The 144,179-nt window shown below is 38.9% G+C and overlaps 1 protein-coding gene and 1 pseudogene across 2 annotated transcripts; both read right to left on the minus strand.

The window, feature by feature from the left end:
- Positions 1–26,217: 26,217 nt before the first annotated feature.
- On the minus strand, positions 26,218–29,326 carry LOC6542396 (annotated as a pseudogene).
- A 2,731-nt stretch (positions 29,327–32,057) lies between these two features.
- Positions 32,058–101,627, minus strand: LOC26526448. Of its 2 annotated transcripts, none has more exons than XM_026983578.1 (4): positions 101,557–101,627; positions 33,770–34,493; positions 33,546–33,718; positions 32,058–32,934 (listed from the first exon to the last, which is right to left on the minus strand). In XM_026983578.1, exons 2-4 carry the CDS (start codon positions 34,117–34,119, stop codon positions 32,546–32,548), a joined length of 912 nt encoding a protein of 303 aa, XP_026839379.1. In that variant the 5' UTR covers positions 34,120–34,493; positions 101,557–101,627; the 3' UTR covers positions 32,058–32,545. The 2 variants fall into 2 exon arrangements, with proteins under 2 accessions (XP_026839379.1, XP_026839378.1); XM_026983577.1 differs by lacking the exon at positions 101,557–101,627 and adding an exon at positions 61,714–62,371.
- Between the last annotated feature and the right edge of the window lie 42,552 nt (positions 101,628–144,179).

Here is a 144,179-nt window from a genome sequence, read left to right on the forward strand (position 1 = left end):
TACTTTAAGAGGGTTTGGTTTTATTCCATTCGGGGTTACAATATGACTAAGAAAACTGGCTTCTTTTTTATGAAATCGCATTTGTTTAATTGCAATTTTAAATTTGCTTCGGACAATTTATTAAAAACCAATTGTAATGAATTTAGATGTTCATCAAGCGATGAAGAAAAAACAATTATGTCATCCAAGTAAACTAAAAAATGCTTATAGAGCAGAGGTCGAAGAATGTTATTCATGCACCTTTGAAATGTTGCTGGTGCGTTTCTGAGACCAAATACCATCCGAACTTATTTGTAATGACCGCTCTTGGTGGAGAATGCAGTTTTCTGGATTGATTCTGTGTCCATTTCTATTTGGTGAAACCCTTTCGCTAGATCTGTTGTTGTAAAATATTGACACTGTCCTAGTTTACCAAGTATTTCATCTATTTTTGGCATGGGATATCTATCTGGAATTGTTATTTCGTTCAACTTCCTCAAGTCACTTACAACTCTGTAGTTCTCTTCACCCGAAGTGTCACGTTTTTTAGATACTACCCAAGTGGGGCTATTATATGGTGAATAGCTTTTTCTAATTAATCCTTGCTTAAGCATTTCTTGTATCTGCTTTTCTACTTCTTTTTCATGCATATGAGCAAGTGGATATTGCTTTGAATAAATAGGAGAATTGTGTGTTGTGTTTATTACGTGTTTTATCGTATTAGTGAATGTTAAAGGATCTCCTTCTTGATATTGAAGATTCTTGAATTTATTTAATAATATTTAATATTTAATAATTTAGAACTTTCCTCCTCATTTAGATGATTTAATCGAACCCATTTAAAATCTAATTTTGTTATGAAAGTCGGGATTAATTTCTCTCCTGGTATTGGTATTTTTTGTTTTTGAATGTAAAAGGAATGATTTTTATTTGTATCTGATATCATTTGTATACTTTATCATAAATTGAAACTGTAGAATTTTTATAATTTATAATAGATTATCCATCACTGAGTAATTTTCTGCCAATTAATAAATCATAATCTTCTGAGAAATCAGTAGATAAAATTGTTCAGGCCTGTTACAAATATTGTTACAGGTATGGTAACAGACTCGTTTAGTATTATGGCACCGTTAGATGTAAAAACTTCGCATTTAGTGTTTTGAATTGGGAGACTAAAGATATTTTCTTGAATGAGGCATTTGTATTTATGACCTTAGATTGATTGACCTTAGTTAGATTGAGAAATATTTTCATTTTGTTCGGACGGCGTCATAAGTTGATTACTGTCGATCTGGGTTTGGTATTGATTGTAGTCAAAGAACTCTTGTTCATTGATTACAGTTTGGATCAGTTGGTCCATATTCTTGTGCATGTTGTAGTCTAAGTTCGTCGGTAGACTTGATTGGTCGCTGTCAGCTGGTCTAGGGTGTTTAAAAGTTTGTTTCATGTTGGAGTTGGGGTTGTTAGTTATAGTTTGTTGTGTTTGTGGAAATGGATTCCTAATAAAATTAGGTTGTGGGTTTGCAAATCTAGTTGCACCGAATTGATTTTGTCCAGGTCTTATGGGTGGTCTGTTGAACATTTGTCGTTGTTGAGTTTGAATGGGTGGATATTGTGATTGAATGGGAGGATACTGGTATGGATTAGGAAAAGACTGTAATGGTTGTTGATATGGTGGATATTTGGATTGATAGTGAGTTTGAAAGTTTGGATTAATTTTGCTTGTACTTGCATGGGCAGTATTATTTTCAAATTTAGTTCTAATATTTTTTTTTCGAAATTTTTTTCGTATAAGCATTTATTTGTTCTTCATAAATCCCCTCATTTATGTGCTATGTTAATTAGGGTTCTTAAATCAGGAATTTCATGATGAGCCAAAATACAGAACAAATTAGTTGGTAATTTTCGAATAAGTATGTTAATAGAGTCCCTAATTGCTTGGAAATAAATGATGCAGTCGGTATTATTACCTTCTAGATGTAGCTTAGATATTAAGAGTTGACGCCGACCTTCAGCTTCCTCGCAGTATGTTTGTAAATTTCCTTTGTAAGTTTGTTTCCCAGAAGTTTGTAATTGGCGTTTGGGGTTTGTATTCGCCAATTAACCTCGACCTCAAGATGTGCCAGTCCACGATGTTTGGTAGTCCCAATGATCTCATTACTTGTCCATCTATGTTTCGTTCCACAGCTCCGAGTAGAATGCGTTGTTGTCGCAGGTCGTTAGTTGGGTAGAGTTCTAGGATGTAATCCACTCTACTTATGAACCTCTCCTTTATATGGGAAAATGTCTTTGAATTGTCTTCGCGCTTCACTTAGGTTGTTTTGGTTTAGGGTTACGAGTTGTGGTGCAGCAATATTAGGTAGTTCCATTTTGTATTTTGTTTTATGTTTTCACGTTTTTGTCCTCTGGAGTTTGTTATTGTTTTGATTTTTGCTGCTACGCCTATAAGTTGATTTAGATGTATTATTTTTTTTTGTTTGCCTATTTGGTAGCTTAGTTGAAAAAATTTCTACTTTTCTATAATTAATAATTTTTAATTAAGTAATTTTTTCTTGGGGATTTTCTTTGTTTTTCTTCCACTTTTTTCGGAAAACCGAAATGGATTTAAATTCCAAGTTGAAGTAACGAAAATCACAAGCGTTCACGAGTACCTGATTATAAAAGTTAATTTATTTTCCACTCGCGGTTCTTTTGTTTCGGATACTTTTTTTTGTATCCTACCGACTGCGCCAGTAAAATAGTTTTTGTTTTGAGTCGAATAAATGATCCATATTTGAACTAAGATCAACGCCGAAATAATTAAAACTCCGAATAAATCCACTTTGCGTTTTTATTGATTGAATGTCGGCTTAAGACCTTTTTGCTTGCTGTATCTACATTATTAATTATATTAACAAATCCAAACCGGGTCTACGGGATCTACACGCGAACTTCAAAATTCAGAATTCAACTGACATATTTCTTAAAGGATTGCTGGATAAATACGAATAAAGACCAGATTACCATGAAGGCCTGTGCATAGCCGATTTTGCAGCAAATTATGAGTTTTTTTAAAAGCCGTAAATTTACTCGCCAGAGGGCAAATAGTGACGATTAAGCTGAAAAAGAGAATGAAATGTTAGGAGATGTTTATTTTCCCCTCCGAGATGGAAGTGGTTTTATAAGTGAAAGAAAAAGGCTAACATTATAAGGTATAGTCCATAGAATATTAACACAGATAGAAGAAACTATTTTAGAACATTAGTAATGCTGTTTTCGCTGTGGGGAAACGAACAGGTAGAGTTAGCTCAGAGAAATGGTGAATATTTTTACCATTAGAATGAGGAGACTATTAATCCAACTTTGAAAAGTATAATGTCATAGACAGTTTAGAAGACGCACTTAGAAGGGCCATGGATGCAGATAACGGAGAAGAAAACGCAGAAGAGGAGGCCGAACTTAATGAGGAGTTTAGGGCATTTAGGGCAATTCCGGAAAAATCTTCTCAAATGAATTTTCTAAGCTTAAATAACAATGTGTTAGATGTTGATCCGGATAGCAATATCCGGGTAATGAAGCTCCCGCCAATTATATCCCCTTCAAACTTAGCTAATTTAGTTAGATTCTTAAATTAAGAGCAGTAGACCCACAAGTGCGTCTCTTCATTATTGAACCTTTTGTCCTTCCAGATCCGTTCAGGATCAGCTTCAGAAGCAGAGTCTCGGAGTTTCATGCGTTCCACTAAGTTACTGAATACCCATTTCGATTCCTTACTCAATAGTCCGAACCTTCATATTTTTTTCCATAATACGGAAAGTTTGCACTGCCACATTAGCGATGTTTGTTACGATCGGCTAATGCTTAAGTCTTCTCTTTTGTGCTTTGTTGAGGCGTCAACATACTTAAATGAATTATATGAAATTCCTGGCTTTACCACAGTAGTGAAATTGCCAGTCAGTAGCTAGCGGAGCACGACCAAAAAGGGGCATTCTCGTTTTTATACGAAACGAACTATTTCAGAATATTAGTCTTTGCTCAAGTGGTCGCTTTTTTTCAAATTCTTCAAATTTAGCTACTCCAGTTTTTGAGTTTTCCAATATTTTCCATAATCGGAAACACCACAGCGCGCACATTTGATACCACTTATAGTTACCACAGATGAATATTAGTTAGCGTTAGGGGGGCAGAGTATAGTGTACAAATATTTAATTAAATATGTATGCCTCGGTATGCTACGGACAAACTTTTAGTAATTTTTATTATAATTATTATTATAATATCATTTAAATTGTTATGAATTTAAAACGATTTGTAATACATCAATAAAATTAATGCCAGTAAAAATCTATGAAGGTATGTGGGTAAAATATGAGCAGACACTTATGACTGAACGCATATTTATTTATTTTATCTGATTATTGGGGCATTCGACTACAACGTCCCTTCTTGGTCTTAATTCAACAAATTATTAATAAATCATTTTTTATTTTCATCAAGGCAATCACCAAAAAAAATAAAAAACGAAAAAAAAATCTATAAAATGTTGTTTTATAGATATTAGAATTTATTTCATATAATATTTACATCCTTTATATTTTGATTACATCTACTTAGCTGAAGTTTCGGGGATATCCAGGTCTGATTTATTTGGTTTAGAAGGATTTCCATTAAGTTTCGAGGATAAAACCTGATATCCATGTCTGATTTGTTGGCATTAGAGTGGGCGTGGCAACATTTGGAGACAAACTTGCGTTGCGTCTATGTTTCTAAAAGCTGGATGTAGTTCCTGAGATCGAGGTGTTCATACGGACACACGGCCAGACGGACATGGCTAGTTCGATTCAATTATTGATCCTGATCAAGAATATATATAATAATAAGTTGGTAATTTCCATTATTAAAAAAAAAAATTATAATTTTTATGAACTGAATAATTACTCCCCCAACCATTGACTTTGGGCTGTCCTCAGGTCGTTAAAATTGGATACATCATTATATTCTTGTCGGGTTGAATGTGTTCTTTTACATTGAGTTCTGGTGTCGAATTTTCTTCGTTTTGTATAAAATATTTTACAATAAGTTTTTTAGGAATATTCTTCAACTAATATGACAGGTACAAGATTAAGCTTATTATCATAATACCGAAAGTTGTAACGCATATAATTTGGAATATATTGTAGTGTTTTACATAAGCGTTTTTTAATTCCTTTGTTAGTAAATGGGAAATTGGTTCTAATCTTGTAACATTATTAGTAATGTAAATTGTTTGCGTAAAATCTGATAGATTGTTTGAAATTATGAATTCATCAATTTGGATTGTACAATTTTTAATCTTTATAATGTTATTTCCTGATGTTACAATTTTGTTGTTAGTGTAATCTTGATTGATTGCTGTTTCTGATAGATTCCATGTACATAATTAGTATATTTACACTTAGTGTATTTATACTGAGTTTCTTCCTGTTTGATTAATCCAATTATACGTTTGTCAAATATTACTAACTCTGTGTCCTTATGGTATACTTGATTATTGAAAATATAAAACTTATCGAATATTTGCTCAGTTAGAATGTAACCTGGTTCATCTGGGTAAGGAACTACTTGAAAGAATGGAACTTTTGTGATTTCGCTTGGAGCATGGGAAATAATTAAAATCTCGTTTGTATCTGTTTTAAGCCAGGTTGATGTTTTTATTCTTAAAATTTGTTCTGAGTTTACTTGTTTTAAGTAATCATGTTTTAATAGTTTCGGGATAAAGATTCCTAGTCTAGTTAACTGCATTCATAATTCGATATCTTCTATATATTCTGTGAATTGTTGTAAATTGAATATTAATATCGCGATCTGTTGATTCTTTTCTTTCTCTACTCTGAGCTTGTTGATAATGTCTATTCCGCTGTTGATTTCGTCTATGTTTAAGTCGTGGGCTTTCACGGAATTTTCTGAAAGGTTATTAATTTGTTCTTCCAATTCAACTCATCCCTATCGTTCTGGTCTAAGGTGCCAAATAGATATTTATACGCTATTCCTACTACATTTAAAAGTCCTCTTTTACTTCGTTTAATAATTCTTAGTCCATTGATTTCCCGTTTTAGATTCTCAACTAGATATTGAATTTAGGGCACATTTTGCAAAATTTTTGCCTCTTCTACTAGGTTCTCCAATGTTATTATTGCCTTCGTTATGTTTATTCATAAGTAATGGTATTCGTAGCTTATCGGAATTTCTTTTGTTCCTGTTTGGAATATAAGGTATCCATTCTAGGCACTGAGTGGGTTTACTTCTATATTACTGGATTGGACCATGGTGATAAGGGGTATCATTCAGATAAGTAATACGGGAAGTATGTGGCATCGCTTAACTCTCTTCGGGTTGTATGGAATCATCGTATTTGCTTCTATTTATCTTCTTTTGTTTCTTGAATTTAGATTTATAATTCACGATTTTCCTGCCGCGGTTAGTTTCCTCAAAATGTTTATCATCCAATGTTCAATCTATCCTGTCTTCCTAAATGGATTGGTTATTTTACTTTTCAGGAGTGGAGTCTGCCTATAATTTGTGTCAAATTTGAAGTCATGTCTTTTCTTATTAAGTTGTTCGATTTTGTCAATTTTGTTTTGTTGTACATTGAAGTCTGGGCTGCCTGCGTATAGAAAGATGTCTGCCGAAGTTATTTTGGTAGTTATGTTTATTTTTGTGATTGTAGATAAATAGGATTGTTTCGAATTTCGTACATCTGCTTCTATATTTTGTTCGCTACCAATGATTCTCAACTTTTCATTTACATTCTTGTGAAATCTTTCTATGTCAGATACACCGTTTTTGCTAGTTGTGACGGCAATTTTTACGCCTTCAGATGTTAAACAATTGTGCATAGCTATGCACATAAAATCTGAATCTTTGTCTGCCTTTATCTCCTGAGGTTTTCCCATGTCGTTAAATATCTTCATTATGGCTCTTTTTGCTTCTAGCCAATCTCTACTCTTTACTTCAACTAGTGATGCAAATTTCGAATAGAAATTAATTTATAAGTAGTGGATCAGGGGACGGTCCCCCGCTGCAGTCACTGTACTTTGGCCGGTTGGCCGATAAGCGTAGTCCACAGGTAGCGGGTGGTCGTTCCTCGCTCTAGTTGGAGATCACTAAGAGACCGCTGCTGACCGTTCTTAGCGTGGAGCGCTGAACTCAGTTTGGGCGCATCAGCATTTCTAATATGAAGCTACTTAGTTGCTAGGGCATTATAAACATGAACTATGTAGCTGCTTTTATATTGGTCGCTCTATCAGTTGTTAACTACTCCCCCCCTCAAATTATGACCGTCCTCGGTTATATTAAGCTTATCGATGGCTTGTTGTATCTCGACGGAGGCTCGCCTTTTCCTTAATGCCAAAAAAAGGAGGCCAATCAGACCAACGTTCAGGATTACTTCAGCCACGAACCAAAGTTTACGGGAACCCGCGGCGTCAACCTCGTCCTTAAACCCTTGGATAAAGCGCAGGTTGTCGTTGTTCATGCGGTGTAGCAAGGGCATGCTCAGTACCGGGTCGTGGCCGACGATGTTAAGTAGTGGTGATCTTACTACGCCAGGCTGCTTGTCTATTGTTTTTCGGAAATTTACGAACTCCGTTCCGTTGATGGTAGCTGATCGTTCGAAGGTCACCAGATGTGTTCCTTTGAACCGCCATCTGTGCTGATGCGGGCTGTTGCCTCGTTAATGATAACGATGCCATCATCTATAGGCATTACTGCCCCCCAGGTGGCTGGGTTGAGTATGACACTGGGCTGTGTTTCCCGCATGGAGCGAGCTAGCGCAGGTTTCGCGTCGAGACCGCTCGCAGAAGGTGTTGTGCGTGGTCTCCATGCACTCGGTGACCGAAAGGGTGTCTTCTTCACATTCTGCCAAGGTGTCTTCGTTGAGTCGTAGGATTACTTGATAATGTTATACTGGGTACATGAGGACTTTTTTACATTTGACCTTGACTCTAGGATAGGCTATTAGTATATGGATAATGTTATCGGACTGAAGGACCCTAATTTTAGAGGCTTCTAATGAACTAACTATTGGGGTGTCTTGTTCAATTAGTGATTTCAGATCGGCATGATCAACGATAGTGGGATTCATTATGTAAGCTTTCGCCAATGTTACAGTGAGAATTAAATTTTGTACCTCTGTTGTCAGCATTCTATTTCTCGCTAGTAGTGCCTCGTACAGATGCGGAGTGTCAACCAAATCGTTACTTCGGGCTTTAATAATTTTGTTAATGGTGTCGGTCAGTTTGTTTATCTGTTTTTGAGTCCACTAGCTGGGCTTCTGTCATTCTGATTTTTAGGAAATCTGAGGCATCGAATACCTCAAGTAATCACGTCGTAATCACTATGACGGGAATGTAGTTGGCGTGAGAAAAGTCGGTAATCCGAGCATTTGTCACCGCTAGGGTGATGAGCGTTGTGAGGACGAACCTGCAATTCAAATGTAAAGTGAGACCACGGTGTATTAACTTAAATCTGGCTTACTATTAAAAAATATGCCTTACAGCTAATTGGAAGTGGGGGAATCTATTTTAGGTTGTCCTTATGGACGACCCTCCCCTTAATAAGAACAGACGTGCCCAGGTCTGCCTGATTGCGTCACAAACATAATTAAACGTAAAAATCCAATTTCCATTTTCATTCAAATCCCCACAAAAGAAATAATTAAATATGTTGAGCCAAATATAATTTTAATTGTTATATTATATTATTGTACCTATTATACTATACGGATTATCAAAATATGTAACTTATAACCAATTAATAATTTTATATACAAAAATAAGAAAACAACCGAAAACAAATTAGGAACAGCCTCAAGAATTAGAAATTGAACGAAATCCGTTACCCTTATTGTACCCAACATCATCAGCCTATGCATAGGCTTCTCTTTAAGGGAAGGGAAGTAACGTAATTATGCCTTCCTCATAATTCACTTATACAAAGGCCGCCCGCGGTGGTCCGCCGTAACGATTACCCGTTAAATAAACAAACATTTCTCGATATTGCGAGTCTCGTTAAAGAAACAAACATTTCTCGATATTGCGCATCCACTCAAGCGGCAACCAAAACCCAGCCTCTAGGCAGGCACATAGCCACGTAGTACATAAGAATTCTTTTTCCATACGTATGCATAAGCAAGAAGCGCTCTCGCGCAGATCAAGTGAACAATCCACTAACCCAGTACATCTAAGATTTTCCCACACCATTTGTTTCAGTCTTAAGCCGACATTCAATTCAATCAATAAAAACGCAAAGCGGATTTATTCGGAGTTTTATTTATTTCGGCGTTGATCTTAGTTCAAATACGGATCATTTATTCGACTCAAAACAAAAACTATTTTACTATATATATGTAGTTTTCGAAACTGAGGCTCACTTGGTTGTGAGAAAGAAAATTTTCAAATATGCTTAAATGGCTAATCTGCATGATTGCAATGCAGAAAATCTCGAACTTTTTTAAGATTTTGGTGATGAAGAGATAAATTTAGAGTTCATTCGGGAAGTGGATTTAATATTTCAGTCCGGTGCATTGGAGGGTATGGAATATCGAATTGACAAATGGATTGTCCGCGCACTTTTTTAAGACACGAATGCCCGTGCTTACACTATTGGTATTCAATATACGGAGCAAAATTTGGGTTTGTAACATCCACAGTTACAAACTGATCAATGAAGGCTAGACATCGACTCTTCATTGTTTAAATCCACTTTCGGGGCATTTTTCAGCCAAAACATGCCGTGAATATGAGGCGAACCTCTCTGATGAAACACGACTCGCCAATAAAAGGTATTAACGAAATTACCTCCAAAGAGACCCCCAGGTTTTTACATAAGTTTTAAAACTTCTCTATATCTGTAATCAAAATATCCCTGGGTCCCTGTCCCTGGGTTTGTTCTCAGCCGGGCCTTTTCCCTAAACTGTAAATTTTAAACTTCCTCTTCTTTTATATTAACAGTAAGCAATTTATAGTAAGCAGTACTAAGAGCTCTGGTCAGCTAGTTTCAGCGGCCGATAGAATTATGAAAAAAGTTGGCAGCCCAACTTGGCGAGTCATGGCCATGACTTTTTTCTTTTCATCTTCTCAGTGAGCAGGAGGCGTGCGCATATCCCTAAGGATCCTATATCCCTCATCATGATAAATTAAGTTCCCCATAAAATATTCATTTAGTACGTTAGCAGCTTTGATGACACTGGAGGCGCTCCGCTTACGTAGATATCCGCAAGCTGAAATATTATTTCGAATTTGTATTAATTCCAACCTCTTATAATTGAAGAATAACTTATCAGTTGTATCTCGTCTATTTACATTACTAAGCACAGATGTAAATATGGTTGTATAACTTTCTGAAGATGTTTCTTTGATTCCAGCATATTTGCAGAGGAATGCCAGTTCTTCAGAATAAGCATCGAGAACTACGTCGAGAGGCTTTTGGATCTCACCTGGAGCTATTGTAATTCTCATCATTACTACATTGTCTGCTTATTCTCAAGCAAAGTTTCTTGTCTTCCAGGATTTAGTTCTTCGTCTTCTGTATTCTGATCGGAAATACGCGCCTCCGAATTTTCATCCTCCTGCTGGATGCCTAGTTGTCCCTCTACAAAGGCTACATCAGCTTGAGATGCTACGAATTGAACAGTATTGGATGTGAGGTCACAGATCCACTGCTCGTTAACTGACACATTGTGCTTTCTATAAAGCTCAGTATTAACTAAATACCTAATAGCGTCAGCAATTTTGGCAGGCCGTATGGTTTCTGCTATAAAATCATTTACATATTCCATTCTTCGTTTGAGGTGAAGCTGAATTACCTCAGCCTTATTGAAAGCTCGTGGAAGAGACGACACGATATTGCTTACTGGAATAGGGATATAGACAACTGCTCTCTCTATTAAAGAGTTAGGCCCCTCAAGGAGTTATCAATTTCTTGGAAATCTAAACCGTATGAAATGGCCCCTTTGGGCTTTCGGCCGACTTTTATGTTGCTGTGACAAGTTTTAAAAAACTTGAAAATATTACCAGTGGGCAAGATGTTTTGCCATTTGGTAGGACTCTTCCCTGATCTTGCAATGTTTTTGCAAATAGGACATAAAAAGCTTACTTATCTGCTTGGGAAACCACAGTCCTTTGCAACAAACGCAAATTTGATATGGGCCAAGCTTAACATTCCTATTGAATGTTGCTATGTGAGCTTCTATTTCAATAGGTCTGATTCTCATAGTCCTATTTTTCTGAGCTATGTCAAGTCTAATCTCCAGACTCCGAAGTGCATTCCGAAGTTTTTCGGCTTCCCTATTACCACTAAGGCTTCTATACTGCCTTATATTTCTAATCGCATCGATCCTTGCTAGTCGAGCAGCTAATCGTGCGCTTCGTCGAGCAAGTGTATTTCTCGCCTGTTCGACTACCCTGCGATCCCTACCGCTCCTAGTTCTGTTAGCCCTATTCCGCACCCTTTCTAATAAGCGTTCCTGAGTATCTCTTTCATTTTCCCTATTTACCCTATTTCTCAACATTTGCCTTCTAGCAAGTTTGTCTACTCAAACGAGGCATTTTAAAAATGTTAAACTACAGTAAAATATGGTTATAACGACTCTGCTTTAGCGTCAGTCCGGTTATGCGACGGAAACTCGATGACTTAGTTGGTCCCCATACAAAGTTATATGAAAGGACCTCCGGTTAGTACGTCTCCGCTTCTAGTGAGATACCGCTTATACCGACGAGAATTTTCATAATTCAACCGGATATTGCGACGTGCAAAAAAGAAAAATACAGAAAAATATTTACAATAATTTACAGTAATTATTTAAAATAATTTAAAAAAAACACAAAAAAATATCAAAAATCATACAGCGTGAATGTGCAGACCTCATGCCTATATTCCATAAGATGTCCTGTTATATTTCTAGTTTTTTCTGCCTTTTTCCAATAAAACTTAATGCGTAAATTCGCCAAATGTGAGTTAATGCATTAAATGCACATGATAACCTCATTTAGTTTAAGCTCGACACCTGTGCATAAAGGCCCACAAAATGTCTTTAAAACGAAAGTGCTTCTCCGTCGAAGAAAAAATGCAAATTACTCGGCTGCTGAAAGTCGAAGATATGGTGAGCATATGAAAAACCCATGTTATTAAATTAAATTTATTAAATGTTTTGTTTGATTATGTTTTGTTATGTTTTATGTTGAAACATATTACTAACCTGGCAACCATAAAATAAACAAAAAAAATTTGTTTTTTCCACCTTTCTGTTAGTGCGTCTTCCGGGTATAACGACGTAAAATCGTCGGTCCCGTGTAAAGTCGCTATAACCGGATTCTACTGTACTTTAAAAATGTGTCAATAAAAAACTGTCCTTGAAAATACTCAATTCTTATATTTATAAAAATATATATGGGATATTCAGAAAAAATATAAATGGAAAAAATATGAAAAAATGTTTAGTCTACCAGTGGGGGATTTGTCTAAATAACATCCTGTATTCCCATTACTTATGTTTTTTCTTGTTTGATTAATCAAGCTATACATTTGTCATATATTACTAACTTTTTGTCCTTATGGTATACTTAATTATTGAAAATATAAAACTTATCGAATATTTGCTCGGTTAGAATATTATTATGTTCGTCTAGGTACGGAACTACTTGAAAGATAGGAAATAATTAAAATCTCGTTGATGTTTTTATTCTTAAAATTTGTTCTGAGGTTACTTGTTTTAAGTAATCATGTTTTAATAGTTTCGGGATAAAGATTCCTAGTCTAGTTAACTGCATTCCTAATTCGATATCTTCTATATATTCTGTGAATTGTTGTAAATTGAATATTAATATCGCGATCTGTTGATTCTTTTCTTTCTCTACTCTGACCTTGTTGATAATGTCATTCCGCTGTTGATAACATCTATAACCATGTTTAAGTCGTGGGTTTTCTATTCCCATTAAGTTTATTGATGTTGTCGATTTTATTTTGCTGGACATTAAAGTCTGGGCTTCCTACATACAAAAAGATGTCTGCCGGAGCTCTTTTGCTAGTGTTATGTTTAGTTTTGTGATTATAGACAAATAGGATTATTTCAAATTTTGTACATCTATCCTCTATATTTTGTTCGCTGCCGATGATTCTTAGTTTTTCGTTTACGGACTTATGGAACCTCTCTATATCGGATACTCCGTTTTTCTTGTAGTGACAGATATGTTTACGCCCTCAGATCTTAACCAATTCTGCAAAGCTATGCACATGAATGCTGAGTCTTTGTCTTTATCTCCTGTGGTTTTCCCATGTCATTAAATATTTTCGATATAGCCCTCTTTTCCTCTAACCAGTCTCTACTTTTCACCTCAATAAGTGGTGCAAATTTCGAATAGATGTCTATGCATGATAGAAATATTTGGTTTCCGGTGAGATGAAATCTATTACGTATTTTTCTCTTGCGTTCAATATTTCTGGAGTTGTTTCAAATGTCAATTTCGTATTTCTGTGTTCTGTTTTCGCTATATTACAGATTTCGCATTCGTTAATGATGTTCTGGATTAATTTTTGGCTATCTGGGAAATAGTATTCTTCTTTAAACCAGTTGGTGGTTTTTCTATTCCCGGATGTATAACTTTTTTATGCCTTTTCAATATTAAGTCTTTAAATTCGGCGTAGGTTAGGATATCTATTAGTTTTTTGGTACATCTTAGTAATTTGGTTACGGCTGTTACGGCTTATGATTTCAGTGTATGCCCTCTGGAAAATCAGAAAATCTTCGTTAATAGGGAAGTAAATAGCGCTGTTCTTAGTGCACAAATATTCCTTAATAATTTTTTAGGCGACTTCATAGATTATAGATTATCTTGATTTTTAAGTTTTGAAAATAATGGCCTACGTTGGTCGTGTCGCTGTTTCCTTTTTCTATATAGTTCTAGCTGTCTAGAGAAATAATTAAGTGGTCTTTCGATGATTGATATGTAATTTAAATTATCTTTATTCGCGGTGTGGACTGTTGCGTTTGCGCTATCTGCGACTTCCCCTAGCATGGCTTCTTCGATTTTTGTGCTGAAAAGAGCGTCGGCTACATGGTTTTCTTTGCCCGGAAGATATTTAATTTTGTAATCGAATTCGTTCAATTATTGCCCAGACAAAAGCTAACAATTCTTTCTCGATTGTATCAAAATTAGTCTCATGCTCATTCAGCGTTCTGCTGGCATAACAGATGGGTTTATGATTTTTAGACAACACAACACCAATAGCTAAATTATTTGCAGCAGTTGTTAAAGAAAATGGCTTTGAGAAATCTGGATAGATCAAGATCGATCAGATAGATCAAGTCTATACATTTTGTATCGATTACTGCATCTGTCTTTAGTTTAAGGGGCTTGGTTTTAACTACCTTGGCAAAGTTAACATAATCCACATAATCCCAAAAATGATTTGATTTGTTTTGGTGTCTTCGGTGTTGAAAAATTCGGAATTGTGTTAGTTTTATATGTATTGCGTTTGATGCCATTTGTGGTTACAATGTGTCCCAGGAATTCAGGTTCCTTCTTTATGAACTCACATTTGTCTAGCTTCAATTTTAAGTTAGCATCTCTGAGTTTCCCAAAGACTTTCTTTAGAGATAGAATGTGTTCCTCCAATGAAGTGGAGTAAATTATAATATCAACCAGGTATACTAAGCAGTCTTTGTAAATCAAATCTTCCAGAAGATTGTTCATACATCTCTAAAATGTTGCAGGGGCATTCTTCAAACCAAAGGGCATATGTGTATATCCGTAATGCCCGTGTTTGTTTTGTATTTGGTGAAAACCTTTGGCTAGATCAATCGTTGTAAATTATTGGCATCGTCCGAGTTTATCCAATATCTCATCCATTCTAGGGATGGGGAAATTGTCGTTGACAGTTATTTCGTTGAGATTCCTATAGTCCACTACTAACCTAAATTTATGTATCCCAGAGGGGTCTGCCTTCTTAGGGAACACCCAAATGGGAGAACAATAAGGTGACTTCGATTTGCGTATTATACTTTGTTCTATCATTTCATTAATTTGTTTGTAGACTTCTTGGTCAACGTTTGGGGGGTAAGGTTTTCGGTAAACTGGATCTTCGTGCTGAGTTTGGATACCATGTTTAATAGGACTTGTGAAAGTCAAATTTTCTCCTTCTTTGTACTGAATGTCTCTATATTCGTATAGGACCTTTACATTTAGATGTTCGAGTCTGTAGTCATTACATTCGCGTAATTCGTTATTTATCGCGAAGTTGACTATATCTTTGTCAACTGACTTGGGATCAAAGTGTCTTACATCATTGTCCATTGTGTCAATGTTTACTTTTGGAGCGAGGCATTTTGCTGATGCCGTCTCCTTCTTTTGCTTAAGCTTGGGTTTAAGCTTGGGTTTAAGCTTGGGCTTAAGGCATTTTGCGGGTGCGGTTTCGGCTTTTTCTTCTTTGTACCTAAATCTGTAGGTTCTTTAACCTAGAGATACGGTTTTTTTTTTCGTAGTCAATTTTTGCTTTGCTTTTCTTGAGTGTCCGAGGCAGTCTGATGAAAATTTACGTCCATCTTGTTTTGCCCACTCTGAATTGTTGTCTTTTTACCGGTCTATTATTGTTCACATTATTTGAAGTTCCAAAGGTTGAAAATTGAGAGGAAATATATAATATATATATAATAATATGTAATAATTTCCCCTCTGATCGGGAGTTATAGGACAAGTCATGTATTGATATTGATTAGTCATAAATTGATTTGGGGTTTGCATGTTTATATTTTGATTCGTTACTGTAGTAAGTAGTAGTAGTAATTGTAGTAAGTGCCATAATTATTATGTCTGCTGTTAAAGTATTATTGTTTTGATTCATATGTCCTCTGTTCTTTTGCTTATGCCTGTCTAATTTATTAAAGTATTGATTTTCGGGGTTACCGTCATATAGACCTAACTCCATCGTGGCATGTTTTAATTTTGCAATTGTATCAATATCCTTACGCGCAAGTGACATGTACATTCTATCTGGCAATTTTCGATCTATTTTAGTTTTAAGCATTTCATTTTTAGCATTTCAGTGTAGTTTAACTTATCAATAGGGTCGTTTTCCAATTCTACTTTGTTAAAAATATTCCAGTATTGTAATTCTAATTTTTCTATAAACTTACTTATGCTACCGGGGTATGTTATTTCTTCCAGTTGTCTCACTAGGTTTACGTAAGGTCCTTGAATGATGTTGCCATTGTTGCTTTAATTTCCATCCGTGTCGTTGCTCTTGCTTGTATTACAACTTCGAACGCTGAATCCGTGATCAGGCGTTTTACCGCTCCATATATTACATGTGCCTACCTGGCATCTTGGATGGGGTATAAGTTTAGTAATTGTTCGACCTGGTTGACGAATCCAGACAATTTGCCAGGTGTGCCATCGTAGTAATGTAATTCTTTAATCTGGCCCAGTAATTGATTCAGGTGATTCTCAGAAAGTTGTGGAGCTGCCATATTGTTTTCTTAGTTAATTTTTTTCGTGCACAGAGTTTTGTAAAACGTTATTTGGTTTATTTAAACCCACGGAATTAAAAAATGTTATAAAATTTTGTTTCCGACCGCACGGGATTTTCTTAGTTAGTTTACAGAGTTTATCTGACCACACGGGATTTTTTGTTATAGTTTGCAGAGTTATTTTTGTTATAGAAATCTACACGCACGTAGATTCTTTTGCGGATCCATTTAATTTAGAAATCAGTGTTTGAATTCGCTTGGTCAGGTTAGCTAATTGTATAGAATATCCTGTAAATGACAAGTACCGTACTAAAAGGACTTCCTATATCCTATCGACTGCGCCAATTATATGTTGGTAATTTCCATAAGTAAAAAAAATATAATTTTTATTAACTGAATAATTACAACACTTTATTTTTGAAGAGCAACGACCTTCTTAATTTAGGTCTCAAACTGAACTCTGCTTATTGATCTAGATTGATTCAAGCCTCGGGTTCGAGCTTTTCAAATATGGACGTTGGATTTTAGGATTAGAGGAGCTTTGGAGTTATCTGTATTTCTCTTGGATTTAAGTACATTCGCTCTTGGATACAAGTACTCTTAGATTCTTAAGGTTTTGTTTATTTGAAATTTAAAACTTTTGTTTTTGAGTTTGCGAATCCGAACTTTGAACGTGGGAACGTGATAATTATTTGGGGTTTAGACAAAGAATGTTTAGTCTACCAGTGGGTGATTTGTCTCAATAACATCCTGTATTCGTATTACACTCTGATTGGTATTACACTATAGTTCTTATCTGGTATTGCTTGGGTACATAATGGGTAATGTGGGGTGTATTGGTTATATTGTGTATATGCTCGATAGGCATATGCTTAAGTCTAAGGGAACATATAAAGGTATTATATACTTTATATGGTCGACAACGCTTCCTTCTGCATCTTACATACTTTTCAACGAATCTAGAATACCCCTTTACTCTACTAGTAACGGGTATAATGAACAAAACAGAATCAGCTTTATTCATAGTCAACAATAATTATCAAATGATAACGATTTCAAGACATGAGTAATGGCTTATACATAATAAAAGTAGCTCCCAAAGAAAGATGTGTTGAAAACTGTAAGCCAAAAATTAATTTTACGTTATGGATATAAGGTGAATATCTTTTTATCAGCAAAGACGTTTATCAATAAAAAAGGTGCTCAGAATAAATTCGTACTTTTACCTTTTGTAAAACAACTGTGTTTATCATGTTTTTTGTTGTGCTTATACGAAATTTAATGTTCCATTGATGTTGGAACTTTACGAGTACAATTACTGAATGAGGCCTGTAAAAAAAATTGAGATTTGAAAGTGGAAAGAAACGTCTAAATGTCAGTGTAAATGTACTTATGGATATATACACTGTATGACCCAAACCGTTTCTAATTTGCTGGTAAAAAGAATCCACCGCTTAACAACAATGAAGAAGTAGAAATACATTTGTTTCGTTTTGAAGTTTTAAACCAACTTGTTCCGATTTGTTTTATACAAGATTTGTTATGACTCCTTGGAGAAGAGTTTTTCATAGAAGTGCCTAACACCTTAGAGAATGAAAATTTACCAAGTATTTCTTTCACCGAAGTGCAGACACAGAGAAACTGTGTTCCGAAAGTATATAATGTTTTCAAAGTAAACAGTGAATAACTACAAACAATTTTCGCCACGAAAATGTATCAAGAAGACGCTCAATGCGAATGATGTAAAATCGTATACTAAAATAGTTGTGAAATTTGTTTTTCTTGACACAAACTGATACAAAAATCAAACTGATACTGAGTCAAAAGGACACTCGCGCTCAACGTCAGCGAAATCAAGACGAAGGTAACGCATATTTCTCATTTGCCACTCTTCGTAACCCACGGAATTGCACGAAATAAATGAAATCGTCGATCGTACATGGTCAAACACGCTCAACCTGACGATTCAACCAAAGACACTAGAATAATATTCTATAATTAATAATTATTCTATTGTCTTTGGTTCAACGTATGCTAACAACAAGCGAGAGAGCGCGTTCTTGCTCACCGTCAATTCCAACGGTAAGCCAAAGAGTACTGCCGATGCTTAACACAACCACCTCGTTAACCACTGCATTCGCAACAACAACAAATACTGCAACCGAATCGACCGTACGCACGGTGTCGACTGCAACGTTCGTTTCTGCTGAAACAGTAATAAAGCCAAAAACAATGCAAACTGGATTGGATTGCTACATCCAAATAAAAAGAAAACTGCGCCCTAAAAATTCTGGGACGGGAAACAAAACAAAGATCAAATGAACAATCTTAGTCCGACAACTGAGACCCGAGAGATTTGATATGTATATTGACAGAAAACGATAAGGATTTACCCGCAGCACTGATAAAGGGGTAATAAAAAAGCCAAAGACCCCAACCAATGGACATTCGAATGAAGCTCGAATACTCTTGTAAAACAAATAATTTAACTTGTTGGAAAACTTGCTTGAAACTTTGTTCCGCATAACAACAAAAAAAAGGTGATATCCACGAAACCAAAGTTCAAGTAAAAACTGAAAAGTGCTTTTGTATTTAAATGAAAATAATAATAACTACTACATTTACAAACAAAAATGTAGCAAGGGTCTTCAAGTCGTTCTCAAGAGTATAGAGCCTGAAGTAACACCTAGTTCAGTGTGTGTCGTCTGTGGATAGATTCATGACTCTGCTCATTGCACAACAAATAAAAGCGAGTTTTTTTCTAAACCGCAAAGAGTTCCTCATTTGGCCCTGCGATCACCTCCCAATATGTGACCTTTGCAAACGTCCTGAAACCGGTACGTACAGAACCTAGCTCTACGACCACAACTCTACGAGCTACCCAAATAAATTTGCAGAGATGGCAGCGATTACCCTATAATCGACACAACATCAACGCAGTATTGAAACCATGATGCATAAATTCATTTAGTTCATGCGGACTACCAGGGAAGACATTAAACGGAACCAAAATCTCCTCATGGAGATGCTAATATCACAACGTTCGAAATCATTATCAATATCCTTGTGGAAAACCTGCCGGCCACAACTATAAACAGACAACTAGGAAACGGCAATCTAGCCCTTGCACCGGTTTACCGAACAATAATTTCTGGACTTCTTTAACATCCTACGGGACCACTTCATAGCTGTAGGTGACTACGACGCCATACAGTTATATAACGCCACCATAATCGCAAATTGAAACCTTGAGACTTACCCTTCAGGCAGATACTGACCAACCGACCTGAACCAAATCCCTTATTTGATCAACCTTGCAATCACCAAATACCCTGGAGAGTATCTTAGGAGCAGTTGCCCGCATATCTACATCCTAAATATACAGTGTACCTCGCAGCCGAGCGGCTCGTCGTCGAAAACAAAAATATATAAGTACATTTGCTTAGATTGTCGAAAAATCAATCGTTTCATAGAAATATTCCTATCCGCTGTACCAATTTTAGGTAATGCCTTTTGGATTGTGTAATGCCACCAGCATTATGTCTCGTATGAGTACAAAGTTGTTCCAGCGTGTAACCATATGGAGCTAATTTAATTTATGACAAATATAACTTTAGTTTCTTGACTTGTGGGTGAGAAACACGATATATTTGAGTCCCTGTTGATTTGCTTAAATATATAAATTAACTCATGATTGGAACTCTAAATCAATACAAAAAAAAAATAAATTTCTTTAATTGCTGTTGTGACCATGTCTTTATTTATTGAATGCAAAAGCAGAACTAATTTTAGTTGCACAAATTTGTCCCTACCTAACTTCGCCGGCCCACCTATGCTGCTGACGCCGGTGCTGCTCTGCTCACGGAAGTTGGGCAGACGCTACGTCTGCACATTTATGTTGTGCAGGTGCAGCGTATGTTCCGCAACCGGACGCTCGTACGAACCCATGAGTGTTGCGCAAGCGAATACGCGTGCAGCTCCAAATGGTCTTATCCAAACATTTGTGGTGTTAGCTCTTCCACCTTCAAAAAGGAACGTCCCTGTTCAGGAGTTTCGGCAATGTTGATCTTTCCTCTCGTTCGGATTAGGGCCAAGCTGACAATGATGGTAATAAGCCTCCAAAAGATATGTCGACCAGGTGTGATGTCGTCTTCAGTAAACCTATCGTCTTGATGTTTTTGGCATTTACGTGGGACGTGTTGGTTATTTGTTCTGGTGCCGTTGGCAGGTTTCCCTCTTAGTAAGTTTGGTAGGCAGGACGAATTGCTAATTTATCTTATACTTCTATGTTTACAGATGGTTATTTCATTGTATTTTTTATAGTTTACAATTTTTGAGAAAAGTTTTTCCTTACACTTTCTATTTTATTGACATATTGTTCGATTCTAACTGGCTTAATCAATATCTCGCTGCAAAGTTCGGAATTTGTTATAGGAATTTTTATGACGTATATTAATATTGGACCATTGCTCGCTATACTTATCTCCGCTATATGCAGTGCTTCTTAGAAATTGACATATGACATTTGATCTGTTTCTAGTACCTTCTTTATCTGTCCAGTTTCCTCATCGCCTAATATCAGAGGACTGGTTATTTCGGCTTTTGCCCATTGTACTGCATGGTTGAGATTCAGCATTTCTTCCTTTAGCATTTGGGTCTGGAACATAATGGTGGTGCTTATGTCTCTTTGTGCATTTCCCTCATATTTTAGACTGTTGGTAATGATATTGGTAACCTGAGTAATGTTATTTATCTTTTCTATTATGGCTCTGTTTAAAATGACTTGGTTATTATTGTTTGTCAATACTCTGTTAATCTTCTCCTGTATTATATCGAAATCGCTGCTATCTGGAGATCCTGCTAACCATTTCTATGCGTTACCTAACATTTCGATGTCCCTTTTCTTCTTATTCTTAACTCTTAGATTGGTGTTTAATGTTTGGGATTTCTTAACTTCCTCCATGATCAACGGTAATATTGGGTCATATGATTTTTGTTTGATTTTTGCTGAGGCGTTTATTTTTTCAAGAGTGTTCTGGTATTGTTCGAGATAAATCACATGAATTAATCGAAAATTTCCAGTCTGTACTTTTACTAGTCCAGTCGTCAGCGTTACTATTTCGGAATTGGTGTAGTCAATTCTTTGTACTTCAGCTGTGCATGCAGCCAGTAAGAACCTGTAAATGAAGTTTCAGTTTCGTATTAGTCCTTTGTAAATAATTCTTCCTGTTTCTGTCAAAACAGTTGTATTCCTGTCCTCTTTTACTATTTCCTTTTTGTATCTAGATGACAGCTTTGTTCCCAATCTTTTGTTGTTCTCTACGTAAATTTCGTCACCGACCTTATAGGTTTTTACAGAGTCTTTTGTTTCGTTGTGGAATTCTATTCTCCTGTTTATTTATTATTTTTTCAATGGTTTCTTGCCTTTCTGCTTGTTGCAAAAAAAATAGATCGACTGGTTTCCTGTTAGTAGTAGAGTGAATAGAGTAGTTGTATTTAATTATAGATCTGCCTATAAGATCTCTTATGGAGCTATGGAGTTTTTCTGCCTTTTGACATCTCATGATTTCAGTTAGGGTTGATGGAAACGTTCGATTTCTCCGTTTGCCGCGCTATGGTAGGGTGGAGTTTTGAACACTTCTATATTATATTTCTCCTGCATCATTCTCATTATTGGGCCTGAACTAAGCGATTTTTCGTTATCTATTACTACGATTTTTGTTATAGCAAAATTATACTTTTTTATAATTTATCAATTTACCAATCGCGCTTAGGACAACTTGTTTACAGGTCAAGTACAGGTCGATGTGGACAATATGACCTGGATATTGGGGTATGGGTGGTCTGTGAAAATCTTTATCTTAGTGGAACCGTAAAGGTAATTGCGGAGTGTGTTTACCGCCCATATGATGGCAAACATCTCTTTTTTGTTTGGAGCGTAGTGCTCCTCGGCTTTACTCAGAGTTCTTGAAATAAACATTATAGGTCTATCTTCTTGGGACAATACTGCTCCTATTTCATAGTCTGAGGCGTCCGTTGTCAGTTGGAATTCCTATTTAAAGTCAGGGTGAATTATCATAACTTCCTCAGATGCAAGAGTTTTCTTAAGCTTCATAAAAGCGTCCATTGCATTCCTATCGAGACCTATTACAGTTTTGCTTGAGGCAGTCTTGGAGATTCGGCCTCGGCCCTCCTCCCCTCTTAAAAGGGCTGAAAGGGGCTTAGCCAGTTTTTTCGTAGTCTTTTATGAAACGCTGATAAAATCCTGAAAGTCCCAAAAAGGATCAAAGGTCTTTAAGTGTCTTGGGAATAGGGAAGTCTGCAATAGCTCTTACTTTTTCTGGATTTGTTTCAATTCCACCGTCTGCTATCAAAAATTCTACCTCTTTTTTGAAAAATTCGCACTTGTCCAACTGAACCTTCATATTTGCTTCTTCTAAAGTTCGGAAAATTTTACTAATGTCGCTTGCATGCTGTTCTTCTGTTTTGCTAAATAATATATGATGATGTCGTCTATATAGACGAAGCATCTTACACCGACGTTGTCTCCAAGTATATCGTCTAGTGCCCTCTGAAATATAGAGGGGACGTTTTTGAGCCAAAATGGTAATCTCGTAAACTCATATTTACCCTTATTCACTGAAAAAGCAGTTTTCTCTATGTCGGATTTCCTTAGGGAAATCTGATGGAAACCGCCTTTTAAATCTATAACGGAAAATAACCTGTTTTTTCCTAACTGTGCAGGGACAAAATTAATGTCTGGGATTGGGTACCTATCGGGAATGGTGGCCATATTCAACTTCCTATAATCAATCACCATTCTGAATTTTTTTTGGCCCGATGCATCTACCTTCTTAGTTACGATCCATATCGGAGAGTTGTAGGGAGATCTTGATGGTCTTGATGGAACTGCGGAACGCCATAAAGTTTTGTGTGCGACTTGGCAAAAATGCATCGGAAACTTATCAAATGCTTCGAGAGGCCTTTAAGGAGGAGTGCATTTCGAGATCTCAGTGTGGAAGGTGGCACAAGGCCAACAATTCTTCACAGCGCAAAACTCGAACGTTTTTCTGCTCCTCCGTCAACACCTTCGGCACAAGCTTCGCACAGACCTTTCGCATTTGCAAATCCTCCGTCACTATTCCATGTACCGCAAATGTTGACAAGTTTAGGATGTCAGCGATTGCCCGGATGCTTAACCGACGGTCTGAACTCAAAGTTTCTCGCACACGGCGAACGTTTTCATCAATTCGTGCTGTTGTTGGACGTCCGGAACGTGGATCGTCGGTGACCTCCTCTCGACCCTCCTTGAAGGCCTTGTGCCACCTTCCACACTGAGATCTCGAAATGCACTCCTCCTTAAAGGCCTCTCGAAGCATTTGATAAGTTTCCGATGCATTTTTGCCAAGTCGCACACAAAACTTTATGGCGTTCTGCTGTTCCAGCGAACGCTCCATCGCACCGTGACACAACAGAAAAAATGACTTCGCTCTACGACACGTCCTACCACTTCTATTGCTCAGAACTGAGACCGAGCGCGTTGGAAAGGAGAGACTCCGCCCCAAATTTTCAGACAGGTCCGAGCGTGCTACGACAGGTAGTTACGTGACAATGAAACCATGCGCATTACTTTCATAACGCACCCTGTATGTTCTATTTAAGGGCTGCAAAAAACATGTCACGGGACAGCATAAGTGGCAACTATAGATAAGTACGATTGCAGTGGTCTATTGCCGAAGTGTCAAGAGATATGATCACGCGGGAGGTGACTAGCGCGGTCATAGGGCACAAACATAGATTTAAGATAAACCTCAGCTGCATTGACCAACGCAGACTGCAGCGTCTTACAAGCACTGCATTAAATAATTAGATGATAAGAACCTATGTAAGAATGAATAAAAGGCGATGCCCTCGCAGTAGCGAGTCAGTTAGATTCAAACACCCGAATTGAACTCATTAAGTGTACGCATTAGTTTATAGTGTGAACAATTGGCGTAATTGATTCTGAACTTATGATTTTCTAACTTCTCACATAACTGGAGAGCCGATGGTAAGTCATCTGGTTCTCTGGATCCCAATAATCTTGGTAAGTCGCCGTTGAGACCTCTAACAAAGGTGTCCAAGGCCTTGACTTAGCAAAAAGGTCCATTGAATCTCTGCTCATTTCCATACAGGTAATTTTATTCAAAATTAGCGACAAGTGAGTAGACGCGTTGATAAAATTCTGATGACGTCTGGTTGCCCTGTATTAGAGACATCATTTGGTACTCGAGTGTAGTAACATCTCGTTTGTCAGCGTAATGAGTCGTCAAGCATTTCGTTAAGAATCCCATAGTACCTAGGTGAGCCGGCTGTTGTTGAATAAAGTTGCAAGATTCTTTCTACACTTTTTTTCCAAGAACTGAATTCTCCTGCATGTCCTGAAAATTCCCTAAGGCACTTTACTACATCTGGAATTCTGTCCAGTTCGTTTATGTTATTCCCCTCGATGTTTACTGGTTGGTTCACTAATTGAGGGACCCCAGGGTTTAACCTATCTTCTATCATTCTCTGTACCATTACCCATATTTCATCCTGCAGACCAGCCATATTGATGGGAAGGACTTGATTCTGATGCTGGTTTGCAGATGCATTTAAAATGGGGGGTCTTACAAGGTTATTTTGATTAGCCATATTTTCTTTTTAAATTTTAGTTCGGCAGTAGCAAAAATAAGTGAGCGGAATTGGCAAAAATGAATAAATAATGATACTGTAGGTTTCAATTGCTTTGCAATATGATAATGATTTTTATAAGTTTTTTCATTTATTATTTGTAATTTCTGTAATTGTTTTTAATTAAAAAACTTTGATTTATTAAGATGTTTTTACAATTATTTCTTTTTAAATTGATTTTTTTTTAATTAAAACAAAAAAAAAATTTTTTTTTATTTATTTATTATTTATTTTATTTATTTTTATTTTAGTTTTTTTAGATCTATTTACTTAAATTAATATTAAAGAACGATACTTGAATTTATTTACTTTTACTTTTTACTTTTTTACTTTTTTTTACAACTTTTTACTTCAATTTCAATATTTCTAAAAATGCTTGATTTTAATTATTTAGAATTGACTTTATTTATTATTTTTATTTTAAAGATTATTCCTTTTGTTTTAGGATTTCAATTGCTTAATTTGATTATCTATTTCTTTCGATTTGTTTTACTTTCACTTAATACTACTTACCTTATAAAATACATCCTGCCAGCCAGGCAGGTAGTCCTCCTTTTCGCTGATCTACTGGGGTACCTCGTCCAGCACCACCGAACCAGTTGTCTGCGACCAACGTCTGCAGACCGTTGTAAGTGAGTTCGCTTGCTTCTTGGACTTATTTGTTTCGCTGGAGCAGCCAATTGGGTGCGTTTATCAGCGGCAGTTCGCTTTAATCCTCGACAGCCAAATGGGTGCACTTATGGGATTTTTTTTCGGTTTCTCAGCTCACTACGGATATGATGAAAAACTTTTTTCGAATGTGATCACAATAACCAGGGCAGTCAATCTGGTGCACTTACAGGTTGCGCGTACTTCTCGTTGTTTAACTTTAACTTTGACTTTAGTACCACGCACAAGCCCTTTTTAACGTTGGGCGCCAAGTTAACTCATATCAAGTTAACTCAATATCTATCAATAAAAATAATATATTTCTTTAATTGGTATTGTGACCATAAGGTCTTTATTTATTGAATAAAAAACAGAACTAATTTTAGTTTCACAAACTTGTCCCTACCTAACTTCGCCTGCCCACCTATATTGCTGACGTCGGTGCTGCACTGCTCACGGAAGTTGGTCAGGCGCTACGTTGTGTTGTGCAGGTGCAGCGTATGTTCCGCAACCGGACGCTTGTGCTTCCACGAGTGTTGCGCAAGCGGATACGCGAGCACGAACGAAATTCTTCTTGTGGGCCACATCCAACAGCTCCATTACCATCGCTACACATATCCCAATAATTACCTGCAACATAACGCCATTGTAGAACACAGTGCTCACATGTAAAATCTGTAATTTGTATTATTTAAATAGTTAATCTATTGGATTATATAAAAAAAATGAAAGGAATTAAGTTTGAATATCCTTGCAAAGGGTTTCATATGACTTCTAAACAATTTAGAACTCATATTGATTTTCTGTTACTGAGCAAGGAACGAAATTTTAAATTTATTTCGGTAAAAATTATATTGCAAAAAACAAATGTTCTACGTTACTTTCTTTTACTTTTAAAATGTAGTTTTTAATATTATTTAAATTTGTACTAATTTTAAGAAATTTGTAACACATCAATAAAATCTGGCATTTAGATATAAATATCTAAAAAGGTATATGGATAAAACTGCTGGCATTGTTTCCAACTGAAGGCATATTTATTTAAAAATAGATAGGCTGGTATCTAATTATTGGGGCAGTCGACTTTAACTTTTCTTCTTGGTTTTAATCCAACAAATTATAAAAAAATTTTTTTTTTTATATCCATTAAGGCAAGCTATATAAATGATATTTCATATCATGTTTATATCCTATATATTTTGAAGTACTTAACCATTATTTTTGCCAAAGTTACCGTGTTAAAATATATTCACCTGGTAACTGTGCCAAAATTTCATATATGCAACTTCCATTTCGATGATAAAATCTGATATCCAGGTCTGATTTTCTTGGTTTAGAAGGATATCCATTAAGAATTAGCAATACAATTTTATCTAGGCAAGCCTGCTTTGCATTTGGATTTGAACATATCCGAAACTCAAAATATCTGGAAAAATATTTATGTACTGATTTAGAGCAACACATACAAATTGGTTACCCCATGTGACTAGCTGTTAATTCTACAAGAACTGTAATTTTAGATCCAGGTAAATAGATCCGGACAACCGGTGACCCCAGTGGCCACCATGTTCGTGGGGTCGTGGTTCCGGAACATCCCACGCGTCTCCGCATCCTGCACATTTACCGCCGTTTCTTTTCCACTGACGGTTAAGCCCTCCACAGTATAGTTCATGGTCATTATAGTCTGGTGGTGTTTCAAATCCAAACCGCCAAGCTGACGCTCTACTTAATCCGAAAAAACCCCCAGGATGTGATCTAATAACTCCTAAGATGATTATTGAGCTTCCATATTGTTCTACAGCACAGTACCACTATTTCCCTGCTCCCGAACTCTATTCCGAGAAAAGGTAGAATGAAAGAAAAAGATAGATAGAAAGAAAGTTACTCAACATTTTCTGGAATATCGGTAGAAATTGGAAAAAAAAAAATATAAAATAAAAAAAAATTTATAAATTGTTAAAAGTGTGGGTGTGAGAGTTTTGGCAAATCTATAGAAAATTTACAAGATATATAAAAAATGAAAAAATATCACACTTTCCGAAAGTGTGGGCATGACAGTTTTGTGCGGTTTGTGGGCGTTGGAGTGGACGTGGAAACTTTTGGTAACAAACGGTGCGTGCTTAATCTCAGAATTCTAACTTTTGTAGTTCCTGAGATCGAGGCGTTCATACGGACGGACGGACATGGCCAGATCGACTCGGCTATTAATCAAGAATATAGGTCAAGAATATATTATACTTTATATGGTCGGAAAAGTTTCCCGCTGCCTGTTACATACTTTTCAAGGAATCTAGTATACACTTTTACTCTGCGAGTAACGGGTATAAAAATGACAAAATAATGGGTTGTCAAATATCGCCCTTCCGCTTTTTTGTTCTTTATTCAATGCTTTATAAAAAGTGTTACAGTGATCGGATTTAGTTCAAATATGCGCCGTTTTGTTCGAACGGCTCCTTATTTGCGAAGAACTCGGACAGCCACTTTTCACAAGCCTCTTTTGAGTTCAACTTTACACCACCAACTCCATGTTTACACGTCTATAACTGTTGAACGCATCCAAACTAATCATGCATAGCGCCGTTTTGTAGGTTATGTCAAGACCTTTCAAATTATGTATAGTATTGCCAGATACGAGCTCTGTAGCGCTTTGTACATAGCCGCGAAATTCAAAAGACAAAAAGGAGGAAGGGAGATATATAATCCTTATATAACTTATAAGTTAACCCTTATATAACTTATATAACCCTTATAAGGACAACCTTATATTACACTTCTTAGAAGTGTGGGCGTGACAGCTTGGTGGGCATTGGAGTGCGCGGGGCAAAAAGATGTTTGGCAAACTTAATGAAATTTACAAGATATATAAAATAATGAAAAAATATCACAACATTTTTCAAACGGTAAAAGGGGTTTTGTTCTACGAATAGCGGGTATAACCAGAGCGAATGTTATAGTCGAGTTCCCGGACTAGCAGATACTCGTTACTCAGCTAGCCGAAGTGCGAACGAGAACTTTTTACATTTTCTGGAATATCGGTAGAAGTTGTGAAAAAAATAATTAATTAAAAATATATATGCTTTATACTTTATATGTGATCAGAAACGCTCCTTCTGCCTGTTACATACTATACATAGTTACATAGTATACTATTTTACTCTACGAATAACGGGTATAATGAACAAAACTGAATCAGAATACACATAAATTATTTATTCATAGTCAACAATAATTATCAAATGATAACGAGTTCAAGACATGAGTTATGTCTTATACATAATAAAAGTAGCTCCTGAAGAAAGATTTCATGTTGAAAACTGTAAACAATGGACGTTGAATTCTACGAAGTCTTTAACGGAAATTGATAATGATAAGTGATCATTTTAGCTCTGCTGATATACGCAGCTATGACGAAGTAGACTTAACACTGCTCATCGGTACCGTGGATTTGAGTGCTGACACGCAGGGTGTATCCACATACTGAAAGGAACAGATGAAGGGTGCCATTTCAATAGCAATCTCATTCACGTAGATCTCGTTGCTTCAGGTTCACCGGTTGTTACGACTACTGTCTGGATTTTATAGCCAACTTCATAGGAAACAGCGGGGAAGTAATGTGAAAAAATTTCAACATTTACGTGGTTGTCTGCGCTTAGCACAGCCAAATCCTTGGAATCGTAGCTATGACAAGCCGTTTGACTATCAGTTGTCAATGAAGGTTCGTCAAATGATCACATGATAACAAATCTTGTATACCCTTCTCGTCTACGAGGTATGGGTATACAAATCAGGCTGCGCTAAAAAATTATCATGCACTAAATATAATAAATTGTAATTTACATACTGCTTACAGCTGACCAATATGTAACACTCAATAAATACAATTAAATGGTAACACTTCGATATTTACCACGCATTTTTGAATGTTTACTATAATCGTAAATTTATTTATTAATTTTGTTAACTTGTTAAATCAATAATTTATTGTTTCCATCTTAAAAAATTAATGTTTGGTTATATTGTAGATGATTACTGTCATAGAAATTGGCAACCAAAAGAGGACTATAAGTTTGCACTCTTTCTTCTTCCACCGCTTATTTGTTTTAACCCAATTCCAGATGTATATTTTAAATTAATCGTCAGTTTGGGGACCCTCACTCCACAGTTGTCACTTTAATTCAATTTAAGATGCGTTTCCGTTAAACAACAGAATACAATGTTTTAAACTTTAATCGCTAATTGTTTACCTTGAATTCTTAAAAAAGTAAAAGTTTTTAAATTTTTAAATTTTTCCATATTGTTTATCCTTTTTTGTATCTTGTTATCCGCTTTTAAAGTGTTGAAGTAAAATTCTTGATACTCTTTTTAGAAAAATTTTTTTTTACAGAAAATGGGGTTAACTGGCATTGACGGTGCTCAATTGAGTACTAGTATGTATATGTACATCCAACAGCTTTCACATTCTTATGATCTCTTTAGTATTATTTAATGAGGGTTGTTTTAAAAGTCACTCAGATGATAAAACATACCTATGTCGACACAAATTAATATAATAGTTCAAAGCAAGACACGCTTTTCCCACATTTTCCAAAAATAACATGTACGTATGCGTTGTCTGGTTTAAATTTTTTACTTCTGATAGACATTTTTTTAGTAGTCCAATATTTATTATTCGTATTTAATTATTAAGAAATTGTTTAACCGATCTGGATTTAACTTTTCAAAGACAATACATATATTTCACCGGCATTTTTAGTTTCCTTTAAAACTGGTTTTGAGATATTTAATTGGCAACTGATTGGACCTAATTTTTTACTAAAGTTCATATTGGCGACGATAACGACAGAATTTTTATACGAGTAACTCTTGATCAGGGTCACAAGCAGAGTCGATCTGGTCATGTCCGTCGGTATGAACGTCGAGATCAACATGCAGATTTTCGTGGCGCCGACGCTGCGCAAGTTTGTTGTAGACATTGGCACAACCATTTTTTCTTTATATAATTTTTTTTTTCGTATTTCAGTCGATATGATAGAAAAATTTTGAAGTTTACTTTTTCAATTACCCAAGCTGAGTAAAAAAACTTTTCGGCACTCCCAATCTAAAACCCACAAACCACTCAAAACTGATACGCCCACAATTTTTAACAATGCTTGGTTGTCTTCAGTTTCATTATTTGTCTGGCCAATTCCTATCGGTATACCAAGAACACTTTGGCCCCGCCCTTTCATACCCCCTAATCTGTCACGCCACACTTTTTAATTTTTTGGTTTAAAAAAATATTGTAATATTGCTAATTTCAATAGGTATGCCAAAATATTTTGCCCACACTCACAAGTCGCACAGAGCTATCACCTCCCTACTTCTGACATTCTTTACATTACATTACATACTTCTTTACATTTGTTTACCCGTTACTTGTAGAGTTGAAGGGTTCTGTGAAAGTAACAGTTAAGTTACACTATTAATATGGTTACACAAGTTAATAGGCTCTAGTGTAAAATGATTATTATTTGTCGTATCAAACCAACTTTATGGCGTACCGCTGTTCCAGCGAACGCTCCATCGCACCGTGACACAACAGAAAAAATGACTTCGCTCTACGACACGTCCTACCACTTCTATTGCTCAGAGCGAACTGAGACCGAGCGCGTTGGAAAGGAGAGACTCTGCCCCAAATTTTCAGACAGGTCCGAGCGTGCTACGACAGGTAGTTACGTGACAATGAAACCATGCGCATTACTTTCATAACGCACCCTGTATAATCAATAATGTCAGGGGTGTGGTTGATTTCATATGATTGAATATGGTTCGACCGATTGGAGTCCCCAATTTGGAGTTTTCCCCAATTTCCCAATTTCATTCGGATCGCATTGATACTGTAAAAAACAACTAAATTGTTAGGATTCTTGGAGCGCGTAAAATATAATTATTATAGGGATAAGCTGAACTTACCTTAAGATGGAGGAAAAAACGTTACCGTAACCTTTTTTTAATATTTTAATATAATAGTAAATAAAGGCGATAAATAAAAATGATGGGGTAATAAAAAAAACACTTTTTTCCAAAGGTGGAAATTTAAATTTAACAAATTTTTGAAGGATATTGTAAGTCATATCGCCGCTGACACGTTAATTGTGTGTTTTTTATCGTCGATGAAAATTAAAACATTAAAATTAAAGTAAAACAGGCTCTGAAAAAGAATTCGGATTTTTACACAACATATCCTTGTTTTTGCAGGTAAAAAAGTCTACAAATTTTTTATTTTTAAATTTTTAGTGTATATAAAACAATTGTTTATGCTGTTTAAAATGAAAGCTATATAATTTATCGATAGTTTTTATTATTATTTAAGTTTTACTCACTTTGTTATTACACAATTTTGAAAAACATGGTTTCGAGAAAATGACTCTTAGAGTTTAAGGTCAAGAAAAAATTCTGGCTCGGCGGACTAGTTCCTCCTTAATTTTCTACAGTGCTTAGTGCTACGGCTTAGCTTAAAATTATCATTTTTAATAAATGTATACTGAAACACATGATAAATAAATTTTCTAATATAAACAAATTGTAAAATATTAAATGATTTAAACATTATTAACTATACAAGAAATTACAACTTTCAGTATTTATACTTGTTTAATTTACTAGATCTTTAACTACATTACTTAATCTCTTAGTTTGTGAAATATGTCGGTTATCTAATTTATTATTGCATTACATATGAAATTATTTTGTTGTATTGATATCCAACATATATATTTTTAAATTATTAAAAAGTTTTGGAATACAAAATTTGTTGTTATTGTGAAACTTGATCCAAATAACAACAACGCAAACTAATATTAGTACTAACAGTAGTGAAATTATAAAAATATACATTAATTTGTCACTTTGTATATAAACAGAATGATGTTTCTTGGTCGTAGACATTCCATTTGATTGTGTAGGTGGTGATAAGGGACCAAGATAGGATTCTGTAGTTAGGGCAATATCCGAGCAGGAACGAAATTCTTCTTGTGGGCCACATCCAACAGCTCCATTACCATCGCTACACATACCCCAATTATTGCCTGCAACATAACGCCATTGTAGAACACAGTGCTCACATGTAAAATCTGCAATTTGTATTATTTAAATAGTTAAGCTATTGGATTATATAAAAAAAAAATGAAAGGAATTAAGTTTGAATATCCTTGCAAATGGTTTCATATGACCTCTAAACAATTTAGAACTCATATTGATTTTCTGTTACTGAGCATGGAACGAAATTTTAAATTTATTTCGGTAAAAATTATATTGCAAAAAACAAATGTTCTACGTTACTTTCTTTTACTTTTAAAATGTAGTTTTTAATATTATTTAAATTTGTACGAATTTTAAGAGATTTGTAACACATCAATAACAACACATCAGTAACAAATCAATGCCAGTAGATATAAATATCTATATGGTTAAAACTGCTGGCACCGTTTCCAACTGAAGGCATATTTATTTAAAAATATATAGGCTGGTATCTAATTATTGGGGAAGTCGACTTTAACTTTTCGTCTTGGTTTTAATCCAACAAATTAAAAAAAAAATTTTTTTTTTTAACCATTAAGGCAAGCTATATAAATGATATTTCATATCATGTTTATATCCTATATATTTTGATTACATCTACTTAGCTGAAGTACTTAACCATTATTTTTGCCAAAATTATCGTGTTTAAATATAATATATTCACCTGGTAACTGTGCCAAAATTTCATATGTGCAACTTCCATTTCGAGGATAAAATCTGATATCCAGGTCTGATTTTCTTGGTTGAGAAGGATATCCATTAAGAATTAGCAATACATTTTTATCTAAGCAAGCCTGCTTAGCATTTGGATTTGAACATATCCGAAACTCAAAATATCTGGAAAAATATTTATGTACTGATTTAGAGCAACTCATACAAATTGTTTACCCCATATGACTAGCTGTTAATTCTACACGAATTGTAATTTTAGATCCAGGTAAATAGCTCCGGACAATCAAGCCTTGACCCCAGTGGCCACCATGTTCGTGGGGTCGTGGTTCCGGAACATCCCACGCGTCTCCGCATTCTCCACACTTACCGCCGTTTGTTTTCCACTGACGGTTAAGCCCTCCACAGTATAGTTCATGGTCATTATAGTCTGGTGGTGTTTCAAATCCAAACCGCCAAGCTGAGGCTCTACTTGGTGGTTCGATCAGTCTACCGTGGCCATTACATAACATTGTAAAATTCGAAGCAGCAAAAAAAAAGGCAATACACCACTTTGTTACAAATACCATGTTTCGTTATTCGTGCGCTTTAAATCGGGAATTTAAATTTACGTTTAAATATAAAAAAGGACAAAACCTAATCGGCATATAAATGATTTATTTAGTCAACAGTAAAATATCAAATGATAACGAGTTCAAGACATGAGTTATGTCTTATACATAATAAAAGTAGCTCCCAAAGAAGCCAAAAATTAATTTTACGTTATGCCAATGAATATCTTTTTATCAGAAAAGACGTTTATCAACAATAAAGGTGTTCAGTATTAATTCGTATTTGTACCTTTCGTAAAACAACTGTGTTTATCATGTTTTTTGTAGTGGTAATGCGGTATTCAATATTCCGTGGATGCGGGAAGTTAACGAGTACAATTACTGAACGAGGCCTGTAAAATTTAAAATAAGCCATGAAAGTGGAAAAAAACGTTCAAATTTCAGTGTAAGTATATGGATATATCTTATGTATAAGTTAACTAAGTTAGCCGGACTTATTGTCCGTACTCCAGAACCGGTCAAATTGCTGATCAAGCATTTGGCCGGAAGTTCTTACATAGCCGGCAGAAGCTCTGCACATTGGCAGAGGCCGCTATGAACCTTTTCCTTTGTTAGCTCTTAACCAGTTCGTTTTGAATATCAATAAAGAGCACAAACATCAGTGACTGCGGCAAGGGATCCCCCCGGCAGCCACCACTTATAATAATTGGCGCTCAACTACAGGAAACTGAATCCACAAAACTACACACAAATTATGTAAGCGAGCTACTTAACCCAAACTCCAAACTGCATTATTTAAACATTAAAATATTTTTTGCGGTTCAGTAAAATAAAACAAATTTACACTGCATTTCCATAAGAATAATTTGTTTTGTGAATTACATTTATGTACTAGTATTGCAACATTTAAACATTACAGCCGCTGCGCTGAAGAAGTATTTAATATTAATTTACCTTGCGGATATATTTAATTTCAAATATTGATTGACTGTGCGGGTAATATTATTGCACCCTAGTGTGTTACTTGGACACTGTCGCAAAGATTGATGGACTTACAATTTATATTCCATTGTGTGCATTTCGTTCAACTTTTGCATATGTCTGGACACTGTCGTTTCACTTGAACTTGAATTCTCTGCACTAGCCCCACAGCCGTCTCGGGCCTTCTTATCGCTGCCCCGACACCCGATACAGCAGCGCATGCATTGCTGTAGCAATTTTTTGCATTTTATATATCTCTTTGTCTTTGCTGTTACGATTTGTTTGTCATATATATATTTGTTTGGCTTAGCGGATGCAAGCTCCCCGAAAGCCCCTCACCTTATCGTTGCTGGACGAACCTACGGCTTCGCTGAACGGGCCCTCAACCAATGTTATTAGACGCCGACTCAGCCCCCGCGAACCCTCGCCGTACTAGTGCTCCCAATGGGCAAGACGGCTTAAGTGTTTATATACTCAGCTCCTCATGAGCAATTCATTCCGACAGTGTAGGAATTCGAAACCGAACGCTAGAGACTCAGAGTCGCCGAGAGGCGACGATTCTACAGAAAACTCTGTATGTTAAAGTATCCCAGCTAACGCATTTATTTCATATAAAATGTCTCTCGAAGCAGAACGGATTAAAACTCTCATAAGGGCGTTACAAGAACAAGCCTTAGAAAGTCAACGCAGGGAGGCTGACTTGCATAAAACAGTTGAGGAACTTGCCGGCCAGGTCGCGGCTATACAGATGCCCCTGCGCAGTTTATTCCCCCGATTAAAGTTTACAAACCTGTCGTCCTTTGGGACCATACTGAATGTCGATGCGATCATAAGTCGTCTCGATTTTACATACAGCGACAAACGCCCGATACACGTTATCGAGCAAGAGCTAGGCACCCTCAGACAGGGAAGCCTGACACTCCTTCAGTATTATGCCTAGGTTGAGAAAAAACTCACCTTGCTCACCAACAAGGCAACCATGTCCTACGAAGCGTCGGCATCAACGGTTCTATGTGAGAAGTTCCGGGATGACGCTTTGAGAGTTTTCGTCTCGGGACTCAGGCGCAACCTCACGGATGTGCTATTTGCGGCAAAACTGAAAGACATGCCGTCAGCACTCGCCTTGGCGCAAGAAGTGGAGTCCAACCACGAGCGGTACACCTTCCCAACTTCGTTTGCACAAAGCCAAGAGAATAGGGACCGTAGGCAGTATCCCAAATTGCAGGAGCGCCAGCAGGCCACTCCACAAACCGGCTCGCAGGGAAGTGCCGGGAAGAACCCGCACTTCACTAAGCAGCATAGAGCACAGGTGCACTCCGCTCTACGTAGCGACCGAATGGCTCGAGGGAACACGCCGGAACCCATGGACGTTGACCCCTCATTGTCCAGGATGCAACCATCTCACGCCCCAGCTTACCCGAAATCGAAGCTGGCCACGTCTGGCCGCTCGCTCCCGCCTAAAAGCCAAAGGGTCAATCATGTGGCCCAGGCCTCGGATGATTCGGACAAGACTTATGCCACCGCAGCCTCCAGTGCAGCGGTTAAAGTCGACGATGATGCCATCCTAGAATATGACTCGGATGTCATTAATTTTTTAGGGGAAAGTCCCTGCTACCCGTCATCAGACGAAGAGTAGCGGGGATCGACATGAAACTGCTGGTTGACACGGGCGCGTCAAAAAATTTCATCCGACCATTTAAGGGGTTGAAAAGCGTCCGCCCGGTGGAGTCCCCATTTGCAATCCATTCGATTCATGGCGTGACTACAATCACCAAAAAATGTTTTGTGTCAATCTTTAACCTTAAAGCCACGTTCTTCATACTACCAGATTTACTTCCTTCGATGCGGTCGTTGGCCTCGACCTGTTAAAACAGGCCGGCGCGCCGGTTTGCCTAGCTTCCGGTCAGCTCAAATGGGGCTCCGAAGTAGAGCACATTTTCACACTTGCCCCGATGTCAATTTTACCAACGTAGATTGCTCGGACGCACCGCCCTTAATCAAGGGTGCATTTTTGAAAATGCTCGGGAATAGGAAAAAAGCTTTTGCTGATCCTAATGAGGCTCTTCCTTACCAAAGACACTAGAATAATAAGATGCGTAACGCCAGACGATTTTTTTTTCACACGATTTTTTGGGCTGGCTCTAGAGCTGGCTCCAGGCTCTCTCGAATTTTTGTTCGAATTTTTCGTCAACGGCGAAATTCAGGAGCTGCTTAAAAGTGGCGTTATCCAAAAGTCGAAGTCCCGTTACAACTACCCAATATGGATCGTAGACAAAAAGGCCTCCGACGAAACGGGCAAGAAAAAAATGCGTTTGGTACTGGACTTTCGCAAATTGAATGAAAGGACGGTACCAGACAGATCTTGGGAGATCCAAATACTTCACGACACTCGATCTGAAGTCTGGCTATCACCAAATCACGCTCGCCGAACCGTGAGAAAACGTCATTCTCAGTGAACGGAGGGAAGTATGAGTTCCGAAGATTGCCATTCGGACTCAGGAATTCTGCAAGCATCTTCCAGAGGACAATTGACGATATTCTGCGAGAGCAGATCGGCAAGTTCTGCTACGTTTACGTCGATGACGTTATCATCTTTTCAGAAGATGAAAATGCCCATGTCAAGCACGTAGATTGGGTACTGAAGAGCCTTTACGATGCTAACATGAGAATATCGGCAGAAAAGTCACGTTTCTTTAAGAAAAGCGTGAGCTTTCTGGGGTTCATCGTCACCAACAATGGCGCGGCGACTGACCCAGAAAAGGTTAGGGCCATAAACGAAATTCCAGAACCCAAAAACGTATTTGAGGTAAGGTCATTCTTGGGCTTAGCCAGATATTATCGATGCTTCATCAAAGACTTAGCATCAATAGCGAGGCCCATTTCAGACATTCTGAAGGGCGAGAACAGGAATGTTAGCCGACACAGGTCCAGGAGTATCAAGGTAGAATTTTCCGAAGCGCAGCAACGTGCCCTCGAAAAACTACGCAATATTCTGGCGTCTGAGGACGTCATCCTTAGATACCCCGATTACAAAAAGGCGTTTGATCTAACGACAGACGCTTCGGCCTACGGCATTGGCGCAGTGCTGTCCCAAGAGGGGCTGTAGTGTACGTAGTTCGACAGATTTTTAACTAGTTGGTCTTTCAATAGTGGATGGTAATTACTAATAAAGAGGACCTTGTACTTCCTTTGCTAGGGATGCGCACTCTTGCTATGCTCGGGTCTAGCTCGCCGTAGGTCGGGGTTCTTTTAGCGCTTAGATAGTACGAAACGCTACTACATTTTAATAAGTGCGTCTTACTCATAAACAATCTTCAAAACTGGACTATCGATTAATAAAAGAAATGGCTTTATATTGATACTAATTATACACGCCGACACGTGCGAAGATAAGCTACAGATTCTGATAAGTATTGGGAATTTTGGATGTTAATAATTCCCTAAGTCTTTACCCTCCCTACCATGACAATGCTACTTAAAATATTTACATTGTCCCTTGACCAAGTTCAAAATAACTCTACCACATATTTAAGAAAGTGTTCAACATAAGTACTCGACAAACCATTAAATCTATTTATTCACAATTCATTCTTTTTCAATATATCTTCAATCATAATTTCATTTATATAAATTCAGTTTAATAAGCGGTTCCATTAAATCTCTTTTACAAACTAACAAATTTTAATCTACGCATAATTAACTCTTCATTTTCGTTTATATTTAGTGAGTAAAATAAAGTATATAAAAGTAAAGTATAATGCAAATAGTCAAAAGTAATTGAATATAAAATTAGCAAATATAGTTATATAATCTTCAGTCAAATGCAGATCTTATTTTATTTAGACGTTCGAGTGGCATTTTGTTAGAATTTTAATATAGGTAATTCATAATAATGTTTTTTATCATTGTTGTTTGGTACTACTCACGACCTTAAATCGGCTAAGTCGGCTGTAGAGCAACCAAATGCTCTTATATAGGCCTGCCCTTCCTTACGCCTTGGGGTCGAATCTCGTTGCCACTTTCACACAAATCGCACACGGAAATTTATTGAAATATTCCACTCTTGTTTTTATGAGATTGGATATATATAACTAATTTATATTTTCAAGTGTATGTGCAGTTTAAATGGGCAGCGTCAAAAATTGTGAGCGTTCGCCATAATGATCCGATAATGAATTAAGCTCTGGGAAGCTGCATGCCGGTGGTCGCTGTTATAGCTTTTCTTTTCCTAACTGTACAATCGTACGATCATATTCTGTCCTGATTGGTCTAAGACAATTCTCTCGCTTTTTGTTTTACACAAAAGCTGCTATAATTTAGGGCGAGGGTGTCTTGAAGAGTTATTGCAGTGTAAAGTTAAGTTGGTCACTACACCCACAGATAAGGGTAACGAGACTATTTCAAGGAAGCCTTATCTGAAGAAACTCTTTGTTCTCTAGCTTGTATATCCTTCAAATGGAATACTCCTAATTTCTTTCCTCTCTCATCCTCTAATTCATAGTAGTACGAGCTACGTTTCTTATAAACTTTAGCTGGGATAAATACGGGTGCCAATTTACTACTGAATTTCTTTACTGCATTACTTTGTGTAAAGTTTCTACCGTAAACGAAATCGCCGTTTTTAAATTCTATATGCCGAGTGCGTAGGTTTTATCTATTCGCGTTTTCTTCATGGGATCGGTTTAGGTTCAGTTTAGCTTGCCGTCTCTGCACTTCTAAAGCCTCCGGTTTAGATAAACGAGTGTCGTCCGCTAACATATTTAGAGTACGCAGGAGACTATAGTCTTTGCCGTTAAGAATCATATTTTGTCCAAATGTCAGAAAGTAAGGTGACGAACCTGTGCTTCTATGTAACGACGCTCTTAAAGATCCGCTAATGGCGTCTAAATTGTCATCCCAATTTGTATGATCTTTCCCTATATAAGCTCTTACAGCGGCTAACACCGATCTGTTAAGTCTTTCACTCGCGTTCGCCTGTGGAGAATATATGGCTGTAAGTTTTTGCTGTACGCCAAAACTAGTCAGGAAAGCTTGGAAATAACTTGACTTAAACTGACTGCCATTATCAGAAAGTATTACTTCTGGGACGCCAAACGTATAGAATATAGCCCCCTTTAAGTAGTCACAGATTTTAGGAGCGGTGAACTTCTTAAGAGGTAACAAAAAGTGGAAACGGGTGTTTTGGTCAACGACAATCAACAAACCTATGTGACCTTTTTTGTGCGAGGGTATGGGCCTAAGAGGTCAATATATAATTTTTGGAATGGCCTGTCTGAGGTTAACGGTTTACCCATTGGCGGTTTTAGAACAGTGTTTGGACTTTTCGTGGTACGACAAATTACACAATTAGATATATAGTTGCGTATTTGCGTAACCATGCAAGGCCAAAACAAATATCTTTTTAGTTTTTCTACAGTTTTACTCATGCCACAATGAGATGAACTTGGTGCATCATGACCCTGAAACAATATATCGGGTACTAAAGCCGAAGGTATCCATAGTTTCCATGGATTTTCTTGCTTTATATCGTCTGATACAAAAGTAGTTCTTTTGTAAATATATCCATCCCTGATTTGTAGATCGGGAAATCTTGATTGATTGTTAGATATTGTCTTTATTAAGTCCAAGTATTCAGTGGATTTGAAATGTGGGGAATCTACGTCAACTATGGGTCCATTTTGACAAAATTCATCGATGTCTGGGTCGTTCTGTCTGGATAAGGTGTCTGCAATGACATTCTGAGAACCGCTACGATGTTTTATAGTGAACGTAAACGCTCTCAACTTCATTGACCATCGAGCTAACCTTCCTGATAAATCCTTCTGCCGCATTAGCCATTGAAGGGCTGCATGCTCTGTTATGACTAGGAAATCCTGACCTTCAATATATGCGCGGAATTTTTTTATTCCTTTTATAACGGCAAGACATTCTAATTCTGAAACTGAATAGTTACGTTGCGCTTTGGACAATTTTTCGGACATATACGAAATCGGAAGTTCTACTCCATCTAGTTCCTGAGCCAGTACGCAACCAACACCAAAAGAGCTAGCGTCACACAACAAAATGAATTGCTTGGAAAAATCTGGTGTTATGAGAATTGGCGAGGCAGTAAGACATGATTTCAAGTTTTCAAAAGCGGTTTGAGCCTCTTCGTTCCATTCAAGCGTATTCTTCTTTTTAAGAAGTTCCGTCAAAGGGAAACTAATAGTGGCAAAGTTTTCTACAAACCGTCGGTACCATCCCGCTAATCCTAGAAACCTCCGCAGCTGCTTAATCGAAGTTGGTTGTGGAAATTCTACTATCGCTTTAACCTTATCTGGATTGGTTCTTATTTGTCCATTCCCAATTATAAAACCGAGATATATGATCTCCTTCATACAAAATTTAGATTTGCTGACATTGATAGTGAGATTTGCTTTACGTAAGCATAAAGCTATCTCCTGTAGTAAAAGCATATGGGATTTAAAATCCTCAGACAAAACTAATAAGTCGTCAAGATAAACAAATACTCTATTCCTAAGATGAGCTGGAATGACTCGATCCATAAGACGACAAAGAGTTTGGGCCGCGTTACAGAGACCAAAGGGCATCATTTTATACTGATATAGCGGTCTATTCGGTATTGTAAACGCAGTGTTTTGCTTAGAATTTTCGTCGAGCGGTATCTGCCAATATGCATGCTTCATGTCAATACCACTTATGAATTTAGCTGGTGGTAACCGGCTTAAGATGCCGTCTATATGAGGTAGAGGATATGCGTCTCGCTGAGTAACCTTGTTTACCTCTCTAGAATCAAGACATAGACGGTTCTTGTCTCCTTTCTTCACTAACACGCAATTACTGCTCCAAGCGCTAGTTGACTCTTCGATAACATCTAAGGCTAGCATGTTATCCACTTCAGCGAACATCAGCTTTTCAATGGCAGGTGAAACTGTCCAATGCCGTTGTTTAACAGGACTCGTATTTCCTACATCAATGCTATGTGTGGACAAGGTAGTACGACCTAAACCTTCGGAAGCAAAGGATGGAAAAGTTTTTATTACTGTCTCCAGCCGAAGTCTTTCTCCTTCGTTCAGCTCATGATATTTTGGAGAATCTTCATCATCATCCAAAGTACCGATGTCTAATTCAGCAATGGTCGGATTGCTCGTAATTTTATTTAGTAATCCAAACTTTTGCCAAAAATCAATGCCTAAATATACATCCTGTTGAAGTTCTGGTATTATAAATAATTCAAGATTGTCTATCGTATCTCCATACTTAATGGAAGTTATAAGTTTTGAAACTACTTTGCTTTTTGTTCCGTTCGCAGTGCGAATTTCGCCAGAACATTTTTTTATGTTGTTGTGTTTAAGGAAGTTCTGAGCAGCTAATCCGCCTACACAGCTTATTGTTGCTCCAGAATCTAATAAAGCCTTGTAAGTTTGACCCTCTATATTGATATCCGTATAGAGTCTTTGGTCAGAGCTAAGTACTATAGCGGAAATAAGTTTCTGTCGGTCACGACGAACCTTCTTCCAAAATTCTCTCAATCGGCTAGTAGATCGTCTGGGTCTTAAATGAGTCCCTATACTATCTACTTTACCAAAAATTTCTCTACGCTTATTATTGTAATTTTGAATTCTTATGTGTAAGGGTATAAAAGAAAAATGAATATCAGGCTGTCCTAAAGGTTCTATCTTCTGAAATTCACGGGCTTCAGTGGTTGACTTTGACTTAGCAACTTCTGAATCTATGGATGTATCTTGTTGCTCAGAGAAACATCCTTTTGTCGGTTTCCCGGATTACAGTTTGGACAAGTCGGCTTGTATTTTTCTTTAAGTCCGCAACCGTAACAAAATATAATTCTTTTAGCCATACAATCATCGAATCTGTGGCCTTGTTTGTCACAATTCCAACAAGTTGTGGTATTCCGACGTTGAATTTGGTTTACTTCTTCACCTACTCTTACTAAACCTGTTTCCTCTTCTTCGGTGGTTAATTCTGCCACGCAGGAGCGATAGGGTTTCGGCTTAAACGTCCTGAGATTGTTATAAAACTGTTCATGCCTGCGCACTTCGTATCGGAGTTGTGTTCTATTTGGGATTTTAAGATGCAGCAACTCATGATGTAAGCTAGGCTTCGAATTTCTAACCAATAACTCAACTAATTGTGTTTCGGAAACTCCATTTTGCAGTCTGTCAATCAACCGTTCCATGGTTTCCTGGAAATCTTCAAATGCTTCATTTTATCCTTGCTTGCGTTTTCGGATTCCCTCCCAAATATCATAATCTGTCTCTATATCTTCGAATCTCTTCCTAAATTCGCCACAAAATGTGTTCCAATCGAAATTTGGATTGTTTCGATGAAACTTCCAATACCAATCGCTTGCTTTTCCTGCAAACAGAAGGTACAAATGGTCACATAAAAGTCTATAATCATTACCTAGATTTTGTTTGGTAAGTGAGCATATCCTGTAAATGAATTCATCTATCCTGATGCTTGTTTTGCTACCATCGAACTTTAATCCCCATTTTTAAATAATTCCTGATACTTTTTCCGGGCTAACAGATGAGCTTGCATTGCTCCTGGTTCCGCCTCTTTCTTCTACATTATTGTCTAAATTCTGAGAATACCGATTTTGATTGGAATTGTTCCTGCTCAAATCTGTATTTGGTTGGATATTGTCAGGTGTGGAATTTGTATGTGTGGGCTGAGATAAGTGTAAGTTGTCTAAATGACTTTTAATAGATGTCTCTATAGTCTTCCCTAAATAAGTGGTAAGGTTATCCATAAGTTGAGCCTGTTGTTGGCTAACAGTAAACTGTATAAAGTTCATCAACTCTGGTTGAGTACTAAGAGTCATACTGGAATTCGTTGGAGGTTCTGTTAAGATCCTATCCAAATTTCCTCTGTAAGTGGTTCTTGTAGACACTCCTCGTCTAGGAGGTATACCTCGGATCCTGCCTGATCTGGTATTTCTCCTTAATGGGAAAATATCATTATTATCTTGACATTCGCTTACGGCGGATGTGCCAGCTGTTGCAGCATCTAATTCAGCGAACAGAGTGTTATTAGAGTGAGATAAATTCGATTCGTTGCAATCTGCATTGCAAATTGGACATGTTTGTGTACTTTTTAAGTGATTTATAATGCACTTTTTATGAAATGTATGCCTGCACGATGCTGTTGCTGACAAAACGGTTGGTGCTAAGATTTCTTTACATATAGCACAGCTATTTTCAACGCCTTGTTGAACTTCAACTGCATTACCTGCACTATTCTTGGCTGCCATATTATTGTTGTTAAGATATGTTGTAATTGTTTGGTTTGTCTTTCTTTATGTCGATCACTTCTATCAGAATCTTAGTTGTATCTCTATTTGTTAGTGGATTGTAGCTGGTCAATTGCCTCATGCTTTTATTTACTTGAAAATCGGACAAAATACGGACTTATTGAAGTGTAAGTATAATGTATTCCAAAAAAATCAAATTGTAAATAAAGTTGAGTAAAAAAAAACGTATGGTGATTAGTTTCTGTGGATTCGAAACAGTTCCACTTCGTCGATCAATTCTCTTTCAAATTAACTCGCATGTTCCTAAGTTTTACTATCCGTTCCAAATAGATGCTCTCAATCCAATATGTTAATTTATTGGAATTAGTTATATTGTGTTTTAACCGTGGATGGATTACTTTAGAGCTTAGTGTGCTATAACAAGGTAAGGACTTGTTGAGCTTCACGTCTGGGCCAAAAATGTGTAGTACTTGTCGGGTCTCACGTCTGGGCCACAAAAATGTGTAGTTCTTGTCGGGCCCCACGTTGGGCGCCAAAAATGTGTAGTGTACGTAGTTCGACAGTTTTTTTACTAGTTGGTCTTTTAATAGTGGATGGTAATTACTAATAAAGAGGACCTTGTACTTCCTTTGCTAGGGATGCGCACTCTTGCTATGCTCGGGTCTAGCTCGCCGTAGGTCGGGGTTCTTTTAGCGCTTAGATAGTACGAAACGCTACTACATTTTAATAAGTGCGTCTTACTCATAAACAATCTTCAAAACTGGACTATCGATTAATAAAAGAAATGGCTTTATATTGATACTAATTATACACGCCGACACGTGCGAAGATAAGCTACAGATTCTGATAAGTATTGGGAATTTTGGATGTTAATAATTCCCTAAGTCTTTACCCTCCCTACCATGACAATGCTACTTAAAATATTTACATTGTCCCTTGACCAAGTTCAAAATAACTCTACCACATATTTAAGAAAGTGTTCAACATAAGTACTCGACAAACCATTAAATCTATTTATTCACAATTCATTCTTTTTCAATATATCTTCAATCATAATTTCATTTATATAAATTCAGTTTAATAAGCGGTTCCATTAAATCTCTTTTACAAACTAACAAATTTTAATCTGCGCATAATTATCCTAGTCATTCTCTAACTCTTCATTTTCGTTTATACTTAGTGAGTAAAATAAAGTATATAAAAGTAAAGTATAATGCAAATAGTCATAAGTAATTGAATATAAAATTAGCAAATATAGTTATATAATCTTCAGTCAAATGCCTATTTTATTTAGACGTTCGAGTGGCATTTTGTTAGAATTTTAATATAGGTAATTCATAATGTTTTTTATCATTGTTGTTTGGTAGTACTCATGACCTTAAATCGGCTAAGTCGGCTGTAGAGCAACCAAATGCCTGCCCTTCCTTACGCCTTGGGGTCGAATCTCGTTGCCACTTTCACACAAATCGCACACGGAAATTTATTGAAATATCCCACTCTTGTTTTTATGAGATTGGATATATATAACTAATTTATATTTTCACGTGTATGTGCAGTTTAAATGGGCAGCGTCAAAAATTGTGAGCGTTCGCCATAATGATCCGATAATGAATTAAGCTCTGGGAAGCTGCATGCCGGTGGTCGCTGTTATAGCTTTTCTTTTCCTAACTGTACAATCGTACGATCATATTCTGTCCTGATTGGTCTAAGACAATTCTCTCGCTCTTTGTTTTACACAAAAGCTGTTATAATTTAGGGCGAGGGTGTCTTGAAGAGTTATTGCAGTGTAAAGTTAAGTTGGTCACTACAGGACGTCCTATTACAATGATTTCTAGGACACTGTACGCCAGAGAGGTTAACTACGCTACCAATGACAGGGAGCTATTAGCCATAGTCTGGGCGCTAGTCAAATTGCGACACTATCTTTATGCGGTCATAAGTGATACGGTGGAATTGATCTTGCTGGCCACAGCCAGATATAACAAGTCCATCCACTCTGTCATCAACAAGAAACCGGCTGAGGTCATGCGGGCAGTTCCGGACGATCCACAAAGTGATGTCCACGAAAAAATCAAAAACGCCCAAAATTTGACAAGAAACCGAGAAAACGCTTCTCGGCGGAAAAGAGTGTTTCAGGTCGGTGACAAAGTCCTAGTAAAGTCAAACAGACGACTAGGTAACAAACTCACTCCTCTATGTGAGGAGAAGACGATCGAGGCAGACTTGGGGACCACAGTCCTAATTAAAGGGAGGGTGGTCCACAAGGACAACCTCAGGTAACCCGAGCAGAGCCTAGTTGCAGTTCCCTCGGAGGCTTGTTTTCATTCTTTCCATTTGTAGCCACTTGGCATAAGTTTTTAGTTACATTTTTATTATTTATAGCCAATTGGCATAAGTTTTTTACATTTTTCATTACCCTTAGCCACTTGGCATAGTTTTCCCTACTTATAGCCGCTCGGCATTAATTTTTTATATCCATTGGTTGTGGGCAACTCTAAGTCGAACATGTATTAATCAACCACAAATTTTACAGGTCGCTTCCAATGCTTTTAGTCTGTCTTCTGGCAGTGACATCGGCCTATATTAGTGATTATTCCCAAGCAAATTATATTCCCGTCATCGACGGTCAAGTCTTGGTCTGGGAGGAATATGCCTACGTTAGACACTCAGCTAATCTCTCTGAGTATAGGCGAGTAGTTGATGAAACTGAAAGCATGCTCGATATGTTCCCCCAGTCCCACATGAGAAAGCTTCTGAGCATTGATATCGCTCGTCTCCGTGCCAGGATCTTAGACTTCTTGGGAACTACGTTAAAGGCTGTCGCTGGGACACCTGACGCCGAAGATTTGGAAAAGATAAAGTTCACAGAAGCACGACTAGTTGATGCGCACAATAGTCAGATCGAAATTAATACTAGAACATAAGTTCGCATTAACGAACTCACAACCACCGTCAATCAAATTTTGAAATTTTCTTAAAATGCGCAAGTTGATTCAGGCCACCTATTCGAGATGTTATTAACTCGTAATAGGATTATTGTTATGGATCTACAGAATTTGATGCTAGCTATCGCACTCGCCAAAATTAACGTAGTCTGTCCAAGCATCTCGGATCATGCAGATCTGGAGCAAGTTTGGGTTGAGGAGCCCACCGACACCCCCATAAGGGAAATTTTGTCCGTTGCGTCTGTTAAAGTTTTACAATCTCCTAACATATTGCATTTCATAATTAAGTTCCCCAAGATTAAAATCAAAATCACTATCCTCCCGGTGGCACACCACGATACGGTGTTAAGGTTAGAGGATAATGTGGTGGCGGAGTGTAACGGGAAAATCCGCACCATTTAGAACTGCTCCATGTCACCCGGGGCAACGTTCTGTCAGTTATCTTCGGTGAGCTCGTGTGCCCAAGAACTCCACACTGGAGTAGTGGCCCATTGCGATACACAGCAGAGCAATCTTCATCCGATCACCTATGTCGACAAAGGAATTATCGTAATCAACGATAGACCAGCACTTGTGCGCGTGGATAATGGAACGACCATCCACATTAGAGGCACGGACCTGATAACATTTACTGAGAGTGATATGGTCAATGAGACCGTATTTATAAATCATGATATGGTCCAGAAAAGGGCACCCCTGTCCTTAACATCTTTATGAAACACGAAATCCTGAGTCCCCCATATCTTCACCGCTTGAGTGAACGAAATTTGGAGCAAATCAGGAAATTCGAGGAAGACGACGACGGATACCGACTGAGCCAGATAGCGCTAATTGCATGAGCAATTTTCTGCGCTCTTATCTGTGTCGGCCTAACCTACCAGCGAGCCACAAGGGCCAAAAGATCCGCGGCCCAACTGAAGGAAGTCCTCACCCAAATAGAGTCGGCCGAGGGCGGCCTTAATCTTGAGGGGGGAGTAGTTAACTAAGTTAACCGGACTTATTGTCCGTACTTCAGCACCGGGTAAATTGCTGATCAAGCATTTGGCCGGAAGCTCTCACATAGCCGGCAGAAGCTCTGCACATTGGCAGAGGCCGCTATGAAGCTTTTCCTTTGTTAGCTCTTAAGCAGTTCGTTCTGAATATCAATAAAGTGCACAAGCTCGAAAACCTACTCCGGCCTCCTTCGTTATTTTTTATAACTCACCCCAACTATCTGAGTCTCTAGGCCAGTAGTTAAAGGAAAACAGTCATCTTCCCAACCTAATCGACATAACTCTTCAAGAGAAGACACCATCCCCCGTTACCATACGAGGGGCTGCGGATTATCTACGGCCAACCGGCTAAACATCAGTGACTGCGGCAAGGGATCCCCCCGGCAGCCACCACTTATAATAATTTATATATACGCTGTACGATCACATCCAGGTGATTTCTTTGAAAATTCTTGATTCTTTCAGCTGAACCCTGCTACAAGTACGTTTATATTAACGGCGATAACAGACGACGACCAAGCACAACAATTGAAATAGCAAAAAGAATCAACTTAATCCGAAAAAATTCCCAGGATGTGATCTAATAACTCCTAAGATGATTATTGAGCTTCCATACTGTTATACAGCACAGTACCACTATTTCCCTGCTCCTGAACTCTATTACGAGAAAAGATAGAATGCTATAGTCGAGTTCCCCGACTATTAGAAATAAGAAAGTTACTCAACATTTTCTGGAATATCGGTAGAAATTGGAAAAAAAAAAATAATAAAATAAAAAAAAATTTATAAATTGTTAAAAGTGTGGGTGTGAGAGTTTTGGCAAATCTATAGAAAATTTACAAGATATATAAAAAAGTGAAAAAATATCACACTTTCCGAAAGTGTGGGCATGACAGTTTTGTGCGGTTTGTGGGCGTTGGAGTGGACGTGAAAACTTTTGGTAACAAACGGTGCGTGCTTAATCTCAGAATTCTAGCTTTTGTAGTTCCTGAGATCGAGGCGTTCATACGGACGGACGGGCATAACTAGATCGACTCGGCTATTGATGCTGATCAAGTTACATAATTCTTACTATAATGTAATTTTTAACAAAATCAATTATTCTTCTTCATTCAACATTACAAATTCAATGCCCCACACGCCATGATCAAAACAAACATCTGTTTGTCTTGCACTAGTGCTTGCATTATTTATCTGGTCTTGTTACTCTGCCATTTTCTTTGGCCAGCAGTAAATCTTTCATCACCTTTATTGGTGTGCTTCACTTTCTTCAGTGGCTTCAACATTTTCATTTTCGCTCTCTTCACACACATTCAACTCCTCGGGCACTTGCCCCTCTGGCATTTTTCTCAAATCTTCATGTGCATATTTATAATTTCTCTTATTGGTTAAGGACTTCAAAGTGTACCTGTCACCCTCCAGAACCTGTATTATTTCAAAAGGCCCTTTGAATTTTGGACTCAACTTGGTTTGATGCCTCTCTTCGCTTTTAAGTAGCACAAAATCTCCTACTTTGTGTCTAAGAACTTTTGCCTTATTTTTATCAAATCGTTCATTGTCATAAACTGCCGTGGCTAAAACATTCTTTTCAGCTTGTGCTCTTACATTTGACAGATCAACATCATTTTCTATGTCATCAGGTGGAAGTAATCCTAATGGGCGTGCTACCTTTCCCAATAACATTTCAAGAGGACTTGCCTTCGTCACACGGTTAGTTGTACAATTGATTGCCAACTGCACCTCCCCTAACACGTCCTGCCAAGACTGCGTTCCAGTTTCAACCGCCGTTAACATATTTTTCAAGGTGCTCATGGTTCGTTCAAATTGACCATTAGCTCGGCTACCCCCGGTGGCAATCAAATGCAAGTTTATTTTCTGATCTGAACAGAATTGACTAAACCTTGTACCCGTAAAACACCTTCCCTGGTCAGCTATTATTCGGTTTGGTACTCCAAACAACGAAACGGCCGATTGAACAGCTTTTATGCAACTCTCACTGTCTAATTAAAGGCTATGACTAAGATAGACATACTTGGTAAAAGCGTCTACTTGAACAATAACATACTCCTTCTGGTCACTCTTGCCACTTCATTTCCCTATTATATCGATGTGGATAGTGTGCCAAGGAATATTGACTTTTGGGATTGGATGCAATTCGGCCTAAATTTTTCCTGAGTTTGATTTGGATATTTTGCATGTGATACAATTGTCAACAAATTTTCTAACATATTTTGACACATTGTCAAACCAATAAATATCGTAAACTTTATCTAGTGTGTTTCCCAACCTAAATTCATTATTGACTCATGCACCTGGTTTATAACCGACCAATTGAAGGAACGCGGTATCACTGGTAATGTTCAATCACTGGTAATGTTCTGCCATTTCTCTGTATTTTTCGGTAAAGAACTTCTGCCCTTAGGTCATAGGTTTTCGCAATATCTTCAGCAAGAAAACAATCTTTTAATTTGCTCACGATTTCGGCTATGTCCGAGTCTCGACGCTGTTCAGCAATGAGCCAGTTGCTAGAAATTTCGGCTAAGTTAACTCTCTTCTCTTCAATCACCTTTACAGCATTAGTAGACTTCGGTGAGATAGGATTTCTTGACAAAAAGTCAACATGTGCCATTCTTTTCCCTTCTCTATACTGAATTTCAAATGTAAATGATTGCAAATAAGCCCACCAACGTTGGGCTCTAGGGGTCAAATCTTGTTTATTTCTTGACACCTTTCCTACCCAACAAATAATGCCGAAAATATTTGATGGAGTTTACAACAGCTAAAGTTTCCAGCTCGTACGAGTGGTATCTTGACTCTACAGGTGTAGTAGCTTTGCTATAGTATTCTATTACCTGGGGCTTGTCGTTAATTTTGTGTAATAAAATTGCACCATAGTCACTGCAACTTGCATCCGTATGCAACTCAATTGGATATTTTGGGTCAAAAATAACAAGGACTGGTTTATCAGTAAGAGTAGAAATAACCTTTTTCCGTATCTGTACATGTTCCGCTTTCCAAATAAATTTATTTTTGTCTGACGTTAAAAAATATAACGATTTCATCAACTGTGAAAATCCCTTAATAAACTGTTTGAAATAAGTTGCTAATCCAATAAATTGCCTAAGCGATGTGACTGACTTTGGAGGCGGGAGCGCAGTCAAGGCAACAATTTCGGTTTGGGCGAATTTCGCCAGCACTAACATTGTAGTCTAAATATTGAACCGATGTTTTCAAGAAGGAACATTTCGTAATGTTGAATGAAAACCCGGCCTCTGTCAGAACATCTAAAACAATTTGTAATCTTTCTAACGCCTCACATTGTGTTGATGCAGTTATCATGATGTCGCCCATATAGACGATAACATAAGAATTTGCAAGATCCCCGAGCGCTTGCATTACTAAACGTTGAAATACCGACGGCGCATTTTTAAGCCCGAAAGGCATAGATAAAAACTCATACTGGCCATCGGGTGTCACAAACGCTGTATACTCAATTGAATTCGCATTTAAGGGAATTTGGTAGTAACCAATAGCCATATCTAAACATGTAAAATAATAAGCTCCTCGAAGTCTACTTATTTGATCCTGTATAAGTGGCAGAGGGTATTTATCAGCGACTGTGTTTGAATTTAACTCCCTATAGTCAACACAAAGCCTATCCGAACCATTTTTTTTCTTTACCAGCAATATAGGGCTTGCATAAGGTGAACGAACAGCTTGGTCTAAATATATTGCATTTCAGCAATTCATCAATTTTTTCTCGAACTAAATCTCGCTCGCATGGGCTTAATCAATATGGCCTTCTTCGAACTGTCTTTCTTGGATCAATTAATCTTATTTTCATTTCGCCAACTTTAACCTTAGTACATGGGATACCCTTTATAAGAGAATTTGAGTACTTTGCCAACAATGAATGTAGTTTTATTTTATCTTGTTCATCAAGTTCAGTATCAATATCGGCTGAATCACTGCTGGTACACAAATTAATTATTTTGGTTGTCGAAATTTTAAATTGGTTTGACGAAATGACAATATCAAAACCCTGATTTAATATTTCGCGACCAATAACAATATCGTTCTGCATATGATCATCGCCTATTACATAAAACAAAATTTCAATGCAATAATCGTCAATTTTTACGTTACTTAAAACCTGTACAGTACTACATATATACATATATGCCTATGCCTTTTAACATAACAATATTATTAAATCTTTTACCAGAAAATTTAGTACTTAGCTTTTCTTTCAAAATAATTTCAACGGTGTTACACCACGATGAAGCGATTGCGCCTGCCTTGTCTGGGTTGAATTTGGGTAGTTGCACCGCTTTACTTTGCCCCGCATCAGATGCCGTTGTTTGTATGGCCCGCACAAGTTCAATTAAATTTGTATTTTGTAGTTCCATAATAGTACGCCATGGTCCATCTACTATTGAAGGTATAGGGCCCGATCCCACTTCTGATGTCGAATTCTCTTCGTCTCCCATTAGAGCGCAGCGCGTTTCGAACTATTCACAGGCGATCACTCAAGCATACTGCCCTGCTCGTTTTCTAACAGCCTATACGAAAACTCGAACCACACTCGGCGGCAACGTCGCGACGCATCGTCGTGCAACTAGACAGGCGACGCGTGTCTCCCCGCTTCAACGGAACTTGCAGAAAAACGTCGGACAACCACAATACAAAGACGCAAAACATAATATGATGAAATAATTCAAGTTCATGCATAATCTTTATACTCCGACATATATATATTTACGAATTCAGACCGAGGGTTTGATAAAAAAAACACACGATTGAGTTTTATATTTTATTAAACCTTTTTATTAATTCCATTTATGGAAAGAACTAGAGCCATTTGATTATCACGAGATTGGAAAGTTAAATTGGCTTAAGCGGTGTTATCGCGGTTGATAACGTACTCAGTACTGAACTGCTGCATGGAGGCATGCTTGCTGTTTTATAGGCAATTTGGGGAAGCCAAAGAGCGAAGTTTAAGAGAGTTGGGTTGTAAACCTCTATTTTCTTGTTGGAAGAGAGTCTTCTGAAGAATAGGGGTAATTGGAGAATCCTGGGACAAGTGCGTAGGCGTAGGCGCCGATCGCGAAAGTTTATTATTTCAGTTGGCTCGCCAAGTGGTCGAATGCAAATGATTAGGGGACGAGAGTCTGTGTTTATAAAGGCGGCAAGTGTCTATGTTTATGATAAGGCGACAAGTGTCTATGTTTATGATTTGCGATCTGTGAGAAAGGGTGGCTTTGGAACATGACGCTGTGTCCAAGGTTAATCGAAGGGCTCTCGTTCTTTGATTACATTTTGTGCTTAGACTTAGATATTTTGTGTTTATACATTAATGTGTGTATATGAGCTTATACTAGTGTATGTTGCTTATAGTTATCTTATGGGGAGTTGTGGGTGTAATAATGGATATGTTACTATATATTAGATAAGCCGGCTATTCGGGATCAACAATCAACAATTAGGTGTCTGTATCATGGCATTGTCAACAAACAAATCATCTAAGGGTATTCACAATCTTAATTTTTACGACAAAGTAACGAAGGTGTTAAGGACCAACGCAGAGCCCAGCCCAGACCGATACCAACTTAGCCCAACGCAGACATAAACTCAAAAGCTGTAGACTTTTTATGAGATGCTTTCAAATTTCAAAAGCCATAAACACATTCTCTCAACGAACCCAATAACAAAGAATATTTTTCAACTAAATATACAAAGCTAAATAACAAACACCTCTTAAATATACATATAATAATAGGGTAGACAAAGCTTTTCTTCCTGAAATCTGGACCAAAGACAACACTGCCTGCAGCATTCCAGACTATAATTTCTTTGAAAACCGATTACGGAGGTGCTTTACATAAGATGCAACGTTAAATTCAGAATCCAAAAGATCGTTCATATTATAGAAAATATCGGAGGTCAGACAATCGACCTTAAGAAAAATATTACATTTTTTGCTTATTAATACAAGCAAACAGAAAAAAAAATGTTGAAACACTGCATTAGAGATCTATTTAAGAACGCCGCAACCTAACCCAACAGGTGCAGGTGACTTCAATTTGAAGTAAATGGAGTTGTTCAACTAGTGACAATACGCAAATTTTCCTACTTTAGACTCCATCAACCAACAACTTAAATAGTAATGTTGTCCAGAATCGGAAAATCTCAGTCCTATCGTACTAAAAGGTATGAAGACTCAGCGGTAGAGACTTCACTTGAGTGAACTTTTGATCCTTACTGATCTATCATCTAGAAAGTCAGATTCAGCTAATTGCATAGACAATATCTCGCATCGAATGATACAGATTCTCTCTCCAACAAAAAAAAAGACATTTCTTTAATCTACTGAATATAATAAGGCACGCAGGACATATTCCAGAAATTTGGATAAAAAAAAGGTGCGGATAGAAAAAAAACAAGACATAATGCTATAGTCGAGTTCCCCGACTATCAGATACCCGTTACTCAGCTAGCGGAAGTGCGAACGATAACGGTAGAAGTTGTGAAACAAATAATTAATTAAAAATATATATACTTTATATGGTCGGAAAATAAAAAAATTGTTAAAAGTGTGGGAGTGAGAATTTGGTGCGGCTTGTGGACGTGGTAAAAAGATTTTAGGAAATCTATAAAAAATAAGAAAATATATAAAAAAAATTACAAAATATCACAACATAATTTCTAAAGTGTGGGCGTCACAGCTTTTTCCGGTTTGTGGGCGTGGCAAAAAGTTGTTTGGCAAACTTAAAAAAATTTAAAAGATATAAAAAATAATGAAAAAATATCACGTGTAATTAAAAATATATACATAGTAGCATATGTACCATAGTATAACACTTTGTTACCCATACCCACACACACACACACACCACACACACACAGTACATATGTGCCACTGATAATACATGAAATGATACATTTGCCCAGCAACACTCTTTAACGTACAACCCTAACACATAAGTCAGATCCCCATTCTCTTGGTGACAATAACAATTTCGGCCGCGTCAAAAACATCCGCCGATGCCGAATTCGTTATTCCCGCTAAGCAACCATATAGGTAACGCAGCACAAATCCTGGTCATTTTCCATGCGCAACTCTCATAAAGAGCGCAACCCATTTGAACAAAGAGGAGAACCACTCAAGCTCATATATACAATGTCGACCAAGGATTTGCTAAGCGTTCAACTCACACTCCAGATTTAGATTTAATTCATTCGTTCGATACTTAAGATGTGAATTGTCTCCACTTCCACGATTGCACATTTATTTGAATAAAGAATTTATAATTTATAATATTTATCCTGATCAAGAATATACGTGTATACACTTTATATGGTCGGAAACGCTTCCTTCTGCCTGTTACATGCTTTCTAACAAATCTTGTATACCCTTTTCGTCTACCATTCTCGAATATACGTGTATACACTTTAATGGTCGGAAACACTTCCTTCTGCCTGTTACATGCTTTTTAACAAATCTTGTATACCCTTCTCGTCTACGAGGTATGGGTATACAAATCAGGCTGCGCTAAAAAATTATAGTGCACTAAATATAATAAATTGCAATTTAAATACTGCTTACAGCTGACCAATATGTAACAATCAAAACAGACAATTAAATGGTAACTCTTCGATATTTACCACGCATTTTTGAATGTTTACTATAATCGTAAATTTATTTATTAATTTTGTTAACTTGTTAAATCAATAATTTATTGTTTCCATCTTAAAAAATTAATGTTTGGGTATATTGTAGATGATTACTGTCGTAGAAATTGGCAACCAAAAGAGGACTATAAGTTTGCACTCTTTCTTCTTCCACCGCTTATTTGTTTTAACCCAATTCTAAATGTATATTTTAAATTAATCGTCAGTTTGGGGACCCTCACTCCACAGTTGTCACTTTAATTCAATTTAAGATGCGTTTCCGTTAAACAAGAGAATACAATGTTTTAAACTTTAATCGCTAATTGTTTACCTTAAATTCTTAAAAAAGTAAAAGTTTTTAAATTTTTCCATATTGTTTAGCCTTTTTTGTATGTTGTTATCCGCTTTTAAAGTGTTGAAGTAAAATTCTTGATACTTTTTTTAGAAAAATTGTTTTTTCCAGAAAATGGGGTTAACTGGCACTGACGATGCTCAATTGAGTACTAGTATGTATATGTACATCCAACAGCTTTGACATTCTTGTGATCTCTTTAGTATTATTTAATGAGGGTTGTTTTAAAAGTCACTCAGATGATAAAACATACATATGTCGACACAAATTTATATAATAATTCAAAGCAAGACACGCTTGCCGTACATTTTCCAAAAATAACATGTACGTATGCGTTTTCGTGTTTAAATTTTTTACTTCTGATAGACATTTTTTTAGTAGTCCAATATTTATTATTCGTATTTAATTATTAAGAAATTGTTTAACCGATCTGGATTTAACTTTTCAAAGACAATACATATATTTCACCGGCATTTTTAGTTTCCTTTAAAACTGGTTTTGAGATATTTAATTGGCAACTGATTGGACCTAATTTTTTACTAAAGTTCATATTGGCGACGATAACGACAGAATTTTTATACGAGTAACTCTTGATCAGGGTCACAAGCAGAGTCGATCTGGTCATGTCCGTCGGTATGAACGTCGAGATCAACATGCAGATTTTCGTGACGCCGACGCTGCGCAACTTAGTTTTAGACATTGGCACAACCATTTCAAAGTCCACAAACCGCTAAAAACTGTCACGCCCAAATTGGCGATACATTTTTTAATTTTTCTTTATATTATATTTTTTTTTTCGTATTTCAATCGATATGATAGAAAAATTTTGAAGTTTCCTTTTTCAATTACACAAGCTGAGTAAAAAAACTTTTTGGCACCCCCAATCTAAAACCCACAAACCACTCAAAACTGATACGCCCACAATTTTGAACAATGGATTTCTTCAGTTTCATTATTTGTCTTGCCAATTCCTATCGGTATACCAAGAACACTTTGGCCCCGCCCTTTCATACCCCCTAATCTGTCACGCCACACTTTTTAATTTTTTTTGTATTAAAAAATATTGTAATATTGCTAATTTCAATAGGTATGCCAAAATATTTTGCCCACACTCACAAGTCGCACAGAGCTACCACGTCCCTACTTCTGACTTAGGCTTTACATTTTTTTACCCGTTATTTGTAGAGTGTAAGGGTATACTAGATTCTGTGAAAGTAAGTCACAGGAAAAGGAAAGCGTTTCCGACAATTTTTTTATTAGTGTTTTAAATTTCTATCGATTTGTCAAAAAACTTTTAGACACGCACGCTCTAACGCCCACAAATGACCAGCCCACACTTTTGAAAAATGTTTTGATTTGATAATTTGTCTTGTCCATTTCTATCGGAATAAAGTTCACAAGCCGCCCAAAACTATCACGCCCATACTTTTGAAACATTTCTTTTTTTTTCTCATTTTATTTTTTTTTTTCAATTTCTTTCGATATGCCAGAATAATGTTACAATTTCTCATTCGCTCTTTCACTTGCTGGGTAACGGGTATATTATAACTGGGAACTCGACTATTGCGTTCTCTCTGCCCAAACCATTTTCTATCGTATGCCATTTCACTAGCGGAGTAACCCGTTACTGATAGTCGAGGAAATGGACTATATCTTTTTCTCTTGTTTCATAATATTTGATTTCTTATTCTTAGCCGATCTTTATTCATGTGCAGAGAGTTTTCCAACCGTATGTCCTTCTCAGTTTTAAATCTATCAACATGAAACTTTCCCAAAAGTCTTTATTATATTGCAGCCAGTCGGAAGGGCCCGACCATACAACAGATATATAACACAGCCGACAAAAATTGAAAAGAAATCCACATAAAGATTTTTTCTGATTAAGGAGAAAAAAAGATTGTGTGGTCGAAGACATTGGATACGTCAGACTCAAAATAAAAATTTATTTATAAAAAGATTTTTTCTGATTAGATTTTAGATTTCTGATTTTAGCATAGAAGCAGGTTGTGTGGTGGAAGACACTGGATACGTCGGACTCGTTCAGTTTGGAAGAAGCATTATCTTTGATAGCATTGGAATCTCATACATACATATTTCAAAATTGAAATATCAATAAAAAGTGGGAAAAAAATAATAAAATGAAAAATATTTTAAACTGTTTTTTTAAAGTGTGGGCGTGAGAGTTGTGGGAGTAGTATTGGGCGTAGCAAAAAGTTTTTTGTCAAATCTGTAGAAATTTACAAGATATATGAAAAACTGAAAAAATATCACTACATCTTTCAATAGTGTGGGCGTAACAGTTTAAGGCGGTTTGTGGGCGTTGGAGTGGGCGTGGCAACAAGATTTTTTGCAAATCTATATATATTTACAAAATATATTCAAAAATATCAAAACATTTTTCAAAATTGTGAGCGTGACAGTTTTTTGTGCTTTGTGGGCATTAGAGTGGGCGTGGCAACATTTGGAAACAAACTTGCGCTGCGTCTATGTCTCTGGAAGCTGCATGCTTAATCTCAGCATTCTAGCTTTTGTAGTTTCTGAGATCGAGGCGTTCTATCGGACAGACGGACGGACACGGACATGGCTAGATCGACTCGGCTATTGATGCTGATCAAGAATTTCAAAAGCCATAAACACATTCTCTCAACGAACCTAATAACAAAGAATATTTTTCAACTAAATATACAAAGCTAAATAACAAACACCTCTTAAATCTCTCCAACAAAAAAAAAGACATTTCTTTCATCTACTGAATATAATATGGCACGCAGGACATATTCCAGAAATTTGGATAAAAAGAAGGTGCTGATAGAAAAAAAAACAAGACAATGCTATAGTCGAGAGCCCTGGCTATCAGATACCCGTTACTCAGCTAGTTGGCGTGGCAAAAAGTTGATTGGCAAACTTAAAGAAATTTACAAGATAAAAAAAAATGTAAAAATATCAGAACATTTTTTAAACGTGAATACTCTACGAATTAGCTTTTACTCTACAAATAGCGGGTATGACCAGAGAGATTGTTATAGTCTAGTTCCCCGACTATCAAAAACCCGTTACTCAGCTAGCGGAGAATTTGGTGCGGCTTGTGGGCGTGGTAAAAAGTTTTTAGGAAATCTATAAAAAATAAGAAAATATATAAAAAAAATTACAAAATATCACAACATTATTTCTAAAGTGTGGGCGTCACAGCTTTTTCCGGTTTGTGGGCGTGGCAAAAAGTTGTTTGGCAAACTTAAAAAAATTTAAAAGATATAAAAAATAATGAAAAAATATCACGTGTAATTAAAAATATATACATAGTAGCATATGTACCATAGTATAACACTTTGTTACCCATACCCACACACACACACACACCACACACACACCGTACATATGTGCCACTGATAATACATGAAATGATACAATTGCCCAGCAACACTCTTTAACGTACAACCCTAACACATAAGTCAGATCCCCATTCTCTTGGTGACAATAACAATTTCGGCCGCGTCAAAAACATCCGCCGATGCCGAATTCGTTATTCCCGCTAAGCAACCATATAGGTAACGCAGCACAAATCCTGGTAATTTTCCATGCGCAACTCTCATAAAGAGCGCAACCCATTTGAACAAAGAGGAGAACCACTCAAGTTCATATACACAATGTCGACCAAGGATTTGCTAAGCGTTCAACTCACACTCCAGATTTAGATTTAATTCATTCGCTCGATACTTAAGATGTGAATTGTCTCCCCTTCCACGATTGCACATTTATTTGAATAAAGAATTTATAATTTTTTCTAAATAAATTACCGTGGATTCGTTTTATATAATATATATTCTCCTGCCTGTTACATACTTTTCAACGAATCTAGTATACTATTTTACTCCACGAGTGACGGGTATAATGAACAAAACTGAATCAGAATACACATAAATTATTTATTCATAGTCAACAATAATTATCAAATGATAACGAGTTCAAGACATGAGTTATGTCTAATACATAATAAAAGTAGCTCCTAAAGAAAGATTTCGTATTGAAAACTGTAAGCAATGGACGTTGAATTCTACGAAGTCTTTAACGGAAATTGATAATGATAAGTGATCATTTTAGCTCTGCTGATATACGCAGCTATGACGAAGTAGACTTAACACTGCTCATCGGTACCGTGGATTTGAGTGCTGACACGCAGGTTGTATCCACATACTGAAAGGAACAGATGAAGGGTGCCATTTCAATAGCAATCTCATTCACGTAGATCTCGTTGCTCCAGCTTCACCGGTTGTTACGACTACTGTCTGGATTTTATAGCCAACTTCATAGGAAACAGGGGGGAAGTAATGTGAAAAAATTTCAACATTTACGTGGTTGTCTGCGCTTAGCACAGCCAAATCCTTGAAACCTACCGAAGCTAGCTATGACAAGCCGTTTGACTATCAGTTGTCAATAAAGGTTCGTCAACTGGTCCTCGATGATTGAGTGACAAAATAATATTGCATCTCCGAATACTTAGCACAATATGGCAACCGTCACGGAATCGGGTTATCCACAAATTTTTTGCATACACATACACAGCACGCAGGAAAGATGAGAAGAAGACCTAACGACGGACAACATTGCCAAGAACGACAATATCGAAAAATATCCCTTCTTTGTAAAGCTATATCCAAGTCTGCGGCCCTGCGTTTATGTCTCTGGAATCTGCATGCTTAATCTCAACTTTCTTGCTTTTATAGTTCGTGAGATCGAGGCGATCACAGACGGACAGACAGACGGACGTGGCCAGTTCGACTTGGCTATTTATCCTGATCAAGAATATACGTGTATACACTTTATATGGTCGGAAACGCTTCCTTCTGTCTGTTACATGCTTTTTAACAAATCTTGTATACCCTTCTCGTCTACCATTCTCGAATATACGTGTATACACTTTAATGGTCGGAAACGCTTCCTTCTGCCTGTTACATGCTTTTTAACAAATCTTGTATACCCTTCTCGTCTACGAGGTATGGGTATACAAATCAGGCTGCGCTAAAAAATTATCGTGCACTAAATATAATAAATTGCAATTTAAATACTGCTTACAGCTGACCAATATGTAACAATCAAAACAGACAATTAAATGGTAACTCTTCGATATTTACCACGCATTTTTGAATGTTTACTATAATCGTAAATTTATTTATTAATTTTGTTAACTTGTTAAATCAATAATTTATTGTTTCCATCTTAAAAAATTAATGTTTGGGTATATTGTAGATGACTACTGTCATAGAAATTGGCAACCAAAAGAGGACTATAAGTTTGCACTCTTTCTTCTTCCACCGCATATTTGTTTTACCCCAATTTATTTTAAATTAGTCGTCAGTTTGGGGACCCTCACTCCACAGTTGTCACTTTAATGTATCTCACTTTTTTTGTATGTTGTTATCCGCTTTTAAAGTGTTGAAGTAAAATTCTTGATACTTTTTATAGAACAATTTTTTTTCCAGAAAATGGGGTTAACTGGCATTGACGATGCTCAATTGAGTACTAGTATGTATATGTACATCCAACAGCTTTCACATTCTTGTGATCTCTTTAGTATTATTTAATGAGGGTTGTTTTAAAAGTCACTCAGATGATAAAACATACATATGTCGACACAAATTTATATAATAATTCAAAGCAAGACACGCTTGCCGTACATTTTCCAAAAATAACATGTACGTATGCGTTTTCGTGTTTAAATTTTTTACTTCTGATAGACATTTTTTTAGTAGTCCAATATTTATTATTCGTATTTAATTATTAAGAAATTGTTTAACCGATCTGGATTTAACTTTTCAAAGACAATACATATATTTCACCGGCATTTTTAGTTTCCTTTAAAACTGGTTTTGAGATATTTAATTGGCAACTGATTGGACCTAATTTTTTACTAAAGTTCATATTGGCGACGATAACGACAGAATTTTTATACGAGTAACTCTTGATCAGGGTCACTAGCAGAGTCGATCTGGTCATGTCCGTCGGTATGAACGTCGAGATCAACATGCAGATTTTCGTGACGCCGACGCTGCGCAAGTTAGTTTTAGACATTGGCACAACCATTTCAAAGTCCACAAACCGCTAAAAACTGTCACGCCCAAATTGGCGATACATTTTTTAATTTTTCTTTATATTATATTTTTTTTTTCGTATTTCAATCGATATGATAGAAAAATTTTGAAGTTTCCTTTTTCAATTACACAAGCTGAGTAAAAAAACTTTTTGGCACCCCCAATCTAAAACCCACAAACCACTCAAAACTGATACGCCCACAATTTTGAACAATGCTTGGATTTCTTCAGTTTCATTATTTGTCTTGCCAATTCCTATCGGTATACCAAGAACACTTTGGCCCCGCCCTTTCATACCCCCTAATCTGTCACGCCACACTTTTTAATTTTTTTTTGTATTAAAAAATATTGTAATATTGCTAATTTCAATAGGTATGCCAAAATATTTTGCCCACACTCACAAGTCGCACAGAGCTACCACGTCCCTACTTCTGACTTAGGCTTTACATTTTTTTACCCGTTATTTGTAGAGTGTAAGGGTATACTAGATTCTGTGAAAGTAAGTCACAGGAAAAAGAAAGCGTTTCCGACAATTTTTTTATTAGTGTTTTAAATTTCTATCGATTTGTCAAAAAACTTTTAGACACGCACACTCTAACGCCCACAAATGACCAGCCCACACTTTTGAAAAATGTTTTGATTTGATAATTTGTCTTGTCCATTTCTATCGGAATAAAGTTCACAAGCCGCCCAAAACTATCACGCCCATACTTTTGAAACATTTCTTTTTTTTTCTCATTTTATTTTTTTTTTTCAATTTCTTTCGATATGCCAGAAAAATGTTACAATTTCTCATTCGCTCTTTCACTTGCTGGGTAACGGGTATATTATAACTGGGAACTCGACTATTGCGTTCTCTCTGCCCAAACCATTTTCTATCGTATGCCATTTCACTAGCTGAGTAACCCGTTACTGATAGTCGAGGAAATGGACTATATCTTTTTCTCTTGTTTCATAATATTTGATTTCTTATTTTTAGCCGATCTTTATTCATGTGCAGAGAGTTATCCAACCGTATATCCTTCTCAGTTTTAAATCTATCAACATGAAACTTTCCCAAAAGTCTTTATTATATTGCAGCCAGTCGGAAGGGCCCGACCATACAACAGATATATAACACAGCCGACAAAAATTGAAAAGAAATCCACATAAAGATTTTTTCTGATTAAGGAGAAAAAAAGATTGTGTGGTCGAAGACACTGGATACGTCAGACTCAAAATAAAAATTTATTTATAAAAAGATTTTTTCTGATTAGATTTCAGATTTCTGATTTTAGCATAGAAGCAGGTTGTGTGGTGGAAGACACTGGATACGTCGGACTCGTTCAGTTTGGAAGAAGCATTATCTTTGATAGCATTGGAATCTCATACATACATATTTCAAAATTGAAATATCAATAAAAAGTGGGAAAAAAATAATAAAATGAAAAATTTTTTAAACTGTTTTTTTAAAGTGTTGGCGTGAGAGTTGTGGGAGTAGTATTGGGCGTAGCAAAAAGTTTTTTGTCAAATCTGTAGAAATTTACAAGATATATGAAAAACTGAAAAAATATCACTACATCTTTCAATAGTGTGGGCGTAACAGTTTAAGGCGGTTTGTGGGCGTTGGAGTGGGCGTGGCAACAAGATTTTTTGCAAATCTATATATATTTACAAAATATATTCAAAAATATCAAAACATTTTTCAAAATTGTGAGCGTGACAGTTTTTTGTGCTTTGTGGGCATTAGAGTGGGCGTGGCAACATTTGGAAACAAACTTGCGCTGCGTCTATGTCTCTGGAAGCTGCATGCTTAATCTCAGCATTCTAGCTTTTGTAGTTTCTGAGATCGAGGCGTTCTATCGGACAGACGGACGGACACGGACATGGCTAGATCGACTCGGCTATTGATGCTGATCAAGAATTTCAAAAGCCATAAACACATTCTCTCAACGAACCTAATAACAAAGAATATTTTTCAACTAAATATACAAAGCTAAATAACAAACACCTCTTAAATCTCTCAGCTAGTTGGCGTGGCAAAAAGTTGATTGACAAACTTAAAGAAATTTACAAGATAAAAAAAAATGTAAAAATATCAGAACATTTTTTAAACGTGAATACTCTACGAATTAGCTTTTACTCTACAAATAGCGGGTATGACCAGAGAGATTGTTATAGTCTAGTTCCCCGACTATCAAAAACCCGTTACTCAGCTAGCGGAGAATTTGGTGCGGCTTGTGGGCGTGGTAAAAAGTTTTTAGGAAATCTATAAAAAATAAGAAAATATATAAAAAAAATTACAAAATATCACAACATTATTTCTAAAGTGTGGGCGTCACAGCTTTTTCCGGTTTGTGGGCGTGGCAAAAAGTTGTTTGGCAAACTTAAAGAAATTTAAAAGATATAAAAAATAATGAAAAAATATCACGTGTAATTAAAAATATATACATAGTAGCATATGTACTATAGTATAACACTTTGTTACCCATACCCACACACACACACACACACACCACACACACACAGTACATATGTGCCACTGATTATACATGAAATGATACATTTGCCCAGCAACACTCTTTAACGTACAACCCTAACACATAAGTCAGATCCCCATTCTCTTGGTGACAATAACAATTTCGGCCGCGTCAAAAACATCCGCCGATGCCGAATTCGTTATTCCCGCTAAGCAACCATATAGGTAACGCAGCACAAATCCTGGTCATTTTCCATGCGCAACTCTCATAAAGAGCGCAACCCATTTGAACAAAGGGGAGAACCACTCAAGTTCATATACACAATGTCGACCAAGGATTTGCTAAGCGTTCAACTCACACTCCAGATTTAGATTTAATTCATTCGCTCGATACTTAAGATGTGAATTGTCTCCACTTCCACGATTGCACATTTATTTGAATAAAGAATTTATAATTTTTTCTAAATAAATTACCGTGGATTCGTTTTATATAATATATATTCTCCTGCCTGTTACATACTTTTCAACGAATCTAGTATACAATTTTACTCCACGAGTGACGGGTATAATGAACAAAACTGAATCAGAATACACATAAATTATTTATTCATAGTCAACAATAATTATCAAATTATAACGAGTTCAAGACATGAGTTATGTCTAATACATAATAAAAGTAGCTCCTAAAGAAAGATTTCGTATTGAAAACTGTAAGCAATGGACGTTGAATTCTACGAAGTCTTTAACGGAAATTGATAATGATAAGTGATCATTTTAGCTCTGCTGATATACGCAGCTATGACGAAGTAGACTTAACACTGCTCATCGGTACCGTGGATTTGAGTGCTGACACGCAGGTTGTATCCACATACTGAAAGGAACAGATGAAGGGTGCCATTTCAATAGCAATCTCATTCACGTAGATCTCGTTGCTCCAGCTTCACCGGTTGTTACGACTACTGTCTGGATTTTATAGCCAACTTCATAGGAAACAGGGGGGAAGTAATGTGAAAAAATTTCAACATTTACGTGGTTGTCTGCGCTTAGCACAGCCAAATCCTTGAAACCTACCGAAGCTAGCTATGACAAGCCGTTTGACTATCAGTTGTCAATAAAGGTTCGTCAACTGGTCCTCGATGATTGAGTGACAAAATAATATTGCATCTCCGAATACTTAGCACAATATGGCAACCGTCACGGAATCGGGTTATCCACAAATTTTTTGCATACACATACACAGCACGCAGGAAAGATGAGAAGAAGACCTAACGACGGACAACATTGCCAAGAACGACAATATCGAAAAATATCCCTTCTTTGTAAAGCTATATCCAAGTCTGCGGCCCTGCGTTTATGTCTCTGGAATCTGCATGCTTAATCTCAACTTTCTTGCTTTTATAGTTCGTGAGATCGAGGCGATCACAGACGGACAGACAGACGGACGTGGCCAGTTCGACTTGGCTATTTATCCTGATCAAGAATATACGTGTATACACTTTATATGGTCGGAAACGCTTCCTTCTGTCTGTTACATGCTTTTTAACAAATCTTGTATACCCTTCTCGTCTACCATTCTCGAATATACGTGTATACACTTTAATGGTCGGAAACGCTTCCTTCTGCCTGTTACATGCTTTTTAACAAATCTTGTATACCCTTCTCGTCTACGAGGTATGGGTATACAAATCAGGCTGCGCTAAAAAATTATCGTGCACTAAATATAATAAATTGCAATTTAAATACTGCTTACAGCTGACCAATATGTAACAATCAAAACAGACAATTAAATGGTAACTCTTCGATATTTACCACGCATTTTTGAATGTTTACTATAATCGTAAATTTATTTATTAATTTTGTTAACTTGTTAAATCAATAATTTATTGTTTCCATCTTAAAAAATTAATGTTTGGGTATATTGTAGATGACTACTGTCATAGAAATTGGCAACCAAAAGAGGACTATAAGTTTGCACTCTTTCTTCTTCCACCGCATATTTGTTTTACCCCAATTTATTTTAAATTAGTCGTCAGTTTGGGGACCCTCACTCCACAGTTGTCACTTTAATGTATCTCACTTTTTTTGTATGTTGTTATCCGCTTTTAAAGTGTTGAAGTAAAATTCTTGATACTTTTTATAGAACAATTTTTTTTCCAGAAAATGGGGTTAACTGGCACTGACGATGCTCAATTGAGTACTAGTATGTATATGTACATCCAACAGCTTTCACATTCTTGTGATCTCTTTAGTATTATTTAATGAGGGTTGTTTTAAAAGTCACTCAGATGATAAAACATACATATGTCGACACAAATTTATATAATAATTCAAAGCAAGACACGCTTGCCGTACATTTTCCAAAAATAACATGTACGTATGCGTTTTCGTGTTTAAATTTTTTACTTCTGATAGACATTTTTTTAGTAGTCCAATATTTATTATTCGTATTTAATTATTAAGAAATTGTTTAACCGATCTGGATTTAACTTTTCAAAGACAATACATATATTTCACCGGCATTTTTAGTTTCCTTTAAAACTGGTTTTGAGATATTTAATTGGCAACTGATTGGACCTAATTTTTTACTAAAGTTCATATTGGCGACGATAACGACAGAATTTTTATACGAGTAACTCTTGATCAGGGTCACTAGCAGAGTCGATCTGGTCATGTCCGTCGGTATGAACGTCGAGATCAACATGCAGATTTTCGTGACGCCGACGCTGCGCAAGTTAGTTTTAGACATTGGCACAACCATTTCAAAGTCCACAAACCGCTAAAAACTGTCACGCCCAAATTGGCGATACATTTTTTAATTTTTCTTTATATTATATTTTTTTTTTCGTATTTCAATCGATATGATAGAACAATTTTGAAGTTTCCTTTTTCAATTACACAAGCTGAGTAAAAAAACTTTTTGGCACCCCCAATCTAAAACCCACAAACCACTCAAAACTGATACGCCCACAATTTTGAACAATGCTTGGATTTCTTCAGTTTCATTATTTGTCTTGCCAATTCCTATCGGTATACCAAGAACACTTTGGCCCCGCCCTTTCATACCCCCTAATCTGTCACGCCACACTTTTTAATTTTTTTTGTATTAAAAAATATTGTAATATTGCTAATTTCAATAGGTATGCCAAAATATTTTGCCCACACTCACAAGTCGCACAGAGCTACCACGTCCCTACTTCTGACTTAGGCTTTACATTTTTTTACCCGTTATTTGTAGAGTGTAAGGGTATACTAGATTCTGTGAAAGTAAGTCACAGGAAAAAGAAAGCGTTTCCGACAATTTTTTTATTAGTGTTTTAAATTTCTATCGATTTGTCAAAAAACTTTTAGACACGCACACTCTAACGCCCACAAATGACCAGCCCACACTTTTGAAAAATGTTTTGATTTGATAATTTGTCTTGTCCATTTCTATCGGAATAAAGTTCACAAGCCGCCCAAAACTATCACGCCCATACTTTTGAAACATTTCTTTTTTTTTCTCATTTTATTTTTTTTTTTCAATTTCTTTCGATATGCCAGAAAAATGTTACAATTTCTCATTCGCTCTTTCACTTGCTGGGTAACGGGTATATTATAACTGGGAACTCGACTATTGCGTTCTCTCTGCCCAAACCATTTTCTATCGTATGCCATTTCACTAGCTGAGTAACCCGTTACTGATAGTCGAGGAAATGGACTATATCTTTTTCTCTTGTTTCATAATATTTGATTTCTTATTTTTAGCCGATCTTTATTCATGTGCAGAGAGTTTTCCAACCGTATATCCTTCTCAGTTTTAAATCTATCAACATGAAACTTTCCCAAAAGTCTTTATTATATTGCAGCCAGTCGGAAGGGCCCGACCATACAACAGATATATAACACAGCCGACAAAAATTGAAAAGAAATCCACATAAAGATTTTTTCTGATTAAGGAGAAAAAAAGATTGTGTGGTCGAAGACACTGGATACGTCAGACTCAAAATAAAAATTTATTTATAAAAAGATTTTTTCTGATTAGATTTCAGATTTCTGATTTTAGCATAGAAGCAGGTTGTGTGGTGGAAGACACTGGATACGTCGGACTCGTTCAGTTTGGAAGAAGCATTATCTTTGATAGCATTGGAATCTCATACATACATATTTCAAAATTGAAATATCAATAAAAAGTGGGAAAAAAATAATAAAATGAAAAATTTTTTAAACTGTTTTTTTAAAGTGTTGGCGTGAGAGTTGTGGGAGTAGTATTGGGCGTAGCAAAAAGTTTTTTGTCAAATCTGTAGAAATTTACAAGATATATGAAAAACTGAAAAAATATCACTACATCTTTCAATAGTGTGGGCGTAACAGTTTAAGGCGGTTTGTGGGCGTTGGAGTGGGCGTGGCAACAAGATTTTTTGCAAATCTATATATATTTACAAAATATATTCAAAAATATCAAAACATTTTTCAAAATTGTGAGCGTGACAGTTTTTTGTGCTTTGTGGGCATTAGAGTGGGCGTGGCAACATTTGGAATCAAACTTGCGCTGCGTCTATGTCTCTGGAAGCTGCATGCTTAATCTCAGCATTCTAGCTTTTGTAGTTTCTGAGATCGAGGCGTTCTATCGGACAGACGGACGGACACGGACATGGCTAGATCGACTCGGCTATTGATGCTGATCAAGAATTTCAAAAGCCATAAACACATTCTCTCAACGAACCTAATAACAAAGAATATTTTTCAACTAAATATACAAAGCTAAATAACAAACACCTCTTAAATCTCTCAGCTAGTTGGCGTGGCAAAAAGTTGATTGACAAACTTAAAGAAATTTACAAGATAAAAAAAAATGTAAAAATATCAGAACATTTTTTAAACGTGAATACTCTACGAATTAGCTTTTACTCTACAAATAGCGGGTATGACCAGAGAGATTGTTATAGTCTAGTTCCCCGACTATCAAAAACCCGTTACTCAGCTAGCGGAGAATTTGGTGCGGCTTGTGGGCGTGGTAAAAAGTTTTTAGGAAATCTATAAAAAATAAGAAAATATATAAAAAAAATTACAAAATATCACAACATTATTTCTAAAGTGTGGGCGTCACAGCTTTTTCCGGTTTGTGGGCGTGGCAAAAAGTTGTTTGGCAAACTTAAAGAAATTTAAAAGATATAAAAAATAATGAAAAAATATCACGTGTAATTAAAAATATATACATAGTAGCATATGTACTATAGTATAACACTTTGTTACCCATACCCACACACACACACACACACACCACACACACACAGTACATATGTGCCACTGATTATACATGAAATGATACATTTGCCCAGCAACACTCTTTAACGTACAACCCTAACACATAAGTCAGATCCCCATTCTCTTGGTGACAATAACAATTTCGGCCGCGTCAAAAACATCCGCCGATGCCGAATTCGTTATTCCCGCTAAGCAACCATATAGGTAACGCAGCACAAATCCTGGTCATTTTCCATGCGCAACTCTCATAAAGAGCGCAACCCATTTGAACAAAGGGGAGAACCACTCAAGTTCATATACACAATGTCGACCAAGGATTTGCTAAGCGTTCAACTCACACTCCAGATTTAGATTTAATTCATTCGCTCGATACTTAAGATGTGAATTGTCTCCACTTCCACGATTGCACATTTATTTGAATAAAGAATTTATAATTTTTTCTAAATAAATTACCGTGGATTCGTTTTATATAATATATATTCTCCTGCCTGTTACATACTTTTCAACGAATCTAGTATACAATTTTACTCCACGAGTGACGGGTATAATGAACAAAACTGAATCAGAATACACATAAATTATTTATTCATAGTCAACAATAATTATCAAATTATAACGAGTTCAAGACATGAGTTATGTCTAATACATAATAAAAGTAGCTCCTAAAGAAAGATTTCGTATTGAAAACTGTAAGCAATGGACGTTGAATTCTACGAAGTCTTTAACGGAAATTGATAATGATAAGTGATCTGCTGATATACGCAGCTATGACGAAGTAGACTTAACACTGCTCATCGGTACCGTGGATTTGAGTGCTGACACGCAGGTTGTATCCACATACTGAAAGGAACAGATGAAGGGTGCCATTTCAATAGCAATCTCATTCACGTAGATCTCGTTCCTCCAGCTTCACCGGTTGTTACGACTACTGTCTGGATTTTATAGCCAACTTCATAGGAAACAGGGGGGAAGTAATGTGAAAAAATTTCAACATTTACGTGGTTGTCTGCGCTTAGCACAGCCAAATCCTTGAAACCTACCGAAGCTAGCTATGACAAGCCGTTTGACTATCAGTTGTCAATAAAGGTTCGTCAACTGGTCCTCGATGATTGAGTGACAAAATAATATTGCATCTCCGAATACTTAGCACAATATGGCAACCGTCACGGAATCGGGTTATCCACAAATTTTTTGCATACACATACACAGCACGCAGGAAAGATGAGAAGAAGACCTAACGACGGACAACATTGCCAAGAACGACAATATCGAAAAATATCCCTTCTTTGTAAAGCTATATCCAAGTCTGCGGCCCTGCGTTTATGTCTCTGGAATCTGCATGCTTAATCTCAACTTTCTAGCTTTTATAGTTCGTGAGATCGAGGCGATCTCACAGACAGACGGACGTGGCCAGTTCGACTTGGCTATTTATCCTGATCAAGAATATACGTGTATACACTTTATATGGTCGGAAACGCTTCCTTCTGTCTGTTACATGCTTTTTAACAAATCTTGTATACCCTTTTCGTCTACCATTCTCGAATATACGTGTATACACTTTAATGGTCGGAAACACTTCCTTCTGCCTGTTACATGCTTTTTAACAAATCTTGTATACCCTTCTCGTCTACGAGGTATGGGTATACAAATCAGGCTGCGCTAAAAAATTATAGTGCACTAAATATAATAAATTGCAATTTAAATACTGCTTACAGCTGACCAATATGTAACAATCAAAACAGACAATTAAATGGTAACTCTTCGATATTTACCACGCATTTTTGAATGTTTACTATAATCGTACATTTATTTAATAATTTTGGTAACTTGTTAAATCAATAATTTATTGTTTCCATCTTAAAAAATTAATGTTTGGTTATATTGTAGATGACTACTGTCATAGAAATTGGCAACCAAAAGAGGACTATAAGTTTGCACTCTTTCTTCTTCCACCGCATATTTGTTTTACCCCAATTTATTTTAAATTAGTCGTCAGTTTGGGGACCCTCACTCCACAGTTGTCACTTTAATGTATCTCACTTTTTTTGTATGTTGTTATCCGCTTTTAAAGTGTTGAAGTAAAATTCTTGATACTTTTTATAGAAAAATTTTTTTTCCAGAAAATGGGGTTAACTGGCACTGACGATGCTCAATTGAGTACTAGTATGTATATGTACATCCAACAGCTTTCACATTCTTGTGATCTCTTTAGTATTATTTAATGAGGGTTGTTTTAAAAGTCACTCAGATGATAAAACATACATATGTCGACACAAATTTATATAATAATTCAAAGCAAGACACGCTTGCCGTACATTTTCCAAAAATAACATGTACGTATGCGTTTTCGTGTTTAAATTTTTTACTTCTGATAGACATTTTTTTAGTAGTCCAATATTTATTATTCGTATTTAATTATTAAGAAATTGTTTAACCGATCTGGATTTAACTTTTCAAAGACAATACATATATTTCACCGGCATTTTTAGTTTCCTTTAAAACTGGTTTTGAGATATTTAATTGGCAACTGATTGGACCTAATTTTTTACTAAAGTTCATATTGGCGACGATAACGACAGAATTTTTATACGAGTAACTCTTGATCAGGGTCACAAGCAGAGTCGATCTGGTCATGTCCGTCGGTATGAACGTCGAGATCAACATGCAGATTTTCGTGACGCCGACGCTGCGCAACTTAGTTTTAGACATTGGCACAACCATTTCAAAGTCCACAAACCGCTAAAAACTGTCACGCCCAAATTGGCGATACATTTTTTAATTTTTCTTTATATTATATTTTTTTTTTCGTATTTCAATCGATATGATAGAAAAATTTTGAAGTTTCCTTTTTCAATTACACAAGCTGAGTAAAAAAACTTTTTGGCACCCCCAATCTAAAACCCACAAACCACTCAAAACTGATACGCCCACAATTTTGAACAATGCTTGGATTTCTTCAGTTTCATTATTTGTCTTGCCAATTCCTATCGGTATACCAAGAACACTTTGGCCCCGCCCTTTCATACCCCCTAATCTGTCGCGCCACACTTTTTAATTTTTTTTGTATTAAAAAATATTGTAATATTGCTAATTTCAATAGGTATGCCAAAATATTTTGCCCACACTCACAAGTCGCACAGAGCTACCACGTCCCTACTTCTGACTTAGGCTTTACATTTTTTTACCCGTTATTTGTAGAGTGTAAGGGTATACTAGATTCTGTGAAAGTAAGTCACAGGAAAAAGAAAGCGTTTCCGACAATTTTTTTATTAGTGTTTTAAATTTCTATCGATTTGTCAAAAAACTTTTAGACACGCACACTCTAACGCCCACAAATGACCAGCCCACACTTTTGAAAAATGTTTTGATTTGATAATTTGTCTTGTCCATTTCTATCGGAATAAAGTTCACAAGCCGCCCAAAACTATCACGCCCATACTTTTGAAACATTTCTTTTTTTTTCTCATTTTATTTTTTTTTTTCAATTTCTTTCGATATGCCAGAAAAATGTTACAATTTCTCATTCGCTCTTTCACTTGCTGGGTAACGGGTATATTATAACTGGGAACTCGACTATTGCGTTCTCTCTGCCCAAACCATTTTCTATCGTATGCCATTTCACTAGCTGAGTAACCCGTTACTGATAGTCGAGGAAATGGACTATATCTTTTTCTCTTGTTTCATAATATTTGATTTCTTATTTTTAGCCGATCTTTATTCATGTGCAGAGAGTTTTCCAACAGTATGTCCTTCTCAGTTTTAAATCTATCAACATGAAACTTTCCCAAAAGTCTTTATTATATTGCAGCCAGTCGGAAGGGCCCGACCATACAACAGATATATAACACAGCCGACAAAAATTGAAAAGAAATCCACATAAAGATTTTTTCTGATTAAGGAGAAAAAAAGATTGTGTGGTCGAAGACATTGGATACGTCAGACTCAAAATAAAAATTTATTTATAAAAAGATTTTTTCTGATTAGATTTTAGATTTCTGATTTTAGCATAGAAGCAGGTTGTGTGGTGGAAGACACTGGATACGTCGGACTCGTTCAGTTTGGAAGAAGCATTATCTTTGATAGCATTGGAATCTCATACATACATATTTCAAAATTGAAATATCAATAAAAAGTGGGAAAAAAATAATAAAATGAAAAATATTTTAAACTGTTTTTTTAAAGTGTGGGCGTGAGAGTTGTGGGAGTAGTATTGGGCGTAGCAAAAAGTTTTTTGTCAAATCTGTAGAAATTTACAAGATATATGAAAAACTGAAAAAATATCACTACATCTTTCAATAGTGTGGGCAGTTTAGGCGGTTTGTGGGCGTTGGAGTGGGCGTGGCAACAAGATTTTTTGCAAATCTATATATATTTACAAAATATATTCAAAAATATCAAAACATTTTTCAAAATTGTGAGCGTGACAGTTTTTTGTGCTTTGTGGGCATTAGAGTGGGCGTGGCAACATTTGGAAACAAACTTGCGCTGCGTCTATGTCTCTGGAAGCTGCATGCTTAATCTCAGCATTCTAGCTTTTGTAGTTTCTGAGATCGAGGCGTTCTATCGGACAGACGGACGGACACGGACATGGCTAGATCGACTCGGCTATTGATGCTGATCAAGAATTTCAAAAGCCATAAACACATTCTCTCAACGAACCTAATAACAAAGAATATTTTTCAACTAAATATACAAAGCTAAATAACAAACACCTCTTAAATCTCTCCAACAAAAAAAAAGACATTTCTTTCATCTACTGAATATAATATGGCACGCAGGACATATTCCAGAAATTTGGATAAAAAGAAGGTGCTGATAGAAAAAAAAACAAGACAATGCTATAGTCGAGAGCCCTGGCTATCAGATACCCGTTACTCAGCTAGTTGGCGTGGCAAAAAGTTGATTGGCAAACTTAAAGAAATTTACAAGATAAAAAAAAATTTAAAAATATCAGAACATTTTTTAAACGTGAATACTCTACGAATTAGCTTTTACTCTACAAATAGCGGGTATGACCAGAGAGATTGTTATAGTCTAGTTCCCCGAATATCAAAAACCCGTTACTCAGCTAGCGGAGAATTTGGTGTGAGAATTTGGTGCGGCTTGTGGGCGTGGTAAAAAGTTTTTAGGAAATCTATAAAAAATAAGAAAATATATAAAAAAAATTACAAAATATCACAACATTATTTCTAAAGTGTGGGCGTCACAGCTTTTTCCGGTTTGTGGGCGTGGCAAAAAGTTGTTTGGCAAACTTAAAGAAATTTAAAAGATATAAAAAATAATGAAAAAATATCACGTGTAATTAAAAATATATACATAGTAGCATATGTACCATAGTATAACACTTTATTACCCATACCCACACACACACACACACCACACACACACAGTACATATGTGCCACTGATAATACATGAAATGATACATTTGCCCAGCAACACTCTTTAATGTACAACCCTAACACATAAGTCAGATCCCCATTCTCTTGGTGACAATAACAATTTCGGCCGCGTCAAAAACATCCGCCGATGCCGAATTCGTTATTCCCGCTAAGCAACCATATAGGTAACGCAGCACAAATCCTGGTCATTTTCCATGCGCAACTCTCATAAAGAGCGCAACCCATTTGAACAAAGGGGAGAACCACTCAAGTTCATATACACAATGTCGACCAAGGATTTGCTAAGCGTTCAACTCACACTCCAGATTTAGATTTAATTCATTCGCTCGATACTTAAGATGTGAATTGTCTCCACTTCCACGATTGCACATTTATTTGAATAAAGAATTTATAATTTTTTCTAAATAAATTACCGTGGATTCGTTTTATATAATATATATTCTCCTGCCTGTTACATACTTTTCAACGAATCTAGTATACTATTTTACTCCACGAGTGACGGGTATAATGAACAAAACTGAATCAGAATACACATAAATTATTTATTCATAGTCAACAATAATTATCAAATGATAACGAGTTCAAGACATGAGTTATGTCTAATACATAATAAAAGTAGCTCCTAAAGAAAGATTTCGTATTGAAAACTGTAAGCAATGGACGTTGAATTCTACGAAGTCTTTAACGGAAATTGATAATGATAAGTGATCATTTTAGCTCTGCTGATATACGCAGCTATGACGAAGTAGACTTAACACTGCTCATCGGTACGGTGGATTTGAGTGCTGACACGCAGGTTGTATCCACATACTGAAAGGAACAGATGAAGGGTGCCATTTCAATAGCAATCTCATTCACGTAGATCTCGTTGCTCCAGCTTCACCGGTTGTTACGACTACTGTCTGGATTTTATAGCCAACTTCATAGGAAACAGGGGGGAAGTAATGTGAAAAAATTTCAACATTTACGTGGTTGTCTGCGCTTAGCACAGCCAAATCCTTGAAACCTACCGAAGCTAGCTATGACAAGCCGTTTGACTATCAGTTGTCAATGAAGGTTCGTCAACTGGTCCTCGATGATTGAGTGATAAAATAATATTGCATCTCCGAATACTTAGCACAACATGGCAACCGTCACGGAATCGGGTTATCCACAAATTTTTTGCATACACATACACAGCACGCAGGAAAGATGAGAAGAAGACCTAACGACTGACAACATTGCCAAGGACGACAATATAGAAAAATATCCCTTCTTTGTAAAGCTATATCCAAGTCTGCAGCCCTGCGTTTATGTCTCTTTAATCTGCATGCTTAATCTCAACTTTCTAGCTTTTATAGTTCGTGAGATCGAGGCGATCACAGACGGACAGACAGACGGACGTGGCCAGTTCGACTTGGCTATTTATCCTGATCAAGAATATACGTGTATACACTTTATATGGTCGGAAACGCTTCCTTCTGCCTGTTACATGCTTTCTAACAAATCTTGTATACCCTTCTCGCCTACGAGGTATGGGTATACAAATCAGGCTGCGCTAAAAAATTATAGTGCACTAAATATAATAAATTGTAATTTACATACTGCTTACAGCTGACCAATATGTAACACTCAAAAAATACAATTAAATGGTAACACTTCGATATTTACCACGCATTTTTGAATGTTTACTATAATCGTACATTTATTTATTAATTTTGTTAACTTGTTAAATCAATAATTTATTGTTTCCATCTTAAAAAATTAATGTTTGGTTATATTGTAGATGATTACTGTCGTAGAAATTGGCAACCAAAAGAGGACTATAAGTTTGCACTCTTTTTTTCTTCCACCGCTTATTTGTTTTAACCCAATTCTAAATGTATATTTTAATAGTCAGTTTGGGGACCCTCACTCCACAGTTGTCACTTTAATTAAATTTAAGATGCGTTTCCGTTAAACAAGAGAATACAATGTTTTAAACTTTAATCGCTAATTGTTTACCTTAAATTCTTAAAAAACTAAAAGTTTTTAAATTTTTCCATATTGTTTAGCCTTTTTTGTATGTTGTTATCCGCTTTTAAAGTGTTGAAGTAAAATTCTTGATACTTTTTTTAGAAAAATTTTTTTTTACAGCAAATGGGGTTAACTGGCATTGACGGTGCTCAATTGAGTACTAGTATGTATATGTACATCCAACAGCTTTCACATTCTTGTGATCTCTTTAGTATTATTTAATGAGGGTTGTTTTAAAAGTCACTCAGATGATAAAACATACATATGTCGACACAAATTTATATAATAATTCAAAGCAAGACACGCTTGCCGTACATTTTCCAAAAATAACATGTACGTATGCGTTTTCGTGTTTAAATTTTTTACTTCTGATAGACATTTTTTTAGTAGTCCAATATTTATTATTCGTATTTAATTATTAAGAAATTGTTTAACCGATCTGGATTTAACTTTTCAAAGACAATACATATATTTCACCGGCATTTTTAGTTTCCTTTAAAACTGGTTTTGAGATATTTAATTGGCAACTGATTGGACCTAATTTTTTACTAAAGTTCATATTGGCGACGATAACGACAGAATTTTTATACGAGTAACTCTTGATCAGGGTCACTAGCAGAGTCGATCTGGTCATGTCCGTCGGTATGAACGTCGAGATCAACATGCAGTTTTTCGTGACGCCGACGCTGCGCAAGTTAGTTTTAGACATTGGCACAACCATTTCAAAGTCCACAAACCGCTAAAAACTGTCACGCCCAAATTGGCGATACATTTTTTAATTTTTCTTTATATTATATTTTTTTATCGTATTTCAATCGATATGATAGAAAATTTTTGAAGTTTCCTTTTTCAATTACACAAGCTGAGTAAAAAAAACTTTTTGGCACCCCCAATCTAAAACCCACTAACCACTCAAAACTGATACGCCCACAATTTTGAACAATGCTTGGATTTCTTCAGTTTCATTATTTGTCTTGTCAATTCCTATCGGTATACCAAGAACACTTTGGCCCCGCCCTTTCATACCCCCTAATCTGTCACGCCACACTTTTTAATTTTTTTTGTATTAAAAAATATTGTAATATTGCTAATTTCAATAGGTATGCCAAAATATTTTGCCCACACTCACAAGTCGCACAGAGCTACCACGTCCCTACTTCTGACTTAGGCTTTACATTTTTTTACCCGTTATTTGTAGAGTGTAAGGGTATACTAGATTCTGTGAAAGTAAGTCACAGGAAAAAGAAAGCGTTTCCGACAATTTTTTTATTAGTGTTTTAAATTTCTATCGATTTGTCAAAAAACTTTTAGACACGCACACTCTAACGCCCACAAATGACCAGCCCACACTTTTGAAAAATGTTTTGATTTGATAATATGTCTTGTCCATTTCTATCGGAATAAAGTTCACAAGCCGCCCAAAACTATCACGCCCATACTTTTGAAACATTTCTGTTTTTTTCTCATTTTATTTTTTTTTTCCAATTTCTGTCGATATGCCAGAAAAATGTTACAATTTCTCATTCGCTCTTTCACTTGCTGGGTAACGGGTATATTATAACTGAGAACTCGACTATTGCGTTCTCTCTGCCCAAACCATTTTTTATCTTATGCCATTTCACTAGGTGAGTAACCCGTTACTGATAGTCGAGGAAATGGACTATATCTTTTTCTCTTGTTTCATAATATTTGATTTCTTATTCTTAGCCGATCTTTATTCATGTGCAGAGAGTTTTCCAACCGTATGTCCTTCTCAGTTTTAAATCTATCAACATGAAACTTTCCCAAAAGTCTTTATTATATTGCAGCCAGTCGGAAGGGCCCGACCATACAACAGATATATAACACAGCCGACAAAAATTGAAAAGAAATCCACATAAAGTGTTATAATTCATGCATAAGTTCTGGCTCCGGCCGCTCCATACGATCCCCTATTTTGCGTCAGCACCAATTTAAAATAGACTTACAAACTCATAGTGTATTCGTATTCACATTATACATTTATTTAAAAAAAAGATTTTTTCTGATTAAGGAGAAGAACAAGATTGTGTGGTCGAAGACACTGGATACGTCAGACTCACAATAAAAATTTATTTATAAAAAGATTTTTTTCTGATTTAGCAGTCATAGAAGCAGGTTGTGTGGTGGAAGACACTGGATACGTGGGACTCGTTCAGTTTGGAAGAAGCATTATCTTTGATAGCATTGGAATCTCATACATATGTCGCAGTTTCGTTGTTATTCGCCATAATGAGAGTTGTGAGTTTCGATCGCACTGAAGTACTACGCACAACTGCACTCTGTCGCACACTTCTTCTACGTGCTTACCATCGAACCACACTCGGCGTCAGCGACAACACGCTGGCGCCGCGCTAAAACGGTTCTTCCCAAAACTACAAACTACAGGCAACCAATAACTGCGCAAATAGAGGCTGATGCAATATTTCCATTATGATGAAATACACTACCAGAATACCCATACACTAACACATGCAAAATTATGCTCCGACACGGCCATCCTGACCATTACACGACCTCGTGAAATATTATCATAATGCTTTTTCTGTAATGCAACAAAACCATTTTCAAATTACAATTACATTAACAAATTAAATTTTAATATCATTCTTAGATTAATACAAAACTTTTTAACATAATTCATTCATCATTTCATTACAATATCTAATGCGCCACACGCCATGACAATTGTTTTGCACTTGTGCTTACATTATTATTATAAATTTCATTATAAGCCCTTCAGGCCTCCGCAGTGTCACTTGCTAAAGCTTATATTCTAATCATTTCATTACTGTCTCTTTCAACAGCTTTCTTTTCCATTTCCTTATCACTGTCTCTTTCAACAGCTTCATTTTCCATCTCTTCATTACTGTCTCTTTCAACAGTTTCATTTTCCATTTCTTCATTACTGTCTCTTTCAACAGCTTCATTTTCAATCTCTTCATTACTGTCTCTTTCAACAGTTTCATTTTCCATCTCTTCATTACTGTCTCTTTCAACAGTTTCATTTTCCATTTCTTCATTACTGTCTCTTTCAACAGTTTCATTTTCAACCATTTCATTTAAATTCTTTTTACATTTTTCTAATTCTTCTTGTACTTGCCAATCTGGCATTTTTCTTATGTCATCGTGAGCATATTTATATTTTCTATTGTTCGTCAACGACCTGAGCATATATCTATCTGAGACCGTATTTGAATTTAATTCTCGATAATCAACGCATAAACGCTGAGAACCGTCCTTTTTGTTAACTAACATTATGGGACTTGGTGGTGAGCAGCTCGGTTTTATAATCTTACACTCCAATAGCTCCTTAATTTTTTCACGCACTAATTCTCTTTCATTTGGACTAAGCCTATATGGTCTTCTTTGAACCATTTTATTTGAGTCTACCAATTTAATTTTCATTTCCCCTGAGCTAACTCTAGACAAAGAAATTTCGTTAATAAAAGATTTTGAGTATTTTCCCATTAGACTCTTTAATTTGCTCATATCTTCACCAACAAGATCAGTATTTAACTCGCAAAGTTGTTTCTCATTTGAACAATAATTTACAGTTTTTGATCTGATAATTTCAAATTGACCAGGTTATACTATTACATTAAATCCTGAGAACAACACTTCTCGACCAATAATGATATCATTTCTTAAATGCACATCGTCCAAAACATGAAACAATATCTCAATACAATAGTTGTTAATTTTTACGTTACTAAGTATTTGCAATGTGCTACAAATACTACCATTGCCAATACCTTTCAACAGCACTACATTGTTAATTCTTTTACCAACAAATTTGTTACTTAGCTTTTGTTTAATTAAAGAACATTCCGATCCAGAGTCAAAGGTTATTGGATATGTCTCGCACTGATGAACCATCTCGCCCTTGGGTTCAACAACTTCACAAAGTTCCGCCCTTTTCACCTGAAGCGTGCCTTTTTCTTTCTTCGGTTTACTGCGAAAATTATGTCCACTGTAGAGCACCACGCCGTTGCATCGACGCCAGCACCGTCTGCGTTGAATTTGGGTAGCACTACCGAATTTTTATTTGTTGTTTCGGATGTCGTTGTTTGCAGCGTTTTAACAAGCTCAATAAAGTTTCTATTTTGCATTTCCATTAAAATCCGCCATGGTTCACTAGACATATCAGGAAGCGAGCCCGATCCCACTTCTGATGTCGCAGTTTCGTTGTTATTCGCCATAATGCTAGCGCAGTGAGTTTCGATCGCACTGAAGTACTACGCACAACTGCACTCTGTCGCACACTTCTTCTACGTGCTTACCATCGAACCACACTCGGCGTCAGCGACAACACGCTGGCGCCGCGCTAAAACGGTTCTTCCCAAAACTACAAACTACAGGCAACCAATAACTGCGCAAATAGAGGCTGATGCAATATTTCCATTATGATGAAATACACTACCAGAAAACCCATACACTAACACATGCAAAATTATGCTCCGACACATACATATTTCAAAATTGAAATATCGATAAAAAATGGGAAAAAAATAATAAAATGAAAAATATTTTAAACTGTTTTTTTAAAGTGTGGGCGTGAGAGTTGTGGGCGTAGTATTGGGCGTAGCAAAAAGTTTTTTGGCAAATCTGTAGAAATTTACAAGATATATGAAAAACTCAAAAATATCACTACATCTTTCAATAGTGTGGGCGTAACAGTTTAAGGCGGTTTGTTGGCGTTGGAGTGGGCGTGGCAACAAGATTTTTTGCAAATCTATATATATTTACAAAATATATTCAAAAATATCAAAACATTTTTCAAAATTGTGAGCGTGACAGTTTTTTGTGCTTTGTGGGCATTAGAGTGGGCGGGGCAACATTTGGAAACAAACTTGCACTGCGTCTATGTCTCTGGAAGCTGCAAGCTTAATCTCAGCATTCTAGCTTTTGTAGTTTCTGAGATCGAGGCGTTCTATCGGACAGACGGACGGACACGGACATGGCTAGATCGACTCGGCTATTGATGCTGATCAAGAATATATATACTTTATATGGTCGGAAACGTTTCCTTCTGCGTGTTACATACTTTTCAACGAATCTAGTATACCCTCTTACTCTATGAGTAATGGATATAAATAGCAAAAAAGAACATTCAGGAGGTGCATATATTATTAGATAAACTGCTATTCATATATATATGTCGAATTCTCTTCTTCTCCCATTAGAGCGCAGCGCGTTTCGAACTATTCACAGGCGATCACTCAAGCATACTGTCCTGCTCGTTTTCTAACAGCCTATACGAAAACTCGAACCACACTCGGCGGCAACGTCGCGACGCATCGTCGTGCAACTAGACAGGCGACGCGTCGTTGTCGCCCCGCTCCAACGGTACTTGCAGAAAAACGACGGACAACCACAATACAAAGACGCAAAACATAATATGATGAAATAATTCAAGTTCATGCATAATCTTTATACTCCGACACGGCCATCTAACACGACCGCCACACGGCCACTCTAATACGACCTCGTGTTCCATTCAATTGTCTTTTTTATAATTTTATTATTATTAATTTTTTTTTTTTTATAAACAGAAGATTTAATATTTCCTTATCAAGTTACATAATTCTTACTATAATGTAATTTTTAACAAAATCAATTATTCTTCTTCATTCAACATTACAAATTCAATGCCCCACACGCCATGATCAAAACAAACATCTGTTTGTCTTGCACTAGTGCTTGCATTATTTATCTGGTCTTGTTACTCTGCCATTTTCTTTGGCCAGCAGTAAATCTTTCATCACCTTTATTGGTGTGCTTCACTTTCTTCAGTGGCTTCAACATTTTCATTTTCGCTCTCTTCACACACATTCAACTCCTCGGGCACTTGCCCCTCTGGCATTTTTCTCAAATCTTCATGTGCATATTTATAATTTCTCTTATTGGTTAAGGACTTCAAAGTGTACCTGTCACCCTCCAGAACCTGTATTATTTCAAAAGGCCCCTTGAATTTTGGACTCAACTTGGTTTGATGCCTCTCTTCGCGTTTAAGTAGCACAAAATCTCCTACTTTGTGTCTAAGAACTTTTGCCTTATTTTTATCAAATCGTTCATTGTCATAAACTGCCGTGGCTAAAACATTCTTTTCAGCTTGTGCTCTTACATTTGACAGATCAACATCATTTTCTATGTCATCAGGTGGAAGTAATCCTAATGGGCGTGCTACCTTTCCCAATAACATTTCAAGAGGACTTGCCTTCGTCACACGGTTAGTTGTACAATTGATTGCCAGCTGCACCTCCCCTAACACGTCCTGCCAAGACTGCGTTCCAGTTTCAACCGCCGTTAACATATTTTTCAAGGTGCTCATGGATCGTTCAACTTGACCATTAGCTCGGCTAGCCCCGGTGGCAATCAAATGCAAGTTTATTTTGTGATCTGAACAGAATTGACTAAACTTTGCACCCGTAAAACACCTTCCCTGGTCAGCTATTATTCGGTTTGGTCCTCCAAACAACGAAACGGCCGATTGAATAGCTTTTATGCAACTCTCACTGTCTAATTAAAGGCTATGACTAAGATAGACATACTTGGTAAAAGCGTCTACTTGAACAATAACATACTCCTTCTGGTCACTTGCCACTTCATTTCCCTGTTATATCGATGTGGATAGTGTGCCAAGGAATATTGACTTTTGGGATTGGATGCAATTCGGCCTGAATTTTTCCTGAGTTTGATTTGGACATTTTGCATGTGATACAATTGTCAACAAATTTTCTAACATATTTTGACATATTGTCAAACCAATAAAAATCGTAAACCTAAATGCATTATTGACTCATGCACCTGTGTTTATAACCGACCATTTGAAGGAACGCGGTATCACTGGTAAATAGCGTTTTCTGCCATTTCTCTGTATTTTTCGGTAAAGAACTTCTGCCCTTAGTTCATAGGTTTTCGCAATATCTTCAGCAAGAGAACAATCTTTTAATTTGCTCACGATTTCGGCTATGTCCGAGTCTCGACGCTGTTCAGCAATGAGCCAGTTGCTTGAAATTTCGGCTAAGTTAACTCTCTTCTCTTCAATCACTTTTACAGCATTATTAGACTTCGGTGAGATAGGATTTCTTGACAAAAAGTCAACATGTGCCATTCTTTTCCCTTCTCTATACTGAATTTCAAATGTAAATGATTGCAAATAAGCCCACCAACGTTGGGCTCTAGGGGTCAAATCTTGTTTATTTCTTGACACCTTTCCTACCCAACAAATAATGCCGAAAATATTTGATGGAGTTTACAACAGCTAAAGTTTCCAGCTCGTACGAGTGGTATCTTGACTCTACAGGTGTAGTAGCTTTTCTATAGTATTCTATTACCTGGGGCTTGTCGTTAATTTTGTGTAATAAAATTGCACCATAGTCACTGCAACTTGCATCCGTATGCAACTCAATTGGATATTTTGGGTCAAAAATAACAAGGACTGGATTATCAGTAAGAGTAGAAATAACCTTTTTCCGTATCTGTACATGTTCCGCTTTCCAAATAAATTTATTTTTGTCTGACGTTAAAAAATATAACGATTTCATCAACTGTGAAAATCCCTTAATAAACTGTTTGAAATAAGTTGCTAATCCAATAAATTGCCTAAGCGATGTGACTGACTTTGGAGGCGGGAGCGCAGTCAACGCAACAATTTTCTGACGGTTTGGGCGAATTTCGCCAGCACTAACATTGTAGTCTAAATATTGAACCGATGTTTTCAAGAAGGAACACTTCGTAATGTTGAATGAAAACCCGGCCTCTGTCAGAACATCTAGAACAATTTGTAATCTTTCTAACGCCTCACATTGTGTTGATGCCGTTATCATGATGTCGCCCATATAGACGATAACATAAGAATTTGCAAGATCACCGAGCGCTTGCATTACTAAACGTTGAAATACCGACGGCGCATTTTTAAGCCCGAAAGGCATAGATAAAAACTCATACTGGCCATCGGGTGTCACAAACGCTGTATACTCAATTGAATTCGCATTTAAGGGAATTTGGTAGTAACCAATAGCCATATCTAAACATGTAAAATAATAAGCTCCTCGAAGTCTACTTATTTGATCCTGTATAAGTGGCAGAGGGTATTTATCAGCGACTGTGTTTGAATTTAACTCCCTATAGTCAACACAAAGCCTATCCGAACCATTTTTTTTCTTTACCAGCAATATAGGGCTTGCATAAGGTGAACGAACAGCTTGGTCTAAATATATTGCATTTCAGCAATTCATCAATTTTTTCTCGAACTAAATCTCGCTCGCATGGGCTTAATCGATATAGCCTTCTTTGAACTGTCTTTCTTGGATCAATTAATCTTATTTTCATTTCACCAACTTTAACCTTAGTACATGGGATACCCTTTATAAGAGAATTTGAGTACTTTGCCAACAATGAATGTAGTTTTATTTTATCTTGTTCATCAAGTTCAGTATCAATATCGGCTGAATCACTGCTGGTACACAAATTAATTATTTTGGTTGTCGAAATTTTAAATTGGTTTGACGAAATGACAATATCAAAACCCTGATTTAATATTTCGCGACCAATAACAATATCGTTCTGCATATGATCATCGCCTATTACATAAAACAAAATTTCAATGCAATAATCGTCAATTTTTACGTTACTTAAAACCTGTACAGTACTACATATTCCATTACTGCCTATGCCTTTTAACATAACAATATTATTAAATCTTTTACCAGAAAATTTAGTTCTTAGCTTTTCTTTCAAAATAATTTCAACGGTGTTACACCACGATGAAGCGATTGCGCCTGCCTTGTCTGGGTTGAATTTGGGTAGTTGCACCGCTTTACTTTGCCCCGCATCAGATGCCGTTGTTTGTATGGCCCGCACAAGTTCAATTAAATTTGTATTTTGTAGTTCCATAATAGTACGCCATGGTCCATCTACTATTGAAGGTATAGGTATCAAGTTCATGCATAATCTTTATACTCCGACATATACATATTAGATAAGCCGGCTATTCGGGATCAACAATCAACAATTAGGTGTCTGTATCATGGCATTGTCAACAAACAAATCATCTAAGGGTATTCACAATCTTAATTTTTACGACAAAGTAACGAAGGTGTTAAGGACCAACGCAGAGCCCAGCCCAGACCGATACCAACTTAGCCCAACGCAGACATAAACTCAAAAGCTGTAGACTTTTTATGAGATGCTTTCGAATTTCAAAAGCCATAAACACATTCTCTCAACGGACCCAATAACAAAGAATATTTTTCAACTAAATATACAAAGCTAAATAACAAACACCTCTTAAATATACATATAATAATAGGGTAGACAAAGCTTTTCTTCCTGAAATCTGGACCAAAGACAACACTGCCTGCAGCATTCCAGACTATAATTTCTTTGAAAACCGATTACGGAGGTGCTTTACATAAGATGCAACGTTAAATTCAGAATCCTAAAGATCGTTCATATTATAGAAAATATCGGAGGTCAGACAATCGACCTTAAGAAAAATATTACATTTTTTGCTTATTAATACAAGCAAACAGAAAAAAAAATGTTGAAACACTGCATTAGAGATCTATTTAAGAACGCCGCAACCTAACCAACAGGTGACTTCAATTTGAAGTAAATGGAGTTGTTCAACTAGTGACAATACGCAAATTTTTCTACTTTAGACTCCATCAACCAACAACCTAAATAGTAATGGTGTCCAGAATCGGAAAATATTAGTCCTATCGTACTAAAAGGTATGAAGACTCAGCGGTAGAGACTTCACTTGAGTGAACTTTTGATCCTTACTGATCTATCATCTAGAAATTCAGATTCAGCTAATTGCATAGACAATATCTCGCATCGAATGATACAGATTCTCTCTCCAACAAAAAAAAAGACATTTCTTTAATCTACTGAATATAATATGGCACGCAGGACATATTCCAGAAATTTGGATAAAAAAAAGGTGCGGATAGAAAAAAAACAAGACATAATGCTATAGTCGAGTTCCCCGACTATCAGATACCCGTTACTCAGCTAGCGGAAGTGCGAACGATATCGGTAGAAGTTGTGAAACAAATAATTAATTAAAAATATATATACTTTATATGGTCGGAAAATAAAAAAATTGTTAAAAGTGTGGGAGTGAGAATTTGGTGCGGCTTGTGGACGTGGTAAAAAGATTTTAGGAAATCTATAAAAAATAAGAAAATATATAAAAAAAATTACAAAATATCACAACATAATTTCTAAAGTGTGGGCGTCACAGCTTTTTCCGGTTTGTGGGCGTGGCAAAAAGTTGTTTGGCAAACTTAAAAAAATTTAAAAGATATAAAAAATAATGAAAAAATATCACGTGTAATTAAAAATATATACATAGTAGCATATGTACCATAGTATAACACTTTGTTACCCATACCCCCACACACACACACACCACACATACACAGTGCATATGTGCCACTGATAAAACATGAAATGATACATTTGCCCAGCAACACTCTTTAACGTACAACCCTAACACATAAGTCAGATCCCCATTCTCTTGGTGACAATAACAATTTCGGCCGCGTCAAAAACATCCGCCGATGCCGAATTCGTTATTCCCGCTAAGCAACCATATAGGTAACGCAGCACAAATCCTGGTCATTTTCCATGCGCAACTCTCATAAAGAGCGCAACCCATTTGAACAAAGAGGAGAACCACTCAAGCTCATATATACAATGTCGACCAAGGATTTGCTAAGCGTTCAACTCACACTCCAGATTTAGATTTAATTCATTCGTTCGATACTTAAGATGTGAATTGTCTCCACTTCCACGATTGCACATTTATTTGAATAAAGAATTTATAATTTTTTCTAAATAAATTACCGTGGATTCGTTTTATATAATATATATTCTCCTGCCTGTTACATACTTTTCAACGAATCTAGTATACTATTTTACTCCACGAGTGACGGGTATAATGAACAAAACTGAATCAGAATACACATAAATTATTTATTCATAGTCAACAATAATTATCAAATGATAACGAGTTCAAGACATGAGTTATGTCTAATACATAATAAAAGTAGCTCCTAAAGAAAGATTTCGTATTGAAAACTGTAAGCATTGGACGTTGAATTCTACGAAGTCTTTAACGGAAATTGATAATGATAAGTGATCATTTTAGCTCTGCTGGTATACGCAGCTATGACGAAGTAGACTTAACACTGCTCATCGGTACGGTGGATTTGAGTGCTGACACGCAGGTTGTATCCACATACTGAAAGGAACAGATGAAGGGTGCCATTTCAATAGCAATCTCATTCACGTAGATCTCGTTGCTCCAGCTTCACCGGTTGTTACGACTACTGTCTGGATTTTATAGCCAACTTCATAGGAAACAGGGGGGGAAGTAATGTGAAACAATTTCAACATTTACGTGGTTGTCTGCGCTTAGCACAGCCAATTCCTTGGAACCTACCGAAGCTAGCTATGACAAGCCGTTTGACTATCACTTGTCAATGAAGGTTCGTCAACTGGTCCTCGATGATTGAGTGACAAAATAATATTGCATCTCCGAATACTTAGCACAATATGGCAACCGTCACGGAATCGGGTTATCCACAAATTTTTTAGCATACACATACACAGCACGCAGGAAATATGAGAAGAAGACCTAACGACGGACAACATTGCCAAGAACGACAATATAGAAAAATATCCCTTCTTTGTAAAGCTATATCCAAGTCTGCGGCCCTGCGTTTATGTCTCTGGAATCTGCATGCTTAATCTCAACTTTCTAGCTTTTATAGTTCGTGAGATCGAGGCGATCACAGACGGACAGACAGACGGACGTGGCCAGTTCGACTTGGCTATTTATCCTGATCAAGAATATAAATTATATAAATTTAAATTAGTCATCAGTTTGGGGACCTTCACTCCACAGTTGTCACTTTAATGTATCTCACTTTTTTTGTATGTTGTAATCCGCTTTTAAAGTGTTGAAGTAAAATTCTTGATACTTTTTTTAGAAAAATTTTTTTTTTCCTGGAAATGGGGTTAACTGGCACTGACGATGCTCAGTTGAGTACTAGTATGTATAAGTTAACTAAGTTAACCAGACTTTTTGTCCGTACTCCAGCACCGGTCAAATTGCTGATCAAGCATTTGCCCGGAAGCTCTTACATAGCCGGCAGAAGCTCTGCACATTGGCAGAGGCCGCTATGAAGCTTTTCCTTTGTTAGCTCTTAAGCAGTTCGTTTTGAATATCAATAAAGAGCACAAGCTCGCCTCCGTTGTTATTTTTTATAACTCACCCCAACTATCTGAGTCTCTAGGCCAGTAGTTAAAGGAAGACAGTCATCTTCCCAACATAATCGACATAACTCTTCAAGAGAAGACACCACCCCCCATTACCATACGAGAGGCTGCGGATTATCTACGGCCAACCGGCTAAACATCAGTGACTGCGTGAATTTTGCATATGTCTGGACACTGTCGTTTCACTTGAACTTGAATTCTCTGCACTAGCCCCACAGCCGTCTCGGGCCTACTTATCGCTGCCCCGACACCCGATACAGCAGCGCATGCATTGCTGTAGCAATTTTTTGCATTTTAGATATCTCTTTGTCTTTGCTGTTACGATTTGTTTGTCATTTATATATTTGTTTGGCTTAGCGGATGCAAGCTCCCCGCAAGCCCCTCACATTATTTTTTGCCTTTTATATATCTCTTTGTCTTTGCTGTTACGATTTGTTTGTCATATATATATTTGTTTGGCTTAGCGGATGCAAGCTCCCCCCAAGCCCCTCACCTTATCGTTGCTGGACGAACCTACGGCTTCGCTGAACGGGCCCTCGGCCAATGTTATTAGACGCCGACTCAGCCCCCGCGACCCCTCACCGTACTAGTGCTCCCTATGGGCAAGACGGCTTGAGTGTTTATATACTCAGCTCCTCATGAGCAATTCATTCCGACAGTATAGGAATTCGAAATCGTACGCTAGCGACTCAGAGTCCGAAGGCGACGATTCTACAGAAAACTCTGTATGTAAAAGTATCCCAGCTAACTCATTTATTTCATATAAAATGTCTCTCGAAGCAGAACGGATTAAAACTCTCATAAGGGCGTTACAAGAACAAGCCTTAGAAAGTCAACGCAGGGAGGCTGACTTGCGTAAAACAATTGAGGAACTTGCCGGCCAGGTCGCGGCTATACAGACTGCCCCTGTGCAGACTGAAACTCCCCCGATTAAAGTTTACAAACCAGTAGATATCACTGGGCGGGTCCGTTGTGAGGAAACATTGGATGCCGTTAAATGTCTTCCAGACTTTATGGGGACACAGGAGACCTACGTCTCCTGGCGGCAAGCGGCAAATGCCGCCTACCATATGTTCAGAAAATATGAGGATAGTTCGCGACACTATCAGGCTTTAGTTATCATCAGGAGCAAAGTAAAAGGCCCTGCTGATGCAGTTCTGTCGTCCTTTGGGACCATACTGAATTTCGATGCGATCATAAGTCGTCTCGATTTTACATACAGCGACAAACGCCCGATACACGTTATCGAGCAAGAGCTAGGCACCCTCAGACAGGGAAGCCTGACACTCCTTCAGTGTTATGACGAGGTTGAGAAAAAACTCACCTTGCTCACCAACAAGGCAACCATGTCCTACGAAGCGTCGGCAGCAGCGGTTCTATGTGAGAAGTTCCGGGATGACGCTTTGAGAGTTTTCGTCTCGGGACTCAGGCGCAACCTCACGGATGTGCTATTTGCGGCAAAGCCGAAAGACATGCCGTCAGCACTCGCCTTGGCGCAAGAAGTGGAGTCCAACCACGAGCGGTACACCTTCCCAACTTCGTTTGCACAAAGCCAAGAGAATAGGGACCGTAGGCAGTATCCCAAATTGCAGGAGCGCCAGCAGGCCACTCCACAAACCGGCTCGCAGGGAAGTGCCGGGAAGAACCCGCACTTCACTAAGCAGCATAGAGCACAGGTGCACTCCGCTCTACGTAGCGACCGAATGGCTCGAGGGAACACGCCGGAACCCATGGACGTTGACCCCTCATTGTCCAGGATGCAACCATCTCACGCCCCAGCTTACCCGAAATCGAAGCTGGCCACGTCTGGCCGCTCGCTCCCGCCTAAAAGCCAAAGGGTCAATCATGTGGCCCAGGCCTCGGATGATTCGGACAAGACTTATGCCACCGCAGCCTCCAGTGCAGCGGTTAAAGTCGACGATGATGCCATCCTAGAATATGACTCGGATGTCATTAATTTTTTAGGGGAAAGTCCCTGCTACCCGTCATCAGACGAAGAGTAGCGGGGATCGACATGAAACTGCTGGTTGACACGGGCGCGTCAAAAAATTTCATCCGACCATTTAAGGGGTTGAAAGGCGTCCGCCCGGTGGAGTCCCCATTTGCAATCCATTCGATTCATGGTGTGACTACAATCACGAAAAAATGTTTTGTGTCTATTTTTAACATTAAAGCTACCTTTTTCTTACTACCAGATTTGACCTCCTTCGACGCGATCATTGGCCTAGACCTGTTAAAACAGGCCGGCGCGTCGCTTTGCCTAGCTTCCGGCCAGCTCAAATGGGGCTCCGAAGCAGAGCAAATTGACTTTCACACTTGCCCCGATGTCAATTTTACCAACGTAGATTGCTCGGACGCACCGCCCTTAATCAAGGGTGCATTTTTGAAAATGCTCGGGAATAGGAAAAAAGCTTTTGCTGATCCTAATGAGGCTCTTCCTTACAATACGTCGGTGGTAGCAACCATCCGGACGATTGACGAGGAACCCATTTATGCCAAGTTATACACATATCCCATGGGAGCAGCTGTCTTCGTCAACGGCGAAATTCAGGAACTGCTGAAAAATGGCATAATCCAAAAGTCGAAGTCCCCCTACAATAACCCAATATGGGTCGTAGACAAAAAGGACGTCATCCTCAGATACCCTGACTACAAAACAGCGTTTGATCTTACGGCATTGGCGCAGTGCTGTCCCAAGAGGGACGTCCTATTACAATGATTTCTAGGACACTGTGCGCCAGAGAGGTTAACTACGCTACCAATGAAAGGGATCTGTTAGCCATAGTCTGTGCGCTAGTCAAATTGCGACACTATCTTTATGCGGTCAAAGAAATAAACATCTTTACCGACCACCAACCCTTGACGTTTGCGGTATCGGAATCCAATCCCAACGCCAAGATCAAGTGGTGGAAAGCCCGCATCGATGAGTCCGGCGCACGAATATTTTACAAGCCCGGAAAAAAAACGTCGTTGCAGATGCACTTTCCAGGCAACAACTCAACGTTGTTGATGGCCAAGAACCACAGTCGTGTGCGGCCACAATCCACAGCGAACTTTCGTTCACATACACTATCGAGTCAACGGACAAACCCGTGAATTGGAACCCCTTGGAAACGCACTTTTATATTATTTGGGAATAAGAGGCGACACTCGATCAATTTCTCGAGCAAACAAACTTTGCTAGAGGAACTCGCTAACATCATTATCCCTAACGGTGTAAACGCCTTCCACTGTGATCTTCACACGTTGGCGCTAATCCAGGACGATGTGGTGCGACAATTTCCAGCCACGAGATTCTGGCATTGCAAAAATAGGGTCACCGACATTTTCGCGGTCCAGGAGAGAAAAGAAATCCTCACCGTCGAGCACAACAGAGCTCACAGGCCCAAGAAAACGTGAAGCAGGTACTCTCTGAATACTACTTCCCGAAAATGATTAAATTGGCGAGCGAAATAGCAGCCTATTGCAAAACTTACGCCTAAGCGAAGTACGACAGGCATCCAAAGAAAAGAGCTCTTAGAAACTCCAATCCCGGGCCATGTAGGAGAAATTTTACACATCGATATTTTCTCCACGGAAGAAATACTTCCTCACCTGCGTGGACAAGTTTTCGAAATTCGCCATGGTTCAGCGGATTCCATCTAGAACCATAGAGGATCTAAAACCACCCCTGCTACAGTTAATGAATGTTTTCCCCAAAGCCAAAGCCATCTACTGCGACAATGAACCATCATTGAAATCGCAAACAATAGTGGCTATGCTGGAAAACCATTTCGGCGTCAGCATCTCGAATGCACCGCCCCTACAACCCAGTTACAACCTCAGGTAACCCGAGCAGAGCCTAGTTGCAGTTCCCTCGGAGGCTTGTTTTCATTCTTTCCATTTGTAGCCACTTGGCATAAGTTTTCAGTTACATTTTTATTATTTATAGCCAATTGGCATAAGTTTTTTACATTTTTCATTACCCTTAGCCACTTGGCATAGTTTTCACTACTTATAGCCGCTCGGCATTAATTTTTTATATCCATTGGTTGTGGGCAACTCTAAGTCGAACATGTATTAATCAACCACAAATTTTACAGGTCGCTTCCAATGCTTTTACTCTGTCTTCTGGCAGTGACATCGGTCTATATTAGTGATTATTCCCAAGCAAATTATATTCCCGTCATCGACGGTCAAGTCTTGGTCTGGGAGGAATATGCCTACGTTAGACACTCAGCTAATCTCTCTGAGTATAGGCGAGTAGTTGATGAAACTGAAAGCATGCTCGATATGTTCCCCCAGTCCCACATGAGAAAGCTTCTGAGCATTGATATCGCTCGTCTCCGTGCCAGGAGCTTAGACTTCTTGGGAACTGCGTTAAAGGCTGTCGCTGGGACACCTGACGCCGAAGATTTGGAAAAGATAAAGTTCACAGAAGCACGACTAGTTGATGCGCACAATAGTCAGATCGAAATTAATACTAGAACATAAGTTCGCATTAACGAACTCACAACCACCGTCAATCAAATTTTGAAATTTTCTTAAAATGCGCAAGTTGATTCAGGCCACCTATTCGCGATGTTATTAACTTGTAATAGGATTATTGTTATGGATCTACAGAATTTGATGCTAGCTATCGCACTCGCCAAAATTAACGTAGTCTGTCCAAGCATCTTGGATCATGCAGATCTGGGGCAAGTTTGGGTTGAGGAGCCCACCGACACCCCCATAAGGGAAATTTTGTCCGTTGCGTCTGTTAAAGTTTTACAATCTCCTAACATATTGCATTTCATAATTAAGTTCGTCAAGATTAAAATGGCCTGCAACAAAATCACTATCCTCCCGGTGGCACACCACGATACGGTGTTAAGGTTAGAGGATAATGTGGTGGCGGAGTGTACCGGGAAAATCCGCACCGTTTAGAACTGCTCCATGTCACCCGGGGCAACGTTCTGTCAGTTATCTTCGGTGAGCTCGTGCGCCCAAGAACTCCACACTGGAGTAGTGGCCCATTGCGATACACAGCAGAGCAATCTTCATTTCATATCATAATCAACGATAGACCAGCACTTGTGCGCGTGGATAATGGAACGACCATCCACATTAGAGGCACGGACCTGATAACATTTACTGAGAGTGATATGGTCAATGAGACCGTATTTGTAAATCATGACATGGTCCAGAAAAGGGCACCCTGTCCTTAACATCTCTATGAAACACGAAATCCTGAGTCTCCCATATCTTCACCGCTTGAGTGAACGAAATTTGGAGCAAATCAGGAAATTCGAGGAAGACGACGACGGATACCGACTGAGCCAGATAGCGCTAATTGCAGGAGCAATTTTCTGCGCTCTTATCTGTGTCGGCCTAACCTACCAGCGAGCCACAAAGGCCAAAAGATCCGCGGCCCAACTGAAGGAAGTCCTCACCCAAATAGAGTCGGCCGAGGGCGGCCTTAATCTTGAGGGGGGAGTAGGTAACTAAGTTAACCGGACTTATTGTCCGTAATCCAGCACCGGTCAAATTGCTTATCAAGCATTTGGCCGGAAGCTCTCACATAGCCGGTAGAAGCTCTGCACATTGGCAGAGGCCGCTATGAAGCTTTTCCTTTGTTAGCTCTTAAGCAGTTCGTTTTGAATATTAATAAAGAGCACAAGCTTGAAAACCTACTCCGGCCTCCGTCGTTATTTTTTATAACTCACCCCAACTATCTGAGTCTGTAGGCCAGTAGTTAAAGGAAGACAGTCATCTTCCCAACCTAATCGACATAAATCTTCAAGAGAAGACACCATCCCCCGTTACCATACGAGGGGCTGCGGATTATCTACGGCCAACCGGCTAAACATCACTGACTGCGGCGAGGGATCCCCCAGGCAGCCACCACTTATAATAATTTATATATACGCTGTACGATCACATCCTGGTGATTTCTTTGAAAATTCTTGATTCTTTCAGCTGAACCCTGCTACAAGTACGTTTATATTAACGGCGGTAACAGACGACGACCAAGCACAACAATGGAATATCAAAAAGAATCAACTTAATCCGAAAAAATCCCCAGGATGTGATCTAATAACTCCTAAGATGATTATTGAGCTTCCATACTGTTATACAGCACAGTACCACTATTTCCCTGCTCCTGAACTCTATTACGAGAAAAGATAGAATGCTATAGTCGAGTTCCACGACTATTAGAAATAAGAAAGTTACTCAACATTTTCTGGAATATCGGTAGAAATTGGAAAAAAAAAATAATAAAATGAAAAAAATAATATAAAAATTGTTAAAAGTGTGGGTGTGAGAGTTTTGGCAAATCTATAGAAAATTTACAAGATATATAAAAAAGTGAAAAAATATCACACTTTCCAAAAGTGTGGGCATGACAGTTTTGTGCGGTTTGTGGGCGTTGGAGTGGACGTGGAAACTTTTGGTAACAAACTTTCGGTGCGTGCTTAATCTCAGAATTCTAGCTTTTGTAGTTCCTGAGATCGAGGCGTTCATACGGACGGACGGACATGGCCAGATCGACTTGGCTATTGATCCTGGTCAAGAATATATATACTTTATATGGTCAGAAACGCTCCTTCTGCCTGCTACATACTTTTCAACGAATCTAGTATACTATTTTACTCTACGAGTAACGGGTATAATGAACAAAACTGAATCAGAATATACATCAATTATTTATTCATAGTCAACAATAATTATCAAATGATAACGAGTTATGTCTAATACATAATAAAAGTAGCTCCTAAAGAAAGATTTCGTATTGAAAACTGTAAGCAATGGACGTTGAATTCTACGAAGTCTTTAACGGAAATTGATAATGATAAGTGATCGTTTTAGCTCTGCTGATATACGCAGCTATGACGAAGTAGACTTAACACTGCTCATCGGTACCGTGGATTTGAGTGCTGACACGCAGGTTGTATCCACATACTGAAAGAAACAGATGAAGGGTGCCATTTCAATAGCAATCTCATTCACGTAGATCTCGTTGCTCCAGCTTCACCGGTTGTTACGACTACTGTCTGGATTTTATAGCCAACTTCATAGGAAACAGGGGGGAAGTAATGTGAAACAATTTCAACATTTACGTGGTTGTCTGCGCTTAGCACAGCCAATTCCTTGGAACCTACCGAAGCTAGCTATGACAAGCCGTTTGACTATCACTTGTCAATGAAGGTTCGTCAACTGGTCCTCGATGATTGAGTGATAAAATAATATTGCATCTCCGAATACTTAGCACAACATGGCAACCGTCACGGAATCGGGTTATCCACAAATTTTTTGCATACACATACACAGCACGCAGGAAAGATGAGAAGAAGACCTAACGACGGACAACATTGCCAAGAACGACAATATCGAAAAATATCCCTTCTTGGTAAAGCTATATCCAAGTCTGCGGCCCTGCGTTTATGTCTCTGGAATCTGCATGCTTAATCTCAACTTTCTAGCTTTTATAGTTCGTGAGATCGAGGCGATCACAGACGGACAGGCAGACGGACGTGGCCAGTTCGACTTGGCTATTTATCCTGATCAAGAATATACGTGTATACACTTTATATGGTCGGAAACGCTTCCTTCTGCCTGTAACATGCTTTGTACGATTATAGTAAACATTCAAAAATGCGTGGTAAATATCGAAGAGTTACCATTTAATTGTCTTTTTTAAGTGTTACATATTGGTCAGCTGTAAGCAGTATGTAAATTACAATTTATTATATTTAGTGCATGATAATTTTTTAGCGCAGCCTGATTTGTATACCCATACCTCGTAGACGAGAAGGAAGTTTCCCTTATTCAATTACACAAGCTGAGTATTAGTGTTTTAAATTTCTATCGATTTGTCAAAAAACTTTTAGACACGAACACTCTAACGCCCACAAATGACCAGCCCACACTTTTGAAAAATGTTTTGATTTGATAATATGTCTTGTCCATTTCTATCGGAATAAAGTTCACAAGCCGCCCAAAACTATCACGCCCATACTTTTGAATTTTTTTTGTTTTTTTCTCATTTTATTATTTTTTTCCAATTTCTTTCGATATGCCAGAAAAATATTACAATTTCTCATTCGCTCTTTCACTTGCTGGGTAACGGGTATATTATAACTGGGAACTCGACTATTGCGTTCTCTCTGCCCAAACCATTTTCTATCGTATGCCATTTCACTAGCTGAGTAACCCGTTACTGATAGTCGAGGAAATGGACTATATCTTTTTCTCTTGTTTAAAAATATTTGATTTCTTATTCTTAGCCGATCTTTATTCATGTCTTTATTATATTGCAGCCAATCGGAAGGGCCCGACCACACAACAGCTATATAACACAACCGACAAAAATTGTAAAGAAATCCACATTAAGTGTTATAATTCATGCATGAGTTCTGGCTCCGGCCGCTCAATACGATCCCCTATTTTGCGTCAGCACCAATTTAAAATAGACTAACAAACTCATGGTGTATTCACATTATAAATTTATTAAAAAAAAAAAAATTTTCTGATTCAGCAGTCATAGAAGAAGGTTGTGTGGTCGAAGACACTGGATACGTCGGACTCGTTCAGTTTCGAAGAAGCATTATCTTTGATAGCATTGGAATCTCATACATACCGTAAGGCAGTTTTCGATTAATTCCCAGGAAAGGGCAGTTTTTAGGAGATACGGATGCACCATAAATTGGACAGACTTATTTCTCTTTTCGAAAAAAACGAGCATTTTAAAAGTTGGACAGGCATTGGAAGTTATTTATTAGAGTCTCGAATTGTGAATGAAGGTAACTGTAAGTTCTTGTATGTATGAGAAGTATTGTATTTCAGTAACACAGTCAGATATGACTGAAAGAAGTTCGATAAATCAATTTCAGTTATCCAGTGTAAGGTATTGCAGGTGCAACGCCGTCAAAAAATATAAAACAAGATAGAATGCTATAGTCGAGTTCCCCGACTATCAGATACCCGTTACTCAGCTAGTAGAAGTGCAAATGTGAAATTTCAAAATTAAAATACATTGTGAACATGGTTTGACCACTGCGCTTGCAAGACGCTGCTGCGCAATGAGTTTGGGATATTGTGATATCATTCTTAGAATTTGACTACGACGCAGAATATGCGCGTGTGTAAATCGATGCGTAGATCTGACGATTGCACACGCCGGTTGGAATTCGCTTCACTCGAAAAGCTTGTGTGTCAACATAGCAGATCATACACAAGAAAATAACAACACTTCGACATATACTTTATATGGTCGGAAACTTTTCCTTCTGCCTGTTACATACTTTTCAACGAATCTAGTAAACCCTTTTACACTCGTAGAGTAAACGGCTATTAATAGCAATAAGGAACTGGTTCTAACTGTTAGGATTAAGATAATTTTTAACCATTCAGGAGGTACATACATATCAGATAATCTGTTTATTCCAAAGGGCAGTCCCCGGGATCAACTATCAACATTTAGGCCTCTGTATCGAGGCAATGTCAACAAACAAACAGCAATCAAATCATCTAAGGGTTTTCACAATCTGATTTTTATGACAAAGTAACAAAGGTGTCAAAGACCAACGAAAATCCCAGCCCAGACCGATACCAACTTAGCCCAACGCAGACTAAAACTCAAAAGTTGTAGACTTTTTATGAAACGCTCTCAAATTTCAAAAGCCATAAACACATTCTCTTAACGCACCTAATTACATTGAATATTGTTCAGCTAAATATACAAAGTTAAATAACAAACACCTCTTAAATATACATATAATAGGGTAGACAAAGCTTTTCTTCCTAAAATCTGGACAAAAGAAAACAGTGCCTGCAGTGCTTATATAAAATGCAGCATAAAATTCAGAATCCCAAATATCGTTAATTTTATAGAAAATATCGGAGGTCAGATGTTAAGAAAAATATTACATTTTTTGCTTATTAATACAAGCAACTAAAAAAGAAAATTTGAAACACTGGTTTAGGATCTATTTAACAACGCCGCAACCTAACCCAACAGGTTTAGGTGACTTCAATTTGAAGTAAATTGAGTTGGCCAACTAGTGACAATACGCAAATTGTTCAGACTTTTTTAGACTCCATCAATCAATAACCCAAAAAGTAATGGTGTCCAGAATCGGAAAATCACAGTCCAATCGTACTAAAAGGTGTGAAGACTCAGCGGAAGAGACTTCACTTTGGAGACTGGACTTTTTATCCTTACTGATCTATCATCTAGAAAGTCTGACTCAGCAAATCGCATAGACAATATCTCGCATCGAATAATACAGATTCTCTCTCCAACGAAAATAAGACATATGTTTAACCTGCTGAATAGAATATGGCTCGCTGGACAAATTCCAGAAAGTTGGATAAAAAAAGGTCCCGATCGCAAAAAAAAACAAGAGAATATGCCATAGTCAGCTGATCAAATACGAACGAGTAAATTTATAATTTTCTTATCTATCGGTAAAAATTGAGAATAAAATTGAAAAAAAAAACAATTTTTTTTTTTTAAAGTGTGAGCGTGACAGTTTTGGGCGGTTTGTGGGCGGTATAGTTGGCGTGGCAGAGTTTTTCGGCAAATCTATAGAAATTTACAAGACTAATAAAAAAGTAGAAAAATATCATAACATTTTTCAAAAGTGTGGCCGTGGTAGTTTTGTGCGGTTTGTGGGTGTTAGAGTGGGCGTGGCAACATTTGGAAACAAACTTGCGCTGCGTCTATGTCTTTGGACGCTGCATGCTTAATCTCAATATTCTCTTTTGTAGTTCTTGAGATCGAGGCGTTCATACGGACAGACGAACGGACAGGTATGGCCAGTTCGACTCGGTTATAGATCCTGATCAAGGATATATACTTTATATGGTCGGAAACGCTTCATTCTGCCTATTACATACTTTTCAACGATTCTAGTATACCCTTTTACTCTACGAGTAACGGGTATAACAAGAGAGTCGAGTTTCCTGACTATCAGATATCAGTTACTCAGCTAGTAGAAGTGCGAATGAGGAATTTTATAATTTTCTGGAATATAGGTAGATATTGGGGAAAAAAATAAATGAAAAAACTTAAGAACTTGGTAAAAGTCAGGGCGTGACAGTTTTAGGCTGTTTTTTGAAAAAAAAAAAATTTTATGAAAATTTTTAGAAATTATGAAAATATATAAAAACAAGATAGAATGCTATAGTCCAGTTCCCCAACTATCAGGTACCCGTTACCTAGCTAGAGGAAGTGCTAACGAGAAATTTCAAAATTTTCGGGAATATCGGTAGAAATTGGGCAAAAAATAATAAAATGAAAAAAATTAAACATTTTTGTGTGATTTGTTGGCGTTGGAGTGGGTGTGGCATTGATAATGGCAAACACATATGGGCGGAACTACCCCCTGAATACCTTAATCCGTGTTTAAGCAAGAACTAATGAAAGTTTTTTCCCACGGGCTATCAGCCAAAAAACTATTTTTGTCCAAGGTATATGTATAAAAATGTATATAAAAACAGTAGAAATACATCAGTAGAATGTGTGGTATTTCGGAAAATGATCTCGATGATTTTCCTTAAAGTGATTCGCCACAAGGAACTTTCACCGTAGTGAGTTGGAGCATAAAGGGTGCCACTGTACAAAGAATTATACAAGCTGGATGGGAAAAGGAGTATAAAGAAGTACAAACAATGGAGCTACTAGACAACTCTTCCCAGGAACAACAAAGAAACATTGGTTTAAAAATCCACATTGCAAACTTAGACTGAAATATTAAAATAATACACAGATTACTCACCCTTAACGCAATTGACAATTATACTTTACACAAGATTCACGTTGTAAACAATAACATTTGTGACAACTGTGACGTTTTCGATAACGCTTCCCACATCATATCCAGCTGTTCCAAATAAAACACTGCCATAATTCACTTTAAGTCCCTGGAAAAATACCAAGACATTTCTACAAACGCTTCTTTACGGCTGATGGCGTCAAATGGCGGCCGCAGGTGAAGGAGCAGGTGAAAGGGCATTGATGCCAGACGCAGTGGAGGGTGGCGGCACTTCAAGATGCACCAGGGTTCCTCTAGATTTCGTGTGCTGATGGCTAAGTCGCAGCTCAGGGTGTTTCCTTAAAGAAAGACGGCGGGCGGGAATGGAAAATAAAAATTAAAAGCAACACAAAGTTATCGGGTTATAGCCCAGCACAAGTTCACCCTAGTCTGAGATGCTGACGCTTTCCTAATCTCAACATCCGATCTCCTCGCCACCAGTCACGAGACGCAGCGACAGCACCTGCAGAGGCAGCCATCATCAAACCGAGGCGGATCCTGCATCGGATCAATCATTCCAAGTGTACAAGGAGGAAAGTGTTGTTACAGATAACCGGGCGATCACGTTATATGTAAATTTGGTGAGACGAAAAAAATCTTATGAGCCGCATGTACTTCGTAGCGAGCAGACCAACAAAAGCAATTTGTTACAAGACAAACAAACCATTTTTATTTTGAAAAATTACTTAAAATTCTGGAAATCGTCGTGTTTTTTACGGATAACATTTATTATTTCTTTTAGGTGATCTTTCTATTGGTGTATATCTCGTTACGATCGGACAACTATATAAGATTTGCACACACATAGAGTAGCCTTATCAAGCTTTCATTTTGCGCTCGTTACCACGTGGGCTGCCGTCCACAGTGATAAATCAGTTTAAAATACGCTTGTACCAAAAAAAAAACCATATAAGAAAATTTCATTATTTTTATCTTCTGATCTTGGAAGCGGACCAACGGCATCTATTAAAACTAAATTAAATGCTGTTGCTGATGTTTTAATTATGGTACGCGATTTTGTGTGTTGGCACCACCTTCTGATAAATATTATTGATATCCTATAGATAGATGTTAAACATTTCTACATTTCAAGTTTTTAGTTATCTGAAATACGTTTAATGAATCTGCTGTAATAAAATATAAAATGCAGTTGCTAATTGGTCAATAATATTCCTACAAGTGGATATTTGTGGGCTAGGATTTTTAAAATGGAACAATGGTTATATGATATTTTTATTTATTTTTGTTTTTTGCTGACTTGGGCAGTGATTTATTGGATACAAAGAGAAAAGAGATATACTAGTTTGATATATATTATAGTAGGTGGCTCAACAAGTCTATTTAAGCACAAACTCCATAAAGGACGATAAAACGATTAGGCACAAACTCTACATCAATAATACCAAAATTCAAGGGGAGATCTATGCGAAGCTGTACAAACTCCTCGAAACATCATTCTTAGAGCACTCGAGAAACCCGTAAAGCTCAACCATAGTCATGGTAAAGAAGAAAATGCCGCGGTTAAGTACTATCCTCATCAATACCCCACCTCCGAGAAGCGCAGTTCTTCCTCTTGAAGAAGCAAGTCGAACATTTTTAGAATTCACGGTGCCAAGACAGGGTATTTACCAGTGGCGCGCAATGTCGTTTGAACTAAGTCCACTATCGGCAAAGTTTCAACGGGCCATCCTGCCCTGTCGTATCAGGTGTGGTCGCTCTCAACCTTTAAGAAGTGTTTCGACGTTTAAAGGGGGCAAACCTCAGGATAAGCCCGGAAAAAGGTAAATTGTTCAGGCAAGAGCTCAAGTACCTGGGACAACACGTCACAACCCTTTTTTTATGGGATAGGAACTGTTTTACACAAAGTTGCAGTCCGTCCGAAAGCTAATGAAGTACTGGAGAGATGCCTAATGGTACAGTCGGTTCGTGCTAGACTTCGCACGCATCGTAAAGCCATTTAACGACGGATTATGAACAACTCCGACGCAAACGCAGAAAATGGCGAAAAGATTATCTCGACCCGAGAAAAACTTATGGCCTTTGAGTTCTCGCGATTCTTCAGACAATTCCCTCGACTGTTACATCTTCATCCAGTAGATTATTTTCTCCCAAGACTGCTGTGTGTGCTGGATTTGGGGATCATTGAGGAGAGCTCTGTCCTTGTTTGTCATACCCAAAGTCCATCCAGGAAACTTTGCCACACTTACGAAGTCCTTGAAAACGACACCGTGGGGTCCAGTATGTTGAAAACATACCAACTTTGGAAACACAATTATGATCTACGGAAAATGATCGTTCTTTATCAACGTGATTATTCGGAGGAGATGCCAGGGTAATTAAGTTCGCCTCTATTTTTCGATCTGTCTCTATTGTGTGCTCTTGCACTATTTACTTGGAGTTTTGCTGATCACTCTGCAAATAACTCTTGTCATTCGCTTTCATTACCTGTAATCAACTAAAATGAAATACATTTATTGGAAATGCCTATTATAAATCATCGAATTTTTTCTTTAAAATATCAAATAAAGAGGCATTTTAGCCTTAGTCCTTAGTTGGCCATGATCAGGGCTATTTAAGATTGCCATAATAAAATGCGTCGTACACATTTTGTATACATTTTTTAATTTGAATTTCTGGCTGCGCTATTTTCTTTATCAAAAAAATTATAATTGTTAAAGTGAAAGTTAAATCAAAGACAACGTAGAAAGATAAAAAGTAAGGTCACATAAGAACGAAATAAATTGCATTTAAAAATAAAGAACAACAGAAAAAATAAATCTATTTTTGTAGGCGCATAGAGAAGAAGTTAAAGAGATAGTAAACATGTATTAAAGAAATAAAAAAAACACAATTTCTATCTGCATACTGTTTTAGAGTCATTAGACTAGCCCGCTTAAACTCACATTTGTGTTTCATATAGGAAATACCTTAATGGTGTTTATGAATACTTAAGGATTCCGCCATATCCTCTAACCTTAACACCGTATCATGATGTGCCACAGGAGAAATGGTGATCTTGTTGCATGCTGTTTTAACCCTGGGGAATTATATTATAAAGTGTAATACATTAGGGGATTGCAAAACCTTTACGGACGCCACGGACAAAATATCCCGGATGGGGGTGTCGATGGGCTCGTCGAGCATTTCATATAAATGGCCTGAATCAATTTGTGCATTTTTAGAAGCTTTTAATCATTTGTCATTTGTTTGACCGTATTGGTGAGTTCGTTAATTTTCTGTTGATTTTAATTTGGCCATTGTCTGCATCAATTAGTCGTGCTTCATTAATCTTGATCTTCTCCAAATCTTTAGCGTCAGACGCTATGTAGGGGTGTGCGATTTCAATGATGGTTCATTGTCGCAGTATATGGCTTTGGCCCTGGGGAAAACATTCATGAGTTGTAGCAGGGGTGCTTTTATATCCTCTATGGTTCTAGACGGAATCGGCTGTACCATAGCGAATTTAGAAAACTTGTCTATGCAGCTGAGTATTTTTTGTCCGTTGAGAAAATATCGATGTGCAATATTTCCCCTACATGGGTCGGGATTGGTGTCTCACCGAGCTCCTGTTTCCTTGGATGTCTGTCATACTTCGCCTTGGCGCAAGTTTTGCAGTTGGCTGCTATCTCGCTTGCCAATTTGGACATTTTGGCGAAGTAATACTCGGAGAGTACTTGCTTCGCATTTTTTTGGGCCGACCTGTGAGCTCTGATATTCTCGGCGGTGACGATTTCTTTTCTCTCTTCAACCGCGAAAATGTCAGTGACCCTTTTTTTACAGTACCAAAACTTTGTGGCCGGAAATCGTCGAACAACTTCATCCTGGATTTGTGCCAGCGTGTGAAGATCACAGTGGAAGGCATCTACACCATTAGGAATAATGGTGTTGGAAAGTTCCTCAAGTAAGGTCTGCCTGCACGAGAAATTGATTGAGTGCCGCCTCTTACTTCCAAACAATATAAAAGTGCTTTTCCAAGAGAAGCGCGAGTTACCGCCTCAGCATACGCCCTCGGCGGTCCCCCGCCGAAACCCCCTCGACAGCCAGAGGCTTAAGTGTCGCCTCAGCAATTACCCTCGGCGGTCCCCGCCGAGACCCCCCTTCGACAATCAAAGATTCAGATGACGTCCACAAGTATTTGGTATCGGAAGGCACTTGAAATGCTGAGCCGCTACAAACATCGGGGTTCACCCGATACCCCTCACCACAGAACTGCATCCGCTCCAATTCCACTTTTCGGCCAGATCAGCACTTTAAGTAAACAAAATGTAACAAGCAAAGCTGAGAATAGCCAACGAATAAAATATATATTCATTCTGAAAATCGAAAGCAAACCGAACGGACGTATTGATTCTTAATTAAAATCCCAAATTAAATACCCAAACTTAAGACACTCTGCAACTCCCTGCAACTTAATAAGAACCTACTTATCATAACTAGCGCAGTCGGCAGCCCTTGGCCTAAGGACGGATTCAACAGGAACGAAGGATTCGTGACGACCAAGGATGTGGAAAATTATTTTAACAATAGCATTGTAAAGAAGAAATAAAAACAGTGAGTAGAGTGTTGTGAGTGAAATAGAGGTTTATAAAAAAAAAAAAAAAAAATAATAATAAGTCGCAAGTAAAACAAAATATGGCAAACGAAATGAATAAAACAAACAAATGCAAGAAGAAATAAAATAGTAAAATCACAATTAAAGAAAAATAATACAAATGTGGAAAAGAATAAAAGCAAAAAACAAATGAAAAAAAAAAAAGAATTAAATGGAAATAATAAGTTAAAATAACAAGGTGAAAGGGAGTAGAAGAGAAGTAATTTGGAAATTTAAAATCAAGAAGAAATTGAGAAAACGAAATTCATTATGAAAAAAAAAATACAAGAAAAAATTGTGGAAGAAATAAATCAATTTAAAGTTACGGTCGACGATAAAATGCACGGGAAAAAGTTCGGTTCGATCGGACGAATGGTCAGTGGCGGATGTTGGCAGGCGGTTCGCGTCGAACGGCTCAAGCAGACGAACGACCGTCGGCAAGCGACAATGGTTGTCGGCGGTTCGATGCAACGAGAAGTTCGCCGAGCGAACGGTCGTCGGTCGACGTCAGGCCAGACGGTTCGGGCGGTCGGAGTTAGAAGGTCGGTGCAACAAAAGTTCGATGGTACGATGCGGTAGGAGAACGGTCGTATGTAACGGTTCGATGGAATCGAACGTTGCATACAAGTACAGGGGCGGATCGAAAAACACCGCGGGTCCTGAAGTAGAGGAAATTAAGTAAATTGAGGCTCGTTCGCATGTATTAGGCAGGACGCTGTGAAAACAGTGTGGCTGCTTAGCGTGAGGACGAGACCAAAAGAAATAATTAAAGAATAGGATAGCCATTCACATGTATTAGGCGGCGCACTGTAACGCACAGGGCGGCCGCTTAGCGTAGGAATGGATATTCGTATATTGAGGAAAAATTAAAGGTGCGAAATAAAGAAAATACAACGGAATAAATAAATTTGGAAGAAATATCGAAAAAATAATAATAAAAATTACTGCACATACAAAATAATAAAAATAAAAAAAAAAAAAAATAAATAAAAAAAAAAAATTAAGCAATCCAGCCATGCACATGTATTGGGCGGCGCACTGTAACGCACAGGGCGGCTGCCTAGCGTAGGTATGGCTGGGGGTTGGAAAAATTACACAGTACGTGAGAGAAAAGGGGAAACACCGAAGTGCAATGACTGTCCGCATTTGGTTCCGAGGCTGTATCGCACAGCCGACGAGCTAGCTTCAGCATGCACGGTGGAATAGACAAGACGGGGATGCCTTAGCAATGACTGTCCGCAATTGGCTGTGAAGCTGTATGGCACAGCTGAACAGCTAGCTTCAGCATGCAGGGTATTTTAAAGAATAAAGTATCGAAAAAAAAAAAAATAAAAATAATAATAATAATAATAAAAGTAATAATAATAATAATAAAATATAATAATAACAAAATAGTACATATTAAACACCACCCAATAAAAAGACAAATAAAGCAAGCGACATTTATTTTGAAACCCCATTTTGTTAAAATAATATTCAATGTTGAAGAGTTATTCATGATAATTAATTACAGAAGCTCCATTTCACACACGGACACTTGAGGACTCACTAATTAAATAATCAGATAATCACATAATCACATCGTAGAAGAAGCCGAAACCAGAGACTTAGTTAAATCACTGCAGAACAAACTGCAGATGATAAAAGCAAGATTAGAAAGCATATGTCCCAAACGTAGGAAAACAAGAGGATTAATCAATGGATTAGGGTCAGTTATAAAATCAGTGACAGGAAACTTAGATGCGGAAGACGCAATAAGGTTAGAGGAAGAAATAAGGAAAATGAAAGAAGAGGAAGAGAGATTAAGAGAAAGCATGAGTTCGCAGGAAAAGACAAGTAGCAAGGTTAGCATTATGTTCAGGAACTTGACAAGATATATAAATGAGGAGCAAATTAGGGTAAATACATTCATAAATAATTATAGAAACGGAATAAGCAAGACATTTATTGAAGAAGACAAGAGGATCTATAGAATAGAATACATTGATAGAATTTCATTAACGATTGATATGCTAGGGTTAAACTTAAATGATGTTGCCGAGAGCTTATTATTGGCTAAGATAGGTGTAATTTCAAGATTCATATTCGGCAGGCAAGAAGCAAGCAAATGTATGCAAGAGTTAGAAGAGCAGGATGTACATTTAATTTCAGAGGAACACATGTATGGATTCTTAGACCTAAGAGCCATAATGAACAGAACGGATATCATATTTTCAATTAGATTACCTATTTTTAAGAAAGAAATATTTTCGCTGCGAAGAATAATCGCACTCCCAATGAATAACACAGAATTTGTAATAACACCAAATTATTTGGCGATTCATGAAGACGAAATGTATTATTATAAGAAAAAATGTCAGTTTATAAGGAATATATATATATGTAAGAACGACAAGATTGTAAACCAAGCTAATGAAAAATGTATAAGAAGGCTGATAGGTGGAAGAGAGGCGGAATGTGAGACGAAGGATGCAGGATTCATCACCGCGATATTCGAACCAGAGGCTGGGTACATCGCGATATTTAATGGAGAAAAACGTGAAACTACAAACAGATTGCGGACCGGAGAGGACATTGAATGGATCGGCCTTAATAAAATTTAGCCATTGCAAGACAATGGTGAACAACGTCCAATACGAGGCAGTGGAGAAGCTTGGCGCAGCTGAATTAAAGCTGGATATACCACGGATAGAGACGATCAAGAAAAACAGGACAACCCAAGAGTTGGGGATACACGAGTTAAGAATGGAAGATCTCGAAACCAAAATACAGATCAGCAAAATACAATGGGGAACCACGGTCCACGCGACAACTACATACACGATGATTGGCATCTTACTGATAATGGTATCTGCGGTGGCATGTTTCTCAAAGAGGACAACCATCTTCTCATCGGCGGACACACCACTTGCCACCTTCACACCAACCACCGCTCCAGTTGCTACGTTTGCAGCAACTATGCCCCCGCTATGGTCAGTAATTCAGTCAGAGAAGGGAGGAGTTACCGCCTCAGCATACGCCCTCGGCGGTCACCCGCCGAAACCCCCTCGACAGCCAGAGGCTTAAGTGTCGCCTCAGCAATTACCCTCGGCGGTCCCCGCCGAGACCCCCCTTCGACAATCAAAGATTCAGATGACGTCCACAAGTATTTGGTATCGGAAGGCACTTGAAATGCTGAGCCGCTACAAACATCGGGGTTCACCCGATACCCCTCACCACAGAACTGCATCCGCTCCAATTCCACTTTTCGGCCAGATCAGCACTTTAAGTAAACAAAATGTAACAAGCAAAGCTGAGAATAACCAACGAATAAAATATAGATTCATTCTGAAAATCGAAAGCAAACCGAACGGACGTATTGATTCTTAATTAAAATCCCAAATTAAATACCCAAACTTAAGACACTCTGCAACTCCCTGCAACTTAATAAGAACCTACTTATCATAACTCGCGCCTCTTCTAAAATGATCTGGTTTTGAAAGCAGTTCACAGACAAGTAGACTCAATCGTGTGTGTAAGCGAAAGTTCACTGTGTACCGTGGCCGCGCACAACTCTGGTCCCTGGTCTCCAACAACGTTGAGCTGTTGTCGCTGTGGATTGTGGCCGCACACGACTGTGGTTCTTGGCCATCAACAACGCTGAGTTGTTGCCTGGAAAGTGCATCTGCAACGAGGTTATTTTTTCCGGGCTTGTAAAATATTCGTGCGCCGGACTCATCGATGCGTGCTTTCCACCTCTTTATTTTGGCGTTCAGATTGGATTCCGATACCGCAAGTGTCAACGGTTGGCGGTCGGTAAAGATGTTTATCTCATTTACCGCATATAGGTAGTGTCGAAATTTGGCTAGTGCCCAGACTATGACTAACAGCTCCCTCTCGTTCGTAGCATAGTTAACCTCTCTGTCGCTCAATGTCCTAGAGATCATTGTAATCGGGCGTCTCTCTTGGGACAGCACTGCGCCAATGCCGTAGGCCGAAGCATCTGTCGTTAGATCAAACGCTTTTTTGTAGTCAGGGTATCTGAGGATAACGTCCTTGGATGCCAGGATATTACGTAGTTTTTCGAAGGCACGTTGCTGCGCTTCGGAAAATTGTACTTGGATTATACTGGACCTGTGTCGGCTAACACTTCCATTTTCGCCCTTCAGTATATCCGAAATGGGTCTCGCTATCGATGAAGCATCGATAGTAGCTGGCCAAGCCTAAGAATGATTTTACCTAAAATACATTTTTGGACTCCGGAAATTCTTTTATGGCTTTGACTTTCTCTGGGTCAGTCGCCGCACCATTGTTGTTGACGATGAACCCTAGGAAGCTCACGCTTTTCTTAAAAGAACGCGACTTTTATGCCGATATTCTCATGTTTGCATTATACAGGCTCTGTAGAACCCAATCCACGTGCTTAACATGGGCATTTTCATCTTCCGAAAAGATGATGGCGTCATCGACGTAAACGTAGCAGAACTTGCCGATCTGCTCTCGCAGAATATCGTCAATTGTTCTTTGGAAGATGCTTGCATTCTTGAGCCCGAATGGGAGTGTTCAGAACTCATACTTCCCTCCGTTTACTGAGAATGACGTCTTCTCACGGTCGCGTTCAGCGAGCGTGATTTGGTGATAGCCAGACTTCAGATCGAGTGTCGTGAAGTATTTGGCTCTCCCAAGATCTGTCTGGTACCGTCCTTTCATTCAATTTGCGAAAGTCCAGTACCAAACGCATTTTTTTCTTGCCCGTTTCGTCGGTGGCCTTTTTGTCTACGATCCATATTGGGTAGTTGTAACGGGACTTCGACTTTTGGATAACGCCACTTTTAAGCAGCTCCTGAATTTCGCCGTTGACGAAAAATTCGAACAAAAATTCGAGAGAGCCTGGAGCCAGCTCTAGAGCCAGCCCAAAAAATCGTGTGAAAAAAAAATCGTCTGGCGTTACGCATCTTATTATTCTAGTGTCTTTGGTAAGGAAGAGCCTCATTAGGATCAGCAAAAGCTTTTTTCCTATTCCCGAGCATTTTCAAAAATGCACCCTTGATTAAGGGCGGTGCGTCCGAGCAATCTACGTTGGTAAAATTGACATCGGGGGAAGTGTGAAATCAAAGTGCTCTACTTCGGAGCCCCATTTGAGCTGACCGGAAGCTAGGCAAACCGGCGCACCGGCCTGTTTTAACAGGTCAAGGCCAACGACCGCGTCGAAGGAAGTCAAACCTGGTAGTATGAAGAACGTGGCTTTAAGGTTAAAGATTGACACAAAACATTTTTTGGTGATTGTAGTCACGCCATAAATCGAATGGATTGCAAATGGGGACTCCAATGGGCGAACGCCTTTCAACCCCTTGAATGGTCGGATGAAATTTATTGACGCGCCCGTGTCAATCAGAAGTTTCATGTCAATCCCTGGGATTTTTACGGTCCCTATCTTCCTGGCTTCTTGCATACGAAGTTGCGAAGGTGTATCTCGCGTGGTTGGATTCCACTTCTTGTGCCAGGACGAGCGCTGATGGCATATCTTTCGGCTTTGCCGCGAATAGCACATCCGTGAGGTTGCGTCTGAGTCCTGAGATGAAAACGCGCAAGCCGTCATCCCGGAACTTCTCGCACAGAACAGTTGCTGCCGACGCTTCGTAAAACATAGTTGCCTTGTTGGTAAGCAAGGTGAGTTTTTTCTCGACCTCATCATAGTATTGAAGCAGTGTGAGGCTTCCCTGTCTGAGGGTACCTTGCTCTTGCTCGATGACGTGTATTGGGCGTTTGTCGCTGTACGTGAAATGGAGCCGATTTATGATCGCATCGAAATTCAGCACAGCTCAAAAAGATGACAAAACTGCATCAGCAGGGCCTTTGACCTTGCTCCTGATGATGACTACCGTATGTCTCCTGTGTCCCCATAAATTCCGGAAGACATTTCACTGCGTCCAACATTTCGTTACAAGGGACTACTCCCTCGATTTTTACCGGTTGATAAACCTTAATCTGGGGAGTCGCTGGGGGCAATACGCACAGGCGCAACTTGGCTGGCAAGTTCTTGGATTGTTTGCCGTAATTCATTTTCCCTGCGTTGGCTTTCTAAGGCTTGGTCTTGTAGTGCCTTTATGACAGCTTTAATCTGCTCTGTGTCGAGAGACATTTTACCAGTAGCAAATGCGTACCGTTCCTTCTGCGTACCGTAGAATTCCTATATTGCCGAAATGAATTGCTCATGAGGAGCTGCGTGTGAGAATACTCAAGCCGTTGTGCCCATGGGGCCAAATAGTACGGCAAAGATGTCGGGGAGGCTAAGTTGCCGTTTTGAATGTATTGGACGAAAAATCGCTGAACAGAGCCGCTGCCTAGCTAACGCCGAAATTCGCGCTATTTTAAAGTTTTCCTTCGTTAAAGGCAAATCCGCCAGAGAAACGTTCCGTGAGATTAATGGTGTTTTGGGGGATGGTACTCTATCACTTCGAACCGCGGAGGAATGGTTTCGACGATTCAGAGCCGGTGAAAACGACACAATGGATAAGCCAGCCGGCGGAAGACCTGTGACGACAAATACCGATCAAATCATGGAATACATCGAGTTAGACCGGCATGTGGCATCTCGTGACATCGCCCAGGAGATGGGAGTTAGTCACCAAACCATTTTAAACCATCTGCAGAAGGCTGGATACAAAAAAAAGCTTGATGTTTGGGTGCCGCATGATTTGACGCAAAAAAACCTTCTGGACCGAATCAACGCCTGCGATATGCTGCTGAAACGGAACGAACTCGACCCATTCTTGAAGCGGATGGTGACTGGCGACGAAAAATGGATCACATACGACAATATCAAGCGAAAACGGTCGTGGTCGAAGGCCGGTGAATCGTCCCAAACAGTGGCCAAGCCGGGATTGACGGCCAGGAAGGTTTTGCTGTGTGTTTGGTGGGATTGGAAGGGAATCATCCACTATGAGCTGCTCCCATATGGCCAGACGCTTAATTCTACCATCTACTGCGAACAACTGGACCGCTTGAAGCAGGCGATCGACCAGAAGCGTCCAGAATTGTCCAACAGGAAGGGTGTAGTGTTCCACCAGGACAACGCCAGACCACACACTTCGTTGATGACTCGTCAGAATCTACGGGAGCTCGGATGGGAGGTTTTATCGCATCCACCATATAGCCCGGACATAGCGCCAAGTGATTACCACCTGTTCCTGTCCATGGCGAATGCCCTTGGTGGTGTAAAGTTGAACTCAAAAGAGGCTTGTGAAAAGTGACTGTCCGAGTTCTTCGCAAATAAGGAGGGGGTATACGAGGGAGGTATTATGAAGTTGCCGTCTAGATGGAAACAGATTATCGAACAAAACGGCGCATATTTGAACTAAATCCGATCACTGTAACACTTGTTATAAAGCATTGAATAAAGAGCAAAAAAGCGGAAGGGAGATATTTGACAACATATTATATAGATGAGATGGAATAATATAACCCGCACGGTCAATCAATATTTAAAATTCAATATTTAATTTATAATAATAATACGCAAATATAATTTACAAAAATATATATGTATAGCTGTTTGAATTATTATGGAACTGCAGTAACAATATTTAAGTATTTTAATGTACTAAATGCAGTTCGAAGTTAGTTTGGGAACAGAAGCTCACTTATATATTATAATTGAGTTTTGTGGATTCAGTATCCGGTAGTTGGGTGCCAATTATTTTTTATGAGTATTCGTAGGGAAGGGGGTGAAGACGTCAGCGCCGATATAGTCGGTTGCTCTGCTAGGGCTGTGTGTATCGGGGATTTTCATCTCCGGAGATGACGCAAGTGTCGACGAACAAGTGGTGGAGATCTTCTGCTCCAGGTGGTGCGTTAGCCGATGCGCGTTTAGTATATGATGGGAGAACTCTCTCCGTTATCGTCTGCTCTTAAGGCTAGAAAACCAATTCAATAAATGCAGCTTTAGCTGGATTCAGTTTCATGAGCGAGTTTAAAGTTGAAATCAAACTGAACTTAAGAGCTGAGATAAAGAAGCTTCATAGCGGTCTCCGCCAACATGCAGAGCTTACCGGCTATGTGAGAGCTTCCGGTGAGCTGTGTCAGCAATTTGGCGGGAGCTGGTCGGTCACAGCCGTCGTCCGGTTAACTTAGTTAACTTATATATAGTAGCATACGTACCATAGTATAACACTTTGATACACATACTCACACTCACACACACACACCACACACACACAGTACATATGTACCACTTGATCACACCCACTCAATCCATTTGCTCAGCAACACACTTAAACTTACAAACCCCAACACATAAGTCAGATCCCAAGCTCTTGGTGACAATAATAATTTCGGCCGCGTTAACATAAACAATTGATCCATAGACATAAACATCCGCCGATGCCGAATTCGTTATTCCCGAATATTATTCGTTAACCAAATAGCTTACTTACTTACTTAATTGCAGCTGGAAATCAGGACTGCTTTAGACTTCTTCAAGGTTAGTTCCAGGTCGGCGACTGTGAGCTATGACTCCACAATAAGGATGGCGTTGCTATGACAACCAATGCTACATACATGGCGAAGCCGACGATTGTAATATTCTTTCCACTGTTTGGTACTCGCTTGTACATTTTGTTTCTAAGCAAAGACCCGAGGACAAAGACCTTCGAAAGTCCGGCTGAGTCTTCGTGTGTCCTGGAGCCCAGTGAGCTGTCTTGGATAAAATTCTCGTACTAAAGTAGATAGGAACGATCCTCAGCAGACAGCAAGGATTTTGAATGCTTTCGGAGCCTCCAGTGTGCGTCTACAGTCAGCTGAGTTGAACGCATTTTGGTTGTCTAACGTAACAGGCAGACAAATCTGTTTCTTGCTGTTTTTCCATATCGTGTATGTGATAACTTTTGTGATCAATTTAGTGCCCATTGCTATTGCATCCAGGCTGAATGTTCTATTACGAAACCCGAACTGATTTGGCGAGAGTTCACAGGCGCGGTCTTAGGCTGTCTACAGCCTCGAGGCCTGTCCCTCTGTGTTGCTTCAACAGAGACTTCTGGCGTCTAAACCACTTGTAGAATTTGTCGGTGATCGCCTTCGGATGGAGGGAAGCAACACCTTGGTTGCCCTGATAGCGATTGAGGCGTTTTTATGATTTGGACAATTTCCTACTCCGCGACTGGGTATATCTCAGCGGGGTCGCTACTCACGAGGATGTTGAGGGGTTGAACCTTGTTGTTAGGAAACAACACTCTTACTATGTCCTCGAGTAATCTGGGCCCGAAGGTGCCTTGTTTCCTGCGCTTAACTTCTATTTTATAGAAGCGTCCCCGGGCGTACCCTCTACTTAGTTGCATAAAGCTGTTCCTTTTTCTTCCACAAATCGGCCTTTTAAGGGCCCACCTTGCGGTCCAAAACGTATCCCTGCAGGCTTGAAGGTTCTTCGTTCCACGTGAACCCTGGACGTACGTTCTTGCTCTGAGGCACGACATGCGTAACAACGAAAAACCTAACTTCTCCTGCCCACGGGATGAGTGCTGGTGGTAAGTCTATCGCTGCTGCACAATTGCGAGACACAAAAACTCCACTAAATTTGCGAAGACCTTCCAAGCTTCCTAAAAAGCATGGAGTTTGGCAGAGCATTTCTTGCTAAAGTGTCTCTCCAATTTTGAAATGTCCAGCTTATTATTTCTCGTGGCAGAGCCACATAACCACAAAGCTGATATGCTGGAGCAGCCCGAGGACCAGTTGGTACATGCATCCCTATACGGCTCGCTTAATAGTGTCTATGGCATGAAAGGCGGACTTACGCCTATAAAATGTTAGATAATACTTCCCACCTGATTGCATGGCGCAAAGCTTTAAAAGCTTTAAAATACAGGCTACATATTTGTTTTTGAGAAGAAGAATAGGAGAAGGTGCAGTGGCCTGGCCACAGTAAGGAAGCTTAACTACCACGTGCTCTCTTTTTAGGCTTTATTTTAAGCTTAGCTTCGAACTCTTTCACCACCATACTATTCGGCTAAAAATAACCAGAAAATATATTTGAAAATAGCTAGATGGAGTCTGTTACCATGAAAGATAAAAAGGCCGAAGAGTAAGACAATTTAAAGTTTTCCATTTTTATCTTATCGGCTTTTGCTTTGTCTTGTAAGACAATACATCAGGGAAAGCGAAGAAACGTAAATTTGTTAGGTCCAAGCAGAGCTCTTCCCAGAACCACCGTTGCAAAACCTGGCAGCGTACGTCTGTTAGGACCGCTCCTATCGCTGAATACCAACCATTGACTCCACAATCCCCTCCGTGGATCCATGCGTTGCTCAGCTCCGTCAGTGATCGTCATTGTATGTCCGCTGATTCCTTGCTGCATCCTGCGCGTTCTCCCTGACCGTTATTTTATCGACGGGTGGGCGTTTATCATTGACGGGGTTGCTATTTTCTGACTGTTGCTCCCTCACTGTCCGACTATCTTTTCGCACGTATGACTTACGCGTGTTTAGGGGCTGTTCAAGGTGCACAAATGTCCCGTTAGTCCTCTTTGTGTATGTCCAAAGTCCACACCGTTACCGTTCGACCTCTCTGCCCTTCGCCGCCTCGAGTCCAATGTCCAACGCGGTTCCGTTAGTTCATGGTCTCCCGGCTTTGTCTGGATCGAAGGTCCATTATTCCCCGTTTGACCTGGCAGACATTGACTGGTGACGTGAATTTTTTTTAAGGGCCCGTCAAACCTATGGTAAAATTTCGCCACGAAGCCTTCGACTGCCTTTAAATGGTGGTGCTCCTTGGACCATAACAGTACTTGTCCCCCACCTTGGGCTTCCACGACCGCCTCCGGAGATTATAATGGCGTGCCTTATCCTGCGCCGCTTTCTCCATATTCCTCCGCACCAATTCTAAGATCTCCCTCAGCTTTTCCGCGCTTTCTGCAGGCGTCTGTGCATACCTGCCTGTTCCAGTCGTCAAACAACGCGTTAGGCAGCCTTGGCTCCCTTCCCTGCGTGATAAATGCCGGCGAGTATACGGTGGACTCCGCCACACTCTTGTTTACCGCCAGCTGCACCTCCGGCCAATTTTCGTCCCACATCCTCTGATCGGCCCCTGTGAACTGCGCGATCATTGTTTTGACGGTCCTGTTGGCCCTTTCCGTGGGGTTTTCTTGCGGGGTATATTGAGCCGTGAGCTGGTGTCGCACCCCCAGCTCCTCCAGAAACCTCTTGAACGCCCTGCTGGTGAACTGCACTTCAATACCCGGACAAGTTTTCGCAAGTTTTATAGTTAACATGAGATTCAGTAATTCCATAATAATGATTCTATTACGAGTTAAAAGCCTTTCATATAAATGGCCTGAATCAATTTGTGCACTTTTAGAAGCTTTTAAAATTTGATTGACCATATTGGTGAGTTCGTTAATTCGAACTTGTGTTCTGGTGTTGATTTCAATTTGGCTATTGTGTGCATCAATTAGTCGTGCTTCATTAAACTTGATCTTCTCCAAATCTTCAGCGTCCGGTGTCCCTGCGACAACCTTTAACGCAGTTCCCAGAAAGTCTAAGCTCCTGGCTACTCGGTGATGGACGCTCAACGAATCGAGCATATCACGGAGATGAGCGATGTCAATGTTCAGGAGCTTTCTCATGTGGGAGATGCTGTCGGTTTCCTCCACCACCCGCCTATACTCAGAGATATTGAATTCCTCACCTAGAATTCCTCCCAGACTAAGACTCTACCGTCGATGACGGGAATGTAATTTGCTCGGAAGTAGTCGGCAATATGGGCCGATGTCATGTCCTGAAGGCAGAGTAGAAGCGTTGGAAACGACCTGTAATATGTGGGATTGATTAACACGAATTCCGAATGGAGTTGCCCACCACCAATAATAGTAAATAGAGGATATAAAATGAGTTATACTAAGACGTGTTATAAAAAATATGCCATGTGGCTATGAATAATAAAAGATATTAAAACTTATGCCAAGTGGCTACAAATAATGAAAACTAAAAAAAATGAAAACTTATGCCAAGTGGCTATGAATACGAAAATAAAGAAAACTCCGAGGGATCCGCAACTGGGACCTGATCGGGTTACTTGAGGTTGTCTTTGTGGGTGGTCCCACCTTCCTTTAATTAGGACTGTGGTCTCCAAATCCACCTCAATGGTCCTCTCCTCACATAGGGGAGTGAGCTTGTTCATAGTCGCCTGTTTGACTTTACTAGGACTTTATCGCCAACTTGGAACACTCTGTTCTGCCGAGAAGCGTTTTCTCGATCTCTGGTCGTATTTTGGGCGTTTTTAATTTTTTCCTGGACATCATCCTGTGGATCGTCCGGATTCAGCTGACTTTTTGTTAATGACGAATGGATTGATTTGTTATATCTGGCAGTGGCCAGCAAGATCAACTCCAATGTGTCACTTATGCCTTTACCGGTTTTTAGGGATCTAGCAACTTCGATCAACGTGCTGTGGAAGCGTTCCACCTACCCGTTGGAGACGCTATGGAGGGGCGGTGCATTCGAGATGCTGACGCCGAAATGGTTCTCCAGAAAGGGCACTATAGTGTGCGATTTCAATGATGGTTCATTGTCGCAGTATATGGCTTTGGCCCTGGGGAAAACATTCATGAGTTGTAGCAGGGGTGCTTTTATATCCTCTATGGTTCTATGGCTGTACCATAGCGAATTTAGAAAACTTGTCAATGCAGGTGAGAAAGTATTTGTTGTCCGTTGAGAAAAGATCGATGTGCAATATTTCCCCTATATGGGTCGGGATTGGTGTCTCACCGAGCTCCTGTTTCCTTGGATGTCTGACATACTTCGCCTTGGCGCAAGTTTTGCAGATGTCTGCTATCTCGCTTGCCAATTTGGTCATTTTGGGGAAGTAATACTGGGAGAGTACTTGCTTCACATTTTCTTGGGACGACCTGTGAGCTCTGATATGCTCGGCGGTGAGGATTTCTTTACTCTCTTCGACCGCGAAAATGTCAGTGACCCTTTTTTTACAGTACCAACACTTTGTGGCCGGAAATCGTCGAACCACTTCATCCTGGATTTGTGCCAGCGTGTGAAGATCGCAGTGGAAGGCATTTACACCATTAGGAATAATTTACCGCATATAGGTAGTGTCGCAATTTGGCTAGTGCCCAGACTATGGCTAACAGCTCCCTCTCGTTCATAGCATAGTTGACCTCTCTGTCGCTCAATGTCCTAGAGATCATTGTAATCGGGCGTCCCTCTTGGGACAGCACTGCGCCAATGCCGTAGGCCGAAGCATCTGTCGTTAGATCAAACGCTTTTTTGTAGTCAGGGTATCTGGGGATGACGTCCTCGGATGCCAGGATATTATGCAGTTTCTCGAAGGCACGTTGCTGCGCTTCGGAAAATTGTACTTGGATATTCCTGGACCTGTGTCGGCTTACACTTCCATTTTTGCCCTTCAGTATATCCGAAATCGGTCTCGCTATCGTTGAAGCATCGATAGTAGCTGGCAAAGCCTAAGAATGATCTTACCTTAAATACATTTTTGGACTCCGGAAATTCTTTTATGGCTTTGACTTTCTCTGGGTCAGTCGCCGCACCATTGTTGTTGACGATGAACCCTAGGAAGCTCACGCTTTTCTTAAAAGAACGCGACTTTTATGCCGATATTCTCATGTTTGCATTATACAGGCTCTTTAGAACCCAATCCACGTGCTTAACATGGGCATTTTCATCTTCCGAAAAGATGATGGCGTCATCGACGTAAACGTAGCAGAACTTGCCGATCTGCTCTCGCAGAATATCGTCAATTGTTCTTTGGAAGATGCTTGCATTCTTGAGCCCGAATGGGAGTGTTCAGAACTCATACTTCCCTCCGTTTACTGAGAATGACGTCTTCTCACGGTCGCGTTCAGCGAGCGTGATTTGGTGATAGCCAGACTTCAGATCGAGTGTCGTGAAGTATTTGGATCTCCCAAGATCTGTCTGGTACCGTCCTTTCATTCAATTTGCGAAAGTCCAGTACCAAACGCATTTTTTTCTTGCCCGTTTCGTCGGAGGCCTTTTTGTCTACGATCCATATTGGGTAGTTGTAACGGGACTTCGACTTTTGGATAACGCCACTTTTAAGCAGCTCCTGAATTTCGCCGTTGACGAAAAATTCGAACAAAAATTCGAGAGAGCCTGGAGCCAGCTCTAGAGCCAGCCCAAAAAATCGTGTGAAAAAAAAATCGTCTGGCGTTACGCATCTTATTATTCTAGTGTCTTTGGTAAGGAAGAGCCTCATTAGGATCAGCAAAAGCTTTTTTCCTATTCCCGAGCATTTTCAAAAATGCACCCTTGATTAAGGGCGGTGCGTCCGAGCAATCTACGTTGGTAAAATTGACATCGGGGCAAGTGTGAAAATGTGCTCTACTTCGGAGCCCCATTTGAGCTGACCGGAAGCTAGGCAAACCGGCGCGCCGGCCTGTTTTAACAGGTCGAGGCCAACGACCGCATCGAAGGAAGTAAATCTGGTAGTATGAAGAACGTGGCTTTAAGGTTAAAGATTGACACAAAACATTTTTTGGTGATTGTAGTCACGCCATGAATCGAATGGATTGCAAATGGGGACTCCACCGGGCGGACGCTTTTCAACCCCTTAAATGGTCGGATGAAATTTTTTGACGCGCCCGTGTCAACCAGCAGTTTCATGTCGATCCCCGCTACTCTTCGTCTGATGACGGGTAGCAGGGACTTTCCCCTAAAAAATTAATGACATCCGAGTCATATTCTAGGATGGCATCATCGTCGACTTTAACCGCTGCACTGGAGGCTGCGATGGCATTCGCCGTGTCGGAATTATCTAAGGTTTGAGCAACATGGTTGACCCTTTGCTTTTTAGGAGGGGCCGAGCGGCCAGACGCGGCTGGCTTCGATTTCGGGAAAGCCGGGGCGTGGGATGGTTGCATTTTGGATAATGATGGGTCAATGTCCATAGGATCCGGTGTGTGTCCTCGAGCCATCCTGTCGCTTCGTGGAGCAGAGTGCACTTGTACTCTGTGCTGCCTAGTAAAGTGTGGGTGCTTCCCGTCGCTTCCCTGCAAGTTGGCTTGTGGAGGGGTCTGTTGGAGCTCTTGCACTTTGGGATACTGTTCACGGTCCCTATCTTCCTTTCTTCTTGCAAACGAAGTTGCGAAGGTGTATCTCTCGTGGTTGGATTCAACTTCTTGTGCCAGGGCGAGCGCTGATGGCATTTCTTTCGGCTTTGCCGCGAATAGCACATCCGTGAGGTTGCGCCTGAGTCCTGAGACGAAACGAGCAAGGCGTCATCCCGGAACTTCTCGCACAGAACAGTTGCTGCCGACGCTTCGTGAAACAGTTGCCTTGTTGATAAGCAAGGTGAGTATTGAAGCAGTGTGAGGCTTCCCTGTCTGAGGGTACCTAGCTCTTGCTCGATGACGTGAATTGGGTGTTTGTCGCTGTACGTGAAATCGAGCCGATTTATGATCGCATCGAAATTCAGCACGGTTCCAAAAGATGACAAATCTGCATCAGCAGGGCCTTTGACCTTGCTCCTGATGATGACTTCCGCCTGATAATGGCGTGAACTATTCTTATAGTTTCTGAACATGTAGTACGCGGCTATCGCTGCCTGTCGCCAGGAGATCTCCTGTGTCCCCATAAATTCCGGAAGACCTTTCACTGCGTCCAACGTTTCGTTACGAGGGACTACTCCCTCGATTTTTACCGGTTGATAAACCTTAATCTGGGAAGTCGCTTCTGCGTGAGGGCAATCCGCACAGCCGCAACTTGGCTGGCAAGTTCTTGGATTGTTTGCCGTAATTCATTTTCCCTGCGTTGGGTTTCTAAGACTTGGTCTTGTAGTGCCTTTATGACAGCTTTAATCTGCTCTGTGTCGAGAGAAATTTTACCAGTAGCAAATGCGTTAGCCCGGATGCTTTTACGTGCAGAGTTTTTTGCTGAATCGTCGCTTTCGGAAGTCGTCGGAAAAAATACACAGCAAAGACAAAGAGCTCGAGACGGCTGTGAAGCTAATGCAGAGAATTCAAGTTCCAATGAATTGACAGTGCTAATGCATAAAAGTGGAATAATTTAACCCGCACGGTCAATTAATATTTAGGATTCAATATTTAATTAATAATAATAACGCGCAAATATAATTTACAAAAATATATAGATGAGGTGGAATAATATAACCCGCACGGTCAATCAATATTTAAAATTCAATATTTAATTTATAATAATAACACGCAAATATAATTTACAAAAATATACAGCTGTTTGAATTATTATGGAACTGCACTAACAATATTTAAGTATTTTAATGTACTAAATTAAGTTCGAAGTTAGTTTGGGAACAGAAGCTCACTTACATAATTGAGTTTTGTGGATTCAGTATCCGGTAGTTGGGTGCCAATTATTTTTTATGAGTATTCCCTAGGTTGTCCCTCGCCGCAGTCCGTAGGGAAGGGGGTGAAGACGTCAGCGCCGATATAGTCGGTTGCTCTGCTAGGGCTGTGTGTATCGGAGATTTTCTTCTCCGGGGATGACGCAAGTGTCGACGAAGCCGGCTTCTCGGCTACGAATGGGTGGTGGAGATCTTCTGCTCCAGGTGGTGCGTAAGCCGATGCGCGTTTAGTATATGATGGGAGAACTCTCTCTGTTATCGTCTGTCCTTAACATGCTAACATGCAGAGCTTTTCCCCTCGCCATAATATGGGCTGGCCCAGTTAGGGTCCGAATATAGTTGTCAGAAGTCACGGTGCCTACTAAAAGCTTAATATTTAGTCCTGCTATCATACGGGTTAGGTACGGTAGCAGAGACTTCCCCCTAAAAAACTACAACACTCGAGATTTGAAGCTTCGTCTTGTATAGCTAAGGCTTGGGCTTTCGCATAATTCTCGTATTCACTTTTTCTTTGTTTTGTTCGAAAAAGTTTATTTTTTACGTTTTCATAGAGAAACCCTTTTATACTTTTTAGTGCCATATGCTCAGGCATAAAATTATAATTTCTTTAGAAAACCGGTCGTTGCTTGAAACACCAGAGCCTGTAAACTTGAAAGCTAGGTCGTGCCCTGACTTAGCATAGTCCGATCTGCCGACTTTTGAAGATCTTTGTCTTTCGTTTGTTAGCTTAGCCAGGCTTGCGGTGCAAGCGAACCTGTCATAAGCCGCCTCTGCCTCCAGCGTGAGTGCCAATGCAGCTGGCATATCCTTTGGTTGCGCTGGAAATACTACTAGTTTCAAGGGCTTTCTTTCTAAATTTCTATCTTAACAGGACGGCAGCAAACGGCTCGTGTGTCATTAGAGTTTTTTTAGTAAGAAGCTATAATCTCCTTTCTATTTAATCGCAAGTTAGCTCTCCCTGTCTACTTGTGTCTAATTATTGTTAATTCCAACCGTGCTACACCAGCGTCAAAGTTTAAAACAGTATTGAAAAAGGCGGTCCTAGGCGTCTGCGTTACCCTCCACTTTATTTTCGGATATTATCAGGCAAAGACTGATTCGACGCATTGTCTTCTGTTATTGAAATTTGTTTATACACCGTGACTCTTAATCCATTTCTTTACTCGGAAACCTCCCAAATTTTTGTTTAAAATATTTGCGCTTGATGATTAAGCGCAGCCTGCACAGTTACCTCAAACATCTATTTCCACTGATCTGTAGATATTATATATTGTACTACTGTGATGAGTCCCTTGTAAAATTAAATTTTTTGTAGGCCCTTCCTCATCTGATTCTTCAACTTTATTATTTTCTGTCACCACTGGTACTGTGACAAATTTTTCTCTACTGTGAAAATACTGTTATTTTTCCAGAAATTGACTCACATTTTTTCCCTTAAAGATCATAATTCTAACTATCACAAAGAAAGGGGTAAGGATTTTGATTATTGGGGGAAATTTTTATAGTTTCAATTGTTATCTTTAATTAATCTGAATATTTTTATAATTTTTTTTAATTTATAATTTTTCTCAAATTTAAAAAAATTAAAATTTTTTAGAATAATTTTCACGAAAAGTTACATGATATCCGTTGAATATAATGGGTTTGCTCCCTAAGGATATAATTTCTCATCTACCGGGTGTTCTTCAGAGCTCCATTGCTTACAGTATATTTCCAAGGCGTTAATGCTAAATATTAATACTAAAGCAGTTCAAAAAAATTAATTTGATTGTCGGAGTCGCTTATAGTCGTTTCCGACTATATAAAGAATATATATTCTTAATCAAGCTCAATAGGCGAGTCGATCTGGTCATGTCCGTCTGACGGTCCGTCCGTCTGTCTGTCCGTCCATATGAACTTTGAGATCTCAGGAACTATAGAAGCTAAAAAGTTCAGATTAGGCATGGAGATTCCATTGACTCAGCGTAAGCTTGTTAAATGATGTTGCCACGCCCACTCTAACGCCCACAAACCGCTCATAACTGCCACGCCCACATCATTGAAAAATACTTTGCTAGTTTTTAATTTTGTTATTAGTCTTGTAAATTTGTAACGATACCCTTATTTTTTTTTTTTCGTTTTATTTCTTTTTTTCCCTATTACGACAGATATTCCAGTAATGTTGAAATTTCTCGTTCACACCTCCACTAGCTGAGTAACGGGTATCTGATAGTCAGGGAACTCCACTATAGCATTCTCTCTTGTTTTTTTTTTTTTAATTTTCTTTTATTTATCGAATCTTATACTACGTATATATATTATATTACTAACGTAACTAGCAGTCATGTAGACTGGAGCAGTGCAAATTATGGCTGGGTAGAGCAGGACCTTGTGGCCCAGACTCAAGGGCGTTCGGGCGTAAAAGCTGCTCGCTTTTAGTTTTAGGTTTCATTTCTTGCATTCGATGTGGATGCCGAGATACGTTATTGCATTGACTTGGGTTATAAGCGTGCTATTCAAGCAGAGAAGGGGGCAAGTTTGTTTGTTTACAGTAAACGTTATGTGTTTGTTTTATTGTTCGTTTATTTTAATACGCCAGTCAGATAACGACTGAGGATCGCAGTGTCGTCAGCGAAGGTGGATGTGGTTAGTCGGTAGCTCGTGGGAATATCCGCTGAGTAAAGGACGAAGAGAGTTGGCCCAAGTGCGCTGCCTTGTCGGACTCCAGCTTCGATAGTGTAGGTATTGTTGTGTTTCACCTCATCTCATGAGATTGACAGGCATAAGATTCTCAGGGTAGAGATTCAAACCGTGTCATAGCTAAGGGAAACTTGCCGAAGGCGCGAGTTCTTGTTAGATGAAGTAAAGAAGAGTCATGGATATACTAAGTTCAGTCCATTTAGGCGTGATATCTCAGAAAGAAGGCCACAGATACCAGGACTGTTTAGCAGAACTTAACTTAAAAATTACATTACATAAAGACATTATTGATGAGCTAAATTCGGCCATAGATTGAGCAGTGAAAAAAGACTCAGGCTGGGCTATTAAAAATGTCAACTATTTTAACCGGAAATATTCTAGAGAAATAATGACAAAGCCTCAAAGCCATAACAATAATATTGTTGAAGAAATTATTGTGTATGGCGGAATAACTTTTTCGGGAATTCAATTTCCAATGGTAAAAATCGGAGTCCGACATTTTGAGAAAAACTTTAGCATAAATATCTATGAAATTAATGATGCTGGTAAAAAAAAATCGTTGGTCCCACGATTAAAACAAAAGATAGAAAACGGAACCACATTAACATATTGGGAAACGATAACATTACCCAAACCCTAATGCATTGTGCCTATATAAGAAATCTCTATACATTATGTTCTTCACAGTTTTCTAAAGGAAGATCGGGAGGATATTTTTGTGAAAACTTTCTTCAGTGTTATCACGTAAAAAGCACTATTCACAACAAACTTGAGTGCGGAAAAGTGTACTCATTTTATCCTGCGCAGAAAAGGATCTCCTCCAGTGGTGATTTATGCGGACATTGACGCTGTTCTTGAAAATTACAGAACGTGATTGAATTCTTCTGCTACTTCGTCAACCACTCAAGTACAAAAGCATACGAAATGTGCAGTGTCTTTTTATGTTGCCCATAAATATTACCCTAATCTTAAAAAGCTGTGGTCCTACAAAGGTAAATAGAACAACATTTTTATAAAAATATATTTTATTAAAATATTATAATTTTTCAGGCGTTAGTTATATACAAACATTTTGTAAAACTGTTAAAGAAAAAACGTTAAGTCTATATTTTAAAAATTTCGGTTCAAATCTACGAAACCGAGTTTTGACTCATTTGATCAAAAGTTTTAAGATGGTAATTGTTGCGCCTGTGAGAAAGAGATAAATGCGAGCGATATGGACAAATTCTTCGACCAATTTGCTGGAGAATACGTAGGTCCTATTCATAAGAATTGTATAGATTTAATGACCCTTTCTTTTCCGTAGTGTTCCATAATTTATCTAAATATGATATCCATTTATACATTACTAAATTAGAGGGGGCCCCCTCTAAATTAAGCCCCATACCTTGCAATAAAGAACTCTATATAGCACTTACACAGACAATTAAAATCAATGCTACATGCAAATATAAAACAAGATAGAATGCTATAGTTGAGTTCGACTATCCGACTATCAGATACCCGTTACTCAGCTATGCAAAGTGCAAACGAAAAATTTCGAAATTTTTTGAAATATCGGTAAAAATTGTGGAAAAAAATAAAATGAAAAATAACGTAAAAGTTTTTTTCAAATTGTGGGCGTGGCAAAACCGAAACGTTTCTTTCTGCCTGTTACATACTTTTCAACGAATCTACTCTACGAGTAACGGGTATAATAAGACACATTGATTCAGTCGGATTTTTAAATTCAAGTTTAGAAAAACTATAAAGCTATATGGAGAATAAAGATTTGTGGCGCCCAGACTAAAGCCCAGTCTGGCAACACGGCGTAAACAAGTACTAACGCCAAGACCATTCCTGGAGGACGATATCTTCTGATATCGTCAGACTGGTCACTCTCGACTTTTTGTTGCCGCTCAACAAACTTACGGCATCAAATTAACTTTCTATTATATCTCTTAATTAAATAAAGCGGTAACTACATAAGTTACCATAGATTCTAAGTACGAAATTTCAAGAATAAAAATTTAAGCAAATAAGGAGGAAGGGGGAGTTTCTGTACGATATTTAGATAGTTTTGAAAAGTTTAAGCCCAGCTTCCCAGCATTGATAGTTTTTATAAGCCTCTTAGTGAAGAAAATTGTAGTATGGGACATTTAACTGTCAAACTATTAAGGATTATTTAACACTATATTTAGAAAGAAACGTTTTAATTTTTAGCAGATGTTTTTGAAAATGTTAGGAACATTTTTCATAAAATTTTTAAGTTAAATCCCACTAATTATATAACTATGCTGAAGTTCATTAATGTAAATTTAGAACTAATAAGTCATATTGATATGTATAATTTTTTAAAGAGCAGTTCGGATAGGGTTTGCTCAATGGACTCATCGCATTTCTATCGCAAATTCAACTTCAATCCAAAAAAACCAATCAATTTTTTATTTTCCTTTCTAAATGATTTCAACTTAATCATTGTATCAATTATTCCTTTTTGAACGAATTTTCGACGTTTAAAGTTTTTCCGAGCAGGCTTATGAATTTCATTAACAACTTGTTATTTGCTCGCCATCAGGATTTGATTTGTTTGAGTCATTTTTTATTATAAGGCTTTGCCTGATTAGTTTGAAGTGATTGCTTATATATTTATATAAATAAGATATTATATTTATATTATAAGATTTATTTAAATCTTAGTCTTAATCTTAATTAATCTTAATTTTAATCAATCTTAATAAATATCTCCAGGTCTCACAATCAACCTCAATTTTGTTACCATATTGATTAATTACACACACATACTGCTTATCTGATTTCCTAAATCTAAAATTACACTTTATTGAAGGCATGCATGGATGATCATTAATAGTATCTGGCATCAGGATGTCATACTGGTCAAGCTTCATCTATTTATATTCCTTATATGTAAGCAGTTTCAATCCTTTCGTCTTTATCAAATCCAACGTAATTATTTTTGCTTTGCTCCATTCAAATCATGGCCGAAAAATTACGAGAAGTTGACAGACCACATTTCAACTTTAAGTTATGACCAACATAATATTCGAAACCAAAAATGACATCAATGATCCTGTGTCTTTCGAGAAGCTTTTATTCTTTTAGTTATGCACGTGTCTATTATCTTAGAGTTCTTTATTTCAACTAAAAGTATGTTCTGATCAGGTCGGTATATAAAGGAGGAAGCTCTTCCAGGTCAGTTGATTAAAAAGTCTCAAGCAACAATCATGAACACTGTAGATCGAAATCCAAGCATTATAGTAGACTTTCAGTATCTACTTGGAAACAATAAAAAAGTGTTTGTAAAAGAGTTAGCTTTTATGCCGGCCGGAACTGTCATACCTAATTTCTTTCATTTTACACTATATAACTATAAGGAATTGGATAATAAAATTCTTAAGCAACAATATCTCCATCATCAGAAAATAAACGGATTGCACTTGTCAGCTGGAGATTCCGTATACTCTAGAAGAAATACTTTCGCCGCTAAACAAATACCATACAGTCATCGTTCGTGGTGAAATTAAGAAAAACTTTTTAAACAAGTATTTATCAACAAACATAATTGATATATTTATTGGGAAAAGTCTTTTTTATTCCCAATTTTCTTACCAATTGTAGAATGCATAAGAAAAAACTTTCACTTCGCTGTTCATTAAATAATTTGTTTAAGTGTTTTGTATTCTTAGAAAACTCGATTTATGAAAAATACAGTAATAAGCATATAACACATACATATGCTTAAAGTTAAATAAAAAAATTGCAAATCTACTATCATTAACTATGGATTCCTTTAAAAAGTTTTTTGGTAATAATGCCGAAAAAAAAGAATACTTTCAACTTATATTAGTTTGGCAAATATCTCCCTTCCGCCTTTTTGTCTTTTGAATTTCGCGGCTATGTACAAAGCGCTACAGAGCTCGTATCTGGCAATACTATACATAATTTGAAAGGTCTTGACATAACCTACAAAACGACGCTATGCATGATTATATTGCGGATATTGCGTTCAACAGTTATAGACGTGTAAACATGGAGTTCACTAACGCTGGAAGGCTGGATACAAAAAAAAGCTTGATGTTTGGGTGCCGCATGATTTGACGCAAAAAAACCTTCTGGACCGAATCAACGCCTGCGATATGCTGCTGAAACGGAACGAACTCGACCCATTCTTGAAGCGGATGGTGACTGGCGACGAAAAATGGATCACATGCGACAATATCAAGCGAAAACGGTCGTGGTCGAAGGCCGGTGAATCGTCCCAAACAGTGGCCAAGCCGGGATTGACAGCCAGGAAGGTTTTGCTGTGTGTTTGGTGGGATTGGAAGGGAATCATCCACTATGAGCTGCTCCCATATGGCCAGACGCTTCATTCTACCATCTACTGCGAACAACTGGACCGCTTGAAGCAGGCGATCGACCAGAAGCGTGCAGAATTGGCCAACAGGAAGGGTGTAGTGTTCCACCAGGACAACGCCAAACCACACACTTCGTTGATGACTCGTCAGAAGCTAAGGGAGCTCGGATGGGAGGTTTTATCGCATCCACCATATAGCCCGGACAGCGCCAAGTGATTACCACCTATTCCTGTCCATGGCGAATGCCCTTGGTGGTGTAAAGTTGAACTCAAAGAGGCTTGTGAAAAGTGGCTGTCCGAGTTCTTCGCAAATAAGGAGGGGGGCTTCTACGAGGGAGGTATTATGAAGTTGCCATCTATATGGAAAAAGATTATCGAACAAAACGGCGCATATTTGAACTTAATCCGATCACTGTAACACTTTTTATAAGGCATTGAATAAAGAGCAAAAAAGCGGAAGGGAGATATTTTCCAACCTATTATATTGTAATTATTGCGGATCTGATACATTTCGAGAAGATCTGGGCCAAGGAACGCGAACCGGAAAATCATCAAAGCATAGTATATTTTAAAACAAAATATATATCAGAAAGTACGGAAAAAAATATACATTTTATAATTTATCTTTATAAAATAAACCAGTGAATATACATTAAAAATGTTTAGACAATTTATACATCCTTTCACAATGTTAATTTGTGGACCCTTAGATTGGGAGAAAAAGAAAACATTTATTGAAAATCTGATCACTAAGAATAATGACCATTTTAATATTTCAATTGATCGAATGGTGTTATGGGGAGGACAGTACTAAGCCTAATTTTAATAATATTGTATACTTTAAAGGAGTTCCTGAAACCATCGAAAATAAAACTAATAAACCTATTTTCTTGATATTGGACGACTTGATGATAGGAGCTTTCAACAAAAATGTATGTGAACACTTTACTAAATGTTCCCACCACCGAAATTGATCTGTTATTGTGGTTACTCAAAATATATTTAACAAATCATCGCATACCAGAAAAATAAAATTTAAAAATTAAAAATTTAAAAAAAAAAATTTTTTTAATAATTAAAAATAAGCTTAATTTAAATATAGTTATTTTAATGGATCCTAATACCTTTCAACAATTACTTAAGAATGACCGAGGGAATGAATTAATAATTAAACAATTTATAAAAATTTTAAATAATAACAAAATAACTGATTTTAAGAAATGGATTAAGATTCGACAACATTCCGGACGTACCTCTCGAAATTGATGATAAAGAATTTGAAATTCCAAATAAAATTAACGATAAACGAAAGATAAGCAACACTTTGCTTTTAGACGATAAAGAAGATATAAAAAAACAAGCAGTAGTAAGAGTCCCTTCTGACCGTGCCGGGTTCCTGTGCGCTACCTGTTGTCCTTCTTGGGGCTTGGGGCTTAGGATGTTATGGTGGGAGGTGTATCGCCCGTTAGGTCAAGATGACGCTCTTCCCAGGACCACCTTTCACTTCATTGACCCTTCTGACCGTGCCCTGTTTTCCACTTTCATGAACCGTCCTCCTGCGCCGCTCGCGTTCTCACTGACTGTTCACTTGTCCCGGGGTACAGCTCTTCGTACTGACTTTCACGCTGACTGTCCTGCGGTAGGGCTCTTCGCGTATTCTCACTGACAGTCTGGCTTGAGGTAGGGCTCCTCGCGTATTCTCACTGACTGTCACTGTCCTGTTTATCCTCTTGCACGTATGACTTACGCGTGTTTTTGCTGACTGTCCCGAGATGCGCTTGCGCCGTCCCTTTTATAGACCACGGGGATTCCGTTATTAACTTCTTTTTGTGTCCCGTAAATTCACGGTGCGTCCTCTTTGTGCCCGACCAAAGTCCGCACCGTTACCGTTCGACCTCTGTGCCCTTGGCCAGCTTGAGTCTGGCGCGGTACCGTTATTTCACGGTCTCTCTGTTTTGCTTGGGTTTAAGGTCCACCATTTCCCGTTTGACATGGTTGCTCTTGACTCCTACTCCATTCCCGCCTTCTTTGCTGTTGCTATGCAGCTCTCCTGCACCTCGATTTGTGGGCAGTTTTAGGACTCCTCACATCTTTCCCTTCCTTCGAAAGTTTTGAAAAGATGGAGCCTCCGGCGGTTCTCCGCTTCGGTGTCTTCTCGCATAGGCAGTTTCCTCGTCTCTCCTCTCGTCGACCCTGTGCCTTTTGTTCTCAATCTAGTAGACCCCGTTGTTTATCGTCTTGCCTTGGCAATCTCAAACCTCGCGCCCTTCTCCAGCTTCCTTTCGTTGTCCTGTACCTTCCTGATCTCAGCCTTGGCGTCTCAGCCTAGTAGACCCTGTCGTTTAGCGTCTTGAAGAGGCATCTTGATCCTCCATATAGCTCCTGACTCCTCTCGTCGTCCTGCGCTTCCTTAATCTCAGCCCGGCAGTCTCATCCTAGTAGACCCTGTCGTTTAGCGTCTTGACTCGGCATCTCGATCCTCGAACCCTTCTCCAGCTTTCTTCATCTGCTGCCGTCTGCTCCTCGTCACCAGCTCTGTATTCAAACTTCTCCTCCATGATACGCGGAGGATCCATAGCGGCGCCCGCCCATCTCAATAGTGCGCAACACTTGCCCGACGTGCGCCTGGTCCACCTCCCAGTACTGCTGCTCCTCGCACCGTGTCCCTTCCTCAGCCTGGGGCGGTGGCGACCGGTTTGCCGGTGGGGGCGTGCGTGTTGGCGGCGGTGTCAGTGGTGCTGACGTCTGTGTCGACTGCGTCGGTTGCAACGGCGCACAGGGGGCCAGGCTGCCCAGCTAGCGGAACTTTAGTAATAACTCGAGTAAACAAAAACACATTTGACTGTAAATTTATATTTTGGACTTTGGATACATTGTGATTTATTTTTTGATTTTGATTACAATCTGATTTATTTAAATAATTTTCGAAATTAATCAAAAGCCCAGCCACGGTTTTATCAAAATTGAATTCCTTACAACTAGGCGTTAGTTATATACAAACATTTTGTAAAACTGTTAAAGAAAAAACGTTGTCTATATTTTAAAAATTTTGGTTCAAATCTACGAAACCGAGTTTTGACTCATTTGATCAAAAGTTTTAAGATGGTAATTGTTGCGCCTGTGAGAAAGAGATAAATGCGAGCGATATGGACAAATTCTTCGACCAATTTGCTGGAGAATACGTAGGTCCTATTCATAAGAATTGTATAGATTTAATGCCCTTTCTTTTCCGTAGTGTTCCATAATTTATCTAAATATGATATCCATTTATACATTACTAAATTAGAGGGGGCCTCCTCTAAATTAAGCCCCATACCTTACAATAAAGAACTCTATATAGCACTTACACATACAATTAAAATCAATGCTACATGCAGATATAAAACAAGATAGAATGCTATAGTTGAGTTCGACTATCCGACTATCAGATACCTGTTACTCAGCTATGCAAAGTGCAAACGAAAAATTTCGAAATTTTTTTAAATATCGGTAAAAATTGTGGAAAAAAATAAAATGAAAAATAACGTAAAAGTTTTTTTCAAATTGTGGGCGTGACAGATTTTGGCGGTTTGTGGGAGTGGCAAAACAGAAACGTTTCTTTCTACCTGTTACATACTTTTCAACGAATCTACTCTACGAGTAACGGGTATAATAAGACACATTGATTCAGTTGGATTTTTAAATTCAAGTTTAGAAAAACTATAAAGCTATATGGAGAATAAAGATTTGTGGCGCCCAGACTAAAGCCCAGTCTGGCAACACGGCGTAAACAAGTACTAACGCCAAGGCCATTCCTGGAGGACGATATCTTCTGATATCGTCAGACTGGTCACTCTCGACTTTTTGTTGCCGCTCAACAAACTTACGGCATCAAATTAACATTCTATTATATCTCTTAATTAAATAAAGCGGTAACTACATAAGTTACCATAGATTCTAAGTACGAAATTTGAAGGATACAAATTTAAGCAAATAAGGAGGAAGGGGGAATTTCTGTACGACTATTTAGATAGTTTTGAAAAGTTTAAGCCCGGCTTCCCAGCATTGATAGTTTTTATAAGTCTCTTAGTGAAGAAAATTGTAGTATGGGACATTTAACTGTCAAACTATTAAGGATTATTTAACACTATATTTAGAAAGAAACGTTTTAATTTTTAGCAGATGTTTTTGAAAATGTTAGGAACATTTTTCATAAAATTTTTACGTTAAATCCCACTAATTATGTAACTATGCTGAAGTTCATTAATGTAAATTTAGAACTAATAAGTCATATTGATATGTATAATTTTTTAAAGAGCAGTTCGGATAGGGTTTGCTCAATGGACTCATCGCATTTCTATCGCAAATTCAACTTCAATCCAAAAAAACCAATCAATTTTTTATTTTCCTTTCTAAATGATTTCAACTTAATCATTGTATCAATTATTCCTTTTTGAACGAACTTTCGACGTTTAAAGTTTTTCCGAGCAGGCTTATGAATTTCATTAACAACTTGTTATTTGCTCGCCATCAGGATTTGATTTGTTTGAGTCATTTTTTATTATAAGGCTTTGCCTGATTAGTTTGAAGTGATTGCTTATATATTTATATAAATAAGATATTATATTTATATTATAAGATTTATTTAAATCTTAGTCTTAATCTTAATTAATCTTAATTTTAATCAATCTTAATAAATATCTCCAGGTCTCACAATCAACATCAATTTTGTTACCATATTGATTAATTACAAACACATACTGCTTATCTGATTTCCTAAATCTAAAATTACACTTTATTGAAGGCATGCATGGATGATCATTAATAGTATCTAGCATCAGGATGTCATACTGGTCAAGCTTCATCTATTTATATTCCTTATATGTAAGCAGTTGCAATCCTTTCGTCTTTATCAAATCCAACGTAATTATTTTTGCTTTGCTCCATTCAAATCATGGCCGAAAAATTACGAGAAGTTGACAGACCACATTTCAACTTTAAGTTATGACCAACATAATATTCGAAACCAAAAATGACATCAATGATCCTGTGTCTTTCGAGAAGCTTTTATTCTTTTAGTTATGCACGTGTCCATTGGCTTAGAGTTCTTTATTTCAACTAAAAGTATGTTCTGATCAGGTCGGTATATAAAGGAGGAAGCTCTTCCATACTCACGGTCAGTTGATTAAAAAGTCTCAAGCAACAATCATGAACACTGTAGATCGAAATCCAAGCATTATAGTAGACTTTCAGTATCTACTTGGAAACAATAAAAAAGTGTTTGTAAAAGAGTTAGCTTTTATGCCGGCCGGAACTGTCAAAAAAAAAAAAACAAGAAAAGAAAAAGAAAACATTTATTGAAAATCTGATCACTAAGAATAATGACCATTTTAATATTTCAATTGATCGAATGGTGTTATGGGGAGGACAGTACTAAGCCTAATTTTAATAATATTGTATACTTTAAAGGAGTTCCTGAAACCATCGAAAATAAAACTAATGAACCTATTTTCTTGATATTTGACGACTTGATGATAGGAGCTTTCAACAAAAATGTATGTGAACTCTTTACTAAATGTTCCCACCACCGAAATTGATCTGTTATTGTGGTTACTCAAAATATATTTAACAAATCATCGCATACCTGAAAAATAAAATTTAAAAATTAAAAATTAAAAAAAAAATTTTTTTAATAATTAAAAATAAGCTTAATTTAAATATAGTTATTTTAATGCATCCTAATACCTTTCAACAATTACTTAAGAATGACCGAGGGAATGAATTAATAATTAAACAATTTATAAAAATTTTAAATAATAACAAAATAACTGATTTTAAGAAATGGATTAAGATTCGACAACATTCCGGACGTACCTCTCGAAATTGATGATAAAGAATTTGAAATTCCAAATAAAATTAACGAGAAACGAAAGATAAGCAACACTTTGCTTTTAGACGATAAAGAAGATATAAAAAAACAAGCAGTAGTAAGAGTCCCTTCTGACCGTGCCGGGTTCCTGTGCGCTACCTGTTGTCCTTCTTGGGGCTTGGGGCTTAGGATGTTATGGTGGGAGGTGTATCGCCCGTTAGGTCAAGATGACGCTCTTCCCCGGACCACCTTTCACTTCACTGACCCTTCTGACCGTGCCCTGTTTTCCACTTGCATGAACCGTCCTCCTGCGCCGCTCGCGTTCTCACTGACTGTTCACTTGTCCCGGGGTACAGCTCTTCGTACTGACTTTCACGCTGACTGTCCTGCGGTAGGGCTCCTCGCGTATTCTCACTGACAGTCTGGCTTGAGGTAGGGCTCCTCGCGTATTCTCACTGACTGTCACTGTCCTGTTTATCCTCTTGCACGTATGACTTACGCGTGTTTTTGCTGACTGTCCCGAGCTGCGCTTGCGCCGACCCTTTTATAGACCACGGGGATTCCGTTATTAACTTCTTTTTGCGTCCCGTAAATTCACGGTGCGTCCTCTTTGTGCCCGACCAAAGTCCGCACCGTTACCGTTCGACCTCTGTGCCCTTGGCCAGCTTGAGTCTGGCGCGGTACCGTTATTTCACGGTCTCTCTGCTTTGCTTGGGTTTAAGGTCCACCATTTCCCGTTTGACATGGTTGCTCTTGACTCCTACTCCATTCCCGCCTTCTTTGCTGTTGCTATGCAGCTCTCCTGCACCTCGATTTGTGGGCAGTTTTAGGACTCCTCACATCTTTCCCTTCCTTCGAAAGTTTTGAAAAGATGGGGCCTCCGGCGGTTCTCCGCTTCGGTGTCTTCTCGCATAGGCAGTTTCCTCGTCTCTCCTCTCTTCGACCCTGTGCCTTTTGTTCTCAATCTAGTAGACCCCGTTGTTTATCGTCTTGCCTTGGCAATCTCAAACCTCGCGCCCTTCTCCAGCTTCCTTTCGTTGTCCTGTACCTTCCTGATCTCAGCCTTGGCGTCTCAGCCTAGTAGACCCTGTCGTTTAGCGTCTTGAAGTGGCATCTTGATCCTCCATATAGCTCCTGACTCCTCTCGTCGTCCTGCGCTTCCTTAATCTCAGCCCGGCAGTCTCATCCTAGTAGACCCTGTCGTTTAGCGTCTTGACTCGGCATCTCGATCCTCGAACCCTTCTCCAGCTTTCTTCATCTGCTGCCGTCTGCTCCTCGTCACCAGCTCTGTATTCAAACTTCCTGCCTCCTTTTGAATTTCATGACCCTTTCGTGTCCGGCAACTGCACCGAACCTCACCACGATCGAGTTATCGATATTGGCGACCGGCGTTGCCACTTCCTGTTCATGTCGATATTCCTGGTGTTGCCATGTTGTGCTGATTGTTGCCAATAGTGTGACCACGTGTAGAAAACCTATGTGTATCCAGTATTTTTGTTCCCTATCGATCTCACTATCGATCGGCCACTTGGGGTAGCCACTCCTCCCTCGGCAGCTCCCTCCACACCTGGTCTGTCAGCGACGCCTGCCTGCGGGGGCATGGTCGCAGCGGTGGTGGGCGTGCCTCGGGGCACAAATCCTGCCGTGGCAGCTTCGGCGGTGGTGGCGCTTCCTGGGGTGCGGGCCACACGCATGGACCCCTCTTCGGGGTCTCCTCCTCCGTGCTGTCGTCGACCGGCCAGGGGCGCAAACGCGGATGGCGCGTCACCGACCGCGCACACCTCCTCCCACACACGGGACTCCGGTGTCTCCTCCATGATACGCGGGCCACGTCCATGTGACCGTTGATGCCATCGGCGCCCGCCCATCTCAATAGTGCGCAACGCTTGCCCGACGTGCACCTGGTCCACCTCCCAGTACTGCTGCTCCTCGCACCGTGGCCCTTCCTCAGCATGGGGCGGTGGCGACCGGTTTGCCGGTGGGGGCGTGCGTGGTGGCGGCGGTGTCAGTGGTGCTGACGTCTGTGTCGACTGCGTCGGTTGCAACGGCGCACAGGGGGCCAGGCTGCCCAGCTAGCGGAACTTTAGTAATAGCTCGAGTAAACAAAAACACATTTGACTGTAAATTTATATTTTGGACTTTTGATACATTTTTTATGTATTTCTCATCAGAAATTAATCGCAATCGGATGAATCTGACGAATCTGATTTATTTAAATAATTTTCGAAATTAATCAAAAGCCCAGCCACGGTTTTATCAAAATTGAATTCCTTACAACCAGGGTTAAAAGTTTTCGACATAGCCGTTAAATACGGATCCGATGAAACAAGTAAGCCGTTCAAAACATCTTCTATTGTATTACTCATTTTGTCCTTACGGGAATGGTTTAGTCGAGTGTTTCTGAAATCTTTGTGCCTGGCTTCAAATGCTTCTTCAGACATTATACCACTAGGAAGTGCAACACTGTTGATGATGTCTGCTCCGTATATTAAAACTTTGTGCACATCTAAAACCAGGGATATTTTTCTACAAAGATTTCATCTGATTCGTTTGCATATGAGTTGAATAAATTTGTATTGCCTTGGTGTCCGCTGGCCATCACCCTTAAAATCACGCTGAATCGGTATATGAGTTCTTCACAAACTCCAGTAATGCCAGCAACCAAACTCGGTCGACTAAAAAAACGTCTAGCAGTATTCCCATTGTTGGTATTTCCACAGCCCGCCATAGGAATGTCAACCAATAATCCCATCTGATTTCTTAGCTGCAATTGGATTTCTGATTTGTATAGGCTGGAGCTCGCTGCCACAATTAATTCATCACATGTGGTTTCCTTCACACGACACTTTTCTGGCTTGAACTTTGTGGTACAGGTCACCAAAATACTTCTTGGGCCGACCCAGATCTGAATTTGATGGTAAATTGTATATTAACAGTGGCTAATCAAGCCACTTCTGTTTTTTTTTCTCGAAATAAGTTCTGTTGTAATGACATGATTTCCATTTTTCTGGAATAAACTAGTTTATTTCCTAGTAATCCTTTCAGATTCCAGAAAGCTGGCGGTTCTTTAAATTTTACCAAATACCAATTCTTTTAAATCGAGAGCTCTCTTTGCGGGATCATTGTCGCTAAGCCAAGTGGAATAAAGCACGCGCTTTGGGGCTGACATTTCACCTGAAAAGTGCAGGAGACTTTACACTAGGTCGAAGTTGGATATAGTTCAACTTGGGTAATTGGACACCATGGACTCACACGTTACATAAATGCTAGGCCCAGCTTGAACAAGAGTGAAAAAAGCTAGTTATAGTCCAAATATGCTAGTATCATTTGAACAAACAAAAACTCGTATACAATCTCTTATATGCTCAGACAGATAAAGGAACCAAAAAAAATAGTGTATTTATAGTAAATATTAGTTTGGCAAATATCTCCCTTCCGACACCATGGATAAGCCAGCCGGCGGAAGACCTGTGACGACAAATACCGATCAAATCATGAAATACATCGAGTTAGACCGGCATGTGGCATCTCGTGACATCGCCCAGGAGATGGGAGTTAGTCACCAAACCATTTTAAACCATCTGCAGAAGGCTGGATACAAAGAAAAGCTTGATGTTTGGGTGCCGCATGATTTGACGCAAAAAAACCTTCTGGACCGAATCAACGCCTGCGATATGCTGCTGAAACGGAACGAACTCGACCCATTCTTGAAGCGGATGGTGACTGGCGACGAAAAATGGATCACATACGACAATATCAAGCGAAAACGGTCGTGGTCGAAGGCCGGTGAATCGTCCCAAACAGTGGCCAAGCCGGGATTGACGGCCAGGAAGGTTTTGCTGTGTGTTTGGTGGGATTGGAAGGGAATCATCCACTATGAGCTGCTCCCATATGGCCAGACGCTTAATTCTACCATCTACTGCGAACAAAGCATCTACTGCGCTTGAAGCAGGCGATCGACCAGAAGCGTCCAGAATTGGCCAACAGGAAGGGTGTAGTGTTCCACCAGGACAACGCCAGACCACACACTTCGTTGATGACTCGTCAGAAGCTACGGGAGCTCGGATGGGAGGTTTTATCGCATCCACCATATAGCGCGGACATAGCGCCAAGTGATTACCACCTGTTCCTGTCCATGGCGAATGCCCTTGGTGGTGTAAGGTTGAACTCAAAAGAGGCTTGTGAAAAGTGGCTGTCCGAGTTCTTCGCAAATAAGGAGGGGAGCTTCTACGAGGGAGGTATTATGAAGTTGCCGTCTAGATGGAAACAGATTATCGAACAAAACGGCGCATATTTGAACTAAATCCGATCACTGTAACACTTTTTATAAAGCATTGAATAAAGAGCAAAAAATCGGAAGGGAGATATTTGCCAACCTATTATTTAAAAATGTGATTTTTGTCCCACTAGAAAAATCATCTGGCCCACTGTGCGGCGGCTGCGTCGGTGGTGCCGGCGGCTGTGGCAGCGGTGGTGGTGGTGCCTGCGGATGTGGCGACGGTGGTGGTGGTGCCCACAACGCCTCCTCTTCCTCCTGCAGCCAGGCCCACCGCTCCTGCCACCCGTGTTGCGGCCGCCTTCCGTGCCTCCACCAGCTGCTGGAGCCGCCGCACGGTGGCGACCCGCGCCTCCATAAATCCCCGCCCCTCCGCCGGGTTCTCGTTCGGCGGTGCGACCCCGAAGCTTATCCGCCCGTGCCCCTGCGTTGCACGCCACACGCTGCGGTACGCCATTCTGGCCCGCGCCACGCGTACGGCCTCGTCCGACGATACGATCAGGGTGACCGTCTCACCCCCGTCGTACTCCTCACTTTCGAAGGAGAGGGTGACGATCTCCAACACTCCCTCCGTCTCCGTCGTCGACTCGTCATCCGACAAACGGACATCCGGAATCTCCTCCAGCTCTCCGGCGGGGATGGGGATCACGACACCAGGGGTGACGCCAGGAGCTGGAGATAGGAATCCCTACTCCATAACGCTCCGGGCTGTTCCCTGATGCCGGTTTCTCGCATTCCGGTCGCTAGTGTCGCCAAGTGCTGCCATCTCTAAAGCTTGATCTTGAAAGACGGACTCGAGCCCTCTCCGCGAAGAAACCTCGGTTCTCCCGTCTGCTCCTTCTGCTGTTATTCCGCGGGGCCTATACCAGTAACGGGACTTCTCCTCCATGTACCAGCCTCCCACGGAATTTTCAACCATATGCATTAACCGCTAACGGTGCTTGCAGCTGCATACCTTCCCTGTCCAGCTCTCGCGCTCCAACGGGCCTGTGTATGTGTAGAGTAACTTTTGTGCTTTTCGATACCCCGTATCGTCTTCCCCCCTTCATCACCAAAGGGGTTCCGCTAATGTTATTACTACTCTGTGCCCTCTGGCCCGCCGGCTTCAAGTCGCTTATGTGCTTCTTGGTTGCCGCGTGTTCCAGGATGCAGATAACTGGTTAAGTGAACTTCTTTATCCTGAACGTCCCGTCGATCCTTGGCGCAAACTTCGCTGCAAAGCCTTCGCCTGCCTTCAAAAGGTTGTGTTCCTTGGCCCACACTGTGTCCCCCTCCTTGGATTTCCACGGCCGTCTCCGGAGATTATATTGGCGCGCCTGGTCGAAGATCTCCTTCAGCTTTTCCGCATTTTCTGTCCCAGTCGTAAGCTCGTCAAACAACGCGTTCGGCAGCCTTGGCTCCCTTCCCTGCGTGATAAACGCTGGCGAGTATCCGGTCGACTCCGCTCGTGTTCACTGCCAGGTGCAGCTCCGGCCAGTTCTCGTCCCACCTCCTCTGATCGGCCCCGTGAACTGCGCGATCATTGTTTTGACGGTCCTGTTGGCCCTTTCCGTGGGATTTTCTTGCGGGGTACATGAAGCCGTGAGCTGGTGTCGCACCCCCAGCTCCTCCAGAAACCTCTTGAATGCCCTGGTGGTGAACTGCACTCCATTATCCGATATCATGACCTTGGGCACTATCTGTATCTGGGCACTATCCACTCGCGAACATCCTTTTCGTGTCTCGGTGGTTACCCTCCTTATCGAGACGATCTCGGTCCATTTAAAGAACTTGTCCACCAGGACCAGCAGCATTGAATTCCCGTGCTTCGACCGCGGCAAGGGCCCCACGAAATCCGCACACACGGTGGCCCATGGCTCCTCCGGCACCTTGGTCAGCATTTTCCCGACTGTACCACGACGCCACTCCCAGGTACTGCCTCAGCTCCTTCACGTTTTCTGCGGGCTTCAGCCACCTTTTCTGTGTCCGTCCCAATACCTTGATCTGTCACGCGGTGGCCCAAGTATTGCAGCTCCCTTCTGAAGAATTTGCACTTATCCGCATTTACTTTCAGGTTCGCCGCCCGCAGCCTCCGGAAAACTTCCTTCAAATTCCTCCTGATATGCGAAAGCGTGCAGTATGTAGTTTATCATTGGCATTGGGTACGCTTCCTTTACGGACCTTGCGTTTATCTGGCGAAAATCCACACACAACCTCCATTGACCCGTCTTCTTTTTCACCATCACTTTTGCTGAGCTGTAACAATTCGCAACAATTCGTCAACCTTGGCTTTGATTTCCACCTGCATCGTCGGGTTCTTCGGCTAGTAACGCTGCTTGACCGGTTGATCGTCTTTCATTGTTATTTTATGCACCGCTATTGTTGATGTCCCTTGTACTCGACATCGACATCCTCCTCTGCGAATTCCGACATCCTCCTCTGCGAATTCCGACACCCTCTCCACGATCGCTACTGACAGTCTCTCGTGTGGCCTGCTTTAAAGCTCCGGACCTCGTAACGCTCAGTCAAGCGCACTCCATCCTTGCTCCCACTCTCGTTAGGAAATCCCATCCCAGCACTAGAGCGTTGATTTTGTTGTGGAGGATCAGCAGCTGCATCCGTACGGTCCTCTCTTCGAGTCCTATATCCACCTGGATCAGCGATGTGACCTTCTCATACCGTCCATCCGCCATCCGAACTTCTCTCTATCGTGGCCTTAACTCCACTCCGTCTATGAGCACTGTGGCGGACAGTTGCCTTTCCTCCGCCTTCAGTTTGCCCATTAATTTTGAGGGGCGGCACCTTGCGAACCCTCTGAGGCTAGGGTCGCATGGCGTTTCCCGATCTCGGACAGGACTCCACGGTCCTCGGGCCGATCCTCCCGCAAATCCAGCAAAAACTAATTCGGCTTTCGCACCTATGGCAGGCCGGGTTTAATACAAACCCCCGCCGCACCGAGTCCGGCCCTCGCCCGTTGGTGTCGTGCCTCGACGGACCCATGGTGTCCTCTTGGCACCTCCAGCACACTGCGTTCTGCTCCCCTCTTGGGAAATCCCGCTGGTGGCGGGCCCTGTGAGTCCGCTCCAACTTGAACCTTTCCCTTTGGATGTCCAGCTCTTCGAACTCGTCGGCCAGGGCCATCAGGGCTTCCAGGTTCCGGCACTCGTACGGGCGAACAAGCATGCTGGGTGCTGTTTTCCTTTACCCGCTCCAGTGTCTCCCTCTGCGACAACCCCAAGGGTCTCATGAGAGTCTGCATGTCCACCATGTAGTCCTTGAAGCATTCGTCATGTCGCTGCTTCCTCTGCCTGACCTGGTCCGCCAGCTTTGCCATGAAGCCTCTGGGCAGGAAGAATTCCTGGAAGCTCTGAATGAACTCTGCCCATGTCTCCCAGAACCTGTTGTTGGCAATGAACCACTTTAAGGCCCTGCCCCTTAGCAGCTCTGGCATCGCTCGTGGGATCTGGTTGATGTCCAGTCCATACGTCATTGTCGACCACTCCACCTGCTCCAGGAATTCCAACGGATTTTCGTGCCCGTCTTACCGGAAACTCCACTCTCGCACCTGTTTCGCCACCTTTGCGTAATCTTGCGGGGCAGCTCTTGTGGTATCCCAACGATCACGGCTGGCCTCCCGACGCTCTCTCCTCGAACGGCTGCTTTCCCGTCGTTCATGACCGACCTCCTGCCTTTCGGATCTGCCTCCGCTGGCCTCCATCATGCTGGTGAAATCGAGGCTCCTCACCAGGCCCTCAACGCCAGTGACTTTTACCTCTAAGGCCTGTCTCTTTCCGTACTCCTCCAGTATGGCGATCGTTTCGGGCTCGTCTACCGTCTGTTCGATGAATTCGGACAGCGTCTTCCGCATTTCTTCGAGCAAACCCTCCAGCTTGATCCCTAGAGCGCTCGCTATAGCGGGAAAATCATCCTTCTTAACGCTGTAAAAGCCACGACTTCCCCATCTTATTCTTTGGTCTTTTGGCCAGGACAATCACGGTTGGGCGCCAGATGTAACGAACTGTTTTCTTTAGTTTTGCTCGCTATGAATTGCAACGGCTAGCTCAGAGAGTTTGTGTGTTCGTCCCAACAAATTTATGATTTGTGAGTTTGCTCGACCAAAGAGAAGACAGAGTTTTGGTTATAACAGCTTTATTTGCAGATTTCTTTAATGACAGATTCCCTTGCTTCACGACCGTGTCGGCTCGAATGGGGCTTAGGATGTTATCGTGGGGAGGTGTATCTCCCGTTAGGTCAAGCTGAGGCTCTTCCCCGGACCACCTTGACCGACCAATGACTCCACTGACCCTTCTGACCGTGCTAGGTTCCTGTGCGCTGCCGATGCTCTTCATTGTCCTGCGGCGTCCTCGCCCGTGGTCCCGTGTTTAGGATTGGGGCTTAGGATGTTATGGTGGGGAGGTTAGAGTTTAGCTGACTGTTTCGAGCTGCGCTTGCGCAGTCCCTTTTATAGGCCGCGGGGATCCCATTATTTCCCCCTTTTGCGCACTGCCCGCTCGGGTACTGG

Source organism: Drosophila erecta, unplaced genomic scaffold (genome assembly GCF_003286155.1).
Source record: "Drosophila erecta strain 14021-0224.00,06,07 unplaced genomic scaffold, DereRS2 tig00000389-arrow-arrow-pilon, whole genome shotgun sequence".
Classification (NCBI taxonomy): domain Eukaryota; kingdom Metazoa; phylum Arthropoda; class Insecta; order Diptera; family Drosophilidae; genus Drosophila; species Drosophila erecta.

What these genes read in the sequence shown, in the direction of transcription:
- LOC26526448 (XM_026983578.1), bottom strand. Translation starts at nt 34,119, where the DNA reads ATGGTATTTGTAACAAAGTGGTGTATTGCCTTTTTTTTTGCTGCTTCG. An exon ending in TTAACAGCTAGTCATATGGG is followed by an intron (nt 33,719 to 33,769) that starts GTAAACAATTTG and finishes ATATTTTTCCAG; the next exon opens with ATATTTTGAGTTTCGGATAT. An exon ending in AATTTTGGCACAGTTACCAG is followed by an intron (nt 32,935 to 33,545) that starts GTGAATATATTA and finishes TACAAATTGCAG; the next exon opens with ATTTTACATGTGAGCACTGT.